Below are 144,179 nucleotides of genomic sequence, written 5' to 3'. Positions count from 1 at the left end.
GAGCAATCTCCCATGCATACAGAGCCAGTCTGCAAAGGATGTAGGACCAACCCCCCCCCCCCCGCTTGTTGATGTACCAGAGGATCATGGTATTGTCTGTGTACTATCTCAACACTCCTGGTAACAGTTGTGGCTTGAATATTTGTAGGGCAAAAATCAAGGCCCTCATTTCTTTGATGCTGATATGCTCCCTCAACTGGGAGGGGGTCCATACATCTCTCACTCTCCAGTTCCCTAGGGTTGCCCCTCAGCACATGTCTGACACATCTGTGAACGGATCCTGGTTGGGGGGAAGGGTTTGGGGAGGAAGACCTGGATTTTTTGAAATCTGTGAATTCCACCACTTTAGTTCTTTTGTTAAACAGGGAATGAGGGGACCACAAACTCTAGTTGATTAAGGTGTTGTTTCCAGACTGTTCTAAGGAACCACTGAAATTTCCTCGTGTAGTCTTCCGAAAGGTACCATGGGGATGTTGGAAGCCATGAATCCCTGGAGTTGCAAGAACTCCCTGACAGACAGAGATTGTAGTGGAATTAGTCCTTAAAAGTAAGTGGTGAGGGTCAGAATTTTGTCTGCGGCAGGCAGGCCATCATTTGGGCTGTGAGTATCCTGCAGCCGAAGAATACATGGTCCTGGGATGGGGTCAGAAAGGATTTCTGTAGATTTATGGTGAACCCCAAACCCTTTAGCAGGGTCATTGTGTAGTCTAGGTGCTCTTGTACCAATCCTGGGGATGAAGCCTGAATGAGTAGATCGTCCAAGTAAGGAAAGATCTGAATACCCTGCATTTTGCAAAAGGCTATGAGTGGGGCCATGCATTTTGTGAATACTCTGGGGCCACAAGGAGACCAAATGGCAAAGCGCAGAACTGAAAATGTGAAGAACCCGTAGAGAATTGAAGGAATTTCCTGAATAGTGGATGGATTGGGATGTGCAAGTAGACATCTTTTATGTTCAAGGACACCATGTAAGCCTGAGGGAGAATCAGGGGAGGAGTGTAAGAAGAGTCAGCATGCGAAAGGAAGGCACCTTGAGAAAGGTGTTTAGATGAGATAGGTCTAAGATAGCCCTCCAATGACCTTCTTTCCTGGGGACTAGAAACATCCTGGAATAGAATCCTTTTCCCCTTAGATCTGGCGGCAACTCATTCCCTCCAGTACAGCTCTTTTGATTGTGCACCTTTAACTCCTAGTGGGCATGGCTTGAGCCTTTAAAACATAAAGTTATCACCTTACAATTCTAACAAATACTGATTGACATAGGTCAAATATCAATACAGTTGTGTTTGCCATCATGTGTGCTTCAAGATAAAATATTCTGATACCTTGTACAGGGCATGGTTTTGGAATTATTAATGCAAATATGAACAAGCAATATTTGACACCTAGAGGAGCAGTAGGAGGTAACTGTAGATGCACCTGGAGGCGTCACTCAGATGTAATGAGTTAAATGGTGCCCTGGGATAGCACGGGATGCAGAACTGGAGGAAAGAAGACCATTTGGTCTCGGGGGGGGGGGTTGAGGGATACCTTGAAAGGATGGTCTGTATTCCCAGGTTATGAAATAACCTCGTTTGATAATGGTAAGGACCCAAGAGTCCTGGGTAATCTGTTTCCAAGCTGGAAAGGACAGTGATAGGTGAAGAGAGAGAAGAGTAGATGAGTTTAGAGCCTGGTTGTCACAGACTACCAGGTTTTGCCTGAAAGGGCTGTTTTTGCTCAGGTGTAGAAGGAGAGAATCTGGAAGGGGCCTGCTTTCTGGTATCTTTGTTCTATTTGGAAGAGAGGTGTTTAGAAGGCTTTCTCACAAAGGTTGTCTTTACTGGGTAGTTCCCCTGAAAATGGGGAACAGGAGACACAAAGATGTGCCTAAAATCTTGTAGTTCTTTGCCCTTTTCCTGAAGGGCTTTTAAGAGCTCAGTAGCTGCAGAGCCAAATAAGGCCTTATCATCTAAGGATGCATCCATAAGTTTTGCCTTAATATCATCTGGCAAAGGCTGCAGCCTGATTCAAGAATACCTTCTTAGGACTGACCATGTCACAGTTGCCCTGGCAGAGGCCTCCAGTGCATCATAACTATATTTTATGGAGTGGCTGGTTAGCTGACTGCAGGATTTAAGAAGGCTAGCTATTTTGGACTTGTTAGGGCAGTCTGGCAATTCTCCAATTTGCTTGATGGCATCTGTCAAAAGAGGCAAGGAATACTTGGCCATATGGGTCTGATAGTTAATGGCCCTAACAGCCAAGGTGGCAGAAGTATTTGCCCAGCCTCTCCATAATCCTACTTTTCTTATCAGAGGGGAACAAGAAAGTGGAGGGTAGCAATTTGGAAGTTTTATCAGCAGCTTTAGAGATGGTAGATAGGTCAGCTGATGGAGCCTTGAAGAGAAACTTAGCATCCTCAGGCACTTTGCAGAATATGTCAGGGTGTTTAGGTGCAGGAGTTTAGGAGTCTGGGGATTTGGAAGCAGCCAAAAAGGCATCCAAAAAGGCAGGCTGGACATGGGGGACTGTCTCAGAGACCTGACTGCAATCCCATTTGAAGCAATCTTTCATTTGCACAATGGTCTCCTCAAATGTGATAACATCCCCAGGTGAGTCTGCTCCATTGGACTCCTCCTCTGGGGAAGTATACCCCAGAGAGGGAGCAATCTGAGAAGAGGAAGTTAGAGAGTCATCCCCAGAGGAATCTTCATCCTCAGAGGAAAGCTCTTCCAGAGGCCTTTGAAAAAATATATTGAGCTCTCTCTGCTTACTGCTGCTTACTGCTTGCTCTTGCTGTGGGATTTGAAGTCTTCTTAAGACACTCAGTCTTGCTGGCTGGAATCAAAGTCTGGTTATAATTGCATTCACAGTCTGTTGCATACAGAAACTTGCAGAATATACACTGATGAGAGAATATACTTTGCAGCACCTGTCTTTAAGAGCAGTAACCAATAACTTTTATAATAAACCAAACTGGACAAACGTTACAGCTTAAAAGTACTGTTCCAACTTTACTTCTCATATAGTACAGATGATGTGAGAGATATAACATTTACCTCAGAACACCAAATGTGTTCCTACCATACCCCTAATAACTAGATTTAATACAGACTTTTTATACATATTTTAGTTAAACTCACACCCTCTAGGTTTTGGAAAGATACTGCCTTGATGACGCAAATGCTAACACATCTGTTCTTGTCCAAATGATGATAAGTAAACTGTCTTCAAGAAAATGCCTTGTAAACTGTCTTCAAGAAAATGCCTTGTGGATTCTGTAAATGCTGATAAGTAAACTGTCTTCAAGGAAACACCTTGTGGATTAGAAAAAGCACATTTTTAAACTTTCTTAGAAAAGCATGTCCTGTTGTCCAGTGAAAGCAGATTACATTCTTGTCATGTCTGTAAGAAGTTCAGCTTTCTTGATGTGTGTGTAATACACTTATAAGCAAGTTCCTTATTTTTTTAAACCACAGTCATTTAGTATGGTTGCTGATCACATATTACTAAACTTTGTTTCTGTATTTAAGCAAACTTTTTCTTTCAGCATATTTACAACATAATTCATTTCAGCCTCATATTCATAATATCTAACAGCCTTTTCCTAGGAGTGGAGGGGAAAGGGGCCTGGACTGGAGCTGGCATTAGACGTAAGGCCATGAAAGCATTAAAGAGGCCTTGGGTAAAGGCCTGCCAGTCAGGGACTTGTTTGGAGGGAAGAGCTTGTTGAACTGGAGAAGTATGTTCAGTTTTCTGTTTCTTTTTTAGGAGCCTCCAACATACGATGAAGAGTAGGGTGCCCAGACGTCTGGTGACATTTCACAACATCCAGAAAACGTCTTCCTAAATCACGATTTGAGTAACCCCATGTGGGCCTTCAGAAATAAGCTGTGGCACCCCCTGGCACATGGGTCGGATGCCTACGGTTCCCTCAGGAATGTGTTGGCAGTCTCCTTAATGCCTTCTGCCATTGTACCCATCAATGGAGGTTCTGTGGTTTCGGACATGGCCTCTGGGCCTTCATCAGCCTCGGGAGGAATGGCCAGAGTAGAGGGAGTAGTCATAGTTTCAGGCCTAGGTTTTCTGGCCTTCTTGGATAGCAGCTCTTCCAAAGGTCCTGATATCGAATCCATATCCCGCGCAAGCAGCTTCAGACACTGTTTCGCTAAGTACAATCTAAGGGAAGCAATGTGGCTTCTAAGAGTTTTAGGGATGAAGGCTTTGCAAATCTCGCATGACATATGTTTGTGCTCTGGGCCTAAGCAGAATAAACAAAGCTTGTGTGAGTCTTTATGTGGAATCTGCCTTCAACACTGACACTTGCCCTTCCTACCTGACATTAACTCACAAGAAACACAGTAGCAAAATAGGTAACAAAAAGCCCCTATGGGGTAATTATCTGAGCACAGGTGAAGCACAAGGCACCTTTCCCAAGCAAGGGATGACCAGAGCTGGTAGTCAAACAGACAGCAGAGAAGTTCTGAAGTAGGTGCTTGTTGATGTCCACTTTATACCAGATGTCCGTTTATGGCCGACGTATGCTGAATGATCTGGGCCGATGCACGTTCCTTCACAGTAGCATTTAACTTTGGTGTGATGCCCCTGCACTGGCCCATTAATCAAGGAGCCTCAATCCTCTCCACTGGCAACAGCTAAGGGAAGTACACATTGGGAAGATGATAAGTACTCAGACAGTAAAGTGCAAGTTCCCTTAAGAGCACACATAGACCACAGTCAGTCTGGGGCTGGTTTCTCCCTTTTTCTCCAGATCCCCAATAAGACTCCCCAATGGCACAGCTATAGGATTGAGATCGCAGCTGAGTGGTCAAGCCAAAGCCTCCAGCATTTTCTCTGTTCAACCTATGTTTCGTGTCCCTGCCCAAGTAGCTGACACACACACACTTTGAGATTCAATTTATATACGAACACACACACACACACACACACACACACACACACACACACACACACACACACACACACACACACACACACACACCTGTGAAAGGCTGGTGCAGGTTTACTAGCTATGCCCCCTTCTGCCCAGACTATAAGGTAGTTATCACTGCCACCAACATTCTTATCAGCTACTCTGGCTCTTAACAAAGGATGCCCAATCCCACTGTGTAATGTTACTAATAATCCAAATGGTAGTTTTGACCAAGCACCAGGCTATTTAGGAGTGGCCTGTACAGTGTCACCAAATACATATGCAAGTACTCTAAGGTTTAAATATATTTAGTTATAAATAATAAAGGAACAATACAATACTCAGTCAATCAACACAGTAACTTCAGAGTTCAAAATCAAAGGAAATATTTTAAAACAACATTGCAGGACAGTCTCAAATAAATACAGAAAACATCTAAACTAATCTTTACTGTATTCTTATCTATATCTAAAAGAGATACTATGCCATAAATCTCACTTACAGAGCAAGTGCAGAAGGTGGTGATAGGTTCATAGGTTTATAGGTAAGTACTAGGCTATCTGCCCAAGGGCATTTATAAGCCTAGCAGAGTGTGTTGGCTTTTGCCACCCCCTTAGATTAGTTCCCTGTGACTCTGACCAGCAGAGCCATTAGTTCCCTGTGCCTCTGTCCAGCAGAGCCACTGCAGTGATCCCCGGGGTAAATTTTCTGTTTCCCCATCCACCCATCAAGGTTTCTCTTGAAGAGTGCTAGTGAGGGGCTCTGCCTGATATATATTGGAATTTTGTTCAAAGCATGGGGAGTCTATGGGTCAGGAATCTATCCCTCCAACACATCCTATTTAACGCTGTGGTAAGGTTTATATCCCTAGAGCATGTGGCTCTCGGGGATTGTTTTTTTTTAGGTGGAGCATATCCATCAATTCTGGGTTGGACATGGCCTTGTGATGATGAGTGGATGTTCTTGCTAGTCTAAGACAAAATACAAAATGCCCAGTCTCTCTCTGAGAGAGTTCTTAAATTAATATCAAATATTACTGCTGGGTTAACTTGGATGATCACTTTTTGTCACCTGACTTGGGTTCCCAAGCTAAAACAGAATTTAACACCTCTGTGTTAAAAATACATATCTCTCAGAACTGTGCAGCTGCTAGGAAGTCATAAAGCAATAAAACACTTTTTACATTTTAAACTTAGTAATTACTTCTCTTCAAGACAATACAAAAACTTCTAGCTCTAGACATTGTGCCTGCTACTGAAATGAAACTGAGAGATAACATCTTTTGCTTGTGGCCCAGCTATAAAGTAACTTAACCTCAACTATTCTTAAGTTTTGCAAGTTAATCTAATGTTCCAGCAGGGTATGCTGTGGTTACATTCTTGAAGCTTAGTACATAACATACAGTTCTGTATAAATCATATCAGTATTCACAAATGACATAGAATAATTTACAAAATTCCAGATAGCTGGGCTGGCAGGGTGACATTTGGTAGAATACCCAGACATACAAGTTAACTGGAAGTAGACGCCCTCATGTTACGGATACTGCAGCATATGAATAGAAGGACATCTGTAGTTTCAGTTTGCTGAAATACCAGTGGCAGTAGCACTGGACAGTTTATTATCAATCACACTTCACGCACATATGCAACCATCAGTATCACCAGTCCAGAGTGATGAGGAAATCCTCTGCAACAGAATCAAAAATCAAATTTACATCATCATAAGTGCAAATGATTTTATTTGTGAATTGTGACTGATAATTTAGAAAAGTAACTGGCCCAGGCCATGGCCAGGCATGTTTACTATATACTTGTGGAAGGAAGCAAGTAATTATGCATGCAGCATAGCAGTACTACTGTAAAGTAAGTGGTGCTACCTAAGTCAGATTCTGAAAAATTGTATGAAAACATTTTTGCCACAGCCTAATCTCTCTTAATCTCATTACTTGGCTATTGTGGGCCATAGCTTGTTCTCTTGGATATTTTTGAAGGAAACTGGATCTCAATTATAGTGGTTCAGACATTAATGCAAGGTGTTTGTCATTGTTTCCTTAGGATGGAAGATTATTACTGCAATAGACTAGTTGTTCTTTCAGAAATACAGAGAGTAGAGAAAAAGCATATTAATGTAAAACCTGCTATTCTAGCAATTTTCTATGTTTATAGCTAATATGTTATATCCTTCTATAATCTAGCCATCCTCCAGTTATCTAAATTATGCTTGAAAGCAGTGTTATGAATTATGAAATTATGCTTGAAAGCAGTGTTATGAATTATGACTTGAATATTCTGGTTATATTATGTGTCATTTTGATACTTCTTTTTTTAAACTTATGTTTCTGAGTGGTGATATCCCACAATCCTTTTGGGATGGATGGAGTTATATTATTAGGTATGCAAATTTTTATGCCAGTTAGTGTCCAGATTTTGGGTCAGATGTTCTTATTTTTCATGGGCCTTTGTCCAGATTGTTGATGTCTGCAGGTTGACAGGTATGAAGTAATGAGATGCAGTTAAACAGCAGAACAAACCAGCAGAGAACAGTAAAGTTTTTAAAGAAATGTCATCATGCTCACGTTGTAGCACTGTGACTGGTGGGATTGTGTGGCCCCCATGTACCACATCACCTACATTTCTAATATGACTTTTATGTTAAAAACCAACAGTTATTTACATGCTGTAACAAATACAATGATCACTTAGAGTCATGAGCCACATTTTGAGGTGACAGGCATTGCTGCAAAACAGCTCTCAGCAGTCCATTTCAGAAAGGAAATTTATGTTTAACCAGGTCAGTATGTTGGGATAATTTCGAATGCAAAATATGTGCCTTGGACAAAGGTTATTCTTGAAACACTAGTGTCTAAGTATAGCATGAGAAGGTTTGTTCTTTATTTATGAGGCACCTTGGAACCCATAAAAAACTACTGCCAATCATTAGCAGACCGGAGTTCCGCTGTGGTGACCCCTAACCGGGAAAAAGCAGAAAGAAGAAAGAAGACTGTTCTTTGTATGAGACATTAATTTCTTTACATGTCTCCAGTTGCTGATAGTGTCCAGGTGGGGGTTGTAGCAGAAAGAACCCAGCAGATTATTCAGGAAAAAGGAGGGGAAGTTTCCTGTTGTCTTGGTGAAACCAATACTTAACAAGCAGGTTACATGCGAATGATGGTGTACCCGCTGGCTGTGCCAGCCCAACCAGTTACTGTAAAGGAAGGGATATATTATATGAGAAATGTGATCTTAAAACAAATTCCTCTTCTTAACCATCTCCATTAAAAGAAGTTTAGTTACTAGCTGTGTCAGTCATACAATAGTCTCTTTAACTGCATCACTCACGCAGCATTTCTTTCAAAGTGTACAGCAGCTTCAAGGCTCCTCAGTTTCACATATAATCTTAATTACATTTTCTCTTGACTGACATGAATTTTCAGATGAGCATTTTGGTATATAGAGATAATGCTATGTAAGTCACAGGAAAGTTGAGCAGTTACTAGAAAATAGGTAATTTCATTAACACATGATATATTACACAACAAGAAGGTAATGTTAATATATTTATTTGTTTTGCAATAAAAAATTCTTTATATACATTAAACAAGTATAACACTCAGGGTTCAGTTTCATAAAAAAATCTAGAAAACATAGGTTGTACTTTATTTATAACTTAAAATGGAGTTGTAATATTCACAGTAGGTTTGCTTATTGGTTAACCACTTCTGGACTAATCTGCTTTTCCAATTGCATGCTCCAGTACTAATAATTATCTCAACTGTTTATGTATCTGCCCAGTGCATTAGTGTGCTGGGTGCATAGCAGTGATGCACAGTCTAAAACTATTAAGACATGATACTTATGTGTGAAAGTAACATTTTATCTTTGGCAGCTTATTACGGAAGTCAGCGTTTTGCTTTTTTCCCTATATAACTTGAGTTTTCAACCACGATTCAAGTATGTTTTCATACTGGAGCTTGCATATTGAAGTTTTCTCTCTCTGCAGTCAATGAACTAACAAGGATGTAGAGGTGTAAAGATGAAGGGTGAAATCCCATTTCTGTCAAGATACTGTGTGACCTTTTACCACTGCCCCATGGCACACACAGAACTAGTCTCATGTGCTGAACAATATCTCCATTTCTAAATGCTGCTTGCCACTTCAAAGACATAGAGGGTAAAGCCCTAACTATAGCATAGCCAACCCAGGTTCAATTACTGACTCAGGCAACTGGTGGAGTGGCAAGGGATGGGTGTACATACCCATCCTAGGGGTGGGTAGTTATGTCGGCATTCCCTTCAGTGATTCCTGTTGAAGAGCTGGGACATTGCATTGGGGAGCATAGTCCATGAAGGGGAATGGGTAGTGTGCATGGCTGACTTGCTGCAGTGGTGGGGTAATATGCCACACCCTTCCACTGTACACCCACTTGTCAGAAAAAAACATGACTGCAGGGAAGGGGGGGGTAATGCAGTAGACACAAAGTGTAAAATGCCCCAGGTGATGATGATAGCCAAGACCCCCAGGATGCCTTTGGGTTACATGATTGGCCCCAGCTACTTTTGGAAGTAAGTCCAGGGTAGAAATGGAGAAGTTGGCAAACCTGGAGTGGACATAGTGCATTGGGAAGGAAAGCCAAAGGATGAATCAAGGGACATAAAAGTGCTCAAAAATGATTACATGCTGCTTCCAGCCATGTGCAAAGCCCCTCATTTACTTATCATTTGTTGTATAACTCACTGTTTTTATTTTCTTTAGGTTCTCCAGCACTCCAGTAGCATTCTTCCTGCATCAAGACCCCCCTCCCCATGGCAATATGCAAGGAAATACCTCTTATGGTCAAAACCCACCTTCCCATCAAGAACTGTTTCCATATACTGGCCAATCTAGAGGGGGTTACAGAATTATGGATGAATGAGAAGAACTGAGTGCAAAGACACCTGGGAATGTTTAAAGGTTCTGGTTCCTCATCCTCCCGGGAGTACCAGCATTTCACCTTCTAAATGGAAAAGTGCAGCAGTAAGATAGCAAGCTCCAGGGTTGTGCCTGTCTCTTTGAGGTAGTACATCCTTATGTTACATGTTCTCTGCTTTGCCAGAAAATGCAAGAATGGATTCTGATCTGGCTCTGTAATAACAGCAACACCAGGATGCTCATTCCTTCCTCGGCTGGCTAGTTGTTTGAAAAGATTGTTCCCAAGCCCAGGTTCTTTTCACCACAGAGATAATTCTAATGTCTGTGTAACTACAAGTCCCCTTAGCAGCAACATTTTAATGTCTTCCAGGTTGAGTTACACAATGACATTTTCATTTCTGATAAAATGCAATATATATAACCAGTTCAAATACTATCCTAAAATATAGTATGACTAATAAATGGTGCACTTTTTTAACATCTGGAGCAAATTTTAAGACTGTCAGTACTTGGTACCACACAATAAAAATATTGTAAAGATTACTGGTAATTCAAAGAAATGAACATTTGAAACAAAGCATATCAAGAAGCAGCACAGACACTAGCTCTCACAAACAGGATCAGCTAGTTTGTAGAGTAAGACAGTTTAAGACTACTATATGTTTAAATTTGGCAAGCACTCATTATACATGTTCAAAAGTTAAACAAAGCCCAACCAATATTCCCAATTCTGTAGAACAGTATTTTAAAAACTGACCTAGTCAATGAAAATATGTCTCATGGGTGTCTCAGTTTCAGAGGTTTGCATTTTATTTCAGAATAGAAATACTTTCAAAACACAGAAGGTGAATCCCTGATTTCTAGTCTTTTTACATACATAATGACTGCTGCATTATCAGCCATCTTAGAGCATCTTGGCAGAAATGTTTGCCTCTACTGTTTAATGCTGTGTTGTTACATATACCTTAAACAATACAGTGAAGCAAGCTTCAGCAGAGAACAAGAGCTAACAGACTGATTTGGGACATCTTCAGAAATACACTAAAAAGCAAGAATTTAAAACAAAATTGCAGAGATGTGCCTATCAGTGAATAGGGAGTTTTATGACCAAGACAAGAAACTCTTTAAGGCAAGTAGAAGAGATGTCTGACTTATTTGGGAGGAGGGGATGTTGTGGACAAGAGCATGGACGTTTGTAAGTTATAAACTGTGTTGCTTCTTGATATGCTTTGTTTCAAATGCTCATTTCTTTGGGAGGGTGGCCTAATGGTTAAAGTGTTTGCCTTATAAACACAAGGTGCAGGGTTTGAGTCTCACAAGGGATAATTGGCTAGGCTTAAAATGGCTTGCAAGGGCACTTAGCCTAGTACTAACCTATGGTCTATGGTACAACAAGACACCTGTGAATCTACAGGAGGCTCACCTGAAGTTTGTCGGAAATCACTAGGAACATTTGGTAAATGTGAAACCAGAACCATAAGACTGTTTTTTTTTGTTCCTTCTACAAACCTAAATTTGTTTTAATGTTATTTTTATGATTCACTATAAATAAAGTGCACATAACTTGACATTCTGTCTCATATGTGTATTACATACTTCTCAGATGTTTTTGTAGACAGGCAGAATGTGGTCATTATACCAAATTACAACTCATTTTCATCCTTGCTAAACAGCCTATAAGTGCAGCTACATGTGTAGTTAACTTCCCCAACTGAGAAGAGAGTGAGAGTCTGAGACAGAGAGAGTTTTTTGCCTGAGTAAGCTACCACCCTTTGGTTTTTCAAAATGGAGAAGTTTATGGAGAGGGGAAAAAAGGAACCTGAACAAAGTCCTATGTTTTCTTCTGTAAGGCCAAAAGGGAGGGCTAGTCAGAAGAAGGATTCCCAGCAGAAGGTACTGAAATAAACAGACGTTACTGATATAAGCATTAAATAATTTCTAATACCAAAAGCAGAAGAATGTTAATGGTATGAGCTGCATTTTGTAGATGAAAAAATAAGAAATAGACTTACAACACGTATATTCTAGGTGAAGACTCTGTACCTTCCACTTCAGGTTAGCAGTAAAAATTGTAAGAAAGCGCAATGGAAGGACCATATATTAAGCAAGACCAGAGAAGCAAGGCTAGAGAAAGTATAGCTAGAGTAGACAGAGAGAGATGAGCCTATGTCATACCAGTATTTTGAGTTGAGGAATAACTTACTATACAGGGTAAATAAAGATACAGAAGAAATACTATGCCAACTGTTAGTTCCAAAAATCTTTTGGAACACTTGAGAAAAAACTGTTACTTAGACGTAATTAGTTTTTTTTTTACTCAAATTATTTTTATTTTGATGAAATAACACAATAATTTAATATATTCTTAACATTCAATAACTATTTACAGTAAAATACTGCGGTGGTGCTGCTGCAGTAGCGTTGTCGCCTCACAGTAAGATGTTAGACAACAGAACAAAAAATCGAACAAAAAATTCACCAACAATCAGCCCTTCCTTTTAAAACCTTTAAAAGCATCATGTGATGCTAAATACATTATGCAGCCACTTAGCCTTAATTAACTAGTCTGCATTCAACAAGATGTTATACCATCAAACCACATTCGATTATAAATAATTTAAAAATATTATGTGAATGTATATGAATAACAATAGGAAGTATTCACTAAAGTGAAATTACAGTAATCTATGATGAATTACACATTTAAAACCACGCATAGATATGCCCATATACAAAAAACATATACAAAAATATTAAAAGTATTAAATAGCAATACTAATACCAAATACTAAACCCACCCAACAGAAGATGTTGCAGGACTAAAAAACCAAAACCTGGAAAATATTTATTCATTACCAAATAGAATATGAAATACATTTAAATGAGCCTTCCTATAACATCTTCTGTTGGTGAATTTTTTGTTCGATTTTTTGTTCTGTTTGTTTATCTGAAGAAGGAAACGCATTGCCGCTTCCGAAAACACTAATAAAACTGTGTTAATACAACAATACAAGGATATTTGACCATTTGTGACCATTTTTGGGCAGTTTCCTGGCTTCACCTCTTTGTGCTGTTTGTTTTAACAGTTTGTGAAGCTTTTTCATTCACAGTAAGATGTTGTCCTGTTTGATTCTCAGCTAAAGCGTCTTCTGTGTGGAGACATGCGTGAATGGACGTACCTTCGTTGAAGGTTGTGCATCAGAGCTGGCAACTCGGCACGTCGTGAAAATCTACTGACAATCAATAGTGGACCGGAGTTCTGCTGTGGCAACCCCTAACCGGGAAAAGCCGAAAGACACAACAACAACAACATTCAGCCTGACAAAAAGGATTCAGATAAAAACATATGTAACTAAATAATAACTTAATATATAAACTATGATAGTTAGGAAGAGTTTGGTTCCATCTGTAGGGTATCAATCAAATTCAAAATTTTCCACCACGGACTATTAACCAATGGCTTAGGAAACGTTCTTAGCTTTTTAGTTATTTTCTCCATTGATATGCATTTCTTCAGTGAAGATAGGAATTCTGCCATTGTGGGTGCTACATTAGAGCTCCATCTACTGGTTATACATTTTCTGGCTATTGCTAACATGGTCCACAACATGTACAGGTCATCTTTCTTCATATGATTACTATTAACAACTTTCAAGAAAATTAAAGAATTTGTCAAAACAAATATATCTGCATAGATAGCTTGAAGAAATTTGTTAATCTTGTTCCATTATGGTTTAATATTAGTACAATCATAAAAAATATGAGACCAGTCAGCATTAGTGGACAGGCGACAACTCCAACATAACTTGCTGTTTGAAGGGTTTATTTTTAAAAGTTTCTCAGGCATCAAAAAGGATCTGTCTAGAAATTTCCAATGAAAAATCCTCCAGAATTGTGAATAAGATGTTAGTTTAACTGAAAGTAAAATGTTTGTTTTGTCTTCCATTGAGAATGATACTTGAAACCCTTTAGTTAGGTATTGCCAGTAAGAATCTTTAGGAACTGTCTTATAGCCAATTAAAGTGTTATATAAATATGATAGTTCATTCTTAATATTGATATTATTATACAGGATTCCAAAAATCCAGTTTATAATTTCTGGTACGGTTTTCAAAGATGAGTTGTGTATTATTCTACACATATCCTTAGTGTATGCTGTGACACAATGAAGAACTAACCAGTCATTAGGGGACAGGCCATAGGTTGACAATATACGTTGTGTATTTAAAGCTTGTTGGTTTTCTATACATTGCAACCAACAAAATAGGTTACTATTCTCCCATAATCCAAAAATTTCTCTATGTGTTTTATCAGAGAAATCTCTTGTAATAGTAAGTGGTATTAAAAATCTATACCACAGTTTATATCTAAATTTGTGCTGATGGATTTTCTAAAACCGTCAAAAATATGGTTTATTGGTGTTAGTTTATTTTGTTGTACTATACTGTAAATTTATACTTAAATAGTGCCATATCTTGTTATCTTTGTCAGTTACTAAAGCATTCTTTGATAAATAATTTTCATTCATTAGTATAATGGAGTGTAACTGTTTCCAGTTGGAAGCATATCTAGATTTATCCAATTCATCACTATTTTAATTATAGACACCCTTATATAAGTTTCAGTCTATGGGAATTTTAACCCCCCTCCCCTTGTTCCCATTTTCTGATATGATGAGAATATGCCACTCTGTTTCTTTTGGGGTACCATAGGAATTTCATAAGAGTTGAAGTAATTTCTTTAAGGATTTTCTTTCCTGGTGGAAGTATAAGAGCCTGTGCTATATATAATATTTTAGGTAACAAAACCATTTTTATCAGTTGTAACCTGTCTTCAAATGTTATAAACATATTATTCCATTTGCTTATCAATGTTTTGATTAAGTCTAAGGTTTTGGCATAGTTAAGCTATAAGGTTTCCCTTATATTCTTACCTAGGACTATTCCTAAATAGTCTAGAGCTAAAACTTGGTTTCCAATAATATGATTAACTGGAACCTGTATGTTCTTTTTTTTTATTTAATAGTTTTGATATTTTGATTTTGATTTGTTAAAGGAGAGCCCTGAGATTTTTTAGAAATTTGTTATTACTATATCCACTTCACCTAATACTTCCTTAGAGTTGGGTAAGGTAAGTAAGACATCATCAGCAAACATTATTATTTTAGAAATATATTGGTCATATATATTTATACTTCTTATCTTTGGGTTATTACGTATTAAGATGGCAAGTATTTCTATGGCCAGAGCAAATAGGATAGGGGACATAGGATGTCCTTGTCTAGTACCTCTAGTGATTTGGATTGCTTTGGATGTAAAGGGACCTATTTTGACATATGCTAGACTTAGTCATAATTTGTGAGGACACTTAGTCATTCACAAAACCAAACCTTTGACTTTAGCTAAGTTTTATTGGCTTGGTATAACAAATGACAGTGAGGGTTTCTGAGCAGCATTAAAAGAAAGTTAGAGGACTGAATTACATCCTGAGTTCAGAAATTCACTGATACCTATACATATTACTGAAGTTTCATTTCAGTGGATTGCCGTGGATCTTGTAGTAATGGCTACGCATACATTCTAATGATTACTGACTATGTTACTAAGATTCCTGAAGCCATACCACTGAGAAAATCCAATGCAAAGTCAATATTCAAAGGGCCACTGTTACTTTTTTTTTTGGGAAGAGATACCTAAAGACATACTCATGAACCATTGAACACCATGTATGTCCGAGTAACTCTCCTGCTTTGCCAGTGTTTTAAAGAAAAACTGTTAAGAGCTTAAGTATACTATCCACAAAGGGATGGATTAGCGGAATGTTTAAATAAAACTCTGAACTCTGTGCTAAAGAAGTCATAGAACAAGATATTAAGAACTAGGATTAGTTACTTCCTTACCTCCTGGTTGTTATAAAACCAGTGCTTCAGTCTTTAGCAGAAGAATTTACCCCATCTGAATTACTATGTGGCAGAAATCCCCAGGCTTTGCTAGAAATAGCAAACAAGACTTGGAAGGAAAACAGAATCATGTTTAGAAGATAACATCAAACTTTACATATTTACAAGATAGGCTAACAATTTCTATCCCGGTAGTTAAGAATTTTATGTGAAAGGCACAAGAAATGCAGCAGAGGGTAAAATAAGAAAGCCAGACTCACAGAAATTTAAAACATAGGACAAAGTGTTAACATTAGTCTCTTCTGCTTAGAATAAATTCTCATCAAGATGGCAATGATCCTTTGAGGTGGTAGAGAAATGAACTGAGTGAGCTTCAAAGTAAGACAAACTGGGAAAAAAGACTATAGAGTATTACACTGAAAACATGGAGGGCTGGTGACGCTTCTGTAAAATGATAGCTCAGAGAGATACTAATAGCATGGTATCAGAAAATTCTACTCCTGCTAATTAAACTTTTTCTAAAGCCCAGAAACAAGAAGTGAAACCTGTCAACAATTTTTATGCAGGTAGGCGTTAACTTTGCAACCCTTCAACTTTATAGTTAAACACAGACTTGTTATAAGAACATTAATATGGGTGGATTATCAAGGTCTGATAACCTACAACGAACAGTATAGAACCAGTATAGAACCAATGGTTAGTATTTGTGATAGAAATGGAGATCATTGTGGCACGATATATGTATATATATATATATATATATATATATATATATATATATATATATATATATATATATATATATATTAGAAGGTTGTTAAAATGAAATGAAAATGCTGTTTGGTAGTTAAAATGCTGTTTTTGTAGCCAGAATGCTGCTTTGCTATGAAAATACTGTTCAGCATTGATCCCCCATAGCATTGATCCCTCATACATATACCTTCCCCAAAAAATACAGTATAGCATGCAACAGTAGAGAGCAAGCAGCAAAAGAGACTGATATGGGAACTCTGCAGAAATGCAGTTAAAAGCAAGAACTACATGGATTACTTAAAGCTTGTTTGAGATAACTTGAAACATCTGGCGGACTTTTTCTGCTACAGAACTGAGTTTTTTTTTTTTATCTTATAGAAGGATACAAACAGTGTACAAGAAAGCAGAAAGTAATGTGAGGAGCTGTATCACTTGAAACATCCTTTACGGGTGGTAGAAATTCTGTCCTATCCCACCATTTATATTTGTCCTCTGTGTTAACTACGTAGATGACAATAAGGGCTCCCTATTGAAATGTTGGCACTCAAAATGCCAAATGCCGCCAAACTGGGGAAAAAAAAAAAACGAAAACACAGGAGAAGAGCGAATCTGGAAAATTGCTCTTCTTCTTTAAACTTCTTTTTGCAGGGGAGGGGCAATCCCTTCTGCACAACTCATGGGGGCAATATATATACCAACTCAGGGATCACCATACATCAGAGAAAAGACAATATTTCAAGAAATGGCATCTCATACTTGGTATATGTAAGTCTGATCTTTCAGCCAGTCAGTCTCTGTATTTCAGAACTTGCTCTTGTGGGTCCTGACATTTCAATTGGTTGCCAGCTATGACATTGGATTAGTTGTTTTGTGGTCAGGTGTGGGCTAAGCATTGTGGCAGGTAGTGTAACCTAGTTTAAGTGCTGCTTTTGTAGAGTAACACTTCTCTGGATATAATTAGATTTAATTCCTCAAAATACTGTCCTTCAGTGGAACCAGGCTGTCATTCTTAAAATTCCAGAGCTAAACATTTCATGGTGCACCCTTCATGATACTAGTCATGTTGTTATTATGGTGTTTTTCCAAATTCATACCCTGCAAAGACAACTATTTCCTGCATGATTTGAACTAACTAGCAGCTTAGTATAGCATCATACTTAACTGAAATTAAGAGCAGCATTCCTGAGGAAAGGACACATAATCCATTGATGCTATTGCTGCTACTTATCTGCACTTGTGAGGGTTCCTATTATAAGAATGAAAGTCCAAAATATCAAACGGCTGTATATGCGAAAATGCCGTTCATTGATCTGTTTTTTGTAATTTCGCGGTACAGTGAAGATCGGGAAATTTGCCCTTTCCTCACTGTAGTGCGATCTCGGAGTTGTTATATATAATTAGCGAGGGGTTGGGGGGGTGCAGCCCCCCACAATAAAGGTTTCAAAGTTTGGCATTTTCACTGTTTACAGCATTTGATTTTTATGAACTTTTGTTCATATAATATAGACCCACTTGTGATAGTAAAGAAAAAAAAAACAGTAAACAGCTGTTTTGGAAAAGCTTGACATCTCAACATTTTAAACATTCTAAGAGAGATAGATAAAATTTATGCTCTGTAAATGAAATACCTTTTAAAAATGTCTTTGTGAATATGTCCAAAATAGTATGATGAGGTGAGGTAACAACTTGTTTTCCAAATATTTTGAATTAGCTGCTGTTCCATTTATGAGCAGTTCAAGATAGAATCAGGGTTTAGTATATTTACATTTCCAGGTCTTAAAAAAGTCTAACATAAATAATGCTAAATTTCAACCTATAATAAATTAATGCAAACAAAAATTTAGCAGCAGTTGCACCCCTTAAGTAATGTGTAAGGTGCATATTCAAGTGAATCTTCAGGGAAGGAACCTTTTCTACATTAAAATAATAATAAAAATTAAAAAAAATGTTCACTTCCATTGCACAGATTTACAGTAATGTAAAGAAAGCAGCAATTCAGCAAGCCTGTTCATCTCTAATGTGGCTCAAGTAGCTATTCATGGTCTCCAGGCCAAGTTTCTTCAACAGGTTGAGGCAAGTTGTCAAACATTTCTATTTAGGAGGAAAACACAGAAAAAAATAGAATTAGTATTACATTTTTTCACTATGCTTTGCTATTTGTTAAAAAAGCAAGTTAATACTTGTGTATTGATATTCATATGACCATATGCATCATTTAACTTGAAAAATTACTTTTGTGGAACTTTTCTCTCCAAGCCTACACTAAAAAAGTGCACTGTGTGGCCCGGTTATATTTTCTTGGTAAATAAATGCCAAATAAATAAATAAAATATGACTGCAAGAATAGTTATTCCATAAAAAGAAATCTAGCTGTATACCAAGTAAAGTGATGTTTCTGTGTTCTGGTTAAACAAAGCTATTTCATTATAATGAGGAACTTTCCCATTCTTCTGGCCATACAACTACTTCCTTTGTAATTCTATTTTATCTTAGACACATCCCCCCCTCTTTCTAGAGGCTTTCACAAATGGCATTATGCAATTTGAAATTCTGAATTGGCAAAAAATCCCAATATCCCTGAAGGTAGTGTGGGGGCATAATCTACCTCAAATCTTTTATGACAGTTTAAGAGAAATGTTTTTAGAGTGCTAAATTTTACTTATTTAATATGACTGAAATGTCATTCCTTGCATGCTTGTGTGTGTGTGTGTGTGTGTGTGTGTGTGTGTGTGTGTGTATGTGTGTTTGTTCTTGGTGGCGGTTTTATTGCTCTCTCACTCAGCTGTAGCCAGTATCTGAATTAATATGACCAAGGACTTATGTATAGAATATTCCAGTCTATGTTCGCTTACCAAATTCCAAAAACCGCTAATGCTAAACATCGAAAAGTACAATTAACAAACAAGAACTTCCGATAAAAAATCCACTGAATGGCTATAGCTGGCCGACAACCATTAAGTAACAAGACACATAAGGTAAGTGAATGGAAACTTATTTAATATGCAGTATTCCCCACTGTAGCGCAATCTTGGAGTAGGTATATATAGTTGGGGGGTGTGGGGGACACAGCCTCCCATATTGGCTGGTGTGGGGGTGAAGCCCCCCACCTCGGTTGGCTGTATTCTTGGCCGACTATGGCCATTCGCTGGAGTGTTTTTCACGGAAGTTCTTGTTTGTTAATTGTATCGTTCTGTGTTTAGTTTTCACTATTTAGCCATTTTGGAATTCGGTAAGTGAACATAGACCCAAATATTCCTTATGTAGTTGCAGCTGCCCAAATCAACGGGCTGGCCACTCTGGACATAGACAGTAGAAGAAAATTCTGAATCTACTGACAGTTTATTACTAGCATTTCCCTGTTGGGGGAGTTGTATCGAGTGATGATTCACACCTAATCCAAATCTGGTTTAAGTTGCTTAGTCTTAGCTTTCCTCAACATTTTGTATTGTATTTCTCAATAATACAAACTGACCATTCACTTCACCATCTCCAATCTACTGTCTCCTTTTCTGAAGACTTTCTCCCTTCCTAACTGCACTGCCAAAACGTTCACATTGTTGATGGAATTCTCCAACCTCCCCCCCAGAGAAAAGTAATGTGAATAGCTGTACCACTTGAAACAACCTTTATGGGTGGTGGAGATACTGCCCTATCCTACCATTTATATTTGTCCTCTATGTTAACCATGTAGATGACAATGAGAGCTCCCCACAGAAATCTCGACATTCAAACTGAAAAAAAAAGTCTGAGAAAACAGGAGAAGAGCAAATCTAGAAAATCACTCTTCTCCTTTAAACTTCTTTTTGCCTTTTTCCCTCCCATCCAAACTGTCTCCAAACTACCCTTCTAAACTTTTTATCAATTTTTCTTCAATTTCTCCTAAACATGGCCAAATTATTTTAAAGCTACCAACATATTTTGTCAGAACCACTCCCTTTCTGCTTATACTAAATCAGTTGTGTTCATTAATACAATTCTACAAGCACTGACACATTTAATTTAATTTACCTGTCCCTTGAATTCACAAACTGCTCCCATGTATATGCTGATGCTGTTGTGAAGACTAAGTTTTGAAGCTTAAAGTCTCCAGAGGCTATTTCAGCAATTTAAAGTTATTGTTTGTAATGTGTTGAAACAGCCCTAACCATGAAAACAGACAATATTATGATTCAACAGTTACTTTTGCTAGAGACTTTATATGAAATGTTACAGAGACTTTCAGATGTTTTAGCCTTAACAAAATCAAACACATGCCAGTTATAGATAGCCTGCTTAATTAGTGATAAAACAATAGCAGCTGTTTGGCTAAAGATAATTTTTACATAAATATTTGAGTGGTTAATTTACAGCCATATTTTACACAAAGTGGCAGTTATATCTGCATTCCCATACTTTGCTTGCAGAACGATCTTAGCTGCATTTACCATACTTTGGTTACAGAATTGCTTAGTTATTGCACCAGTCAACATTGTGAGAGGGCTGATGCATAAACTTTGTTTTATTAACATGATAATATCATGTCCAAATGTCCATTCATGATTGTGGAGGGTATTTTTCTGAACCCTGGGATAATGTCTGCAGAGTATTTGGTGTGATTATGTCAGTGAAGGGGAGCTTGGCCCAGGTTTTACCGAAGGAATCTGCAGCATACACAGTTTCATGAAAATACATTTATAAAATGCTTGGTTAATTAAAGAACAGAACAGCTCGTACCCTAAAATCCTTTTATTGACCCTTGTCATATTTATATCACACTGTGGTACTATATAATACTATAACAGTGTCCTCTATTTTTCCATCCATGTCTCCCGTTTATCTGCTGTTCTTCAGCTTTCTTGTCTCAGTAATCATAGTCTTATACTGTTATATCCTTTAGTGACTTAGTTTTGTTAGTTTTCTATTGGCAACAATGGCATTTACAATAAAAAAGCTCTTCAAACAACTAGTTATTCCTATTCTGTCTTCCCACTCAATTGGCCAATTATTCATGTCAATGTGCTGCACATGCTGGACTTCCAAGATGGCTGCACACTGATCAACAGCTTAATTTCAGCTCTCTTACTGTGAAAGAAGAAACTGAGTAATTGCCCATGAAATTGTCATTTTTGGGTAAAATTCAGTTTCTGGTTAGTAAGTACATTGTTTTTATGCCGACAAAGAAGAACTTTAGAGAACTAGAAAGAAAATCAACCAGGAAAGGTGAAGGGAAAACTCTGGTTGGGAAGAATCCTGCAGCTGTTCACCATAAAGTAGTTCAAGCTTCAGCTTTGGCACAAGAGATGGCTTCTAGTAATTTAGAGGAAAAAATAAATCAAATGTATTCAGAGGTTGTTGTTGTGTCTTTTGGCTTTTCCCGGTTATGGGTTGCCACAGCAGAACTCCGGTCCGCTAATGATTGGCAGTAGATTTTTTTTTATATATGCCGAGTTGCCAGCCCTGACACACAACCTTCAATGAAGGTACGCCCATTCACGCATGTCTCCACACAGAAGATGCTTTAGCTGAGAATCGAACAGGACAACATCTTACTGTGAGGTGACAATGCTACCGCAGCACCACCACCGCATGTCAAATGTATTCAGAGGTGATTAAAGTAAATGAAACACTGAAGGGGTATGAAAGCTCAAATAACAATAGATTGATAAAAATAGAAGAAGCTTTAATTAGCTATTCAGAGGAACTGATACAACTGCAAAAATTAGAGGTTGAAATGAAAAAAATTCTGGCTGAGTATAAGACTTCTCAAGAAGAGCTGTATCAAAAAACGGTAGAGTTAGAAAGAGTGAGCACACAGAGAAAATGTGAAATTTTCTGCTGCACTAGATAAACTGGAAGGAATAGACTGTATTAGTTTTATGAAAGCACAAATAAGCAAATGGACCAGCATTCCACAGCAGGATTTGTTAATTGAAAAGACACATCAAGTGTATGCTCCAAACCTGGCCACTACAAAGCAGACAAGAACTGTATTACTAAAAATGCAATCATACCAGCAGAAAGAGTTGTTCTTGACAAAACTATGGAATAAGGGAAAAGTATTAAAATTGGAGACTGCAGAGTATTTGTGGGAAATAATATTCACTGTACATAAGGCAGAAGAGAAGCAAATTTATCCCAGCAATCAGGGAACATCAAGAGGCAGATATGCGATTCAAGATATTTTTTCCTGGAGGATCAAATACATTTTTTTATGCAGATGCTAAGGAGGGCATAAAAAAGTTTATCCAACAAAAAGGTAAGATAGCAAACAAAAGTTGACTCTGCTTCTCATTCTTCTAAAGCTCATAGAGAGACTTTACCAGTGAAACCTTTTCCAATGTTCCAAAGGAAAATGCTTAAGAGACAGAAATAAGTACAGAAGGTGAATAGAAGAATCAGAATTACCTTGAACTTGAACCAGAGCCTGGTTTTGGAGATGAATAAGAAGAACAGCAACACTTAAATTAGTGAATAAATGGGAGAGTATAAGGCATCAATCTTGTGAACTATGGCTATACAAGAAGAATGACTGAACTTCTGTTGATTTTTGGGTGGACTATAAACCATATACCCCTCTTTGTGTCATTAATGTTTAGAAGGACACTAAAAGGGAAAAGCTAACTGCAGGTAAAACAATTTTGTTCTTATTAATATTGGTATGAAACATTCCATTATACAAATGGTATGTTATATAGAGTAAAGCAGTTTTGTCTAGCATGTAGTCAGAGGTATTTTAGATGGATGAGAGTCTCTTCAGTGACTGTTTTAAGGATATTAAAGTAAACAAATATTTTTTTGGATGTAAGAAATATAGTAAACAGTATAACGAGAAGAAAGACTGGACAAAAGTACGTTTACTGTTAATATGCTGTTATCTTGTGCTGCTGGGGTGTAAATGTGCAGTAATTATATGTGGAATTAAGATTTTTTTTTCTATTTTTACAATGGTGAATGTCTAGATTAATGCCTTTGGGTTAAGTTATAAACAAGTGTTTTTGTAAGCAAGTAGGCTTCAAAAACAAGACAAAATGATGAAATGTCAAGCTTCTTACATATGTAAATATATGTTTTCTCATTAACAAATGTTCAGTGGGAGTCAATAAGTCTGCTGCTAAGGCAGCTGTAGATTCTGCTCTGAGTAAAATGTACAAAGATTCATTGCTGAGGACGTTTACATGGAGTCAAACTGCCTGCAAGTGCAAGCAATTAGTTCTGATAGTTTTGAGAATTGTTTGCTGAAGGAAATGCATATATTACAAGTACAGTGGAAAGAAGTTATGTGAAAAATAATTTTTTTAACTGTGGGAACTGAGCAAGATATAGCAGCCTGTCTAGCAGACTTAATACTTTAATGCATTTAATAGAATGGTTTACAATTTAGTTTTATTTAAAGATAGCCAGTGCACTTTTTCTTAGGACTAAAAGTTAATGTTTACTGAAAACATTTTTTTCACATCTGGGGGTGGTACAGAGATAAGAAAAAAAACATATAGCAATCAGTGTAAGTGCAAGCACAAGCTATTGCAAGCACTTTAGCATAGGTAACCTTAATTTTAGTTTAGGAAATGCCCATGGGTGCAGCTGCCAATTTGGGGCAATTGCTCCTATCTGGAGGGTTAAATGTCATTTTTTGTATATATACATTGTTTTGTGCATTTGTTCTAAGTTAATAGGAGTGAGGTGATTTGAAAATGTTTATAGCTTTTTGTTTGATGGTTTTCATTAAAACAACAATTCTTGAAAATGATGCATAGGTTCAAATGGAGATGAGAAGAAACAACTGTATAAAAGATCAGCCTGTCAAACATTAGTGTGTGCATGTAACATGAAAGTTGATGAAACACTTTCCAAAAAAATGACATGTAAAACAGGTTGGAACAACAGCTATTTATGAGAATGGTTACGCTGTCCATATTATCTTGGAATGTAAATAACCTTACAGGTATAGGCAAAAAGGAAAGAGTATTAAATTATATTAAGAAATGAGGAGTGCAAATAGTAAGGCTGCAGGAAACACATATTGAAAGAAATGACCATGTGAATTTGACAAGAAAGGATTACAGGATGGATATTTAGCAGCATATGAGGAACAAAGGAAACTGGGAGTAATTATACTAATTGCCAGTGACAGAAGAGGAAAGAAACAACAATGGCAGATTTGTGGCAGTAAGAACCAATTGGCAATGGAGAAGGATTATTCAGTCATGTATTTATATTCCTCCAAAACTGCTATTATGCACCTTAAGAAATTTTTGAAAGAAAAAAACAAAAAGCACAAACCAGGAAACAGCAAAAATGAGTAAACCAACTCCAAGACAGCAGCAATAATCCAAGTAAAACAATTTATTTAGCGCTTTCATCTTTCTTGTACACAGACATCTTCAGAATGAATAAAAATTTTTGGTGTCATCATATAAATACACAACTCCTAGCCATAATTAGTTAACACACAGTAGACCACACCCCTGCTACAAAGTTTTAAAAATAGGTTAACTATTAACCTGTTGGCAGTAAAAAGCACAGTAACAGTACATACAAATAAAACAGTTACATGATCATTATATTAAATACATGGATTTAACTTTTAAAAGGGGGAAAGTGTTATTTTATCATTCAAACCAGGAAAAATGTAGAATTTAACCTGACCTGCCATTTCATCTCAATAAATTCCAAGTATTCATCTACTGGACCCTCTCTTTGTCCCAGATCTACATGATCTATAACAGAAAACTTGAAAAAATGGTCAGGAAAATTTTGTATATGCCTATATAAAGCATTATTTACATTTTTGTTGGCTATGTAGTAACAATGTTGGTAAATTCTCTGTTTGATGGCCCTCTTGATTTTCCCAACATAAAAGCCATCACAGGCCTGGCACAACCCAAGATATACTACCCCTTTAGAGTAACAATAATATTTTTTCTTTGGTCTAATTTTTCCAAAGTTCCTAACAGAGACACCTTCTGTGTCCAACATGTGTCTGCATTGGGGCATCTACCACATTTGTAACTACCTCCAGTCTCATTCAGGGAGTTTGTCCTTTCCAATAATCCCTTAAAAGACACCTCTTTCTTGTAAACTATCTTCGGTGTCATACCTAAGGTAGTAGCCGCCCCTGGGTCCAGACTAAAAATATCCCAGTGCCTATAAATGATGCCTCTAATGTCATAGAAATCGGTATTGTATGGTAGCACCATCACTCTTCCAAACCCAGGTTCACTCATGTTGTCCCTTCCTTCCAATAAGTTGAGGTCAATACTCAACAAGCTGTGGTACACACCCTCCCTTCTCTTGAACTTTACTTCATCCATGATGTTCTTAATAAATACTTCAGGGTAACTTCTCTGAACCAACATACTCTGGAGCACTGTACATTCACTTAAAAGGTCATTCCAGCTGGATATCATCCTAGCCAATCTAACATACTGACCCTTTACCAGAGCTTTCTTCTGCTGGATGGGGTGCCAGCTGCTAAAATGCAGCAAAGAGATGGAATAAGTAGGTTTTCTATATAACAAGGATGAAAAAAGTTTATGATCGTAGTCCTTTTTAATTGTAACATCTAAATAATTCAATCTATCCTTGTCGCCTACCATAATAAATTTCAAAAAGGTGGTTGTGTTGTTTATGTATTCAAAAAATGTTTGCAATTTTTCCATCCTATCCTTCCAGAATAATACAATATCATCCAAATAGCGTCCATACAGTGCCCAGGATTCTCTGTAAATGGAACCAAGGATATAAAGATTCTCCTATTTGGACAACACTATATTTGCAAACACTGGGACACAGCATGCCCCCATTACCACCCCTTGTGTTTGCCTAAAAAGTTGCCCCTCAAAGACCAAAAATTTTCTTTTCTAACACCATTTCCATTCATGTTCTTAAAGTACCTATGGTATTGTAGTCAAAATCAGTGTTAGTGACCAAATAGTCAGAGAACCACTCTAATCCCTGTCTGTGTGGTATAACAGAGAATAAGTCAAATATGTCAATAGTGACCATCAATGGCCCATCATCATAAAGTTCCTGCTTTATTTTAGACAAAAAGTCCCAGGAATCTTTAAATAAGTAGGGCCTTGTATCCAAAACATGCTTCACTTTGGAATCAATAAATTTTGAAATAAATAATCAGCTTTCAGCAGGGAATATTACATATACATGGGACTGGAACTTGATTTGCAATGGTGAAGATGTGTCAGGGGAACCTAGAAGGGAAAATATAAAAAAAGAGGGTAGATTTTTGAAGAAATATATGAAAATATTTGATATGGAAGAGATTAAGTCAATACTGGGAAATCAGAAAGAATTTACATATTGTTCCCCCAAGGTACAATAACTGGGCTAGACTAGTTAGACCACAAGAAAAACAAGCAAACTGGACAAGCACTAAGGTTAACTGTTCTTGGAAAATGAAATGCAAAATAACAAAAAAAACAAAAAATTCCAAGTGATGGACACAGAGAGTAAATGAAACAAACTTTAATTCAGAAATCCACAAAGCTTTTGGGAATAACCCTTCATCAGTGTCTACAAGCACCTAATTATCCCAATATTAGCTTTTCTCATCTACTCCAGATCAACTACTTTATCTCTCCCTCAATGTGACACTCTATCACACACTTTCCTACAATGTCAAATTGTATACAACAAATATATGTAGATGTTCTTATTCTTTATCTACAAATAGTTAAAATTCTCACCTTTTAGGTATATTATTCTATGTACATGACAAACAAGTGACTGTTTTCTAGTTGCATTCTTCTTTTTTTTTTGCATTGCCATTATGTGATTTTTTTTTCACCCAAGCTGTACCTGCCATTCACAGGATCATAGGAGGTTACTAGGCTAATGGCCCAGGGGCCCTTACAAGCCTAACCAAGAGTTTATCCCCAAAAATGAAACTTCAATCAGCACCTGTCACCCCTATCAGTGAAGGACACAGGTGGAACCCCTGGGACAAATTTGTAGTTTCCCATCCACTCATCAAGATTGTGCTTGAAGAGGGTCAGCGATGTACTTTGTTTGAGGTGTATGGGGAGTCTATTCCAGAGGTGGGGCAGCCTATGGGAGACAAACCTGTCTCTCCAGCAGGTTTTGTTAATGTCGCATATTAGATTTAGGCCTTTTGATAAGATAATCTGTGAGAAGTTAGACGTATGGATATGGAGCATCTCTCTCTAGTGGGCAGTGTCCGAGATTGCCTTGTAGGTGAGACACAGATCACCTCTGAGCAATCTGTACAATACCGAGTAGAGTGATAGTGATTTGAGCCTGTCCACATAGGACAGGTGTTGGAGGCCATGGATTCTCTTTGTGAGGTTTTTCTGTGGCCTTTCCAGTTGGTGCAGTTGTTTGAAGAGGTACATACCAAACGGGGCATTGTACTCAATTATTGGCCTAATGAGGAAGGAGTACAGAGAGGTAATAACCTCCTTTTTTCTGGATGCAATCCCTTTACCTATGAGATGAACCAGGTAAAAGGCTTTTCTGACCACTACTGCTGTATGATGGTCGAATGTGAGATTGCTGTCAACCTATGTACCCAGGTCTCTCACCACAGGTTGTGTGCTTAGGAGGTTGCCGTTGATGTGGTAAACAGTAGGGGTTGTGTTTTTGCAGAATGTTATGATAATACATTTATTTGCTTTTAACTTAAGGCCATGACTTTGGCACAAGTCATTTGCTGCTGTGAGACCCTCATGTAGTATGTTAACATCATTTGGGGAGTCAACGACAGCACCCAACTTACAGTCGTCCACAAACTTGGTAAGCCACAGGCCTTTTATCTTTGCCTGGACCTCTGAAAAGTAGATGCCAAGCAGTAGGGACAATGACAGAGTCATAAACAAAGTTCCATATCATATCGTTGTGAGCTATATGTCCCCCTCTATGACCCAGGACATCTATACCCCTTACTTAAATGAACATGAGTCGCTTTCCATTCAGCCCAGCATCATACTCATGGGTGACGTCAACTTCCTCACTATAAACTGGAAATCATACATGACCTCAGACTTGTAGGAACAAAGATTCCTTGACTTTGTCAACATGAATGCCCTGGGCCAGTTGGTCCATACATCCACTAGGCGCACCAACATCCTTGGCCTATTCCTCACCAACATGGGGTAGTGTCATCATTGGTCAAGTAGGACCATAAAACTAAAATAAAAAAAAATAAAAATGAATAAATACAAGTAAAACCTGGGATACCACCTGGAAGATTTAGGAATTAGTCCAAGCCAAACATCCTACTTTTAAGTGGCAAAATTTCAAGCCAGTCACCATTGCCTAAGTAGAGTCATTCACAAAAACCCTTTATTAGTATGTATACAGCTGCACAGAGGCAGTGGTACCTACCCAAAATAAGCACAAGGCAAAAAAATAATAATAAGCAACCCCAGCTGGCTCCCAAGATCAACAGGCTGTATGTATTGTATAACAAAAGGAAGGAAATCGTGGCCATTAATAAGAAATGCAATGCCTAGCAAAATACAAACTCTATCACCAAACTAAATAAACAAATCAATGACTCAATTAAGTCTACCAAAGCCAAATTTGATATGAAAGTAGCCTCTCAGGATAATCACAACTACAAGGCATTCTTCAGTTATGTCTGAAACCTCAAAGGCAATACACAAAAATGTGCAAACTAATTGTAAATGGAGCCACCTATACTGAGCTAGAGAATATAGCTAATCTACTGGCCAATAAATTCTCCAGTTATACCCCGCATTCTCGCCCGACATCTCTCAAGAAATATTCCAACCATCGTTTCCTCAACTATCACTAGGGAACAGGTCCTCAATGCACATTCCAAGGCCAAAAATACTGAATCAGTGGGACCAGATAATATCCCAGGATGCCTTCTTAATAGCATGAAACATGACTTATCATGGCCACTAAAAGCATTATTAAATCCTAGCTTCCATACAAGCTTTCTGCCAGACAAATAGATGACTGCAACTGTTGTTCCTCTGCACAAGGACAGGTCATCCATGGACTTGGGAAACCACGGACCCATAAGCCTGATTAGTATCATATGTAAGGCCATGTCTTGGGCAGTTATGGGCATGATAAATAATGACACAGGAAACCTTCAGACATTGGATCCAACACAGTTTGGTTTCATCAAGGGCAGGTCATGCCTACTCAACCTGGTAGACCTATTCAAGAAGGTCACCAAAGCAATGGATGAGAATAAAATGATGTATACTATCTACCTCAACGTGGCCAAAGTATTCATAACAACACCCCACTTGGGCATTGTAAACAAGCTTACAAAATTAAGTTCCCAGGTTCATAGGACGATACTAGGCTATTGGCCCAGAGGCACTTAGAAGCCTAGCCAAGAATTGTGCCCATGTTCCCACAAAGTCAGCACCTGTTTCCCCTGTCTATCAGGGACACTGCTGCATTAGGTATAAATTCCTAAGTTATCCACTGGATAACCAGCTGATTCACAGATAGAACACAAGAAGTGAGTACAGGTAAGTCCTCCTCCACAAAAAGGCCAGTCACTAGTGGACTCCCCCAGGACCTCAATGCCATAAAAATGCATAATAGTATCTTTCAGAAAGACAACTACCCCTGGAGATTACTGCATTGATGACACAAACCTAAGAGTTGATCCTATGGTCAGGGATTTGGGAATTCATGAGACAATGACTTGGCCTTTAACCAATGAATGAACAATACAACCACTCCAATAAACTAAAAACACAAAGAACCACGGAGCCAAAAACAGTATGACTGAAAAAGACTGGTGCTTCCTGGTACCTTGGCCATGCCTTCAAGGGATCAATTACACCATATAAGCAGCCCTTTTTATATACGCAAAAACAATTTCCACTCAATTATTCAATAAAATGTCAAAATACAAAACATCCACATTTAAAGTGCCCACATTTAAAGTGCCCACATTTAAAGTGCATGCTCATACAATTTTTTGATACTCATCTCCCCTTTCCACACAGTTTCCCCAAAAAATATATAACATGCAATATATAATCTTTCATCATTAATAAAACATTGAATACTTAAATACTTTAAATGCATCTAAACTGGAATCATAAACTTATAAACAAATCATAAATTAAGATTCATTTCCAGGTCCAATCCACTAGGATGTAAAGTTTTGAAATTAATGATGAACTTAGTTTCCATCTGTAATAATCTCTGTACATAATCACCTCCCTGAGTAGAATAAGGTTTGGCCAAAATACTAAAGAAAAAACTATTGTCAGAACCGACATGTACCAAATAAAAATGTTGGGCAACTGGCTTATCTAACTTAACATTCCTTATGTCCCCCAAATGTTCCATTATCTGCTTCTTAACCACCCTTTCAGTCTGCCCAGTGTACCACTTTGTAGGTGTGCATCCACAACCTATGATGTACACAACTCCACATGAACTACAATCAAAACGACCAACAACTCTATAATTCCTTCCAATGATCCTACTAGTATTCAGATTTTTTACCCTAACACGCACACTTTGCATCTCCCACATGGAAAGGATCCCACTTGGGTTCCTTCCCCTTGACATCTTCTTAAGTTTAACATTTCTTTCAAAATTTAAAAACCTACTGTATGAAAATGTCACTCTATCAGGAAAAAGTCTACCCAACTTTCATCTTGTTTAACAATAGGCCAAAACCTTATAACTAACTCCCTCAAAATTTCAGAAGAAGGGGAAAATCTTTTAACAAAAACAATGTCCCTTTATCATTAATTTCCATGTTCCTATCCAACCGTACCTCATCATCATATTCCCATTTCACTTTGTGGGCACTTCCACTGTGGCAGCTCCCCTTACTTTCATCTCTGCCTTTTTTAATACACCCAGAGTGTATCCTCTGTTTGAGAACCTGCTCTAACCCTGTCACACTCTTCAGCTAACCGCACCTTGTTAAATGTATTATTAAAAATATGTTTATACTCCCCATAAGGTAATGAGCTCAAAAGGTGTGGAGGGTGCATACTATTGGCACAAAGAACATTTTTCACAGATGTATTTTTTTTTTTAAATAAGGCCTGAAATGCACTCTACTATTCTCTCCCACAAAATATTCAATGTCAAGAAACTGCATAACTTCATTATGTGTTCTGTGAGTAAACTTCAAGTCACATGGACTTCGGTGCAACCCCACCATAAACCCTTGAAACTCACCCACATCACCCTTGCATATGAAAATCAAGTCATCAATATATAATGCCTGTGAACAACTACATTGTGAGAGTAAAAGATGCTATTATAGATGAACAGATTCTCAATGTAACCCATGAAAATAATAGTGTATGAGGGGACAAAAAAGCCCCCATTGCTGTACCTTCCTTTTGCAAAAAACATCTGTTTCTCAAACCCAGAATAATTATGTGTCAGAGAAGATTCCAGGAGCTGAACCACAAAATTGGTTCATGAGCACTCAACCATGATTTTACCAACTGCTTCCAAGCCCTGTCTCTTATTAATGCTAGTGTATAATGCTCTAACATCCACACTGGCCCAATAAAAATTACTTTCCCACTTCACTCCCCCAACTAAATCAGAAAATTCCTTTCCATTTTTAATATGTGATGGAATCTTAAGTAAATAAGACTTTAAATGGGCATCCAAAAAATGCTCACATTTTACAAGTAAGCCCCTAACCTTGATACAGTTGGCCTACCCAGGGGGTTCTCAATGTTTTTAAGGACCTTAGGTATAACAAAAAAACTTAGCATGTTTTGGGTGTTTTATGTGCAATTTCTTAACATCAGAGGGAGAGAGAAAACCTAATTGCCCCCCCCCCCGCTCCAATAACTCTAGAAAGAGGGAATTATATTCCAACACAGGGTTACTACTTAACTTTTGATAAACATTGCTGTCTTGTAACAAATCCTCTGCCATCTTATTATAATTAATTCTGGACATGATAACCCAATTACCCCCCCCCCCCCATTTTTGTTTAAATTATAAACCCACTTGTTCTTAATACATTTAAAATATTCCTGTTCAACATGCTTACACAAAACATTTTCAAAGGTGTTAATAGCCACACATGTTTTAGTGAGGCTAAAAGTACTAACGTAAGGTACATACAGTACTTTGAATCTTCCATATCCAATGAAAAAGCTTCCCTCACCCTCACCACAATTTTCACTCTGCTCATCATTTACATCATGATAAATATCAACAAACTCATTTTCATGCAGTGACATGTCCAAAAGAGAGTCATTATTTGCAGATTCAGTGTTCACATTCTGCAGATTCTCATTATGAAAAAATACTTTTAAATGTAATTTTCCACAGACATCCAACCTCTAGAAGCAGGCTCACCATGCTGGGGACACAAGTTGGAACAAATTTCATCCCCTTTAACAGTAAACTTCAAAAATCTTTACTGATAACCAAATTCGAAAGATTAATAATATTTAAATCATTATTAAAGTCATCATCCGCATTTTCAGCCTGCCAATTGTCTCCCACATACCTGCAAACAAAACTATGGATGTTGTCCAAAAGTCTGGAATTGTCCGAACCCACAAAACTGTAATTTAATTCCTTCTCGTCTTGCCCTGCCACTTTTGCCCTCACCCTCACCTAGACTGCTGAGGACGGGAGTGCTGCTCTGCAGAGCCTGCAACTTCAATGCTTAAATTTTCGAATGAAACACTCTTTTTTCCTGTTGGAAACAGTCTCTGCTGATGAAACAGAGGAGTCTCACGATGTTTGTGATCTCTCTTCTACTGAACTTGCACTAGTTCTACCTCTTTGTACCTTGCATTGCCATGAGAGCACCTGGTTGCTTTTGTAATCTTTAATATCGCAATCTAATTTCCTCTTCTTCTGCTCAGTAATCTCTCCTTCTGCCTTGTTAACGTGTCTTCATTTCCTTTATTTTGTTAACAAATGCACTCTCAGAGGACTCTTTTATGAGAACCTCTTGCAACTGCAAAATGGTGTTTCGAACTTTGTCATGCGACCTTAAGTTTCTTTTAATCAGCACCTGTAGCCACCAGAGGGTACACTGCAATGATATACTTTTTCCCTCCTCCAACAGATCTGATTCCTCCTCTGCAAATTCCTATGCAGGAAACGTATCCACCCTCAGGCCTCTGGGAATAATATTTAAACTGACATATTTCTCAAGGGGCTTGGTGTCATAGAACAGCGTAACTTCCTTTATCAATAAACGTTCAAGCTGTTCCTACGTAGCTGCACTGGAATTGTCATACAGACCAGGGATCACTCTTCCCATCTCCTTCCATAATTCCGTGAAACTGAACTGGTTCTGCTCAGGTTGTGCACGAGACGTCTCCAAAACTGCTGAGGCTCCTTCCAATGAGATGAACAATACAACCACTCCAATAAACAAAAACAAAGAACCATGGAGCCAAAAACAGTATGACTGCAGAAGAATCTTTACTGGTGCTTCCTGTTACCTTGACCACTGCCTTCAAGGGAACACTTACACTATGTAAGCAGCCCTTTAAATGTGGGTGTTTTGTATTTTGACATTTTATTGAATAATTGAGTGGTAATTGGTTTTGTATATATAAAAAAGGGCTGTTGGAGACTAACTATTTTATAGGTTCATAGATTAGTACTAGGCTAACTACCTTTGCAGGCCTAGCCAATTGCCCCATGTGGGAATCAAACCCTACACCTTGGGTCTGTAAGACAAACACCTTAACCATTATGCCAAACTCCCACAAAAAAGCTGAAACACACTTCCCTTCTATTCGAAGCAGAGTTCCTCACTGCACTTATTCATCACTGGATTGGGAATCATAAATTTACTTCTCGTCTGACAGCTATGAACTTATTCGAAAGTGGAAACTAGTACATACTCAGTCCCCCATGCCTAAGCTATATCCCCAGTAAGCTGAGTCGGATCAAAACCTGTCAAAGGCATTTGGAAAGCATGGTTGAGCTTTAAAAGACCCTTTAGGGTTGCTACCCTGCTAATTACCTATGAATATATAATAAAAATGCCAGACTTAATTTAACCTAGGGTTCAAGTATTAGTACTAGTTCCCCTTCAAGAGGAACACATTTCTGACAAAATGGCTAGGACTAATGGAGGTGATTGAAAGAATAAATGCAGTGAACTTAAAGGTTAGGTGACCAGGAAAAAGAAATAAATATAGAACATTAATTTACTGAAGCTATGGAAAAAAAAGAAGAAAGTCCTATGGTTAGTTTGCAAGATGAAGTTGACACAGAAGAGACCAGAGAATCTCTGCCTGGAGTAAAAGAAAGGAATTATTCTTAAATGTACAAAAGCAGGAAATAAGATATTTTTTTATCAAGAAACAAATGGTTGTTTTCAGACATGGCTGCGAGAACTAAACTGGCAGAACAACACATACAGAACACCTGGAGCTAATGTCAGACTGAGAACTTACACAGTATCAGATTCACTGAGATAGTTTGTAAGAGAAGAAGTTCAAAACATACTCAAATTAGGAGTCATAAAAGACTCAAAGAGTGAACAGGGAAGCCCACTATTATTAGTTACTAAACCTGATAGAAGTATTAGATTCTACAATGGCTTCAGGAACCTGAATATCATTTCAAAGGTTTTTATCAATCCCGTTGCCAGAACTGATACACTGATAGAGCATGGCCAGACATTGAACAACACTAGACTTGACAATGGGGTACTGGCAGATACCACTTTATCCTTTTACTAAAGAAATAAAAAAACAGCCTTTATATCCCCTGGAGACCTAGTTTAGTAAACAGTGCTGTTATTTGGCTCACATGGATCCCCACTCAACATTCAGGGATTAATGGAAAAATATTTAAGGCTCTTTCACAGTATGCTGCTACTGCATACCTGGATGACATGGTCATCCACTCAGAGGACTGGGAGTCCCTGAATAACATGGTCATCCATTCAGAGAACTGGGAGTCCCTGAATGACATGGTCATCCATTCAGAGCACTGGAAGTGTCACTTAACCAAAGTGCAAGTCATTCTTAAAGGCCATATGACAGGCAGACTTGATTGATGATGTTAAGAAAAGTAAGCTCTGCATGGAGAAAGACAAATATTTGTAATACTTTATATGAATAAATAAGGTGGCAAAACCTCAATTATTTAAAATAAAGATAATAAAAATTGCCTATAAAGTCTTTCCCTGGACTAGCTGGGTACTACAGCAAATTTGTACCTAATTTTGCAACTATGACCATCCAATGACAGAAACAAAATCCTCTATTCATGGTTCTCCAAGGCAGACAGAGCATTTAACAGTTTAACATAATATCAAATCCTGGGTCACTGTTAGTGACTCCTGACTTCAGTAAAGAGTTTCCTTGTATACAGATGCGTCACATGTAGGTTTAGTATCAGCGTTGTACCAATTTATTCAAGTAGAGAAGCACCCTGTGTGTTATATTGGATGAAAATCTGAAAACTAAGAAATGTTGAATAATATTTAGCCATAGAGAAGCAGAGTAATTAATAGTGGTGAGCCTTCTAGTTCTTAAAATAATGTTTATTAAATAGGCACTTCAGCCTGTTAACTGATCATACCCCATAACAACGGCTAAACAATCAACAACATGGGAACACATAATGGTGCTACTGAGTGCTACCCCTCCAACCTTTTGAGTACAAAGTATTCCACAATGCCAAGGGGTTGTCAGTATCCCACAGTCCATCTGTGTAAGTCCAGAACTGGTGTTTCTGTGTTTCTGGGAGGGGAAGCTGTAACATCCTGTGTAAGAAAAAAGACTCATGCTTTTAAGAGTTGTCCCAAAAATTCCATCAGATGATTGTTTGTATTACTTAGATAATGACACAGCAACTGCCCATTTGTATTGCATAATAAGATGCTGCCTGTTCCGAAAATACCAGGGAGTAACTCCCTAAGTTGAAGGTTCAGCAGATACTTTACCTAAAGGTCCAACATCAGGTAGGATTTAAATCAGTGAACATCTTTACTGAGCTGATTTGAAAAAACACAAGTATTAGACCAAGCTGTTCACTTTACTCACTCAAAAACTATATCATAATACCAAGAAAACCCTGCCTGCACACAACATTTGGAAAAGCAGAAACACAGTCACTGTAGATGTGAACTGCATGATCTAATGTTTGTTTTTTTAATTTTTTATTTTTTGGAAAGTTAAGTAAATAAGTCGACTGGCAAAATGTCTTCTATTCCAGAACATGAAGTCCACTAAGCTGAACAAAGGGGCATTTTGGTTCACGTAGCAGCAGGTAAAAAAGCCTGTGATCTACTGTGGCTATTCTTTCTTTGTAAGAATGCTGTTCCCTGGAACCATATGATTTTCAAGAACTCGACGTGTCTATTTTGTTTGTTTGTTGAAATAGCATTTAAGTCTTTTGCTGCCTAACACAGACTTCCCTTATCAAACTTTGGGAATACTTAAGGTGTCCATTGGTAACCGTAGGTTTTTCAATAGCTACAGCTGTCTGTACTTTTTTCTGTGGGTAATACTAGATTTACAATGAGCACACTCATTGCTCTAACCAATCAACATGCATGCATGTTTTTGAATATTTATGAATAACATTGTATAATTAGAAATAACATGTATCCATCAGGTGATGTTCTGAGTCAGGCAGAATTTTTTCCCGCCCTCCCACCCATTTAAGTTGTCTTGTTAAATACCACTGTCTTTCTAGTTGCCTGCCTCTTATGTTAATCTGACCATATATCTCATTTCTCTCTACTTTCACTGGCTTATGTGAGTAATCACAAAATCATCCTTTTTGAAATCCCACCCCTTCAATTATTTAAATTTATTGGCCATCCTACAGTATTTCATAGTACCAAAATACAAAAGTGACCACCCCTTTCAATCCATCTTGCTGTTTTAAAAATAGTAACTCTCCACTAAACCTTAACTTTTTAAACAGGTAAAACTCAAGTTACCTACTTTCACATCTAACTTCTCTACTGCACACTGCAGAGTGCATTCTTTTCAATCTTACCTTTAAGCATCCCTGTGACTAGCACTTTCTCTAATACCTGCTGGAAAGCACTAGGAAGCCTTAAACTCATACAAACACTGAACTCTCCTTGTTAACAAGGAGAAATTAATAGTAGGCACTAAACAGCCTGTAGTTGCAAAGTACCTTGCTAAGGAAACAGCTCCTATACTTTACAAAGAAAAAGAAAAAAAAAGCCCCAAACCAGGCATGTCCAAGGGTCAGCTTCCGGTGATTTCTCCTGTCCACCTGGTGAATCTGGGCATACTGGGGCAATGCAGCAATTGCCTCATGTACACAGACAACCCTCTCCTCCTACCACCCAACACTATAACCTGTGAGAGATGCACTTACATAGCCAAAATGGAAGCAAAGCTCTCTCCACCCAAGATTGTGCTAAACAGTCAAGAGGAGAAGGTTAACACCCACACTACACCTCAAGCAACACATAGCCCTTCTAAACCCGCACCACCAACACCCACATATAGCAACACTAAATCCACATATGCAGAGGCCCTTAACTGTAACCTGCCCAAGCAACAAAGACCTCTGAAGCTAAAACGCAAACAAACACCAATCACAACCAATGTGCCACATAGTTCACAACACCAGTGTGTCACCCAGCAACAGCCCCTAAGGCAAGACAATGTACCTAACACTTTAGTCATAGGTGACTCTATAGTCCGGCACACTGATGTCCCTCTCACCAGGTTGAATAAGGAGAAATTACAGTCAGCTGCCTGTCGGGTGCCAGGATCTGCCACATAATGCATGCACTCAGGTCACTCCACAACAAGTACAAATATGACTCTGTCATTGTCCATGTTGGAGTGAATGACTTGAGACGTACCTGGACTACATGAAAAGAGACATGGAAGAGCTCTCAGATCATGTGGCCCAGGCAGGTATGACCCTAGCCCTGAGTAGCATCCTGCCTTCGCCCAGAATGATACCATAATATAAAGATAAAATGATTGACTTCAACAATTGGCTAAGCTTATGGTGTCATTCAAAGGGGATCCAGTATCTGTCTGCCTGGGATGACATGATTGACAGACCACAATGCTTTGCCAGAGATGGTCTGCACCTGTCGCCCCTGGGATTCAGGTTACTGGCTAAGGCTCTTGCCACCCCTATAGTGCCTTTTTTAGGCAAACTTCAAAGGACAAAACCACCACCATAACAGGTACAAGCATGCAAAATCTGAAGGTAATGCTACTCAATGCTAGAAGTCTAAACCTCAAAATGCACTCTCTCGAGGCACTCCTAAAAATGGAGAACATCGATATCTGTGCAGTAACTGAGACCTGGTTCAAGGCTCCAGAGAGCACCCTGCAATACCAGGCTACAACTCTTACCACACTTTTCGGCCACCAAACCAGGACCGAAACACTAAAGGTGGAGGAGTGTCACTATTCACCAAGGATATTCACACCACCAGGCTAGTTGGCCAACACAATGTGTCTGAAATTCTCCAAGTGCAACTAACACTAGGTAAGACTGCAATCCAAATTGTAGCTTGCTACAGATCCCCACCATACCCCAAGATTCTCACTACACCTTTCTAAACATACTGGAAAATATTAAGATAGAACCAAACACCCTAATACTGGGTGATTTTAACTACCCTGCCATTAACTGGGAAAACTACTCATGTCCCAACACCTTTGCGCAATGGTTCTTGGAATTCATAAATTCCAACGCCCTGGATCAACTAATCCATAGTCCCACAAGGGGCTCCAATATCCTAGACCTGGTCATTACCAACATGGGAAATAAATGCTCCATACCTATGGTCACCCCCTCGTTAGTCAGGTCTGACCATAAGCTAATCACCCTTAACATCCACATCCCACCCCCAGTAAAGAAACCACCATAAAAAACTTCTCCAGAGCCAACTTCATGCTACTCAAGTCAGAAGTGACAAACTTCATGACACCCATGCAGATGGGAACTGAAAGTTCAACTGCTGAATCCTACACTAAGGCACTGTACGAGCACATCCACTCATGCATGAATCGTGCCATCCCAAATAGAACCAAAATACTCTCATCCAAAAAGGAAGCCAATCTTGTGGTCCCCTGCCATAAACAAACTTTACAACAAAGGAAGAAACTTTTGCAGAAAAGAGGAAAATCCCAGGATGCAAAAACTCCTTACTAGCCTCAGTAAGAAACTGAGATGCCTCATAAAATCCTCCAAAGCTAGTTACGAAAATAAAATTGCCAAAGATTCCAAAGACAACCACAAAGCATTCTATAACTATGTCAAGAATCTAAATGGCAATGCTCAGATCTGCTCTGAGCTAAAACAGAATGGCATTAAATATACTGATCCGAAGGATATTGCCAATATCCTGGCAGATCGATTCAGTGCCAACTTCACCCCCTCTCACCCCCTAAATGGCCCATCTTAATACCGGAAGATTGCCAAATTCCAGTAATAACAGCCACACAGGTACAAAACGCACTCTCTAAAGCCAAGAATACAGCATCCATGGGACCAGATGACATCCCGGGCTGTGTACTACATGAACTACAATATGAACTGGCACCTCACCTAAGTGTCATGTTTAATCATAGCCTCACCTCAGGTTTCGTGCCCACTGAGTGGCGCAGAGCTACAGTTATCCCAATCCACAAGGGGGGATCCACCTTGGATCCCGGAAACTACCGTCCCATCAGTCTGACAAGCCTTATCCGCAAGGCCATGGAGCATATTATCATGGAACTTATAAACAAAGACATTGGCAACCTTCAAACACTGGACCCCACCCAGTTTGGGTTTGTGAAGGGCCGATCTTGTCTCCTGAACCTGATTGACTTCTTTGAATCAGTCTCCAGAGCCATGGACAAGGGTAAGGTGGTCCACACAGCCTATCTAGACCTTGCCAAGGCCTTTGACACCACTCCCCACTCTGGAATCATAGATAAACTTACTAAGTTGGGCATTAATCCCTATGTCACCCAATGGGTTGCTAAATGGCTTACTGATAGAACCCACACTGTAAAAGTAGCCGACTCCAAATCCAGCTCCAGACAAGTGACAAGTGGAGTACCTCAGGGTTCAGTCCTGGGGCCGCTCTTGTTTGGCATCTACTTCTCTGAAGTACAGGTCAACACTAAGGGACTCTGGCTAACAAAGTTTGCAGATGACTGCAAACTGGGAGCCATTATCGAATCCCAAATGATGTGGATACTCTACAAAAGGGCCTTACAGAAATAGATGCTTGGTGCCAGAGCCATGGGCTCAAGCTCAATGCCAAGAAATGTATTGTTATCCCCTTTGGGAAAAAACATGTATCCATGAATTACCATATAGGTGGCAGTACACTAAACACAGAAAGTGTGATAAGAGACTTAGGGACACAGGTGGACAGTGGTCTCACCTTCGATAACCACATCGCCACAACAGTCAGGAAATCCTTCTATGTTGCACACCTCATCATGAAGGGCTTTTCATCCAGAAAAAAGGAGGTCATTGTCCCACTGTACTCATCCCTCATTAGACCCATTATAGAATACAATGCCCCATTTGGTATGTACCTCTCAAGACATCTGCAACAACTGGAAAGGCCTCAGAAATACCTCACTAAAAGAATCACAGGCCTAAAGCAGATGCCCTATGCTGACCGCCTTAAAAAACTCCAGCTATACTCTGTCGCATATCGTCTACTCAGAGGCGATCTCTGCTTAACATACAAGACCATGTCAAACCCAGAGCTGTTGGACATGCTACACTTAAAGAAATCCCAATCCCTCAGAGCTACACGCTCCAGGGATCTAAACCTTGTCATCACAATAAACAAAACATGCTGGAGGGATAGGTTCCTGACCCAGAGACTCCCCAGACTCTGGAATAGATTGCCCATACATGTCAAGCAGAGTGCCTCTTTGGACCTCTTCAAGAGGAACCTTGACGATTGGATGGGAGAAAGGAAATTCACCCCAGGGATCACGTCAGTCGCCCTGCTAGACAGGGGTCCAGGAAAGTAAATAATGTGGGAAGAAATAGCCAGGGAATTGTTATGGCTAGGCTTGTATAGGCCCTAGGGCTGATAGCCTAGTACCAACCTATGAACCTATGAATGATCATAGGAAGAAATGTTTAGTCTGTTGGCTAGCTGGAGGCAGTAGTCCAGATGAAGAAGCCTGAATATGACATTTAAAAACAAAAGCATGACCCTTGATGTAACAGGGATGTATTCTGCCTTATATATATATATATATATATATATATAGAGAGAGAGAGAGAGAGAGAAGTAATGATGTTCTGAAACTTCTAAAAAAATGAAATAGATCTGCATATATTGCTAAGGATGGGCTTCAATAGTTTCAAGCTGTGTGATGCGCTCATGATAGCTATTATCAAACTATATTCTTTCTGGCTATTAGGTTCATAGGTTCATAGGTTTATACTAGGCTATCTGCCCTAAGGCATTTATAAGCCTAGCCCAAATTTTTGTGGATTACGCCACCCCTTATATGAAAAAATACTGTGCCCATTAGTTTGTTGTGCCTCTGTCCAGCAGTGACACAGAGATGATTCCCAGGGTAAACCTACAATCTCCCATCCACAGGTCTAGATTTCTCTTGAACAGAGTCAGCGAGGTGCTCTGCCTCAGATGGACCGGGATTTTATTCACAGCATAGGAGTCTCTGAGTGATAAATCTATCCCTCCAGCACGTCCTATTTATATCCGTGCTAAGGTTTAAGTCGCTTGCTCTAGTGGTTTTGGTGGATTTGGATATTTTGAGGTGGAGCATGTCCATTAATTCTGGGTTGGACATGGCCTTGTATGTCAGGCACATGTCACCTCTGAGCAGGCGGTATGCGACTGAATAGAGCTGGAGTTTCTTCAATCTGGCAGCATATGACAGATTTTGGAGTCCCTTTATCCTTTTGGTGAGGAACTTTTGGGGTCTCTCAATTGCTGCAGATGTCGGGTGAGATACATCCCGAATGGGGCATTGTACTCGATCATTGGTCTGATAAGTGAAGAGTACAGGGAACAATAACCTCACTAGATCTGGATGTGAATCCCTTCATGATCAGGTGGGCAATGTAGAAGGTCTTTCTAACCACTTTAGCAATGTGAGTGCCAAAGAAAGGCCACTGTCAACCTGGGTCCCCAGGTCCCTGATAACCTCTTCTGTGCTTAGTGGATTGCCACCTATATGGTAGCTTGGGGTTACCTTGTTTTCCCGAAGGTATGACTATACATTTTTGGCGTTTAACTTCAGGCCATGGCTCTGGCACCAGCTATCTGTTTCCGTGAGTCCCTTCTGAAGGATATCCGTGTCTGATGCACTTTCCACTATGGTGCCCAGTTTGCAGTCGTCTGCAAACTTTGTCAGCAAAGTCCTCCTATGTTGGCCTGTACTTCTGAGAAGTAGATGCCAAACAATAGGGGCCAAGGACTGAGCCCTGTGGGACACCACTTGTGACCGGCTTGGAGTCTGACACAGCGCCAGCAACTCTAACCCTGTGGGTTCTGTCCTTAAGCCAGTTTGCAACCCATCTTGTGACATATGGGTTTACATTTAAGCTGGTAAGTTTTTCTACAATACCAGTGGGGTATTGTGTAAAGCCTTGCAAGGTCAAGGTAGGCTGTATGGACTGCCTTTCCCTCATCAATGGCCTTGGTGACTGTTTCGAAGAAGTCGTCCAAGTTCAAAAGGCATGATCTTCCCTTGACAAAGCCAAACTGGGTCGGGTCCAATGTCTGCAAGTCCCTATATCTTTGTTTATGAGCTCCATTATGATCCTCTCCATAGCTTTGTAGACTAGACTTGTTAAGCTTATGGGGCGGTAATTACCAGGGTCCGTAGAGGCGCCGCCTTTGTGGAGTGGGACAACAGTTGCCATACACCACTCCTTGGGCACGTATCCTGTGGTAAGGCTGAGATTAAACAGCTGCCTTATGTGCGGGTTTAATTCCTCATTTAGCTCGTGTAGCACACAGCCGGGGACACCATCCGGTCCCATTGATGCTGTGTTTTTAGCTTTAGAGAGAGCAGCTTTCACCTGCGCATTTGAGATGTCCGGGAGGCTACACTCGGCTGGGATAGTTATCTCTCCTTTAGGGGGGGAGAGGGGGGTGAAGTTTGCACTGAACCTGTCTGCCAGTATGTTGGCAATGTCTGTGGACATTAATTAATTAATGCAAAGTGCCCTACTGCTGTCCTGGACTATGGTAGAAAAAGATTGAAATTTTATAGTGTACTTTTAAATGTTTTAAAACTTCACTAACTTTACAGTGTGGTCCTTAGTGCTGAGCAAAACTAGATTTCTACATATTTGAAGGTCGGTACTATAGCAATGTAGTTATTCAGTGGCTCTGATAACGGCAGCTTAGTCCTATCTTTCTTATGTCTTGGATGTGCTAAAAACATTTAGGAGATTTTCCCAGTTTGGACTATAAGGTTGTTACTTATTAGAGCCTACAAAAGTCTACACGTGCAGTTGTTTTATACGTTCTGAGCAGAATTAAATCAATGACCTACTAGAATGTTAATATTACAACTTGAAAATAAGTCATATCTAAAAATAGTGTTTATTGACCTAAAGGAATTTCAGTGATTTTGTTCAGACAATTAACACTGTTTTTATAAGAACACACTTTTCCATTCATTTTGCCAGAGCCATTATAATTGCTGAGGAATGCTGTCCCTTCCTAAATCCATGCTGTGATTGAGAAAACATGCTATATTTAACCATATATTCCACTCTTCTTTCCATATTCTGTACTGTAATGCTACTGTTTGAGACAGGACAGAGGTTTTGCAGGGTCATAGTTTTGGTTACATTTGGTAGAATAATGGTCTCTCTCTCCATACTATAAAGCTGAAGGAACAATTCTTGTCGTTAGAGATGGATTTATAATGTGGGCAATAGGCTTTGGAATAAATGGGACTGAAAACGTAAGAGTAGTATGGTGAACTACAGCCGGTGCCTTAGCTTTCTTTGGTATCTGCTTTAGAAGTCTAGCCACCCATTAGACAGATACCACTTTAAAATACCTGCAGTTCCCCAGCACATTGCTACTACCTATTAGCCCATTTTAGTGGCACTGCTTCCTTCTGCCTTACTGGCTTCACTCCATGCACCCCCATCCAGGTTAGGCCTTCCTGTTTTATACATCTGTGTCATCACATCTCATTTCTTCTATATCTTCACCTTCTCTTCTTGGACTTTTGTCATACTCCTTTCTTCTTCCTGTCTACAATTTCCTACTCAGCTAATCAGAAATATGACACTGAGGAATTCATTTACTCTGGCTTCCTGCTTCCCAAGTCTGACTTTGTGTTCTTTCTGCTTCACGTGGCTCCTCTCCTTTCAGTGCTTCATTCATCCATTTTCTTACCACTAGGATTTCTCACAGGCTGCGTTCCGTGACATGCACCATATTTTATTCCTTAATTCTTTTCTGCAAGTCTTCCTTCATCACTTCTTCAGTGTCTGTATAACTGTTCAGATGAACTCCTGGACCAACCTCCTCTGCACAGCTCATTGCTCCTTGAAGTAGGGCATATCTCTCCTCTTCTTACCAAATTGCCATCATATCCCTGGACCTTGAATTTCAGCCTACTTTATGAACAAACTTCTTTGCCTTTACTACACTTGCATAGTTCCATATTTGGAAGTTATGCACTCCAACCTTAGTGGATGGGCAAATAATTCTAGTTAGACTGTGTATATTTCTTTGGGGAACCTCTTGCTTCTTGGAAAGCCATCCTTGTCCATTACTAAACAACAGATCAATCCTCTAATATTTTGATTTAAAGAGATCTGGCATACACTTCTGATTTTTGGTGGTGTCTATTCATGTGCCTGTAATTTGCTGTGAAAGATTGCATACAGCAAAGGCTATATATTGGTTTTCCAGTGACTTGAGTTATCTTCCAGACTCAGACTCTGCTGCAAATCATGTTTTGCCTTTGTCACTCCCTGTCACATACTTAAACATCTTTATTTTTCACTGTCAATTTTCCTTCACTTCTTTTCTTCAATCAAGGTCATTCTCCCTACTTTCCCTTCATGTCTTTCTTACCCTTTTGCAATTTTCTTTATTACAAATTCAACATTTTTTCCAGAGAAGATGGCTCTGGCAACCTTCTTTCTGTGACCTCAAGCCAGGAACCTGGACAAATCACTTTTTTTTCCATTTAATATGATCTTTTTAAAAGAATTTTGCCAAACACTGTGTATTGTTCAGAGGTCCATTGTAAACATTCAAACATAGCTCAAAAGATCATTCCTGGATCTGTTTAGCCAAAGTAAATATAAGCTACGTCAAAGTCCAGAACTTTATATTTACTTATTTTTCCTGGGAGGAAATTTCATGGTGGCTACCTTATTTAGTTAAAAAAAGATTAGGTGAACCATATGCCAACAAATCACCCACTGAGTTTTTGCTGTGTTCCTATTAGATTTACTAGTCATGAAAGCAGTAAAGTAGCTAATGAATTAATTATTCACCTATATTTCTGGGTCTAGTTCTAATAATAATTCTTTAGTATTTTTACATACTTCTTGGGAAGATTTGTAATACCAACTCAGAATTATGTAGTGTTATGGCTGGATGAAAATGAATTATTTCCATTCCTGATAACAAAGATGTATTTATTTCCTTAAGCCATATAGTTTTCCAGACAGTATGATGAGTTTATTTCTTTACAGGTTTTTCAAGTTGCTTCCTTTTGATTATTGTATTTTTCATGTCACTACCAAGTCAGAACAGGGCTTGTTGGTTGACTGCATGTAAATAAATGATATGCTAGTTCTGAGTGCTCTAAAGTTTTTAACTTACTGTATATCATACCATACATAGCTGGTAATGTAATGAACATTGCAGTTTGTTGAAGTGAAGTAGTCAAAGCAAGATTCACTGAATGGTCCTCACCAAGATTTTTGGATTGCAAAAAAAAAAAAAACTTTGAAAGGAACTATAACCTATGATGAGGTGACACAACCTCAGAGTTAGTTATATTTAGCTGGGGGAGCATGTTATCTCTTTCTGTATAGAGGGGGTTTTGTGGTTCTTCCCACTCAAGTAGCTTTTAGTGACTAAAGGAATCTGTGAGGTGGGTTTATTGAATCTGACTTTGGTAAATATCTTGGCAAATATCTCTTTATTTAGCTGTACTGAAACCAAAAAAGACTTGAGACTAAATGGTCCTTTTGAGTAACTGCCTAACCTCTGCATTTGACCAGGATTTGGTGCTCCAGATTTGTAATATCCTGTGGATTAAAGGACTTATGGCTTGCCCAAAATGTATAAAACAGGCAGTGATCATAAAGAGTGTAGCATGATTCTAGCCATTCTGAAATTTCATTTATTTATATTTAGCTTTGTTTTTTTGTTTTTTTTACTGAAATTCCTGGGGGAAGTAAGGTCCATTTTCAGCAAAGAACTAGAGAAACAACCCCAAATAAGCATTGTAAAACAATGCAAGCAGAATTATATAGCTTGCAATATATACAGCAACATTATAAAAAAATCTAAAAACATTTTTACACATTTTGTAAGGACAACAGTATGCAGTGATACAAAATTATCACACTAACATAAAAATTGTACTTGGTTGACTGAGGTTCCTTATGTTAAACCTCAATACATGGATACCTGTATGCTGCTAGTCCAGTTATCCAAAGTCTATTTTTTGAATGTAAAATAATATGCATATGCAGATCACTGTCCCCTGCTTGAGAGCCATTGTGTCTAATCAGTGCTGTCAGGTGCATGTGTATGGAGGTGCAAAACATGTGCAACAGCAATAAACACTCCCTTGTAAATAGTTATGTTAGAAACATTCAGCAATACTATTTAAAGTGACAAAAACTAAACTAAACTAAATAAATAAAGTACACCACAAACGAAATGAACAACAAATATGATCAGCTATATCTCTCATTATATCTGAGTGACGCCTCCAGGTGCATCTGCAGTTAACTCCTACTGACGCCTCTAGGCAGCAAATATTGCTTGTTCATATTTGCATCAATAATTCTAAAAACATGATATGTACAAGGTTTTAAAAGATTTCATCTTAAAGCGTACACAATGGCAAATTCAACTGCATTAATAGTTGTCCTCTGTTCAGTGCAGGTAAACATATATTAACTGTTGTTTTTATGATATTAATTTTTAAAGATATAATGTTCACATTTTTCTAAATATCTCAACAACCAAGTAGCATAGACATAACTCCTTAGCCTCATATGAAAACCCTCAGCTAGATGATTACAATGTTGCTAACAGTATGTGTGTAACTTTAGTGGTTTTAGAGATACTGTAAGTTGTTTATAAAATATTACAAATGTAATAGTTACTGTGCTTTCTATGCCATAATATAAAATGTGGTTTAAGACCTAGAACCTAAAGAACACTGCCACTATAAAAATGGTTTGTGCTGAAGAGTTTTTCATTTATACTTCTTCCATAATCCCTGTGGTTCCAGAGATATGAACATTTGTTTGAAATGTGAGGACATAATTTGATTCTGTCAAAAGGCTTAGGCTCCGCCCATTGGAAGTTACAGTGCAAACTTCTTGAGCTCCATTGGAGTGAATGATATATACTGATATAAAGTAGCAGAGCAAGCATATTAATATTCAAAGAACAGAGTCAGATGTGAAAGTATGCATTGGACCACAGGGAGTAACCCTACATGTGATAAAATTATACATATTATAGTCACACTGGAAAGGCACATACTTTTTAGTGTAAACATGGTTAACACATATGCAGATATGTCTTGCTGGGACATTGTAAATTATTTACAGACAAGAAAAATGCATGGGGAGGAGTCACCCATGTTTTCTTAAATTTACTAACTCCACAGTCATATAACGATAGAGAAAAGTCTGTACACAGTGAATCACTGCTGGAGAGCAAGTAGAAATTACAACAGCAGTCATTTTCAATAGGAAGAGTAGCCAGCAAGTTCTATCTCAGGAATTAAACTAGATGAGTTTGCACCTCATCCACTCTTCGTTCAATACAGTGTTTGGTAATTTATGCTGGGCAGTGAACGGGAATATCAAAGGACATCTGCCTTACAAAATGTATAACAGAAATGTTGTTGGTGGCATCATACCCCTGACATAAACTACCTATTACATGGGTATGCAACCTCAGCCTAATTTTACCTTCTCGACATCCTTTTGTAACAAAGATCTGTGAAAGCCTATATGCTTTATAGCATTTCAGTGTGTATTACTATATTTCATAAAAAAATCTTTAAATCAGGTTTTAAGTCCCTCCAGTACTCTATTATATTGCCTTAAGTATCCAAGACTGTTTTTTTGTCTTTTCAAATAAACCAGTATTTTATGACACCTCCCTTTTTTAGAATTTCTTTATTTCCAAAATTTCTTCCCATATTCCTACCTTTCTTTTCTGTTTCAAATCTGCTACATAATATGAATTAAATAATAATTAATTTGCACCAGCCATTTCCTTTCTCTCACAATTCTCTTAGGAAGGAAATATTTTGTTGATGTATGTTTTTACATTATTCCTAAAATATGCTGCCTTAAATACCATTAAATATTCTAGCAAAAATCTTTCCTTAAATGTTACTATATTTAATAATTTTTTTAAGTGTAAATTATGTAAATCACAATTTAAGTGCCCCCAGCAGAATAATCAGCTTTATTTCTGTGAAAAAAAGTGCTGGGTAGCCATAAAAATCTCTCACTTTTTTTGTATTCTGAGAAACATATATTTTAAGGTAACCTACAGATACTAACCTTATTTACTTACAGTGTCATAGTCAACATTCTGTGAACTGCTGATTTTGTTCTTTATTAATTTTCAAACTATACCACAGAAGTGCAATCATACATGCACTTAACTCCTTACCTAATTCAACATGTCGATTACACTGCCAAAACCTCTTTACAAATGTCTTCAACTTTCAAAGGTGTAGTATCATGAAAGGAGAGAGTATCACCCATGACTCATCAATCAATTGTATTAGATTCCATATTGTATTTTTTCCACCAAAGTATTTGTTTCAATGGTTACTACTTTCTTTATTTTTTCTTTTTTTTCTTTTCATTTTTATTGCTACTGTATTGTAGCTATAAGACTCTTTTATCTTTTTCTTTTCATCCTTATCCTCAGATAGCCATCCTCTTTCTCCATCAGATTTTTCTTCCTCCTGTAAAGCATGCAATTTGTTTATTACATTTACACTGATTTGGTGCTGATTTCAGTTACAGCTCATCTTCCTAATTTCAACACAATATTATTTTTACACAGAACTGCATTTCCTTTGCATTTCATAAGCTGATGGCAAAATTTCATCTTATATCAACTCTTCAAATCCCCTCAAGTCTATCCTCTTCCTCCAATCTTTTTTCTTCCTCTGTATTTCTAAAACTTTGCATCCTAATTCCTTCTCATAAATTCTGCCTACTCTTTCTCAACTAATCTTTCTTGTGCATTATCTCCATCACTGTTTCTAGTCTGGTCAGTTTTCATACAACCACTACCTCTTTGACCAAATTGTCCATAGAATTTGCAATATAATTTTAGCATCTTCTTCTTTAAAATGTCCCTTTTTTCACAAATATGATTTAACAAATAACTCCATAAAAATTAGTCCCTTTCCACTGCCCAAAATGATGTTCTTAGTAAATGTTTTACTCTGTTCATATTAACATTTAAAGATATTTAGAATCTTGATCTACTATTCCAAATACCCAATAAACTGACAGGTATTGTTGAGTTACCAATCACTTTTAAATCCAGTGTACAACATGAAAAGATATTTAAGAATTCAGACAGATTTTATGCTCCAGTAGTGTAGAGGCATAAAGTCCTGACTACAGCCCAGGTGACCCAGTTCACAGCAAAAAAATGAAACAATCCGGTTAACTTTGTTGCTTTATACCTCTTAGTTCTGCAGTTAGGTTCCCGACTGGAATACCTTCTGTGCAGACCTGTATTCATTCCCTCTGTCTGTTTAAGTTTTCATAGAGTGCTTTGGTAATCTCCCATATCATAAAGGCATGCTGTTGGGAACCTGGTGACTCTTCAAACTGCCTGTGAGTGTTTGTGTAACATGTCAATGAGTGAGTGTGTGTTTGTGTGTGCATGGGCAAGTACGTGTTTCTGTGTGTGTTGGTATTGGGGGATGCAACCCTGAAATGGACAAAGCGGTCATTAGAGAATGAATGAATGAATGAATGAATGAATGAATGAATGAATGAATGAATGCATATCAAAATGGCCTTAGAGGATACCTATTCAACTTTCTGATATTAGAGCCAGACCTCCTGTAGTACCCCTGTAACTTCATCAGTCATGTAGAAAAGGGTAGAAATAACCTTTGCTTAAAAAAAATGCAACTTAACAAGAACACTTATTGAAAAACTGCTTGCTTCCCATCATTCGGATGTTTTATGGAATGTTATAATTACATGGTGCAAATATAATATTTGCTTGAAGCCACCAAATTCCTTTTAACCATATCTGCAAAAGTATTACAGAGTCTTGTAAATGTTTCATTTTGGCTTACCTGCACATGATGGTTCCATTTACCATTTTTTTTAACTGCCAGAATATGTCCTGAAAGCTTTTTGTCGCCAATCTAGTATATTAGGTCATATGCTGCATTTCCAGAAACACTAGTGTCAAAGACAAAAAACTGAAGCCAAAAACCTGAATTTACTTTTCCATAGAAGAATTGCCCCCATACAATCCACATGAAGGGGGCTACACTATCTGTGTCCCCTTATCTTATACAGTTAATTCCATGGCTTTTCTAGCTTGTGGGAAATGAGAAAAAAAACTTCTTTAAGGTTTCACTTTAGCCATCATGTTTCAGCTGATTGTGCAATTCAGTTTCATGTCAAATGACTGAACATCCTTCTCCCTTTTGTGGCAACCATATTGTGCATTCATAAACTTTCTTTTCTTTCTCAAGTACAGACGTATCTTGTTGCATCTTTATTTGTGACTTATATTATTTAGATTCTTGATGAAACTGTACCATTTCAATCCTAGTATCAACACATTCTGTCACATTCACTTTCAAAATTTCAACTCTTCCAGATTCCACCACTGGCACCTAATCTCCAGCATGCACTCTTCATTAATGTCTACCCACAGCATCACATGTAATATTTTAGTCCAGCAGACTTTTCCTCTCAACCCATCAGATGCTATTATAGAACTGGGACTAGTTTCTAAAGCACCTTTCTCATCCCATTCCTTTGTATCTATCCACATTAGCAGCAGCCAAGAGAATATTTTCCAGCCTAGAGCAGGGAAATAGTCTTAACACAGTAAGTATTACTTGTAATAGAGTTATTGGCCCAATAGAATCTACCTGGTCACCAGTATGGAAAAATATTGCAAAATGTAAGAACATACCAGGTAGCTTTAAAAAGATCATTGGGTAAATAGAGTTGTTGAACTGGAGGTAAATTTGACTTGGTTAAGTGTTCATCTGCACAAAAAAACGAAGATCATCATTTAACATTTCCAAGGTAAGGATTAATTACTCCCAAAAAGGCAACTTAAGATTTAAATATATGGCAAAACGTTTTAATAGCTGAGATAAGTCCAAAGAAAAAAGACCTAGAATTCGAACAGCAAATTAATTTAAATCTGGTGTACAACATGAAAAGATATTTAAGAATTCAGATACATTTTAAAAAGCATCACAGAATTTTCTGTTTGCTAATTTGTCTAGAGTGATGGACATCCATGTTGCTGAGTGCAGGGATATGCACTCACTGCCAGCCTATAGAGTACAACAAGTTGGGCAAATCATTCAGGGGTGTTGGAAAGGCTTCTCTGAGAAAGGACCCTCTGAAGCCTTTGTTTTCTGGGGCACTTCTGTCTACTGGGTGACATCCATTATAACAGTCTCCCCCTTTGGCTCAGGGAGCTTTTTTCTCCAGAAGTGTCAGGTGCAAAGCCCTAGGATTTATGAAACCACATTCTCTTTCCTCCCTTATGGTTTCTGAAGAAGGTCCTTTGAGGGCAGAGAATTTAATCTCTAAGGCAGATAGGTATTTGCCATCCTTCTGACATCTGCATAGCCACATCCAGGTGTGTCTTCTTATAGAAATTCCCATGCCAGCTGCTTTACAAGCACCATCTGTGGCATTAGAGATAAGGCACATAGAGGTATTAGATAGTGATTGTAGGATAGCCAATTGTGAATCAACGGATTTTCTTTGATCCACAGTCAAGATGCCTGGGAGAGAATTGGTGATTTCCTTTGTCAAACTTCTGTGAAAATGGGTGATGTGTGCCAAGTAATTAAGTGCTGTCACTGAAAAGGTAGATGAGGCTTAGACATGCTTCACAAATCTGTCCAATGTACTCCATTCTCTATCTGGTGGATGCACAGAGGAACTTTCTTCTGCATGCTCCTTCTTAGTGGTTGTTGCTATTACCATAGAATCTACCACAGCATCCTTACTCCAATGGGGAACAGTCTTTGGAAGCAACCAAAAACTTGTTGGCTTCTTGGGGATAGGTATTGTTGTGTCCAGTTCCTTCCATGTCTGAAAGGCGATCATATCGATCAACTAATCACGCAATTCTCCTGAATGAACTCAACAACAAATGTATCTCCTCCACTCACTTTTGCTGATCTGCTGTAGGCTGTGAAGTTGCATTGCTGTTACCTGCCTCCTCTGTACATCCAGGCACTGTTACTCAAATCTGCCCATGAAGCTTCTCTATTGCTATCTGCCTGCTATGTTCATCTATATGCTGCACGAATGCTGTTACTTAAATTTCCTATGCACTGATGTCTTCCTGGACATACATTGTATATTGTCCTGGCACTGACACTGGCAGTGTTTTTTCTTTAAATCTAAGATGAACAATGAAGAATTTTTTAAAGCCAGGCAAAATGGAGCGTTTTATAAAGTATTTTAAAGCCAGGCCATGTGCCCTCAGCTAGCAACAGACTCTCAAGAATTGCCTAGGTCACCTTTGTACTGGATACAGCTCTAGTTCTGGGAATGCATGTGCTAGAACTTGGAATGCTTGTAAAATTAATGAAAACTATGTTGATTGAAAAAAGGCTAGAAAGCAAGTTTCACAAAAATACTACAATAGAAACATTGAGACAGGGAATTCTGTTGAATGAAGGTATTTGTTTGGTAAAAGTGAAATGCAAAACATGCACACTGAAAGCATTTTAGAATCACTGATGTATGTAACTTCCACCGAGACTCAATTGTTTCTGCTGAAGAGGAGTACATACAGGGGATAGGATGTTCGTATGATTACAAATGAGAATAAATTATAGCTACTAGGAAAAGGTGAGAATTTAAGGGTTATAAAGATGCTGCACCGGCATATAGTATATAAACAGTTGCAAGCTCACTAGATTTAGTCTCTGCCCAGTCTATTACTTCACAGAATATCAAAGCTCAGATACCATTTCTCAGAAAATTGGCAATATTAGAAGTTGATAAGAAAGCAGTTTTGGCATTTACATTAACTATACACTTGCAACCATTTTTTTTTCATCAGGAGGAAAGCCTCACTGCATTCTTTGATGGGGGCTCTTGTACTTACACACTTCTGCTATGTGATTAGTCTCATTCTAAGAGTGCATAATCTCAAAATATAATACTTGGCTTATTTAAGTCTGAGTATTTCACTTGTCTCCAAAATCCTATGATTTTAGTGTGAGATTAATAAAGTAGTTGAGGTGCAGGAACACGGATTCTCCTCATTGTGAGTTAATGAAGGGGCTTGCCCCCTTTCCCTTTTGAACAACATATTAACCTCCACAAATGTTTCTATATGACATCCCAGCATGTTTCTTTACAACTCATTAGTACTGTAGGGTTGTTAATGACTTTTAGACTTGCCAACATTCTGAGAATCTATATCCTAGTCTCAATATTCCAAGACGTTCTGGAGTAGGTAGCGATCAGCTGCAGTGAAATGTCTCTAAATGGGTCTGTAATGAGCAATTTTCTATGAATATTTAAAATTATAAACAGCAATTATTCAGTGAAGGCCACCATGTTTAAATGCAATACATCCTAAAATTTAAGTTAAGAAGTTACAAATGTAAGTGCTGACTATTAATTTTACAGTGGAGAGAATTAGGATGTGTTTTGCACAAAAAAAATGGCACATGGGTTGCTTCTGGTTCAGTGACAGTAGAAAGCGGGCATTTAATGTTATTAAAATTATCAGAAAACATATGAATGAATTATGGATTATTCTTGTCAACGTGCACTTGGTTGTTTACACAGGCTTCATATCATTTACTAGTCTGTTTTAAATGCAGGTATGCTGCCACTTAAATGATTGCTATATGTGCTGCATCTGTTTCATAGTGATGCTGTTATGTTTCTTCTTTGGTGCCATTTGCCAATGACTGCAGTGGAAGATGTTCTTACCTTTCACCAGCTATGCACATGCATTATTGAGGGGAGTAAATTGTTTAGTCTCAAAACCACACAGTAGCCATCCTTACCTTCTTGAGTTACATGCCCTGGCTCATAGCGATGCCACAACTTAACTGTTACCAGGAGGATTGCTGTTGCCAGAAGTAGTAAGGTGCATGTGCCAGAGCACTTTAGTTTCAGATTCAGGTCCAGTTCCATCCTCTTAGCTGCCCTCTCTGATTACAAAAAAAAAACATATTTGAATGTATATAGAAATTGAAGAACATTTTTTTTAATATGAACTAATTTATAACATTATACATTTTCCACCACGGAAAACTCTCTTTTTAATTTTCTTTTAAAAGCAGTTTTATTCTTACTGTTTCATTTTTTTAATGGTAAGTATTTCTGGTCCAGATACTTCTGTCTGAGAGATCTCAGTTAACTCCAGTTTCAAAATATTTAATCCTAAAGAAAAAATAATTCACAGATCTCGGGACATATTATTAGTACTGTTAATCAGTAATATCTTCCATGACTGGAAACACTACATCTCCTTATCAAAGTTTGGAAACAAAGAAAGTTAAAAACATGAAATGACTTTCAAGCCAAAATCATAGAATTGCTAGGACTATATAATTATTAGTAAAGACAGTTTGTATCTGATGCAACTTAATTTGAAAATCATGCATTTGACGTGCGATTAGTACACTTTTTCAAGATTTTGGACTGTCAATACTTAGATAAAAAATATACTTTGATCCAGACTATGTGCACCTCCAAGTTCTTCAGTTCTTAACTGATAATGTTGCCCTTCGAGCTGTTATATCTAACTTAGTGGATTGCAGGTATGCAGCATTATATTTACTGCCCTATACTGGTGGTTTGGCAAGTAATGCTGTCTGCCACATCCATTACAAGGTCCTTATTAGAAGGGGTTTCTATGATCTCAGAGTTACTACTACTAAAAGATATTTTATTTATTTGCTTCAGGGTGGCGTACACCTGCACTCCTCAGTAGTTTTCACCATCATGAAACACAGTGAGATAATTAAAGAAGGAGAAAAGGGCTAAGCTCTCCATTTTCACCTGCCTAAGTACATGAAACTCATAAGTGAAAGTGAAGCATAATCAGTATATTCTTCTATATGTTAGAGAATCACCGCTTAATTGGATTTTGTAGCCAACAACCTGGAGCTATCTGAGTTGGAAGTGGAACCACTTCAGGACATATAAAAATGTGTATAGTTTGGGGTGGCTTTAGAGAACTATTACTTTCTTTAGCTGTTATAACAGCTGTTTAGCCTTATGGTAGGCATGAGCTGTTAAAAATATCTGTTCGTTTCCCTCTTTAGACCTTATTCTAAAGACAGTCTTAGTTTTAGCTGCTGTAAAAGCTATTTGATTCTTTTGCTAGATCTTTTTCTCTATTGGTAGTGAGAGCTGTTGGACCCTTTCTGCTCAATTAGCTGTAATAAGAACTTTTGGATCCTTGCGTCAGATCTTTTTGCCAATGTATCTTGTTTGTCTTTTCGGCTTTTCCTGGTTAGGGGTCGCCACAGTGGAACTCTGGTCTGCTAATGATTGGCAGCAGATTTTTTTTTATGGTGTCGAGTTGCCAGCTTGACACCCAACCTTCAGCGAAGGCATGCCCATTCACACATGTCTTTCGGAGGCCACTTGACTGTGGGGAGGACATGTAGACTCCACACAGAAGGCACTCCAGCCAAGAATCGAAGAGAAGAACCTCTTGCTGTGAGGCAACAACACTACTGCTGTACCACCGTGGCACTGATCTTTTTGCCAATTCACAAGTTAGAAGCACCAGTATTTGTTTTTGCAAATTAGGAAGAGTAAGATACTTTTTACCAATGTATCTTACTCTTCCTAATTTGCAAAAACAGATACCGGTGCTTCTAACTTGTGAATCCTCTCACTAGCTATAGATACCAGAACAGCTTTTTAAATAAGTTTTTAAAAAAGCTTTTAAACAATGAAGACTCATTCTTTCTTAGTCTTTTGGAATTCAGCCTAATTGATGAAATAATAGATTTCATTATTAGGCTTCTTCAGATCTAATCTTTTAAATGTATTACTACAAATTTTATGCATCCGGATAGCAAGAGAGCATTTAGGAAAATTAGAGCAAGCCAACAAGAGAGCAATAATGTGGCTAATAACATCATAAAATATCAGCCAATTGGGTGAAGATGCCACTCTACCAAATTAGCATAACAGCTGTTTATTTTCTTCATCAGTCCTTTATTTAAAACAACTGAAGAAACTAATGAAGGAAATGAACAGCTGTTTAACAGCTCATGCCTACGATAAGGCTACAACAGCCACTACAACAGCTAAAGAAAGTAATAGCTGTCTAAACTACCCCAACCTCCACAAATATTCTTTAAATAAGATTCCTAGGATTAGCATCTAAATATTTTTAATAATAAAACATAACAAAGGTAAAGTTAGTCTATGTATAAGTATACAAACTAGTAAAACAATATTGGCTACTAATATTTTCTTGGAAAAGCTTGAAACAAGACCATTTATACAACCAAACTATTGTGTCAACTCTTAGTCAATGGGGTAGAGGACTTCCCAATGAATACAATAATGTATTTTCTGGCATTTAGTTTTAGTCAATGATTTTGGCACCAGTTATTTATTTGGGACAAACCTTCCTGCACGATGGCTAAGTCATCTGAGGATTCAATGACTGCTCCTAGCTTGTAGTCATCTGCAAATTTAGTCAGGCAGAGCACTTTGATGTTGGCTTTTATTTCAGAAAAGTAGATACCAAACAGGACAGGTCCCAGCACAGAACCCTAGAGGATTTGACTGATGACAGATCTCTTTGTGAAGGAAACTTCCTTAATTTTATTATCTGCACCCTATATGTGAGCCAGTTAGCAATCCCGTGGGTGACACTGGAATTTATTCCCAGTTTATATAGCTTTGTTAATATGCTTGACTGAGGAATTGTGTCAAAAGCTTTGGCCAAGTCAAGGTATGCAGTGTGTACTATTTTGCCTTCATCCAGTGCTTTGGTGACCTTTTTGAAAAACTCTTCCAGGATGTTATATATAAATCTTTCCATGGCTCTTGCGTATCAGGTTGGCCAGACTTATGGGTCTGTAATTGCCTGGGACTGTGAAGGTCCTCCCTTATGCAGGGGAATGACTATAGTTGTTCTCCAGTCACTTGGTAAAAAACCTGTATGAAGGCTGAGATGGAACAGTGTTGTTAAGGGTGTGGTTAAATCATGCTTCCTGTTATTTAAGATGCATCAGGGAAATTGTCAGGACCCATTGATGCAGTATTTTTAGTTTTGATAGCACATTTAGGACTTGGTCTTATGTGATAGTTGGAGGTGAGGTAGTTTCAGGTATACCTTGAGTGACAGATGGAAGGGACAGAGGGAAGAGTTAGAGTTAAATTTATTAGCCAATAGGTTTGCTATTTCTTCGGCCTCAGTGTAGTTATCAGTTCTCTGTGGTATCTTTTGCTCTAAGCACTGCAGCAGGGGTATTTTCATCTGTCCATATTTGAAAAAAAATATCTTACACTTGCAGATTCTTTTTTTCCATGTGTCAAGATTCCCTGACAAATGTCAAAAAACTCCTGCCAGACCTGGGGTTTCAATTCAGTTTACAGAAATCATCTGTCATCCCTTCCCACACAATAATTTTGCTAGGATGTCTTCTGGATACATTTCTAAAAGGGACTTTTCTTCCTCTGGACAAAAGAGAACTGTGCAAAGAATTCTTACTGACCTTTTCCAGCCATTATTTGACATCTGCCATGGAATTTCTCAGAATTCTGGATTTTATGACTTCTATGACTATCATACCTGGCTTCACTTGATAAAATGTTATTTATTTATTTATATTTTTATTTGTCCTTTGATGACTGGGTTACTCCCACTAGGCTAGTGGCTTTTTCAGTGGAGACTCTTGATGGAACAATGGTGCCTCAGAAGTCAGCATCAACACTTTTATCTTTACTGGGATGTACTGCGGTGTTTGGATAAGTTATCCCTTAACCCAGGTCTCTCTTTCCTTCCTCCTCCTTTTCAGTCTGTCACAATAGATGTGACATACTCTGCTTGGGGGGGGGGGGCTATATCAAAAGATGTGAAAGTGCATGGTCTGTGGAACAAACATGAGACACAAAGCACATAAAGATATTTGCAGTAATTGATGCTCTAAAAGTCTTAAATCATCCCTGGTCTCCAGGACCTCTGCAAATCAACACAGGCAACATCACGGTGATATGGTATAATAATAAACAGTGGGGTACAGAATCCTATCCTCTTTGCAGCCTTGTCGTGACAGCTTTGGAGGAAGAAATTCAGCTCAGTTTGACTCCTCAAGCTTCACACATTATGCCAGAGCTAAATACTATGGGAGATAAACTGAGTAGGACCAGGACAGACCCTCATTAATGGAAATTACACCTGGGAATCTTCTAGGAATTGAATCAGCTGTGGAGAATACATCACTTTCAAAATGCTCAGCTAAGGAAATTATGACTGAGAATTCCTTGCAAACATGCCTGGAGAACATACGCCTCCTCATTACTGTAGATGGGAATGTTTGTTACACCTTCTTCTCAATCTTACTGACAAAAATATTCAATAGCTCTCTCACAGATGTTATCTATTCTGAAGTTTGGAAATCCTGTGTCCTTTTCTAGCCCAATAGTACATATATCGCCGCAGTGACTCATCCAAATACATAGCAATCTTTTCCTCATTGTCCAGACAAATGCACTTTGCTACCTGGAACCAGCTTAAGAAACATATATAATCCTATGGACTTTGCATGATAAACAGTACATATGTAGGAAAGGCAACAGCAGAACAATTGCCCTACACAGTAAAACCATTTCTTTAAACAAAGGTATAGAGTCAGGGAACCTCGATGGAATAGTCTTTAATTCTTTTTCTTAAATTTTGCTGTTGTATAAACTCTTCTTCTTTGGTCTTGACCTCCTAATCCAGAAATAGTTAATGAGCAATCTCTTGAGCTGTGTCTTTAGGGTAAAGATGTGTAGATCTTTCTTAACATCAAAACTCTTCTCTTGAGTATTTTGATATGGTCTTGTCTTGGATAACTCTTAATTCACTTTTTACTGACACTGTCTTTAACTATATACCATGCTTTCTCCAGGTGTTCTCCATAGTTTAAAGCTGTGGGAAGCGCACCAACAATGCAAGGTTATAATGCCTGCCACACAATAAGACCGCCTACTACATAGACAGGGACTAAATGTGCAGGTGTATTGATTTACATCAAAAATAAAATATCTCAAGGCTGGTCAAACAGGACAATGCACTTAAGCTACACCATGTTCAACTCACCATAGGCAAAATCTAATACAATTTCCTTGCAAGCTATAGGTCCCCCTGTATGACCCAGAAAACCCATACAATGTATTTAAACTTATTGGAAACACTCACCATCCAACCCAATACCATATTCATGGGCAACTTTAATTACCCCACTATTAACTGAGAATCCTATACAACATCAAATGTACAGGGACAGAGATTCCTGGATTTTGTAAAGACAAACTCCCTGGACCAGATTGTGAATACACCAACCAGGGGTACAACCATACTGGATCTGGTCCTCACTAATATAGGACTGCTGCATACCCCCTAGCGTAATGTCTTCCGTGGTAAGGTCAGACCACAAAATGGTCTCCTTTGAAGTAATAATAAACCCTGGACCCCCAGCTAACCCTGGAATATTCAGGAACTACTCTAAGGCTAACTTCCTGATAATAAGTGATAACCTGGCAAAATTTCAAGCCCCATAAACCCTGAGAACACTGCTGCCTATGCAGAACTGTTCACAGAAACCGTGTATAAGCATGTTAATAGCTGCATAGAGGCAGCTGTACTCACCAGGAAAAAGTACAGAACTAATTCCAAAAACAAGCCACATTGGTGGAATCACAAAATCAATAGAGTATATAACATAAGGAAGAAAATCATGGCAAAATTAGGAGGTGCAGCACCCAGCAGGATAAAAACAATCTCATCAAACTAAACAAACATCTGGACAAATAAAGTCTCTCAAGCCAAGGATAACAACACAACCACAAGGCATTTTAGCTATGTTCGCAACCTCAAAGGCAATACACAATTGTGTACAGATCTCATTGTAAATGGAGCCACATATTTCAAGCCAGAAAATATAACAAACCTGCTGACCAACAAATTCAGCGCCAACTTTACCCCTCTCTCCCCCCTCAACCTTCTCTCAGGAAATGCCATCAAATAAAAATCCCCCTGCTATCACTAGCGAATAGGTTCTTAATGCTCTCTCTAAGGCCAAGAACACTACATCAATGGGCCCAGACAATATACCAGGATGTCTTCTAAATAGCATGAAACATGACCTATCAGGACCTCTGGATTTGCTATTTAACTGCAGCCTCAAACCAGTTATTGTGCTTCATGAATGGAGAACAGCAACAGTCACCCATCTGCACAAAAGTGGGCCATCTACAGACCCTGGAAACTACAGATCCATAAGTCTCACTAGTCTTACATACAAAGCCATAGAAAGAATTATCATGGAAATGATCACTAATGATACAGCAAACCTCCAGACACTGGACCCAACCCATTTTGGTTTCATCATAGTCAGGTCATGCTTACTCAGCCTGGTGGACTTCTTTGCGGAGGTCAGTAAAGCAATGGATAAGGGCAAAATGGTTCACACTGTCCAAGGCATTTGACACAATATCCCACTCAGGCATTGTTGACAAACTTAAGAGGTTACGTACAAACCCATATGTCACCTGGTGGATAGCCAACTGGCTCACTGACAGGAACCAGGAAATTAGACTTGGGGCATCCACCTCTACAAAGAGGCCAGCCCAAGGTACAGTCCCTCAGGGGTCAGTTCTTGAATTGCTCTTTTTGACATTTACTTCTCTGATGTCAAGGCCACTGTCAATGGTCTCTGGCTGACTAAATTTGCAGACGATTGCAAATTAGGAGCTGTTATCGAATCCCACACTGACACAAATGGTCTCTAAGAAGGGCTGACAAATAAAAACAAATGGCATCAGAGCCATGGGCTAAAACTAAATGCTAAGAAATGCATAATAATGTCCTTTGGGAAGTCATCCACCCCTGGCAACTATCAATTGACAACACACCCCTTAGAGTTGACTCAGTAGTCAGTGACTTAGGGACACACATTGACAGTAATCAAGCCTTTGACCATCACATGTCTACAGTATTGAGGAATCATTCTATGTTGTACAACTTATAAATAAAAAGGTATGGCATCTAGGTCAAAGGAAGTTATTGTTCCACTGTATTTGGCATTCATCAGACCTATAATCGAGTATAATATCCTTTGAAATGTACCTAGGCATATCCAACAACTGGAATGTCCACAGAGGATCCTCACTAAAAGAATAAAGGGTTTAAGTAAAATATCTTATGCAAGGCCCTATCCCTGTATTCTGTCTCCTATAGGCTGTAGAGGGGAGATCTATGGCTGTCATACAGAGTATTGTCAGGCCCCACTCTGATGGACTGCCTGCATAGTTACAAAACAAACAGCACCAGAATTACCCATTCTTAAGACTTAAACCTTGCCTGTGATATAAAAAGGACCTGCTGGAGAGACAGGTAAATATCCCAAAGGCTACCCCATCTCTGGAACTGGCTCCCCATCCATCTAAAGCAGAGTTCCTCCCTAACCCAATTCAAGTGTAACTTGGACAATTGGATGGGGAACAGGAAATTAATCCCTGGCTTGGTACCTATGTCTCTAATTGACACAGGCAACCTATAAATGTTTCATCTTCCAGGCCCCTGTTTGTAAATGTTTCATTTCAAGCCCCTGTTTATTCTTATCAAGGGTACAATAACTTGTCCGAGATCTGCAAAGCATGGCTAGGCTTAAAAAGGCCCTTGTAGTTGTTAGCCTAGTAAACACCTGTGAATCTATGCTGATGATTTGGCACATCCTTTCTGCTCTCTGCTGTGATCTTCTGTTAAGGCCCCTGTGGTTCTTAGCAAATACACTTACCATTAACTTTATTAAGCTAAAGCTTTTCTTTCTGGGACCAGTACTAGACCAAGGAAGATCCCATATGACAACAAAACGTCTTCCTTTATAAAATAAATAAAAACTACCATCTGTTTCTGGAAACTTTCCTGTTGATTAATTTTACATCACCATTTTATCTCCTCTCTTCCTAACTTAGCTATTAATTAATGAGCCTCATCTGCTTTTAATTTTGGCATAACTACATCTTCCATAAATATTTCCATTTGTGCTTTTTTTTTTTTTCACATTATTCAAATTTACACATTTTTTTATAAAATATTTGAAATATCTCAAATATGTCTATTGGATCTCTGGTGATTTTTCTTGTTATAGGCTCTCCAGGTTTGGCAGCAACCATTTCTACTTTTTGTTGCCCAGGTCATTGTTCTAAAAATTATTGTGCTCTGGAGTTGTCATCAAAAATAGTTGCTTAACAGCAACCTTTCTAAACTCATGCATATTATGCAAATAATTCATTATTTTCCACTTTTCACTTTTCATTACTCATATTCTAGTTCTGTGAGAGTTCCCTTATTCTGCAATACTTTAATCTTTAACAACCCCTGTACATAATTCCTACTGCTTTTTTTCCCCATCTTCAGTATATTTTTTTCTTTCTCATTCGACCATGTTTTTAAAACTCCATTTTTATTTTATACTACTCACTAGCCATTCCTTCTAAAGAAATTTCTGTCTTCAAAATAACTTTCCCATTATCAACATTACCTATTCTTTAAATTTCTCTCTCATTATCAGATAAGTAGGAAAGTACCAATGTCTCATTTTTATACCCTGCATCATTATCTTGGTTTTTATTGGTGCATGATCTGAAATAGTTATTGGATGTATTTCAAAGCTTTCAATTAAATGCACACATTGCTGTGAAATATAATTTTATCCAGTCTAGCCCAGTTATTGTACTTTGGGGAATAACATGTAAATTCAGTCTGGGTTCCTCGGCGAGGGCACCTTCTGTGCAGAGTCTTTATGTCCCCCCTGTGTTCGTGTGGGTTTCCTCCAGGTGTTCTGATTTCCTTTCATTTTCCAAAGACATACAGTAGCAGGTGGATTGGACACTATAAATTGGCTATAGATGTGTGTATGTGCCAGAGTGTGGTGTGGGAGAACTACTGTGGCAGGGAATAGCCACCCAATAGTGTAAACATTGGGTCTAGATGATTGTCACTATTGAAGTGACACCCTGACCCCATGTGCAAAAATGGGAACAAGAAGCTGTAGATGGATAGATGGATGAATCACAATATATAGTCTTGTGGTTAGACCTACACTCCCTTTAAGATTGCATATGGCTATGACCCAAACAAAACTATTCTTTTAGCTGTCAACCATTGTATCAATCATATCTCATAAAAAGAGGCCAGTTCATTATAGGACAAAAGGGTCCTTGGTCCCTCCATGGAATGTGTTGTGCATCATGACCATGGACTCAACTGCTAAGACCCACAGAACTCATACACTAATGAAGAAAATCTGCAGGCTTTTATTCTACAAGCATCTGTAAGGAAACACCACTGCATGTTACTTTTGAGAGCTAACTGACTTTCTCATGATAAGTGTGTAATCCTCTTCACATGTGCATTAATTTATAAATGACTAAATATGGGACATTGCCTATCACTTACCAGTAGTCTGTTTTTCTACCTTCTACCATGATTCTTTGCTCACTGTCTCTTCTTAAATATCCCCTCTTATTTCACAGTACTCCTTTTATCCTGGTAATGATGCCTTTTACATCTCTGGCCCTAAATTCAATTTCTTCCTACAACTGAACTCTGTACTGCTTGTGATCTTTTAGGATGGGCCAAACAATTTATAATAAAATCTCTTTTCAGGTGTTCCATACCTGTGTACATAAACATTTTCAAGATGACATAATTAACACTCTAGGCTGTTAATGAAGTTGATAAACAGTAATCCAATTTGCTGCCAAATCCTTTGTTTTTTTTGTATCTCTCTCATACTGCTGTAATTTAACTCTGTGAGGTAATGACCAGTCCATTGCACTGTATAATATGCATGTTTGCAATGCAGAATGTGATATATTTCAACACAATAAAATTAAAATATAGGAATGCTATGTAGCTCCCAAATGCTTTAGCCCATGCATGGATCCCAGTTATTCTCATTAGGACTAAAATATAATTATCAACCATGGCATGGTTAAGGCCAGTCCCTAACTAAATGGGATAGATTAATTCAAGCACAAAAAGAGAATTTGGCTAGGCTTAAAATGACCTGCCTAGTACTTACTTAAGATATATGTTTAAAAACAATGACATTCTAGAGTGTTGCTGGGTTTGGTTTTCTGATCTAATTCTTGTTTGGAGTGCCTTTTGTGATCTACTTGCCCTCCCTGAATCTGTGTGCTTTTTTTCAAGGTGGTCTGGTTGCTTTCTGCATTCCCAAGACATTTTGCAGGTGAACCAGTGATCCTTCAAATTATCCGTAGTGTGAGTAAGCGTATTAGGGAGTAACAGTGTATCTGTCTGTGTATGGGCCTGTGAAAGACTGAGATCCCAGCTAGGACTAGTTTCTTTGCCTTCCACCCACTGGGTGCCAGGATGGGTTCTAAGTTCCAGTGACTCTGAAATGAATAAATCAGGAATTGGAGAATGAATGAATGAATGAATGAATGAATGATTGCAACTGTTATGTCATAAGGTGAAGTCTATAAGTGTTTGTACTTATTCCTCAAAAAATCTGCTACAAATGAAATCAGTCAGGGTGTTGTTCTGTTAATAATAATAAATAATAATAATATAATAACAAGCTGAGTTATTTCTGATATTTTAGTATGCTGTCTCTTTTGTGCTGAACTGTAGAGTCTGGCTGGCATTTGTGGTGGACTTATATTTACCCACAGGAGTTGGAGTCAGATAATAAGGATGAAAGTCTGGCTGGCCTGTTGAAAGCACATGTGAGTTACGTTGTAATGAACCTGCTTACAAAGTATTTTTGCTGGAGATATTCAGTAAAAATAATTAAAAAATAACACAAGAACAGTGAAGCAATATTATAAGGAAACTGTACATCTCTGTATAAAAAGAGAAATATTTGATTATTCCTGTTGTATGTGTTAAAGTTAGTACTAAGAGTAGGTTATCCAAATGTATGGAAACTAGTAAATCTGTATTGTTGTTGTTGTTATTATTATTATTATTACAGATATGGACCTCTCTGACAAAAGAAGGACTGTAATGAATACAGGCAGACTTCCATACAACAGTAGCTCACACTGCCACAGAGACAGAGTGAGATAATAAAGTTTAATAAGATCTTAGCTGTTTGTAGTGTCAGTGCTAATGTCACAGAATGGTGTTCTTAGTTCCTTGCCAGCAGATAGATATGAATGAGATGGAACATCGCAATTTCTCCGGCCTTGCCTGTTAATGCACAAGTTCCACAAAGGTTTGTGTTGGTTTCATTCTTGTTTTCCATCTTCGTAAATTATGGGTTTTTTCACTACAAAATTTTGCAAAATTGATCTGTTTTGCTGATAAGTTGACCCACTTTCCAACATGATGTGACCAGTGACTCTAGTAATTCAAAACTGCAGTCTAGCTTACGTATGTACCATCTCTAGATAAAAACTATGGACTTGTACCTCAACACAAGTAAGATGAAGTCAACACTATTTATGTTTAATCATTACTAAAGATGACATAATTTCTCTTGATTCAATGGATACCACTCATTGGACTAGTCAAAGCAGTGACTTTCTTAATATCACCTCCTCAGACCAATCGCATATAGAAGAAGAAAATAGTTCAACAAAACTCTTTGGCCGCATCCTGGACAATTTAAAATTAGGCAAATAACTGGCTAACATTATAAGCAGAGCTTATGAGACCATCACCTGGTTTTACAGAGCCGATGCACTTCTTAACTCTGTGCCAAGAAAGTGACGGTCATCACATATCTACTAGCTTTCCTCCTTCACTCTGCTAACATAATCTCTGGGCTATAACCCACTCTTCTACATAAATGAAATAACAGTTACATTCACTTCTAGTCATAATGACAGAACACAGTACTTCTCGAAAGTTCAAGGACATTGTGTGATCCTCAAAACAGCAAACATTTAAATACAATTACAGAAATATTAACTGAAACTGTTGTACTTGCAGCATTCCTCCTTTTTTGAGATACAGCAGTCTTGGAGTTAGTAAGTCGTATCATAACTGACAGTCTCAGGTCTCTCACCTCTGTCAGGGACCTGGTAGAACACACCATTGTGCTATGTTCCACTAGATGTCTGGCAGAGCATACCACTGTGTATCTTCTGATAAGGATCTGCTAGAACATGCCACTGTTTATCTTCCAAAAGGTTCTAGAAGAACATTTTTTTCTGCTAGAACTTTTCTAGCATCTTTGTGGAGCAGTGGCCAACAGTAAATGATGTTTAGTACTCAGCTGATGCCCAACCTATGAAATAGTACTAAATGGTGAGAAACTTCTGCAGCCTTGCCTGATCCAATCAATATTTTAAATAATTGCCTCAGTTTCCTAATGCGATGTTATGTATAGTGCTCAAAGGTGTACAGACTCATTTTAGCAGTAATGCATTAGGTGATTTTGTTTAATAATTAGTAGATGCCAAGTTTAAATTCATCACACTTAGTTCATTCTGTTTTCTTTTCTATTTATTGCTACTTTTGTCGCATACTGTAACATAACTATGAATATCTAGTATAAACTAGTTATATAGTCATTCTGTTCTTGTGTATTCGTTTCACTCTTAATCGCATACATATTTTTGTAATATGACCAGTTATAAGCACCAGGTGGTCCTGATAATATTATGGGAAAGGTTCTTAGAGAATGTACTACTGAACTGTCCACTGTATTAACTGATATTTTCAATATAGCCCTGCGTCTAGCCATTGTACCTAAATGCTTCAAAAATATAACAATCCTCCCCTTACCCAAGAAATCTCTACCAGCAAGTCTAAATGGTTACTGACCAGTTGCTCTTAAATCTACATAATGAAATGTTTTGAGCGGCTAATCAAGAATCATACCTCTTTAAATCTACCGGAAACACAGGACACATTACAGTTTACTTAAAGATCTAACTGCTGCATGGCTGATGCTATAGCTGTAGCACTTTATTAATCCTTGGCCCAACTACAGAACACGAATTACTATGTCAGATTGCTGTTCATCAATTTTAGTTCTGCCTTTAACACTGTCACCCTCCCCAGAATCTGTTATCAAAGCTGATCCAGCTGTTCATCAATACCCCCCCCCCCATGTAACTGGATACTGGACTTTCTCATCAACAAACCCCGAAAAGTATGTGTGGGAGATAACAGTTCAATGGGTATTACACTGAGCACGGGTGTCCCACAAGGCTGCATTCTGAGTCCTCTACTATTCACCTTGCTGACGCATGACTGCATGGCCAAGCACAAATCCAACAAAATCATCAAGTTTGTGGATGATACCACTGTTGTATCTCTTGTCAGGAAAGGCATGAAACGGCCTACAAGGAAAAACTGGAACATCTGATAGGGTTGTGCAACAGCAACAATCTGGCCTTAAATGTAAGCAAGACCAAAGATTTAATAGTAGACTTCAGGAGGACACAGGAGGTACTTCAACCTCTGGAGATTAAGGGGGTGGCAGTGGAAAGAGTCAAAAGCACCAAGTTCCTGGGGGTGCATATCTCCGATGACTTATGCTGGATGACTCACATTAACCACACAGTGAAGAAGGAATAACAGCGTCTGCACTTCCTACGGAAACTGAGGAAGGCAAACCTGGCACAGACCACCCTTAAAGCCTTCTATAGGGAGGCCATCAAAAGTATCCTCACTAATGACATAATTATATGGTACAGAAACTGCAAAGCATCTGACCACAAGGCTCTCCAGAGGGTAGTGAAGGCAGCGGAAAAAAATCATTGCTTCCTTGGTCCCATCCATGGATGAGTTGCACAAGACTAGATGTGTGGGAAGAGCTAGGATGATAATAGACAACCCCACCCATACTGAGCATGGCATGTTCTTCTGCCTGTCCGCTGGTAGACGATATCACAGCTTACACTGCAAAACATCTAGACTGAACAGGAGTTTCTTCCCTCTGCCCATAAGTCTGCTGTACTCAAATGTCAAGCATGAGAGTAGATAATAAGATCAATATGCCACAAGCTGTGGTATGCTGTCTATAGTAACTACTTGGCAACTGCTTAATAACTGGAATAGTTGGCCGATCTATTCTATTACTATTAGTGCAATAGCTAGAGTGAGTCATCAGTCCATATATGTGCAATATAAACAGAGTTTATCACACTGCTAATGTGGATGTGCAATATTCTAAGCAAATCAGAATGGGAATTCTTAGTCTGTGCATTACCTAATATTGTCTAATGTCTTATTGTCCAATATGTGGTAAGTGTATATGTTTTCAAGTATCCTAATTATTATTGTATGTGAATCTCTCTTACTTACCTCTAATTATATGTTATGTTATGTCTTGCATTGGGACCAAGCAACAAAACTTCATTCAGCTGACACTGCTAGGTACATCTGATTGACAATAAAGTTTACTTTGACTTTGATTAATCATCTGCCGTTTGCAGTTGTCATACTTGTATTTACTTCAGCACCATGTTTGTAATTGTATGTATTACTGTGCATAATATCTAGATTTTTGTTATGCTTCAGTTTTGTATTCAACAATTTTCTTCCATGGACTTGCCTGAAAAATGAGTGTTTCCAGCTGCATATTCCAAGCTAACACATATTATAATTATTAAATATTAATAATTTAATTTTAATAATTTATTAACAAGTTATTTACAAATTAATTTTTATAATATAAGCCCATATAACAAACACATTAATAGATGGGGTGTAAGCTTGTATTTAACCTCTCATTATTGTATACGTTTTTAATGTGCTAGTATAGGTATATTATATGTTAGCTAGTTTTATATTCTCAACTTAATAGTATTTTATCAATTGCTGAGGTTTGCAGCTTAAAGTATTTGATATGGACAGTTTTTACAAGAATTCTTTAGCATGTAATGTTTATTAAGTATTTTTATTAAGTATTTTTTAAGTATTTTATTCAGTTCTTTATTTATTCAATCCTTTATTATTCTTTTTCATGTGTGAGTTGGTTATTAATGGTTGTTGGAATTTTGGGTAGTCTACATGCACAGTGAAATTTAGTATGAGATGTTTTCACTAACACAGCAAGTGAGTTTTATAATATGGTGGTAAATTATTATATTTTGCATAATGTTTTAAACAATTTTTAACAATCTTTAAATGAGTACTAAGCAACGTTTTAAGCAAATCTTAAACAAATTAAGTGATTTTGATTTGTTTGTATAGTAACCATGTCATACAATGTATTTTTAAATAGTACACAATGCACTTGCACTTTAAAAGTCAATTAAGGGGTTAATTTCCGGTAAATAACAGTTTAATTGTTAATTTATGGTAGTATTTAAGCCTGTGCATATCCGTTAGGAAATTGTCTTGATAAAGCCTGATATTAATCAGGTGAAAGCGCTTGTTTTATTGTGTGTTTAAAGAAAGTTTTGCATCGTATTACAGAATTTTTTTTGGATTATTTGGCTGGTTCAACTGTCGTGGTTTCAAAGGATTTCTTGGATTTTGCTGTTCTTTTGTTTTTACCAAGCTAACACACCGAAATAAATAAATAAATATATATGATTTCAAAATTTCTTCTTATGACATTCACACACTGCATCCATTATTTGGAGGGTTTCCATGAAAAACAAAATTCAGTAGCTAGTTACCTTATGAAACTGAAAGCTGGAACATGATATTTCCTGAAAAAATCATTGCCACTAAATGACATACAGAGGAAGAAGACTAACAAATGTTTTGGATTCAGAGTTCTTCATCTGCTGTGAATTAAGATGAATGCACTTGGCCGGATTCCGTGAAGTTCATGTATTTTGACACATTTTGTTGATATCGGCATTAAACTTGCAGATAACAGTGTTATATGTAAATGTACCATAACGAACTCAGAACACCTTGATGCACAAGGGAATATTGCAGGAGCAATGACACGCTAAACATACCCGCAAGTAATTTGTAAGTAATGAGAAATCGTTGTCAAAGCGCATTGTACATTAACAAAGTTATGGAAAGAGTATCATAGTTCAAGCATCCTGATAGTCGTACATACATATTTTTAACAGAATTTGTCCAGTAAGGTTAAGGATACTATCAAATATAACTGACTCTGTTATAAAAAAATAAAAAAAGCCAACTATCTTAATCTAAGTTGCATGGCATTCGTAATACATACTTTAAGAAATCTGTTTCTGTTCAGAAACATTACAGACAACAATGGATATTTCCGTAATTCATTTACTAACAAAATATACTTTATTTAAAGCCCCAAGTACTTTGTAATACATATCTTCAGCAATGTCTTCAGTAAGCTCAAAGACAACTACAGATATCTCCAAAAGTCATGTAGTAATAAGAATATGCCTGCTTACATGGATTCTGGTGGAAGCTGCAAAATTTCTAATACAAAAGTACAGTCGAAGGGCAATCATGGCCACATAGCCACAGCTAACATTAGCTAACAATAGATTCGGGACTTGTGTGAGGGACACAAGTAACGCACACACCCAAGGAAAGCGGGAGATAGAAAAGAAGATGTGGAGTATGGGTGAAGAAGAGGGAGGGACACACAAGAGGGATGTTAAAATGGAAAATCTGAGGGAAAGTCAGAGGGGCATAGGCAATTTTTTCTGTGGGAATAGGCCACATTTTATTAAAAACAGAAGTAAAAGTAAATATAGGGGAAAGAAGAGGAGAAGGACATCACAGCAGGCCTACCCACAGGACAAATATCACAACAATTGACAGATAAAGGTTGGAAAAAAACAATAAGGACAAATAAGTTACACAGATGGCACACACTGAATAAAAAGGGCAGTGGAAGTTGTCAAATAGGGTGGGGATGCATACCAGCCATGGTAAAATGCAGAAAAAAATATATCTACTTATGCACTATGATGATATGACATATTGCAAACTGTGTGGCAGTCATACCTGGATATGTATGACCCACGGTAAATATGTGTTGTATGGTAATAAATAGGGATCACCGCACAAACTGGATATATGAACACATATCCATGTAGTCTGTCAGCAGTGAAAGTGTAAGCCACGCAACATCACAGATGAGCATTTAGGTCTAATGATGCCAGATAAATCCAGCAGACAACAGAACTGAACCTATGACCATGCATGTGAAAAGCAAATAACCAAGCACAGTGCTAAACAGAAGTACTGCATAAAAGCAACAAAATGGCTACGGCTAAATACAATAGTAGGTGTAAACAACCCAAACGAATGTGTCATGGCATGCATATATGTCACACACATATGCCACGTCAAAGGCAAAACACAGGGATAAGGGTAGATGTATGACTGTCAGTGGCCAAAATGGAATGCACATGAAAGCAAGGTCAATACATATACACACACCCATGACGTGTATGAATATTTACAAAAACATAAAACTATAGCTTAAAAATATATCAGGTTGTGCACATGGATTTCAACAATGTGCACTGGTTAACTCACAAGTATAAAGAGAACAAGGATGTATTACAAGCAGTAGGCAGTGACTTGTGTGTAGATTTCTGCAGATGTAAAATGGCCACACATTTGGCACATATTCACCATGTCAACAACATAATACATGGCAATGGTCAGTAACTGCAACAAAGGCAAACATCTTCAAAATATAATACAGAATTATGAAGGTATAAGGGAGGTGGCCAAACTGGGCCCACATCAGAGAAAAGCAGGACAAGGTACGTTGACACACTGCAAATGTATACAGCACACAGGGTGCTGTAAAACCCAATCCAAAATACATTTAATTAAATGGCAAGTGTATGTCACATGGGCAGAATGATTTCTGATGTCCACAGAAATGGCCATGTATAAATCACACATACACAGTAATGTGCAATCATGTGACGTCATCATGCATAGGTAAGCAAGATAAGAATTTCCAACACATGCACATATACTAAATGTTGAATAAACAACCGCAGGTGTATGTCACACGTCCTACTCATTACTGAACAGAAGGCACTCCTGTGAGCGTCATTACAGTACATCAGCAGTAAGTCAGTGAGTGCTCACATGTCAAAGGCACAGATGTGTGTCACTGTGGATCAATCTTTGTGCACAGACATGTACAATCAGTTAATGTGTAGAACTATTTGCAGAAGGTGCAAACTTATGTGAATAAGTAATGGATTCAGAAGCGCACGAAATAGCAAACACGGTGTAATATACTGCTACAGAATGAATTATCTGAAACAGTGTGTATGCATTAATGCTACATTTGTGTTTGATGCAGTCAGAAAAGTAGGACTGCCCATAGCTACTACATACCTGTATGGACCTGAATAATCTTCATGGATGTTTACTACATAGCATGAAATATAACTTCTCTAGTCCACTTGAATCACTTTTCAACTATAGCCTACAGTCAGGTTTTGTGCCTAAATAATGGAAGATGGCTACAGTAATTCTCTTGAACAAAGGATTTCAAAACACTGATCAGGAAAAATACAGGCCCATAAGTCTGACCAGCCTCACATGTAACCCCATGAAAAGATTCATCATGGTAATGATAAGTGGGGATATAGATAAAATGCAAATAATGTCCCTATCACAATTCAGCTTTGTTAAAGGAAGAGCATGCCTATTGAATGAGGTGGACTTCAGAGAGTGACAAAAAAACAATGGATGTAGCCAAGACTATGCACACGGTTTACCTCAACCTGGCCAAGAATTTTTATACATTAGTTCATAGGTTCATAGGTTCATAGGTTCATACTAGGCTATCTGCCCAAGGGCATTTATAAGCCTAGCCCAGAGTTTTGCGGCTTTCGCCACCCCTTTAGTTTGAAGAAAACTATGCCCATTAATTTGCTGTGCCTCTGTCAAGCAGTGACACTGAGGTGATCCCTGGGGTATATCTGCAATCTCCCATCCATTGGTCAAGATTTCTCTTGAACAAGGCCAGCGAGGTGCTCTGCCTCACATGTACCGGGATTTTGTTCCACAGCATAGGGAGTCTCTGGGTGATGAATCTGTCCCTCCAGCACGTCCTATTAATAACCGTGTCAAGGTTTAAGTCTCCCGCCCTTGTAGTTCTGAGGGATCTAGATTTTTTGAGGTGAAGCATGTTCATCAAATCTGGGTTTGACATGGCCTTGTATGTCAGGCAGAGGTCACCTCTGAGCAATGTAGCGACTGAATAGAGCTGGAGTTCTTTCAGTCGGGCAGCATAAGACATATTTTTGAGACCCTTTATCCTTTTGGTGAGGAACTTTTGGGGCCTTTCCAGCTGCTGCAGGTGTCGGGTCAGATACATTCCGAATGGGGCATTGTACTCAATCATTGGTCTGATGAGTGATGAGTACAGGGGGATGATGACCTCCCTTGATCTAGATGTGAATCCTTTCATGATCAGGTGGGCAATGTAGAAGGTCTTCCTAACTACTTTAGCAACGTGAGTGTCAAACGAGAGGTTACTGTCTACCTGGGTCCCCAGATCCCTGATAACTTCTTCTGTGCTCAGTGGATTGCCACCTATATGGTAGCTAGGGGTAACCTTGTTTTTCCCGAAGGGTATGACTATGCATTTCTTGGCGTTTAACTTTAGGCCATGGCTCTGGCACCAGTTATCCGTTTCTGTGAGACCCTTCTGAAGGATATCTGTGTCAGATGTGTTTTCGACTATGGCGCCCAGTTTGCAGTCATCTGCAAACTTTGTCAGCCATAACCCTCCTGTGTTTGCTTGTACTTCAGAAAAGTAGATGCCGAACAAGAGTGGGCCCAGGACTGAGCCCTGTGGGACACCACTTGTGACAGGCTTTGAGTCTGACATGGCGCCAGCAACTCTGACCCTGTGGGTTCTGTCACTCAGCCAGTTTGCAACCCATCTTGAGATGTAGGGGTTTACATTTAAGCTGATGAGTTTTTCAATGATACCTGAGTGGGGTATTGTGTCGAAAGCCTTTGCCAGGTCGAGGTAGGCTGTATGGACTGCCTTTCCCTCATCAATGGCCTTGGTGACTGTTTCGAAAAAGTCAACCAAGTTTAAAAGGCATGATCTGCCTTTGACAAAGCCAAACTGCTTAGGATCCAAAGTCTGCAAGTTCCCTATGTCTTTATTTATGAGTTCCATTATGATCCTCTCCATGGCTTTGCAGATCAGGCTTGTCAAGCTGATGGGACGGTAATTTCCAGGGTCGGTGGAGGCACCGCCTTTGTGTGAAACGATCCCTCACCACTGGATAAGCAACCAACTAGTAAAAGTCCAAAAGAGTAAGAAAAAAACACGTTGGTTGCACACAACAGATACCTTAAATAAAGAGCATTTGTGTGGTCTGCATTGCTCTATCACTCATCTCTGCATTTAATTTTGATTTGAAACTCTTTATTTAAGGTATCTGTTGTGTGCAACCAACGTGTTTTTTCCTTACAATTTTTATACATTATCCAAACAACTTAGGCATTGTAGAGAAGCTCAAACACAAAACAGGATACGCCAACTTCTCAAGAATGGTTTTACACCAAATGTTCAGTAAAAGTTATTTATTTGGCTTCAGAATATTTGGTGTAAAACCATTCTTGAGAAGTTGGCGTATCCTGTTCTGTGTTTGTGGTTTGGACTACTTCTTGGTTTTATCATTGTAGAGAAGCTCAGCAGATTAAGTATAAACCATTTTATTACCCACTTGATAGGCAAATATCTCACTGATAGAACCTAAAAGGTCAAAATAGGTGAGGCCACATCCACCAAGAACTCAGCCACTACCAGAGTTCCCCATGGCTCACTACTGGAGCCACTGCTTTTTGGCATCTATTTCTCAGAAGTGGAAGCAAATGGTGAAGATTTATGGCTAGCTAACTTTGCGGATGATTGCAAGCTGGAAGTTATCATTGACTCCCATGCAGACACAAGCATTCCTCAAGAAGGCCTATCTATGACTACAAATGGTGGCAAAGCCATGCTCTTAAAATCATTTGCAAGAAATATATAAGTGAACCCTTTGGAAAGTCAACCATCATGGATAATTAACATGTTGATAATATGGTCACAACAGTCAAGCCAGTGATCACAAATCTGTGTACGCATGTAGACAGTAGCCTTACCTTCAACCACTACATGGTCACAGTGGTGAGGAAATCCTTTTGTGTTGCACAAGTTATAAGTAAGGGCATGGAAGCTAGTTCATACTGTAGCATACTGTATCATACTGTAGCCTGCTCTTATCACAACAGTCATGGAGCACAATCCTCCCTTCAGTATGTACCTGACCTGGCATATGCAGAAACTATAACTACCTCAGAATTTCAATAAAGAAAGAATACAAGGCATAATAAACATGCCTTATGCAAAAGGTCTTAAATACATTTCTGAGGAGTGACATTATGACCGGATCGCAAGGTATGCACAAACAACCCAGTTATGAATCTCCAGCATATTCATAGGTCAAACAGTACCAGAAATACAAGGTCTTACAACCACAATTTTGTCTGTCACTTAAAAAGAACATGCTGGAGACAGATATGTGTCCCACAGACTGGACCTCCTATGAACAGGCTTGAAATCCATGTGTAACTGATTTTCTATATTACACAATTTGAGTACAACATAGACCAATGTATGGTGATTTGTAAATTTCACAGGGACTGACACACATATCCATTATGGACAGACGTACCTTACAAATGTCTGCTCCTCAATGTCCTGTTTGTAAACAAAATGTCATTATTCTTTTGTGGAAACTTGTATAGGCTTAGAAACACCCACCTGGATCATTAGTGTTATAAAAATCTATGAATGTAGAAATCTATTCACTGTACTGTCTGCGTGTAATGATTCATATGAACAGCCACCAAGTGTCATTGTTAAGATAAGGAGAAAATTATATGGCAGTATTGAGGAAACTAGGCAAGCCATATGACAAACACCTGAACCAAGCAAAATGATAATTGGATGAACACACATCAATGTAATGAATACAATAGTAACAGATATTTTGTATGTTCAATCACCACAGCCTGTGACATATGAGAATATAGGGTTCCTACCAGCTAGTTGAACTTCAGCAAGTTCGAACCTCATATGGTCGAGACCATAAGTTCAAATTTGCAGAAGTTCGAGCATTTCACAGGAACTCTCCGTAAGGGGAAGTTTCCGTTTTGTTCAATGTGGTGCGATCTCGGAGTTGGTATATTTAAGTAGAGGGGGGTGTGGGGGGTGCAGGGGCGCTTGCCCCCTGCTTACAACAGTTTATTTTGTTTTTGTTTCTTTTGTTTATCCATAGTCAAAGTTTTTTTAACTTCGAACAGGATGGTTCGAACATTCCGTGTTCAAAGTTATTAAACTTCGACTATGTGATATAGACCCGAGAATATAATATATGTTGAGCTAACAGTATTGTACATGTACAACTTTTTGCATTACCGACCTACACTAAGTACCAATCAGCAGCATGCAAAACACAAACATCCTGATGATGCCTGCTGATTATGAACAGTTGGAAAGAAATGTCTATCTGCACAGCTGTCAGCAAACCTAGGATATAACTGTATTTTAACAAAAAAACACCCAAGGCAGATACAATACCAATGCTGAACTAAAGGGCATTCCCAAACACTGAAGCAGCAAATAACCATTCAATTTGGGAAGAGACAGGCTACACACAAAATATCAGTCATCAGAAAACACAGCTACACATGCAGATATACCAAACCATGCATTAAATCTAGCAGTAAAGCTTCATACAAGACACTAGGCTTGAAATGTGTCAGATATACCAACCCAACTGTTATTTAAGTTATGGAATACATTTCAAAAACTGTGTGCTGATAAAATGGCTTAATGCTGTGTGACATTTCAACATATTTGAATTTAAATCACAGTTGTAAGCAAAGCTATAGTGTGATCATTTTCCTTACCTTACTGATGCATGATGGGTATTCATGCTTTCTAAGCAATATACATATCAATGTGAAAAATGTAGGCCTGTAACAAGAATCAAATGCATTTCATTTCATAAAACAGAAAAAGTAATCAACATACCACTCTCCAGCCGCTGCTCCTCAAGCTGTGCATCGGCTTAATGCACAGAACATGATTCCTGCTGGTCGTGCCTTTATCACATGAAAAAAGAAAAGAGCAGCTATAAATGATGTTTTCCTCAAATAACAATGATATACATTTCTGAGAACAGTTTCAAGACAATTTATTTCTGAAGAACATTACCCTATACACATTTTTCAAGGGTATATACAGGTTTTAACATCTTTGAACACAGATTGGAGGACACGGTCAGCATCTAGGTGGTCTCATCCTCAGTTGGGTTCACAGACACATTTCTGCCTCCTTGAAGTAGCCATCCAGACCCTCCAATGGAAAATGTCTGATAAATGCAAAATCAGAAAAATGCTCACTGAGGTCCCACTCAGTTTGAAGGTAGCAATGATTTGATCTGTAAATGTATCAAAATCAGTATTTGAAAGTGGTGCTGATATCATGTAATCAGATCATTGGAAGGCAACTGGCACGTGCACACATAGTACCATTTATCGATACCTATTCAGTATTACTGCAGTACACCTGGGTGTTAAGCTGCATGTAATCAATTTATGCAGATATGCGCAAATAGGATTCCAAAATCTAGAATTTTAATGAACCTCATTAATTATGCATGGTTCAAATGGTACTTAAAGATGGTTGCACATTAGGTGCACTTAGTTTCAGTGATTCAGAGTGAGAGGTACATTGGCAAGTGGTAGCATTTTGGTTATTATTACATTTGTTAAAGTTACTCATTCTCAAAGGTACCCATTTAAATTTATTTTTATTGAAAATGGGAGCTTTGACAGAACTTGTTGTAAGTTACTGGGCTGATTGACCTTTATGCATACAGGTGCTGCTATTTTCATTAATTGATTTCATTCCCATATGCATTTGTATAGATTGAGTTACTTTGCAAAACTGAATAGTACATAAAGACAGATGTATAGATCATCCATATTTTTTACTGGTAATTCCTTACACTACCCATTTGTACTTTGTTCTTTTGATTGTTTGTTTGTGTCTTTCGGCTTTTCCCGGTTAGGGGTCGCCACAGCGGAACTCCGGTCCGCTAATGATTGGTAGTTGATTTTTACGTGCCAAGTTATCAGCCCTGACTCACAACCTTCAATGAAGGTACGCCCATTCACGCATGTCTCCACGCAGAAGACGCTCTAGCTGAGAATCGAACCGGACATTTCTTCATTCATGTTTCATAGCCAAAGTGTTAATAATATGTTCTTTAGCTGTCATGCATATTTCTTCATTGATGTCTCTTAGCAAAGGTGTTATCACTGATGACTCAGTACATATCCTGAGGCTTGCCAACACTTTCTGTTTGTTGCTCAATTGTTATTTTATGTAGTATTTTCATGTAAGATGCATGCAGACTTGTGTGGTATGATGCTGTTATCTTTGGACTTCCATTCAACATATATGTAGTGTGAGGGGTTTTAATCCCACACACAGTCTTTGAACATATTACAAGTTATGGTTGTTTTACAGATGGTATGTATGGAGGCATTATTGTTACTTTTTATGTGTCACATTAGTATTTGTCACAGACAGTGTTTTACAGACTTTTGCATTGCACATTAACACATACTGTTTATGTTGATATATGCTGTCCACATAATCATCTGCATAAATGGAGTCACACAGGAATATGATCATGTGCATATCACTGTCTTTCAGATGGCCAGCTGTCCTAGGGATGGCAATTTCTCTCCAAAGGAAAATGACATCATACTCAATGCTCTCCCACAACATGGATGGAGACTCCTTGGCTGTTCTAGCAATACAGTTTGGAGAAATGAAACCTAGACCAACCTCACCGACGTGATAAATGTGGTTGGAGGCCACAACATATCCCATTATGTCTGTAGGTGATACTGCTTAGGCATGATCCTCCATGCAGCTAACAGATTAAGATGATACAAGAGATCGTAAGATGACACCATGGTGGATCACCACTGACTCCCCCCTCCCCCCAAGTAACATCACAATATACAGCAAGAGGACAGTGATGCATACTCTGGGTGGGATAGAAGATGGAGTTCCAGGCTGAACATGTATGTCTTTCTTTCCATGACATGGCTGATAATAGAGAAGATCACTGCATATTGCTGTAGCATGCATATTCATGTTTTCTCATTTTTGATTTTCAGCAGCAGATTTGAGCCATGCACACAGATCCACACATGGTGATGATGATGAATGTAAGTTTAAATGACATGTAGTCATACAACTGCAGGACTGACAGAAAAGTCCAACTAACATGTGTAATACTGTCTGTATTAAAATCCGCAGGTCCAGCTACTTCAGGACAACACCAGGGAATGGCAGGTGAGTGTCTCTGTACTGTGTTACTAGGACCACTACCTGTTATTGCCTAAGCCTTATTTCATGGTGCTGCTGTTTACTGTCATATTGTTATTTCCCTAACATTGTACACTGCAAGTACATCCAGTGTGGACCCAAGTCATGCAGGTTCAAGTTCAGACAGACCAGGTATGCTACTGCAACAGGTTCATAGCTTGGATCATTGTGTAGCACACATGTGATGCAAGACATTAATGTCAATATGTTTTAACGCAAGGTCACGTGAGTATCTGCGGCCCCTGTTACTGTGTTGTATATGTGATGCTGTCAGTATTGTTTTGGCTAAATACATGACTGTGTTGTCTTTCTCTTTACTTTCCCTCTGCAGGATTTGCAGTACAACACACAAACTCTCAACAGCAGGAGTCTTGTCAGTGGTATGGTATTAATTATCTTTCATGCATGTTGTTTGACATCTGGTGTCAAAATCATGGCCTCAAGCTAAATGCCAAAAAGTGCATGGTCACCCCCTTTGGAAAAAAACAAAGTACCCACAAACTACCACATAAGTGGTAGTCCCCTAAATACGGAAAACGTAATAAGGGATCTGGTGACCTAAGTAGATAGTAATCTCTCCTTTGATAATCACATTGCCAAAGTGGTTAGAAAATCCTTCTACATGGCCCACCTAATTACAAAAGGGTTTGCATCCAGATCAAAAGAGGTCATTGTGCCCCTCTACTCATCACTCATTAGACCCATCATAGAGTACAATGCCACATTTGAGATGTACCTTGTAAGACACCTGCAACAGCTGGAAAGACCACAGAAGTACCTCACCAAGAGGATCAGTAGCCTCAAACAGATGCCCTATGTAGCTCAAGTGAAGAAACTCCAACTGTACTCAGTTGCATACCGCCTACTCAGAGGTGATCGCTGCCTGACATACAAGGCCATGTCCAACCCAGAATTGATGTACATGCTTCACCTAAGGAAAACCATATCTCCTCGAGCCACATGCTCTAGGGATCTAAACCTCACCACAACAAAACATAGGATGTGCTGGAGGGATAGATTCCTGTTCCAGAGACTTCCCATGCTTTGGAACAAGATTCCAATCTACATTAGGCAGAGATCCTCGCTAACACTCTTCAAGAGAAACCTTGACAAGTGGATAGGAAACAGAAAGTTTACCCTGGGGATCACTTCAGTGATTCTAATGGACAGAGGCACAGGGAACTAATCTAAGGGGGTGGCGAAAGCCAACACATTCTGGCTAGGCTTAAATGCCTATGGGCAGATAGCCTAGTACCTACCTATGAACCTAGGTTATTTCTGTTACTCCTGTTGTTGTCCTCACTCAAAGCACTCCTTAAAATGGAGAACATCGACTTTTGTGCCCTAACAGAAACCTGGTTCAAGGCAGCAGAAAGCACCCCTGCACTACCAGGCTATAACTCATTCCACACCTTTCGGCCCCAAAACTTGGACTGAAGCTCCAAAGGTGGTGGTGTATCCATATTCATAAAGGATGCACACACCTCCAGACTAGTAGCCCAACATAACGCATCTGAGATACTTCAGGTGCAGCTAACATTGGGTAAGACAGAGATTCAGGTCACAGCCTGCTATAAGTCCCCAACCATGTCCCAAGACACACACTCCACGTTCCTAAGCACCCTGGAGAATATTAGGGTCCAACCTAACCCTCATACTGGGCAACTTCAACTACCCCTCCATTAACTGGGAAAACTACTCATGTACCAATACACTTGCCCAAAGTTTCCTGGAATTCATTAATTCCAATGCCCTGGACTAGCTTGTTCTTACCCCCACTAGAGGTAGCAACATCCTTGACCTGGTCATTACTAACATGGGCGACCATTGCTCTACACCAATAGTCAACTCCTCCCTGGTTAGATCAGACCACAAACTAATAACCTTGGAAATCCACATCCCTCCCATCTCCTCTGCAAAGGTAACCACCATGAAAAACTTCTCCAAAACTAACTTTGGGGTCCAAAAACAGAGGTGGCTAACTTCACGGCACCCATGCAAATGGAGATCAGTTGGATGACCACCGAATCATACACCAATGCACTGTACAAACACGTACACAATGCATGGATCTCACCATACCCAATAGAACCGACACTCTCTTCCAAAAAAAGGAAGCCAATGTAGTGGTCCCCTGCCATAAACAAACTCTACAACAGAAGGAGGAAACTGGTGCAGAATAAGGTGAAGTCCCAAGACTGTTAAAACTCCCTTATCAGCCTCAACAAAAAGTTGAGATCCCTCATCAAATCCTCTAAAGCTAACTAATAAAATAGAATTGCAGCAGATAGTAAAGACAACCACAAGGTCTTCTATAGTTATGTGAAGAATCTCCACGGCAATACCCAGATTTGCTCTGAGCTACTGCACAATGGTACCTCCTATACTGAGCCAACAGATATTGCCAATATACTGGCCGACAGATTCAGTCCCAACTTTACCCCTCTCTCCCCCCAAGGGACCAGTCACAATACCAGTAGATTGCCAGGCACCCAGTATTACTGCTGCACAGGTTAAAACAGCACTGTCCAAGGCCAAGAATACAGCTTCTATGGGACCTGACAATATCCCTGGTTGTGTTCTACATGAACTACAGAGTGAAATGGCACCTCACCTGTGTGCCCTGTTCAGTCATAGCCACACCTCAGGCTTTGTCCCTGCTGATGGCGCACTGCTACAGTCATCCCTCTCCACAAAGGAAGAGCGACTACAGATCCTGGGAACTATCGCCCCATTAGCCTGACGAGTCTGATATGCAAAGCTATGGAATGCATCTTCATGGACCTAATAAACAAGGATATAGGGAATCTCCAAACTCTGGATCCCACACAGTTTGGTTTTGTGAAGGGTAGACCATGCCTGCTCAACTTGATCAACTTCTTTGAGTCAGTCACCAGAGCTGTGGATGAAGGCAAGGTGGTTCACACAGCCTACCTTGATCTGGCCAAGGCCTTTGATACCATTCCCCAGTCAGGAATCATAGAAAAACTCACTAAGGTAGGCATCAACCCCTATATCACAAGGTGGGATGCAAACTGGCTCACAGATAGAATCCACAGTGTGAAAGTAGCTGACTCCAAGTTAGACTGATGACCAGTCACAAGTGGAGTCCCACAGGGTTCGGTCCTGGGTCCTCTTCTGTTTGGTATCTACTTCTCTGAAGTCAAGACCAACACAAAGGGACCCTCCCTGACAAAGTTCACAGATGATTGCAAGTTGGGAGCAATTATTAACTCCTCAAGTGATGCTGACATCCTACAGAAATGCCTCACTGAGACCAATGACTGGTGTCAGAACCACGGCCTTAAGCTCAATGCCAAAAAATGTGTCGTCATCCCCTTTGGGAAAAACCTGGTTCCCATGAATTACCACATCGATGGTAGTCCACTGAACACAGAAGGTATTATAAGAGATCTGGGAACACAGGTTGACAGCAACCTCTCTTTTGTCCACCACATTGCCACTGGGGTCAGAAAGTCCTTCTATGTGGCACATCTCATTACTAAGGGTTTTGCATCCAGGAAGAAAGAGGTCATTGTCTCCCTCTACTCTTCCCTCATTAGGCCAATCATTGAGTACAATGCCCCATTTTGCATGTACCTCACTAAACACCTGCAACAATTGGAGAGGCTGCAAAAGTGCCTCACAAAGGGGATCCTAGGGCTTAAACATTTGTCCTATATGGAAAGAATAAAAAAACTCCAACTATTCTCTGTCTCATATCTCCTGCTTAGAAGCAATCTCTGCTTGACTTACAAAGCCATGTCTGACCCAGCTCTGTTAGAAATGCTACATCTAAAGAAATCCCAATACCTCCGCACAACATGCTCCAGAGACCTCAACCTCATTACCACAACCAATAGAACATGCAGGAGGGACAGGTTCATAACCCAGAGACTGCCCATGCTATGGAATAGACTCCACATACATGTCAAGCAGAGCACCTCTCTGGACCTCTTCAAGAGAAATCTTGATGAGTGGATGGGAAATAAAAAGTTCACCCCAGGGATCACGCCAGTGGCTTTACTCAACAGAGGCACTGAGAACTAAGGTCGGATGGCATGATGCCAGGGTAATCGTATGGGCTTGGCTTGTAAAGGCCCCAGGGCCATTAGCCTAGTACATGCCTATGAACCTATGAACCTATTAATACTGTGTCCTTCTTCCATTCCTAGGCCAGACTGCATCAACTGCACAAATAAGTGGAATGTCCATGTCAAACCTTCTGTATGTTTTAAATATGATCCATTGGTTAGTGGTGGCAATGATGTGATCAATAATGCTGATTTATTTCCCTATAATAGTTGCAGTTCATCCTTCTTCAACAGCAGCGTCTTCACATTAGGAGTTGTTCTGTGTGTGTTTTGGTTGTATTCCTTACATATGTTATTTAGCTTGGCTATGTAACCTAATTGTATACTCCATGTTATGTAGATTCCGTGAAACATACATACATACAAAAAACATCATGTAAAGTCATTATTATTTGTAACATTCCAGTGAGATATATATGTCATGTATGTTTGATGCTATCCAGCGTGTGATATAAGCACATTGTCCTGATCTGTGTCTTCTTTTAGCACATCAGCTGTCTGTATCATCCATTAGTCCATCCAGTGATCATGATGTGGGTTCTGTTGTGTCTTAGCATGGTAGCATGGTCCTTGGCACACATGACACTGACATGTTGATAGAGTTCATCCATGATGTTGACAGTGATGCTGATGCAGATGCAGCATCAGATGTGAGGGGAAAATTATATGGCCGTTCTGAGAGTGATGGGACAATGGATGTTGAACAGGATGAGGCCATTGAACCACAGACACAAGTTAAGACTGCTGCTGATGTTGCCAGTTCCCCACCATCCCTTGAAACTGGGCACTGAAGTAAATGTAGGCATGCAAATGATGGGCTTGGCCAGGTGTCAGAGGGTGACCGCCTACTGTTGCAGACAAATGAACATTCCCAGCAATGTCATGGATCACACATCTGTGCACTTGCCTGTGCCACAGATCATGTTACACACCAACTGCATATGATGATTGAAGGACAGATAGTATGCTACCTGTGGCTTAGTCAGTAGAAACCCTGGCCTCTACAGTGCTACAGCAGTGCCATAGTACAAGCAGGGTTCTGCATGGCCTGTCTGTGCTTAGCCGAATGCAACATGGGAGAGGCAGGCCACCACTCCACAGAACCACCATTGGCCATCAAGCATCAGTGTCTATGGTCCAACATGCACACAGTTACACTGCTGGCTTATCTGCTATGGTATTGCCAGTCAGAACAAGGCCTTCAACTTGCAGTCATCCTCTTTCACCTCAACATAGTGTTGTCACCCACTCAGTCTCCTCTGTGGAGTAACCTGGGCCAAGTGTTTCTGTCCATGGTAGGGGCAGAGCAGACACTGGTGTGAGACGTCAGGTCAGCAAGGTCGATCTAGACTGTGTTAGAGTGAGTCCAACAGTTTCATAAACACAGCTGACTCCTTGTATTACATTGCTAGTTTACTGTGATATATTTTTATGCGGCTATTAAAAGTTCTGCATTATGTCCTGTATTGTTTCTCTTTTTCATGTTAATATATTATAGAGATAAGAATGTGTTGCACTGATGTTGTCCCTTATTGTTGTCCATACGCTTATGCAACAATCTGAGTGTGTATACATACCTGTGTCATCTGTGCCCTGAGTTGATGATCCTTGTTGTGACCGATTTGCACATGTTCATAATGTTATATATTATGATCATGGTGTTAATGTCAGATGTTCAATGTGTACATCTAATGGGTAATTGCCATTCCCTGGTGGGACAACATCTGAACACCAGTGTTTAAGCAATGTACTTGTTTACATGTGGCTTGTCATAACTCCAAATTATGGGTCAGATACCCTCCGTGTTGCCTGAGTCTGCACTTGTGGTCACTTGCTATGTTGACTATACCTGTGCCTTCTGCCACTTACATCCTCCTGATCCTCCTCTGATACCTGTGAGATGTCTACTTCAGATATCTGGGGTTCTAGGGGTAGCTTACCCACACCTGCAGCTGGAAGACTACCATGTGCTCTAGTTAGTATTTTGTGTGCCACAGTGTACATTGTTGTAATCTGTGCTGCCCTCTTAGGTGTGTATTGTAGTGCACCCCCAGATGTGTCCAGGCATCTCAACCTAGGTTTCAGTACACCAAACACACTCTATGGTGTTTCATGTTGCTGCATGTGCTGTATTGTAGGCCTCCTGTGCAGGGTTTTATGGTTCATGGTACAGTGTAATTCACCACGGCTCAAGTGGATAACCACTGTCACCTGTTGTGCTGAGTAAACACACATTTTGTCAGCATGGATACTGTTGGGAAGGATATCCTTAGCTTACATCTTAGCTGTGTTCCTGTATTTGCCCACTTGTAGTCCCTCAGATTTCACCTTGCTTGAATGCAGCCTTCAATCCACTTCCCTCTATCTGGCAGTATTTTTAATCTATCTATTCATTCATTTATTTATTTTTATTATGTTGAAGCTTCCTGGCCAGAGTGGGCCCCCCAGCCATAGGGCCCTAAGCGACATGCTGGATTCAGCTCTGCTTCGGTTGCATTTCTAAAGTTGCTAACTATCCATCTTACTGACATACATTAAAAGGCTTTTGTTGCATCTTCTGTCTTCCTTCAGTTCTAAGCTTTATACAAATCCATCTCACTTAGCCATTCCTAAAAAGATCATCTAGCATGCTATGCAAAACAATGGCTGTCATCTGCACACATTCCAGGTATAGATTCTAATGGCAATGAGCTCAAACACCACTTCAGATACAGCTATTCTGACAAAGTATGTACTTGCCTTCAGTTGTTTGCTCATCTCATTGAAATCTGTCTTAAGGTTATAAAACCATTTTAGAAGGGTGTGCAGTACCTTTTTATTATCTGCTTTCCCATCTCTGAGCCCAGACTGAGACAGGATAAAGACTTCTCTATTGTGAAACACTTTACACTATCAAACTTTGATGACATCTGTATCTTCAGTTACTGTTAATGTTTACATGCACAGAACCTCCACTCACAGAATGAGTTTGGATGCATACTATACCAAATGCTATGTGACTTTACGCACCTCTTGCTGTCTGATTTCAAAGTGCATTGATTGCAGTGAGTTCAGGTACATGTTTAGATTCATAGGGTTGGGAGGGTGGCCTAATGGTTAAGGTGTTTGCCTTACAAACACAAGATGCAGGGTTTAAGTCTCACAAGGGCATTTAGTCTAGTACTAATATATAAATTTATATTTATGCCCTACAATGCAGCAACATCACTGTACCATTACTGGTGATGCCTGGTTCATGTTGTTATAAATCATACACAAATTCCCGTTTGCTTAAGTACCACAGACCTTTGAAAACCACAGATATTCATTTTTTAAATATATTATAATAGCATGCCTGAGATTCTGTATGCATCAGCACACTGTAAGAGAAGAACAGGGTAAATGACAGGAAACAAAAACATCAGAGCATTAGTATATCTAAGACATGTTGAAAAGTAGTTGGCATAGTCCAAGCTGGAATGCATTAAGAAATCATATATCCTTGCACTTTTTTAGTCAGCTGTGATACTAATAGGTAACATATGAGAAAGACTACTACACACATTAGCTGATGTGACAGGTTATATATAAGTGGAAACTTGTCTAAGAAACAGTACTAAAGAAATTCCATTTTTTAACATGATTTTTGAATGCTGATTGTTCTGAAGCAAATACAAACTGAAATCTTTCAACTTGAAATTAACAATATCACTAGATATAGATACACTTAGCCAATTAAATGCAAGCATAGTGTGGAGCAAAATGTACAGCAATGCAACTAAACAGACAACAGAAAAAATAAATCTAGAAATGTTTGATTTTGCTAAATCCAAAACAGTGTAGAACCATGAATTGTGGCAGGGGTGATTATAGGAATAACCCACGCCTGGGTGTGGGTAATGCTGGATTTACCCATGGTTGGTGTGGTTTGGTCACAAGAGCGAAGCCCGAGTGGCCAAACAAAGCCAACCGTGGGTAAATCCAGCATTACCCACACCCAGAAGTGGGTTATTGCTATTATACAATTACATTATTTAAGAAAAAAAATAATTATTTTTCTTAAATAATAGCATTGTATAATGCCTCCTTGCTGCCCTTCCGCAGCTGTCTGGTATTCTGCGGCAGTTCTGATGTACTTCACATGCGCATGCCTACACAGTACATCAGAGTTGTGGGCAAAAGCAACGGAGAAAGCAAGATCCCCGTTGCTTTTTAAAAACTGTTTCGTAACATAGCGAGACAGCTTTAAAAAAAGCAATGGAGAATATCCGTTGCTTTTTTAAAGCTGTCTCGCTATGTTAAACCCATTTAACATAGCGAGACAGTTTTGAAAAAAGCAACGGAGAAAGCAAGATCTCCGTTGCTTTTTAAAAACTGTTTCGCTATGTTAAATGAGTTTAACATAGCCTGACAGCTTTAAAAAAAGCAACGGAGAATATCCGTTGCTTTTTTAAAGCTGCCTGGCTATGTTAAACCCATTTAACATAGCGAGACAGTTTAGAAAAAAAGCAACAGAGAAAGCAAGATCTCCGTTGCTTTTTAAAAACTGTTTCGCTATGTTAAAGGAGTTTAACATAGCGAGACAGTGTGAAGCAATGGAGATCTTGCATTTTCCGTTGCTGTAAAAAAAAGTTATAGTAATGGAAAAAGTCCAGGAGACCAGACCTTTTTCCATTACTAAAACTCAGATTTACAAGGTGCACGCTGACCAATCAGCATGCATGTTTTTGAATATTTAATGGGGGGTCGTTGTATAATAAGTCATAATGTATGGCTTTGTGCATATCACTTATAGTGCACCTCAGATATTTTCCTTTGGGTGTAAATTTAAAAAAGAAGGTTGCATTTAATTGAGTGCAGACATAAGATTTCATGGATGAAGGAATATAAAGAGTGGGATGAAATTGTATTTTACTTTCTGATATGAAGAGAACTTGTACAGCAAATGCAAAAATATTTTATGATGCCTAAATGTAGTATTATACGATCTAAATAAAGACAGTTATCTCATTCATGAAGTTGCTTTAGAAGAGTGACTGCTTTATAAATTTCAGATCAAAATGTTTCAGACTGAAATTCTAAGGTTGTGCCACTGAATACATATCATTGTAACAGAGGTGCTTAAAATGTACACACACGTAGATCATAAATGCATGTGAAAAATATAAAAAGCCTAGCATTACAGTGACATAGAAACTACAATAAAACATCTCTTTCTTTCTGAGACATTGTGTATTTTCTGTAATGCTACTATTGCAGTTACAATGAGATGTACCAGAGTATCTGAAATATCTCAGACAGTTCTCATATAACTTGCACACCACCTGCATTTTTCCACTGATATAACCAATGTAATGTTGTCCAGAGACAATGGCAATAAGCCATTCAATGAACTGAATGGCAGTTGAGTGTCTCTGTACTGTGTTTGTAGGACCACTACCTATTATTGCCTAAGCCTTATTTCATGGTGCTGCTGTTTACTGTCGTATTATTTCCCTAACATTGTACACTGCAGGTACATCTAGTGTGGGCCCAAGCCATGCAGGTTCAAGTTCAGTGAGACCAGGTATGCTACTGCAACAGATTCATAGCTTGCATCATTGTGTAGCACACATGTGATACAAGACATTCATGTCAATATTTTTTAACACAGGGCCACCTGACCTATGGTGCAACATACAGCCTCTGTTACTGTATTGTATATGTGATGCTGTCAGTATTGTTTTAGCTAACTACATGACTGTGTTGTCTTTCTCTTTATTTTTCCACTGCAGGATCTACATTAAAACCCACAAACTCTCAACAGCAGAAGTCTGTTAGTGGTATGGTATTACCTCTCTTTCATACATGTCATTGCTGTTACTCCTGTCGTTGTCCTCCATTAATACTGTGTCCTTCTACCCATTAATAGGAACAACAGCAGAAGTCTGTGAGTGGCATGGTATTACCTCTCTTTCATACATGTCATTGCTGTTAGTCCAATTGTTGTCCTCCATTAATACTGTGTCCTTCTTCCATTCCTAGGCCAGACTGCATCAACTGCACAAACAAGTGGAATGTCTATGTCAAACCTTCTGTATGTTTTAAATATGATCCAATGGTTAATGGTGGCAATGATGTGATCAATAATGCTGATTTTTTTCCCCTATAATAGTTGTAGTTTATCCCTTTTCAACAGCACCGTCTTCACATTAGGAGTTGTTCTGTCTGTGTTTTGGTTGTATTCCTTACATATGTTATGTAGCTTGGCTATGTAACCTAATTGTATACTCCATGTTATGTAGAGTCCATAGGTTCATAGGTTCATAGTTAGGTACTAGGCTATCAGCCCAAGGGCCTACGTAAGTCTAGCCAGCAAGGTACCATAGCTTACGCCACCCAAGAAAGTTATTTTCCTGTGCCCCTGTCGAGCAGAGACACAGAAGTGATCTCCGGGGTGTATTTCCTATTTCCCATACACTCATCAAGATTTTTCTTGAAGAGTGCTAATGAAGAACTTTGCTTGACATAGATGGGTAGCTTGTTCCGGAGTATAGGAAGTCTCTGGGACAGGAATCTATCCCTCCAGCATGTCCTGTTTATTGTGGTAACAAGGTTTAGGTCCCTAGAGTGTGTAGCTCGGAGGGATTGGGATTTCTTTAGGTGTAGCATGTCCAACAGCTCTGGGTTTGACATAGTTTTATATGTTAGGCAGAGATCACCTTGGAGTAGGTGATATGCTACGGAGTAAAGCTGGAGTTTTTTGAGGCGGTCAGTGTAGGGCATTTGTTTGAGGCCAGTAATCCTCTTTGTGAGGTACTTCTGTAGCCTTTTCAGCTGCTGCAGATGTCTTGTGAGGTACATTCCAAAAGGGGCATTGTATTCTATAATGGGTCTAATGAGTGACGAGTAGAGGGGAACAATGACCTCTTTTTTCCTTGATGAGAACCCTTTTATGATGACGTGTGCCACGTAGAAGGACTTCCTGACTACTGTGGCGATGTGACTATCAAAGGAGAGACTACTGTCCACCTGGGTCCCAAGGTCTCTTATCACGCATTCAGTGTTAAGTAGATTGCTGCCTATGTGGTAGTTCATGGGTACAGAGTTTTTACCAAAGGGATAACACTGCACTTTTTGGCATTGAGCTTGAGGCCATGACTCTGACACCAGGCATCTGTCTCAGTGAGGTCCTTCTGTAGGAAACATACATACATACATACAAACGACCCCATGTAAAGTCATTATTATTTGTAACATTGCAGTGAGATATATATGTCAAATATGTTTGATGCTATTGAGCATGTGATGTAAGCACAGTGTCCTGATCTGTGTCTTCTTTTAGCACATCAGCTATCTGTATCATCCATTAGACCATCCACTGATCATGATGTGGGATCTGTTGCATCTTAGCATGGTAGCATGGTCCTTGGTACACATGACATTGACATGTTGATAGACTTCATCCAAGATGTTGACAGTGATGCTGATGCAGATGCAGCATCAGATGTGGAGGGAAACTTAGATGGCCATTCTGAGAGTGATGGGACATTGGATGTTGAACAGGATGAGGTCATTGAACCACAGACACAAGTTGAAACTGCTGCTGATGTTGCCATTTCCCCACCACACCTTGAAAGTGGGCACTGCAGTAAACATAGGCATGTAGATGGTGTGCATGGTCAGGTGTCAGAGGGTGTCTGCCTACTGTTGCAGGCAAATGAACATTCCCAGCAATGTAATGGATCAGACATCTGTGCACTTGCCTGGGCTAGAGATTGTGTTGCACAGCAACTGCATGTGATGAATGAAGGACAGATAGTATGAAAGCTGTGGCTCAGTCAGTAGAAACCCTGGTGTTTACAATGCTACAGCAGTGCCATAGTACAAGCAGGGTTCTGCATGCCCTGTCTGTGCTTAGCCAACTGCAACATGGGAAAGGCTGGCCACCACTCCATAGAACCACCATTGGCCATCGAACATCAGTGTCTATGGTCCAACATGCACACAGTTACACTGCTGGTCTATCTGCTGTCGTATTGCCAGTCACAACAAGACCTTCAACTTGCAGTCATGCTCCTTCACTTCAACATAGTGTTGTCACCCATTCAGTCTCCTCTGTGGAGTAACCTGGGCCAAGTGTTTCTGTACATGGTAAGGGCAGAGCAGACACTGGTGTGAGACGTCAGGTCAGCAAGGTTGATCTAGACTGCCTTAGAGTGAGTCCAACAGTTTCATAAGCACAGCTGACTCCTTGTATTACATTCTAGCTTACTGGGATATATTTTTATGTGGCTATTAAAAGTGCTGCATTATGTCCTGTGTTGTTTCTCTTTTTCATGTTAATATATTATAGAGGTAAGAATGTGTTGCACTGATGTTGTCCCTTATTGTTGTCCATACGCTGATGCAACAATCTGAGTGTGTATACATACCTGTGTCATCTGTGCCCTGAGTTGATGATCCTTGTTGTGACCGATTTGCACATTTTCATAATGTTATATATTATGATCATGGTGTTAATGTCAGATGTTCAGTGTGTACATCTACTGGGTAATTGCCATTCCCTGGTGGGACAACATCTGAACACCAGTGTTTAATCAGTGTACTTGTTTACAAGTCGACTGTCATAACTCAAAGTTGTGGGTCAGATACCCTCCATGTTGCCTGGGCCTGCACTTGTGGTCACTTGCTATGTTGAATATCCCTGTGCCTTCTGCCACTTACATCCTCCTGCTCCTCCTCTGATACCTGTGAGATTTCCACTTCAAACATCTGGGGTTCTAGGGGTAGTTTACCCACACCTGCAGCTGGAAGAACACCATGTGCTCTAGTTAGCATGTTGTGCACCACAGTGTACATTGCTGTCATTTGTGCTGCCCTCTGAGGTGTGTATTGCAGTGCACCCCCAGATGTGTCCAGGCATCTCAACCTAGGTTTCAGTACACCGAACACACACTCTATGGTGTTTCTGGTTGTTGCACGTGCTGTATTGTAGGCTTCCTGTGCAGGGTTGGATGGTTCATGATACAGTGTCATTAGCCACAGCTCAAGTGGATAACCACTGTCACCTGTTGTGAGGATAAACACACATTTTGTCAGCATGGATACTGTTGGGAGGGATATCCTTATCTTACATCCTAGCTGTGTTGCTGTATTTACCCAGTAGTAGTCCCTCAGATATTTCACTTTGCTTGAATGCAGCCTTCAATCCACTTCCCTCTATATGGCAGTATTTTTTAATCTATTTATTTATTTTTATTATTGTATCACCCGTGCCCTGGCCCAGCAATCAAGGACCCTCAATCCTCACCACTAACATCAGAGAGGGGTATCTCATATAGGAGGAAAGGATAACAAATATAGACAGTAAAGTGCAATTTCCCTTAAGAGCACCCAGAGATCACCGTCAGTCTGGGACTGGTTGCTCCCTCACTCTCCAGGTCTCCAATAGGACTCCCCACTGGCACAGCTATAGGGTCCAGATCTCAGCCTAGTGGGCAAGCTAAAACCTCCAGCACCCTCTATGTCCAACCAGTACTTTGTGTCCCTGCCTTAGTAGCTGACACAAACACACACACACACACACACACACACACGCAACATGCACATATGCACACACACACACACACACACACACACACACACACACACACACACACACACACACACACGCACACATGCACACTCCTGGGAAAGGCTGGCACAGGTTCTCCAGCGGTGCCCCTCTTTCCCAGTCTATACGATAGTACCAGCTGCAACCACCCACTAATATTTAAAAGCTACTCAAAAGCCCTTAAAAGGATGTCCAATTATTACTGTGCAATATTATTATCCAATTGGTAGTATAGCCCAGGGCTAATGCTAATGGAGTGGCTTTGTACAATTTTACCAAAGGCATGCAAGTACTCTAAAGAGCTTAAATTATCTCTACAAAAACAGCCACAGTTGAAAGGGTTTAAAAATATTTAATAACAAATAGTCAAAACACAAGAAAATACTTTTTACTACACAGTGCTAGTCAAAAGTTCAGAGATCACAGAGAAATACTTAAAATAATTTAGTAGTACAGGTCTGACATCACAGAAAAACACTTAGTCTAATCTTTCTAGTTTCTAGCTAGTTCTAAGAGAAAACACAAATCTAAGATAAACTTACAAATTGAGCAAGACAGTGCTGGTTAGTTGGATGGTCTAGACAAAAATGCTTAATGCCCTCTGATTCTCTCTGTTTTTAAAACCACATTCATGGTTCACATTACATCATTCTTCACACTTCCTACATTTACATTCTTCACCTCTGGGCAGAAACCAGAGCAATAAAGGACATTTATGCATTCAAATTCTAGCCATTAACTCTGACCTTAAAACAATAGGCAGGATGCCTTACTCTAGATTTACTGGCTCTGGGTTTTAACATCAAAGGGTCACAACATGCTTTACTTGGTCAGTAGAGTGCACTGTTACATTATTTTCCAGTTCCACATGTAACACTATTTTACCATTTAAGACAACAGCCGGTGGTTTACATTAATATTTACAGATGACAGAATTATCTCCAAAATTCTATCTGGCTAGGCTGGCAGCCTTCACCCATCTTTCCCAAATCTTAATATATCTGACCCCCTGGAGAACTCAAGGTAGTTTTTCAAGTGACCCATGAGAAATGCTGCTTGAGGGAGTTAGGTCTATCTGAGTATACCTTACCCTGTTCTTCGTCTCAAAGGCCCATCTGCATTGGCATTGCTAATCCCACTCCGGTGCTGCATGGGCAACCCCAGGTAACTCCAGGCTCCATCTTTGGAGTCCTTGATAATTTTTCTTTCGAAGCTCGACTTGGATGAATTTATGAGGGATGTAGTTTCTTGCTGACACTGATTAGCGATGTCTTTCCTTCTTGAGATTTTACTCTTTTCTGTACTAGTTTCTTCCTTTTATTGTATAGCTTTTTTATGGCAGGGTTCTGGACTGTTTTGCTTTTCTTGGAGGAGTGAGTCTTGGTTTTGCTTGGGATAGCATGATCCATGCATTCTTGTAGGTAGTAACATGGTACAATTTGTGCCCCCTACCATCTGCCTAGCAGTTTCACCATGTAGTTAACATCACTTACCTTTCTTACCACCTTGTAGGGTCCCTCCCAAGCTGCTTGCAGTTTGTTGTGTCCGACAGAAATTAGAACCATTACCTCCTGCCCCACAGCATACTCTCTAGCTCGAGGATTCCGGTCATACCACACCATTTTCTGTTGTTGGGCTTCTGCCAGGTTCTCCTGGGCCAAGTCCATGAGTTCCCTGAGCCTTGTCCTGAGGTTTAGGATGTATGCCACAAAAGACCCCTTGTGAGACTTGTACTCACCTTCCCACTCATCTCAAATTAAATCTAGAGGTCCCCTCACCCTATGCCCCTACAGCAACTTGAAGAGTGAGACACCTGTGGATTCCTGGGGAACTTCTCTGTAAGCAAACAACAGATGGGGCAAATATTTGTCCCACTCCCTCTTAAACTGATCTGCAAATGCCCATTGCATGGATTTGATTGTAGAGTTTAACCTCTCAACAAGACTATTAGTCTGGGGATGGTAGGGAGTGGTCTTCATGTGCTTCATCCCACAGGACTTCCACAGACAAGCCCTCAGGTCTGAGATGAAATTGGCACCTCTGTCAGTCAGTATTTCTTTTGGGAAACCTACCCTGCTGAAAATCTCTAACAAAGCATTTGCCACCTTCTCTGCCTCAACGGAGGACAAAGCCACCGCCTCAGGGTATAGTGTAGCATAATCCACTACAACTAGGATATACTTTTTCCCTGTGAAGCTTGGGGTACTCGGAGGACCCACAATATCCATAGCTACCCCCTGAAATGGCTCTTCAGTCATAGGCAAAGGCATTAAAGGGGCTCTCACCTTGTCTCCTGCCTTGCCTACCTTTTGGCACTGCTCACAGGTCCTGCAGTACTCTGTTACATCTCCGGAAATTCCAGGCCAATAGAAGTTCTGCATAATATGCCTCTTTTTATGTCTTATGCCCATGTGACTTGCAAATAGAATATCATGGGCTATGGCTATAAGTATACTGAAGACCAAAAACACACGAACACAGTTGAGTAAAAAAGCAGAACACCTTTATCCAACACAAAGCTTTCGGGACAACTCCCTTTTTCAATGATTAACACAAGGTGCAGTAAGTTTCAGATTTAAATACACCCACCACATATCACATGACCTGCAGCCAAGGTCATATGATCAGCTACATTAACATTCAACATACAATCACTATCATTTTTACTAAGTAAAATACAATATTATGACCTATATGGACACACTTATACAAATACACATATTCTTATAAAAATATATACCTATAAAAATATATATTATGCCCTAGCACTCATAGTTCATCTACTCAACAATCGTCTCTTGCATATTATATCTAAAATTATAAAAATAATTATTTATTTATTACTGTAGAATTTCCACAGCAATATTAAAACCATGACAAAAGCCATGTTACAAAGTATAAGTCATTTTAAACAATTATGCTGCAACCTTACTAAAATTGGTTTTATTGACACAGATGCATTTAAGCCAGGTTCAGTGTCTGCTGACAGTCGCACTATCCACTCGTATTCCCTCACTTCAAGTTGGTTACATATATCACCCCCTCTTAAAACATTAATATTTAATAACAAGTAGTCAAAACACAAGACAATACTTATTACTACCCAGTGCAATCAAGAGTTCAGAGATCCCAGAGAAATACTTAAAATAATTCAGTAGTACATGTCTGACATCACAGAAAAACACTTACTCTAAATTTTCAAGTTTCTAGCTATTTCTAAGAGAAAACACAAATCTAAATTGATGAGGTACTTCTGTGGTCTTTCCAGCACAATGACCTCTTTTGATCTGGATGCGAACCCTTTTCTGATTAGGTGGGCCACATAGAAGGATTTTCTAACCACTATGGCAATGTGATTATCAAAGGAGAGATTACTATCTACTTGGGTCCCCAGATCCCTTATTACTTCTTCCATATTTAGGGGACTACCAAATTTGTGGGTACTTTGTTTTTTCCAAAAGGGATGACTATGCACTTTTTGGCATTTAGCTTGAGGCCATGATTTTGACACCAAGTATCAGTCTCAGTGAGACCATTTTGTAGGATGTCTGTGTCAGCCAGAGAGTCAATTATAGCCCCTAGTTTGTAGTCATCTGCGAACTTGGTCAGCCATAGTCCTCCGGTGCTTGCCTGTACCTCTGAGAAGTATATGCCGAACAGGAGGGTTTCTAGGACTGAGCCCTGGGGAATGCCACTTGTAACCAGTTTAGAGTCGGACCTATCTCCCGCAACTCTCACCATGTGGGTTCTGTCTGTGAGCCAGTTGGCAACCCATCTTGTGATGTAGGGGTTTATGTTCAGGCTGGTGAGCTTGTCTATAATACTAGAATGGGGAATGGTGTCGAAAGCCTTTGCAAGGTCAAGGTAGGCTGTGTGTACCACCTTTCCCTCATCTATAGCCTTGGTAACTGTCTCAAAGAAGCCCACCACATTCAGGCGGCATGATCTGCCCATAACAAAGCTGAACTGGGTAGGGTCCAGTGTTTGGAGGTTCCCAATGTCTCTGTTGATGAGTTCCATGATGATGCACTCCATAGCCTTGCAGACCAAGCTAGTCAGGCTTATAGGGCAATAGTTCCCAGGGTCTGTTGTGGCTCCACCTTTGTGGAGCAGAATAACTGTTACTGTGTGCCACTGTATGGGTACATGGCCGGTGGAGAGGCTGAGTTTGAACAGTGTGTTTAGGTGAGGGTTAGTTCATCTTTGAGCTCATGTAGGACACAGCCTGGGACACCATCCAGTCCCATTGATGTTGCATTTTTGGCTTTGGAGAGGGCTGTTTTAACCTGAGTGTCTGTGATTTCAGGGGCTCTACACTTCTGATATGGTTATGGTCCCTTTTGGGGGTGAGAAGGGGGTGAAGTTTGCACTGAACCTGTCTGCCAGAATGTTGGCAATATCTGTCGGTTCAGTGTATTTTGTGCCATTCTGCACTAACTCTGAGCAGATGTGAGCATTACCACTTAGATTCTTGACATAGCTAAAGAATGCCTTGTGGTTACCTTTGGAGTCCTTGACATTTTTTCTTTCAAAGCTCGACTTGGATGATTTTATGAGGGCTGTAGTTTCTTGCTGACAGTGATCAGGGATGTCTTCCCTTCTTGGGATTTTACTCTTTTCTGTACTAGTTTCCTCCTTCTATTGTATAACTTGTTTATGGCAGGGGTCCATCAGACTGTTTTCCTTTTCTTGGAGGAGTGATTCTTGGTTTTCTTGGGATAGCACGATCCATGCATTCTTGTAGGTGGTAACATGGTACAATTTGTGCCCCTACCATCTGCCTAGCAGTTCCACCATGTAGTTAACATCACCTACCTTTCTTACCACCATGTAGGGTCCCTGCCAAGCTGCTTGCAGTTTGTTGTGTCTGACAGGAATTAGAACCATTACCTCCTGCCCCACAGCATACTCTCTAGCTCAAGGAGTTCTGTCATACCACACCTTTTTCTGTTGTTGGGCTTCTGCCAGGTTCTCCTAGGCCAAGCCCATGAGTTCCCTGAGCCTTGTCCTGAGGTTTAGGACGTATGCCACAACAGAACCCTTGTGAGACTTGCACTCACCTTCCCACTCATCTCGAATTAAATCTAGAGGTCCCCTCACCCTATGCCCCTACAGCAACTTGAAAAGTGAAACACCTGTGGATTCCTGGGGAACTTCTCTGTAAGCAAACAACAGACGGGGTAAATATTTGTCCCACTCCCTCTTAAACTGATCTGCAAATGCCCATTGCATGGACTTGATTGTAGAGTTTAACCTCTCAACAAGACTATTAGTCTGGGGATGGTAGGGAGTGGTCTTCATGTGCTTCATCCCACAAGACTTCCACAGACAAGCCATCTGGTCTGACATGAAATTGGCACCTCTGTCAGTCAATATTTCTTTTGGGAAACCTACCCTGCTGAAAACCTCTAACAAAGCATTTGCCACCTTCTCTGCCTCAATGGAGGACAAAACCCCCGCCTCAAGGTATCATGTAGCATAATCCACTACCACTAGGATATACTTTTTCCCTGTGGAACTTGGGGTACTCAGAGGACCCACAATATCCATAGCTACCCTCTGAAATGGCTCCTCAATCACAGGCAAAGGCATTAAAAGAGCTCTCAACTTGTCTCCTGCCTTGCCTACCTTTTGGCACTGCTCACAGGTCTTGCAGTACGCTGTTACATCTCTGGAAATTCCAGGCCAATTATCATGGGCTATGGCTAGAAGTGACAGACGGTAGGCTCTAGGCACTATCAGCTGCTGTAATCTTTCATCTTCTAGCCCTCACTCAGGGGTCCACTCTTTGTATAGTAATCCTTTGTCCCAGAATACAGATTCCCCCTTTCCTTGAGAATCAGGTGCCTCCCTAGCTACCTGCCTCAGGCCTTGCAATGTAGGGTCTGGGAGCTCAGCCTGTCTCAACTCTCTCCTGGTAATCCTTCACATTTCCCCTTCCACAGGAAGTCTGGAATCCTCTGACAGTGGTGCCCCACTATCAGCCTGGGTACTACTACTCACCTCTACCTTTGCACTCACTCTGTCCAAGGGACCATCAGTACCCACACGCAGCTGTGGCTCACTTTCAGTCTCACTACTACAGCGTAGCTCACTCCCTGAAGTAACCACCTCACCATACCTCCCAACCATACTGATTTACTCAGTTTTTACCGAGTTTTGGGGTCCAATTGAAGGGGTGCCACGATTCCCAAATGGCACCCCTTCATTTCCGATTTTTTTCTTTTTTTTTTTGTTTTCTTTCAATTTTCATGCCGTTGGAGCTGACGTCATCACGTGGGTGATGATGTCAGCTCTGCCAGGGTTATCAGCCAGTCGGAATTGAGCTCAAGGAGCTCACGGCATCATTTCTGGCTGGCGGGCATTAAACCTCTGCTTTGCTGGCAAGAATGGGCTCGGCTGGCTCTGCTTTTAAACAGCAGGGCGGGAATTACAACAGGCTGGCTCCAGGCTTAAACAACCGGGCGAGAAGAGCTCTCGGGATCAGTTGTAAGACTTTACTTTGCTGCTGCAAGAATGGAATGGAAGGCTTAGGCACTCATTTGCAGGACTTTACTTTGCTGCGAGAATGGAAGGCACTCCGTTGCAGCAGGACTTTACTTTGCTGTGAGAACGGAATGGAAGGCACTTGGAATTAGGTAAGCAACAAGTGTGTGTGTGTGTGTGTGTGTGTGTGTGATCCTGGCTGTTCCTATGACAGTAGTTTTGTTTGCACCTTATTTGAAGTTTAAAAGTTGGTGGGAGGAGTCGTAACCAAGGCTTACAAACTTTATATATAAGGTTATCCTGAAGAAAATTGCCCCTGTAAGTAATAGGGAGCTAGTTTACTTTTTCTAATATGATGCCACGATGACAGTTCAGGTTGGCTAGAAGAGTAAATTGAAATATTTTGTTTTCAAATTTTGATTGCTTTTGGTGTTATGCGAACAGTGAAGAGTACTCAGCTTTGGGGATTGGTACATTTTTTTGGCCATAGTTATACATGCAGCTGTGCTCAGAAGTTGTGAGGTATGATAACATAGTCTTAGCTGTTACAAGACATCTGTGATGATATTGTGTATGAAAGCTGAGGTTGAGTAGATGGTCAAGTGTTTGTTATTTTTGCTGAGTAACATTTGACATTACATTCCCTTTATTGTTGTTAATTGTTTATGTGGGAAGTACTGAAGAGTCTTTTTGTGCATAGATCATAGTATTTATTTTTATACTGTTAATAAGCAGTTTGCTGGAAACCAATTGAGCAGTTCAGTGAAACTAGATTAGAACTTGTTTTGTAGGGACTGGTGAGTTTTGGCAGCCTCAAGTTGCAGAGTATCATCTTCGAACATAATTATATTAGGTTGGGTGGAGCCTGAGTAAAGTCATTAATGAAAAGTGAAGAAAGAAGTGAGCCAAATGTGTGACAATGCCCACAATGTAATACACCTGGTGGCTAGAGGTATTTTGGGCTCAAACTCTGGACCTTTGGTACAGGGTAAAAAGAGCCTAAAGTCCCTAGCCACCACCATTTCTAAGCTTTGCCCAGATTTTTTTTGTGCTAAATATTGAGAGCTATGGTTAGAAGTGAGAACAGAATTTGTATTCCCCCATTATTGGCTTTGTTGTTTGTCCAGTTTTTGTTCTAAGAGTTGAGAACTATGGTGACAAGTGAGAAATGAATTTGTATTCGTCCAGGTGTTTTGTGCTAAGAGGTTGAGAGCTATGGTGAGAAGTGAGAAATGAATTCACTAAATGATGGTCTTCCTATTTTTGAAACTGATGATTTGGCATAGTGGTATGTTGTACTGACTAGTGTATAGGGTTCTGTGTTCAACACTTGCCAGTGACATGCATGGTGGTAGCACAACATTTTAGTCTAGCAACTTTCCAAAATTATACAAGCAATGTTTAAAATGTGTCCCTGGTTTTTGACCTTTTGCCCCCCCCCCCAAAAAATGAAATTAAATAAGTGTGAGAAGCAGTGTAAGATGCCTATGGCTTACACTGTCATTCTGTTTACAGTTTGGGTGTGGAAGTAGGCTTTTATGAAGGAAATGTTCTGAATTGGGCAGTGTTGTAATTATTGGTTTATGTATTTTCTTTCATTGCCTACAGTACAGCCTACTGGAAAAAATGTTCAAACAATACATTTAAAATGTGCTCTGTCTAACAAGTATGCTGTATTATACAAGGACTATAACTTAATAAAATCAGGAAGCTGTATCAAAGAAAAGAACACATGTATGTTTCTTGTTTTGTGTGCAAGGGACCAATGATTTGAAAACAGCCCAAAGGTAATTTTAAACACCACTGGCCAGATGCATTTTCTTTGGATGTGGTGAAGGTTTCAATGCTGTTTCAAGGGCAGAGAAGTTTTAATGCCAAATCTATTTTCATTGTGCATGTGCCATGCTGCAAAATGTAAAAATAAAATCCAGATAATCATTGTAGAAGTAAAGCAGTATGCACACATTAGCGTTTATGGTAAATGGGGAGAAATAGCCAGGTAATGGGACATTGGAATGGCTGCAGGGGACTCTGGTGTCATATTTTGGTTGTCTGTTCTTCAGTTTGCTTTGAAAGTTGGTATCCCACAATTCCATTGCAGTGGATGGGGTTATGTAATTATGTATGCAAATTAGATGTTAATCAGCGTACACATTTGTACCTATTTTTCATGGGCCTTGTCCAGATTTTTGATGATTCCAGATTGAGAGGTATGCACCTCTCCAGTCTTGTTTGCAAGTATGCAGTCTGTCTGGGTCTCCCCAGGCTACCAGGCCCACATGTTTGTCTCCTAGCCTGACTGCGTGTAACTGCATAAGCACATGATACTGCCTCATCCAAATCCTTCCCTATCAAGACATCTGCAGGATGGTAGTTCAGTACCCCTGATGTCTCAAGACAACCTACTGTTGGCATTTTGTCTATCCCACTTACTGGCTCTCTCACCTTTTGTTCCCCACCTTGCCACCGTGGACATCTGCATGCCACATGGCCCCACTGGTTGCATTCAAAACATTTAACCCTAGCTCCTGGATGTGTACCTAGACTAGTGGTTTCCCCTGCTACTGGCAGATTCTGTTGGGGCAGTCTGGGCTGCCCATCATGGGTTCCTTTAGCCCCATGAGCAGTACTGGGGGTCCCTTTCCCGTGCAGGGCTGCCCTGCTTACCTGGTATAGGTCTCCCTTCTTACCCAACTCATCTGAAGTAGCACATTGTCTATCAACTAACCAGATCCTCATGTCCTCAAGCAAAGTGCTAAGGGCTTGTTCCCTCACCAAAAGGTCTGCCAGCCCTTCAAAAGTGGTGACCTGACATCCACTCACCCAGCTATGGAAATAAGTGCTCAGTTCAGCTACATATTCACACACACTTTCATCTGCCCTGCGTCTATGCTCACAAAACTTTTTCCTATATGTTTCAGGTGTTAGCTTAAACAAGTCTAACAAGTAATTTTTAACAGCAGTATAAAAACATGCAGTGGTGGTGCTGCGGTATCATTGTCGCCTCACAGTAAGACATTGTCCTGTTCAATTCTCAGCTAGAGCATCTTCTGTGTGGAGACATGCGTGAATGGGCGCACCTTTGTTGAAGGTTGTGCATCAGGGCTGGCAACTCGGCACATAAAAATCTACTGTCAATCATTAGCAGGCCGGAGTTCTGCTGTGGTGACCTCTAACCGGGAAAAACCAAAAGAAACAACAACAAAAAATAAACAGTTTTTTAACCCGCAGTGGTGGTGCTACGGTAACATTGTCGCCTCACAGTTAGACGTTGCCCTGTTCGATTCTCAGCTAGGGCGTCTTCTGTGAGGAGACATACGTGAATGGGCGTACCTTCGTTCAAGGTTGTGCATCAGAGCTGGCAACTCGGCACATAAAAATCTACTGCCAATCATTAGCAGACCGGAGTTCTGCTGTGGCGACCCCTAACCGAGAAAAGCCGAAAGACACAATAGTATAATCAAAACATGCAACATCAGACATTTTTGACAAAACAGTTGCAGCTTTACCATGGAGTAAAGGGGTCAGGAATCATACCCAGAGCCCTTGGTCAACACTATACTGTTTGTATACCCTCTCAAACATATAAATGAAACTATCAAAATTATCCCCCAATTTAAACTGTGGAAGAAATTTACTGAGCTTTTTTGCATCAGGGGTCCAGTTACTTCCTTTCCCATTACCTCCATGACTCTGGCAAAGAGTCAGCATAATTTTCTCATGCTTCCTCTACCACTCCCGTTCCTCGGCTTCCAGGTATAGCAGTTTCTCATTCTTCTCAGCCTGTAGACTCCTCAGTCTCTCAGCTGCTTCTATCTCCAAATGTCTGGCTTCCAATTCAAGTCTCTTTAGCTCCAGATGGATTTTTAAGTCCTCTGCAGAAAGGTTGAGCTGTCCATTCTCCAAGGGTATTATATCTCCACTGCCAGTCTGATTGTCCTCCTGGTTGCTGTTTTCTGATACAGATGTAACCAAGGGTGCAATCAGGTCTGCCTTAGTCAGGTTTCCATGCAGCAGTCCCCTAGCTTGGCACATCTCAGCCAGCTGGCTCCTTGTCAGCTTTCCATACTCCTCTGCTGACATGCTGCCTGCTCACCCTAACTAAGCTAACAAAAGAAATAAAACAATTGTGATCTGAACTCTGAGTATTCACTGCGTGGCTGATTTAGAGTACAAAACACCTTCAAAGCTTACTGTACCCAAGCTACAGGAATTCACTCTACCCACACCACTACAAGCCAATTAGTATATGCCACCAATTAATATGCGATGTGGATATCCCACCACTGCCAAGCAATTAAGCCCTGGCCCAGCAATCATGGAGCCTCAGTCCTCACCACTAACACCATTGAGGGGCATTTCATATAGGAGGAAAGGATAACAAATGCACAGTAAAGTGCAATTTTCCTTAAGAGCACCCAGAGATCACAGTCAGTCTGGGGCTGGTTGCTCCCTCAGTCTCCAGGTCCCCAGTAAGACTCCCCACTGGCACAGCTATAGGGTCCAAATCTGAGCCTAGTGGGCAAGCTAAAACCTCCAGCACCCTCTCTGTCCAACCAGTGCTTCGTGTCCCTGCCCTGGTAGTTGACACACACACACACACACACACACACACACACACACACACACACACACACACACACACACACACACACACACACTCACATTGAGAAGAGTTTATACAACCACACAGACACACCTGGGAAAGGCTGGCACAGGTTCTCCAGCTGTGTCCCTTTTTCCCAGACTATACAGTAGTACCAGCTGCCACCACCCACTAATATGTATCAGCTACTCAAAGGCCCTTAAAAGGATTTCCAATTATTACTGTGCAATATTATTATCAATTGGTATTATAGCCCAGGGCTAAAGCTATTGGAGTGGCTTTGTACCATTTTAGCAAAGGCATGCAATTACTCTAAAGAGCTTAAATTATCTCTACAAAAACAGCCACAGTTGAAAGGGTTTAAAAATATTTAATAAATAGTCAAAACACAAGGCAATACTTTTTACTACCCAGTGCAATCAAGAGTTCAGAGATCCCAGAGAAATACTTAAAATAATTCAGTAGTACATGTCTGACATCACAGAAAAACATTTACTCAAGTTTCTAGCTATTTCTAGGAGAAAATACAAATCTAAGATAAACTTACATATAGAGCAAGACAGTGCTGGTGAGCTGGATGGTCAAGACAAAAATGCTTAATGCTCTCTGATTCTCTCTGTTTTTAAAATCAAATTCCTGGTTCACATTACATCATTCTTCACACTTCCCTGGGTTCCCAGCCTAACAGAAGCTACATTTACATTCTTCAGCTCTGGGCAGAAACCAGAGCAATAAAGGACATTTATGCATGCAAATTCTGGCCATTAACTCTGGCCCTAAAACAATAGGCAGGATGCATCACTCTAGACTTACTAGCTCCGAGTTTTAATATCAAAGGGTCACAACATGCTTTACTTGGTCAGTAGAGTACACTGTTGTTACATTATTTTCCAGTTTCACATGTAACACTATTTGTACCATTTAAGACAACAGCATGTGGTTTACATTAATATTTACAGATGACAGAATTATCTCCAAAATTCTATCTGGCTAGGCTGGCAGCCTTCACCCATCTTCCCCCAATCTTCACAATTATGTTGAAGTCTCCTGGCCAGAGTGGGCCCCTCAGCCATGGGGCCGTAACCAACATGCTGGATTCGGCTCTGCTTCGGTTGCATTTCTAAAGTTTCTAACTATCCATCTTACTGACATACATTAAAAGGCTTTTGTTGCATCTTCTGTCTTCCTTCCATTCTAAGCTTTATACAAATCCATCTCACTTAGCCATTCCTAAAAAGATCATCTAGCAATCCATGCAAAATAATGGCTGTCATCTGCACACATTCCAGGTATAGATTCTAATGGCAATGAGCTCAAACACCACTTCAGATACAGCTATTCTGACAAAATAAGAACTTGCTTTCATTTGTTCATCTCACTGAAATCTGTCTTAAGGTTATAAAACCATTTTAGAAGGGTGTGCACCTTTTTATTATCTGCTTCCCCATCTCTGAGCCCAGACTGTCACAGGATGAAGACTTATTTATTGTGAAACACCTTACACTATCAAACTTTGATGACATCTGTATCTTCAGTTACTGTTAATGTTTACATGCACAGAACCTCCCCTCCCAGAGTGAGTTTGGATGCATACTATACCAAATGCTATGTGACTTTACGCACCTCTTGCTGTCTGATTTCAAAGTGCATTGATTGCAGTGAGTTCAGGTACATGTCTAGACTCATAGGGTTGGGAGGGTGGCCTAATGGTTAAGGTGTTTGCCTTACAAACGCAAGATGCAGGGTTTGAGTCTCACAAGGGATAATTGGCTAGGCTTAAAATGGCCCACAAGGGCAGTTAGTCTAGTACTAATCTATAAATATATAGTTATGCCCTACAATGCAGCAACATCACTGTAGCATTACTGGCGATGCCTGGTTCGTGGTGTTATAAATCATACAGAAAATCCCATTTGCTTAAGTACCACAGATATTCATTTTTTAAATATATTATAGTAGCATGCCTGAGATTCTGTATGCATCAGCACGCTGTAAGAGAAGAACAGGGTAAATGACAGGAAACAAAAGCACCAGAGCATTAATATATCTAAGTCATGTTGAAAAGTAGTTGGCATAGTCCAAGCTGGAACACATTAAGAAATCATATATCCTTGCACTTTTTTAGTCAGCTGTGATACTAATAGGTAACATATGAGAAAGACTACTACACACATTAGCTAATGTGATAGGTTAAATATAAGTGGAAACTTGTCTAAGAAACAGTACTAAAGAAATTCCATTATTTAACATGAGTTTTGAATGCTGATTGTTCTGAAGCAAATACAAACTGAAATCTTTCAACTTGAAATTAATAATATCACTAGATATAGATACACTTAGCCAAATAAATGCCAGCATAGTGTGGAGCAAAAGGTACAGCAATGCAACTAAACGGACAACAGAAAAATAAATCTAAAAATATTTGATTGTGCTAAATCCAAAACAGTGTAGAACCATGAATTGTGGCAGGGGTGATGAAGGCATAACATATGGCTTTGTGCATATCACTTATAGTGCACCTCAGATATTTTTCCTTTGGGTGTGCAGACATAAGATTTCATGGAGGAAGAAATAGAAAGAGTGGGATGAAATTATATTTTTCTGATCTGAACAGAACTTGTACAGCAAATGCAAAAATCTTTTATGATGGATAAATGTGGTATTACACTTGATCTAAATAAAGACAGTTAGCCCGTTCATGAAGTTGCTTTAGACAAGTAACTGCTTTATAAATTTCAGACCAAAATGTTTCAGACTGAAACTCTAAGGTTGTGTCACTGAATGCAAATGCACACACATGTAGATCATAAGTGCATGTGAAAAACATAAAAAGCCTAGCACTACAATGCCATAGAAACTACAGTGAAACATCGCTTTCTTTCTGAGGCATTAGTTGTATTTCCTGTAATGCTGCTGTTGTAGTTACAATGAAATATATCAAAATATATGAAGTATCTCAGACAGTTCTCATATAACTTGCACACAACCTGCATTTTTCCACTGATATAACCAATGTAATATTGTCCAGAGACAAACGCAAAAAGCCCTGAAATGAACTGATCTAACGTCAAAAATCCTCCTTGGGGGTATAACACTGGGTTTATCCTCTCTTGTCTTCCACCTTGGCTTTTCTTCTTTCTCTGAACCCCCACTGCTTGAGAGGAAGATGCAATATTCCAGAGCATATCATGAAATGAATTGCTGCACAACTGTAATACATTTAATCCTCTCGGTCCTCCTATTCCTTTCTACAACTTGATCATTTGGGAGATACTGATCTTGATTCTTAGCAATGAAAAGTTTGCGTAAAACCACCCAAGTTTCCTTGTGGTCAGACCTACATTATAACTGTCACTATCATGCAAGAGAGAGGTATAAAGCACTGCCATAAGTTCCACCAATTCAGCCCAGTCATCATCAGATGTCACAGAAAGAAATTACCTGCCACTGCCTATCAACAGGATGTTGACAGGGTTTGTCAGGAAGAACCCCTGTGCAACCTAAGGTTTATATGAGAGCGCAAACTGAAGGCCAGAGAAGTGGAAGGTAGGCCTCTACCATGACCTCCTAAAGGTAAGTCTGTTTTTGCAATGGCCCTCCGGTCTTTGCATGTGGTGAGCTCTGTTTGACTAGTTAAGGGTTATACTTCTGACCTTCCATTTGGCAGATGACAAAGGACAGGGAAATGCATGCCCCAGATCTCACATTAGATGTGTATCATCAGCTGACACCTGTACACAATTGGTCTGTTCCCAGTAAGCAGCACTTCAAACTACCTGGTCAAGGATCAGTGCTACTTAGGGCCAAAGACTGTTATCCCTATGTTCCCTTCAAACAGAAAAGGGCCTACAGTACCAGGTAGAGGAGGGACTACCAGCTCTTCCAATTGCAAAGGCTAGTGATTCTTCAAATAAATGTTTGAAGTCTGCTGGGATATATAAATGCAGGTACAAGGCTGCACACTTAGAGTAAATGGGCCTAATGCCAGAATTAAGCTTTGTTGAAGCCTCTCAAGTCCTCTGACTACTATTAGCAGATGCATCCCCAAGTATTAAATGCACAGCATCTGCTATCATATGCTGTACTCCATGTACACCACCAGTTCACATGCCTTTCCTTTTTAGACTGGGGGGGTTGTGGGAGACTCCATTTCTCCTAGCTGTATGTGAGGAGTCTGAGGAATGCCAGAGACAGAACAGGATAAAGACTCATCCCCTCCCTACAGGTTAACCCAGCTGACTTGTTGCTTGGAGAACCTTTGAACATCATGTTTTTTGTGGACTGACCTATGCCCATCATTCTCTCCCCTAAGAAATATATAACTGATTTTCTGGATAAGAAAAAGGAGAAGCCTTGAGTCATTCTTCTGAGTCATCAAAGAAACCATACAGGTAGTCTAAAAGCACCCAGATTCTGTTCCTGTTGACGTTAGGAAAGCAGACACTCTCAATAAGCCATCAGATGATTGAAGTGAGATTCTAAATAGGTATCCACAACCTGGCACCATCATAATCTCCTAAGTCCAGCCCAGATCCCAGAAAATGGATAATTATACCACAGAGTATTTAACTTGTTTCATTTGTCTAAATTCTAGTCTCCCTTATTAAACCAGACAGTAGAGATGCTTTCCTCCATCTTAAGTTCTGGGGTCAAGACAGAAGTGATTATGACTCTGTCTGTAATTCCAGAGGAGCTTCCATGTGACTTGGTACCTTTATTTTTGTTTCTGTATGTTTTTTACAATAGTGTCTGATAAACCTCAAACCTCACCTTACTGGTTTTGAACCTATTTGTTCCTCTGTATTGGGTACTCGTGATATGGAGGTGAGGGTTGATCAGGGCTGTTGTCCTGTCAGCCATGGTGGTGGTTTGTGCTCTTGCTGGCATTCTGGCAATAAGAGGTTTGCATTTTTTATGGCTGTATAGGAGGGACATTCAAACCATGTCACTGTAGGGGCTACTACTCCTTCCCCATGTGAATGCATGCTGCCACGTACATGTGAATGAAGGCTACCACCAAGTGGTTTCCTAGTGAACCAAATACCCCCCCCCCACCGTTCATATCTACATCTGCCACTTTTCTTGCATGGGATCACAGTAATCCATGCCATTCCTCCACAGGATGAGAATATGCATCCTCCCAACACCTATTCCAACAGATGTCTGAACCACTAACTGGCTTATTGCAGTTATTTTGACTACAGTGACAATTTGGCTAAGATGGCAGGATCAGGTACGTGCCTATGCAGAATGACGTGGGTGAGGCTAAACTAATTTAAGGAGAAACTTAATTAGCTCCTCCAAGATTCATCTTTCAAGATGGGTCAGAACTTGGTAAATAATGTCTTAAAGAGAAGCAGGCCCTCTCAGCTGTGGAGGACTGGTATGAGCCATCCCCATCATGCGTCTACTCTTTTTTCTTCTAGGCCTAGGCAATTCCCAAAAAAGAATAAGATACCTTGCAGACCAAATAAAACACTTAAACATTACACATCCCTGCATTCCTCTCCCACAGGTGTTGACCAAGTCACCAAGGAGGACAACTATGCCATCCTAGCAGCAGCTGCAGTACTGACCACAGTTGACAGTTGCCATAGTAGGAGGGTCACTGAATTTGCCTAGCTTGGGGGATTGTCATAAAGGAGCACTGAGTTCAGAACATAATCAAAGTTAACCACACCTTAGAGCTCTTAGGCTGTCCCCAGAAAAGGTTCTGCTGAGAGACCAAGCTATCCACAGAACTTTTGCCACAAGCCCAGAATCTGTTTCACAAGGAACCCATGGAAATGTATTTTATTCAGAATAAGGCCAAGGATTCTACTCTCACCTCTTTCAAGTTCTGAAGGAGTGAAGGACCTATGTCTCATCCTGGGCCCAAGACACTTCAACAAACACATCTAGTATTTCAGGTTGCAAATAGTAATGCTCCAGGGATCATGCCTCTGCTGTTGCTTGTAAGGTGCCACTGGGCATATGGATTGCATTTGGCACATCGGTCTCTTAGGTCCACACACAAACTTTACTACTGAGATAAAATAACTGAGCAATGCTGCAATTCCACTCCTCTCATCAGCCCCAAATTTCTGGTTTTGCTGAATGAATAAACTGGACCTTAATGGTTATAGTGGCAAAGTTTTGATGTGAGACAAATTTAAAATGTCTGGATATCTTGCGCCTATTCTTAATGTCAATGCAAGGCACTATGAACACTACCAGGAAACTATTTCCTATTCAATTATCACGGGGTGACCTCTGAGAATATCCTCAACCCCACCCAGCTTAAATACAGAACTCACTTTCACTGATGATGCGTTGCATTCATAGTGCTTAAGACTTGTTTCTATTTGACAAACATTCCAAACAAAGGACTTAAGCAGCCTTCCCTAAACTACTTCATTCTTATTGCAATGATCTGAAGCCCAGTGATTGGACTTATGTCAAGTCATTCCAGCAGAATTACAGTATAAGCCCTTGTTGGAAAGGACCTTATCATGTTTTGCTCACCAATCAGTTTGCTGATCATTGTGCTGACTTTCCCTCTTGGATTCATGTAATTCAATGTTAGAAGACTAGTTGAGTGATGTCAGTGGATGGCGAAGAGACACTTTTTACTCCCACTATCTTGAGAGATGAAATATCATGAGGATTATGATACTATTTGTAACTACTTTTGCTTAAATCAGTGTAACTGCATAGTACCCAGAGTTTAGCATTTTCCTTGGATTGATACAAACATATGAAGATACAGTCTGTTGGGTTTGGGCTCATCTAACAACTGCTTGCTATGGGCTTCCAATGAACCCAGTGCCATTAGCACTAGAAGAAATATTGAAACTCAGCAGCAGTGATTGGATAACACAAGGGAAATCAAAGGACTCATTATACGACCATGATACCTAATCTTAAACTTATACTTTTTTAATTTCTCCATATATTTTGGGTTTCTAATACCATGATGGGAATGAACCCCATTCCTAAGTCAAAGTATGATTAAAGTTCATGAAATTAGTATTGTTTCAGTCTTTGATGTCACCCAGAAGTGCTTTTTGCAGCACCTGCAATGTGCCCAGTAATGACTCCTGCAATTTGTATGGAGTTACATGTATTGGTAACATATCTAAACATGATTGTAGATTCTTTATATAAGACCTATTGCTCCTACTACTATTGGAACTGTCTGGGTATCTTTCTTCCACAGTGCTCTCATTTCTGCCTGCAAATCCTGATATTTTATGATTTGTGTCTCTCTGTAAGCAAGACACTGTAGTCACTTGGTGTAGTGATTTCAATGATCAATACTACTTTTGTCTTCTTTTCATGGACCACTATATCTGTTTTTTTCACATCTATCCTTTGAGCTGTTGGAAATGGGTGATCCCATGTGATGCAACTTCATCATTTTCTATGCTGCTTTGTGGTTCAGGTTTCCAGTGTTTTTCAGCTACTTCAATATTACTGTCAAATGCTTTTTTATAATCAATCCATGCCATACTTAGGTTTTTCTATGACTTTAACAACAAATGACCCTTTGTTCCATATGACTTTCTTTTATTGCCCTTTTGTTCTATTGCCATAATTGTGTTTTCTTCTAAATGACTATAAACTGTCAGCATCAATTCCAGTGTATAGTTTATACATTGTTGGAAGGCAAGTTATTGGTCTATAATTTTTAGGGTAGCATGCAGGTTCACTCTTAAGTAGGAGCATTGTTTTTCCTTTTGTTAGCCAGGTTGGTATATGTTCAGTGTGCACATATAAATAGTTTTTACTCATGGCTAATCTTCATGCAAATATGTTAATGCATCTAACCAGAAGTTAGGTACTGCATCTGAGCCTGGTATTTTCCAGTTCGAGGTTTTCTTAACTTTGTTCCAATCTCTCTGGCTGTTACTTCATCCCATTTCATATCCTGTACCTTTGAACTTCTTATTCTTTCTTTTACTTCTTCTATTCATTTAGCATCTTTGTTATGCTCTGCAGGATCTTCATAAGTACTTCTCCAAAATATAACTAATTCTTCTTTTTTTTTGGTGGTCTTTCAATTCCTTTTATCTTGTTTCCCAATTCTCTATAAAACTTTTTGGGTCATCAATAAATTGCTTATTTTGTACTTTTCCTTTGTATTTATATTTGTATCGTCTAAGTTTTTCTGCCTGTGCTGGTATTTTTAGTTTATTATTTGTGACAGTGCATGATAAATCCTGATCCATTATAATACTGCAGATTGCTTTTATCACGTCTATCTTTCTGATCTGTTCCCTCTTCTATACTCTTCCAACAGTGACACTTCTTGCCTTAATTGCTTTATAGTTTTCACTGTTTGATACTTCTAAGATGTTGTTCGATGTCTCCCCTTCATTTCCCTTAATACCCTGTGTTCTTGTGGGAGAATTTTAACTGTTATTAATTTAGCTGCACAGTAATATATCCTGTTTACTTCTATTATATCACATGGATCTCTATGGACAGTTCTAATTACTGTGTTCATTTGTTTTATCAAACTTCTAACCTTTTGGGTTTTATTGACCTTCTGCAGTCTATTTCTTTCATTGATCTTAATATGTCTATCTATCTCTATTAAATCAAGTTACTCTTCTCTTAGATAATTTTCTTCTAAACATTTTGTTTGTTCTCCATTTCCTGTGGGCATTCTATAGAAAGTTCTATAGCATCTCCCTGTGGCACATTCTCTTCAATTTCAACCTGTGCCATCCATTGCTCTGTCATAGGGGAACTCGCTGCCCTATCACTCCACAATATTGACTGCATCAGAGTTGCCACAGTTTCCTGTTCCCTCTCTTGCTGTTCAGCTTCAAGTAAACATTTATACTGGTTTCCTATGGAAGGCTCCAAAGTATCTTCATACAACAACTGACCAGTTTGCTTTCTGTTCCACTGATTTCTCCTTAATTTGGATGTCTATTGCTCTATCCTGCTATGGTGCTTTCTGAGTTAGATTTTCTACTCTGAATAAATTACTTTGCAGGTACTCCATAACCTCAGTCTCTATTTCTTTACCTTCTCCGTTACTAATCTTCTTTTCTTCTTTTCCTCTTTGTCGTCTTATTTTTTGTATTGTAAAGTTTTCCATGTCTGGATCCCTTTGCCTGTATTTCTCTTCAAATATCTTTGGTGCTGCTCTTATTATATTGATTAGTTTTGCTTTCTCCTTTGCATAAATATTACATCACATGAAATCTCTTTTTCTTTCCCATGTCCATATTTCTTGTTCAGATGCCTCCTGGTCTTCCTGTTTCTCTTTACTTTGGGGACTCATTCCATCATACTGTGATGTAACCTGTGTTAGACCTTCTACACCACATCCTTCATGTTGCATGCATTCAATAACTCCAGCTTCTATTTTTTTAACTACTACATTACTCATCTTCTTTTCTACATTCCCACTTTGTGATATTATTTTTTATTGTAACTTTTTTTCACATCTGGATGCCTTTGCCTGTATTTTTCTTTGAATATCTTTGGGGCTGCCTTTTTTTGTATTGCTTAATTTGGCTTTTGACTTTGCATAAATATTGCACCTTATCAAATCTCTCTTTCTTTCTTTCTTTCTTTCTTTCTTTCTTTCTTTCTTTCTTTCTTTCTTTCTTTCTTTCTTTCCCATGTCCATATTTCTTTTTTATACTTTTAAAAATCTCTAGGTTTTGTTGTTTATATTTTCACACTTTCTCATGCTTCTTCTTCCAAATGGATCAAAGTTTCTTGGTCTATATACTGTTTTTCACAAACCTGCTGTATTAATGCAGACAAATGTTATTTGAAGCTTCTGACAGTTTTTCTTGTGGAAGTATTTTTCTTTCCCCTAATTTCTCTCTTAATCTTTTTGTGTATCTTGTTTCTGGAAATTCTGGGCTTTTTGCATAATAGTAACAATACATAATGTCTTTCTTATCCTCAATAGTCCACTCTATTGTCTTTATGGCTTTTCTTTGGCCTATCAGTTTTTGTGATTTTTATGGACTGCTACTTCCTTCTACAATGGGGGGGGGGGCATCCTCCCCTGTGCCTGGCCCTGTTGTAGGAATGTTTCCGTATTTTTTACAGTCCTGGCACCAGTGCGCCTACCAGGATTTGGCACTTTTTAATCCTGTGGCTTGTGCACCCAGCTATCTTTTTAATTGTTTTACCTACTTCTGTCCATGATATATGCTATATAAAATACAGTCTCTATATCAGAGTCATCTGTATGAGATTTTGTGAAAAACAGGGTCTAGCTCATGAAGGTACTCACCAAGACTTGAGGATTAATTAAATTTCAGCAATACTACTTTCCTTTGCGTGCTGACATGCCATCTCTGTATTCCAACACCAGTGTGCATTCTCAGATGTTAACATAGGAAATGACCATTAGGTAACAGCAACTGTATTTTCCTGTTGGGCATTAAAAATACTACAAAAAATGTAAACTGATATATAATCAGTCTATTTGTGATCAGTTAAATTTTATACACTTGGCATTAACAATGAAGGTTACACTACCTTCTGTTTGAATGATGATACCTAAACATTCAGGAAAGTATTTTGTATGCAAAGGCTGAGTTTATAAATGGTTATCTAGAGAATGGAATGTCAGATGTTAGAATATATATATCCTGCCATTAGACACTTGACAAAACAATGAGACAGAAATGAAAGGAACATGAGACAAAATGATGACTTGATGTACCTAATATGGATTTGAGCACTTGTGTGATTTCAGGAGTAAGCATTTTTCCATGGTACGGAGCAGTAAAGTAAGTATGAGAAGTATGTAATTCATGTAACTTCATAGAAGCTTTGAGAAATGTTACTTTTTAATCCATAGATCAGATTACCACTTAGATGACAGCTATGAGAGCAGTGGGGCTACAGAGTAGCATGGCCTTTGACTTTGTACTGGCTAGTAAAGGTGGGACATGCACTTTAATTGATCTGGAATGCTGTTCATATATTTCTGATAATGAAGAGTCACTTAGAAAGATAATACAAGTAACTGAAAAAAATAAGAGTACCTCCTCTAAGTGACTCTTGAATAAATTGGTTCAATGAAATAGCCTTAGTTTGCAGAGGCGTAATTTTATTGCTTTTAATAGCTGTGATACCTATTTTAATTACTGCATTATTTTATTTGTGTAGCATTCATGACTAAATGCTTATCTAAATCTAATAATTTAATGTCTAGAATTTCAGATGCATAATTTCATAATGAAGACATCACTGTCGATCAAGACTGTTATGACATAGAGGCATATTATGTTAGACTCAGTAAAATAAAACTGTGAAATACTGTTCTGAATACAACTGCAAGTATACATACATTAAAACTGCACTAATATGAAGATAACCCTAAAATAGAGTCAGATTGAAGAGTTTGTAGTGGTAATAATATACATGAATGTGAAATATGGTTCATATTTGAAAGACGTAATATGTGTTGAGGTACTATTATTGTAATGAAGGAAAAGGATTCTGAAGTGATTTAATGTTAATTGTAATTTGAATATTTCATCATGCTCTTTTTCCTAGTATAATTGGATGGATTATTTAAATGAACTAAAAGCAGATATGCTTCAATCTGTTGATTTACACAGAACAATGAAGGTTACTGTAATAAAAATCTTCAAGGAAGAGTAGAAGTGATTGGCACTAACCAGTTGAGCAAGGAAGTGGATGTATGTACAAATATGGACAGAGGACAGTACAAATAAGACTGATTATGTCTTCTGTATAAATAATAACAAAAAACACCACGATAAAGCAAAGGTGCCTGCACAGTTCCAATAAAAATGTCATAAATTGTAAATGTAAACGAGTACTGTGCAAGACTCACCCAGGCAGTTTTTGAGTTCCAAGCATAAATATGCTGCAAATGTCTGTTCAGACCAATATTCCAACAAAAGCAGTTTCCTTTCCAAAAAAACAAGAGTGCTTTAAAACGCAAGCATAGACTATGCTACAAATGTCTATTCAGACCAATATTCCAATGGCATCAATTTCTTTTTCAAGAAAACAAAGTTGTAGAAAGATGTATAAAAGACTGCTTTTTATTAATAACAAGGAGGTGAGCGCTTTCGCTTTACAGCTTCTTCAGACCATGATAAAACTGAGAAAGACTTCACTTTTATATACACACTCATAAATAATTAATCAAACAATTAAGCAATTAATTCTGCTAGTAAAAAATCAGTTTGTAAAAAATGAAGCCATTCACATAGACTGCAGTGAGTTCTGTGACTTCAATAAATGTTTACATTCATATAAAATCATATAACAGAGCTGATATATAAAATTAGTATAAAATTTGCATAAACATATATGGAGAATAAAATATATCTCATGTAAAATATAGTCTTACATCTAGCATTTAAATTTTCTACTTTGTAACTTGGGCTTTAAAGGAATCTTGTCATTCAATCCTGGGGGGATGTGTGCTTGCAATCTAATTATCCAGTCTGCTTCTAACTGTTCAGTTCGATTCCTTATATCTCCCCCTCTCCTACTAGGTAAATTAGTTTCTAAAATCATAAACTTAAAACTATGTTTAGCCCCTTCCTTTAGGACATGCTTGGACAAGGCATTCACTTCTGATTTTATTTTAATTTGGTACACATGCTCCCTAATTCTGTTCCTCAACTGCCTATCTGTTTTTCCTACATAAAAACCACTACATTCCAGGCAGATAGCTAAATAAACTAAATGTTCTGTATAACATGAACCAGTGACCTTGAATGTATAGAGTCTTGAGGTTGCAGGATGTACAAACATGTTACTACTGTCTATATATTTATAAAAATTACATTTTCCACAAGCTGCAGTGCCTCTAAAACTTGATGTGTTTGGTGTGGTACTGTCTGGAAAACATAATAGCCAATGTAAATTCTTTTTGTTTCTAAATGTATATCGTGGGTGTTCTCCCACTAGCTCCTTTATATCAGGGTTTGTGGTAAGAATATTCCAAGGTTTATTTAGTACATCCTTAACCAAACCTACATCTTGGGTGTAGAGTAAAGTTATTTTCTGTTGTCCACTATCAGCTGTGTCCTCTGTATTGTCCACAATACAGGTCAGAGAGTTGGCATGCAGCTCAACATATGGAAGAGTCATGTTTAGCATTCCTCTTAACCTGTGTACACATGAAGAGGGTTCGCACTGAAGCACTAGGATACAGCACAAGTTGGAAGGCTGGCCTTCTGTAGAGCAGTGAAATGATGAAGGACCACATCTGCATTATGATAGTTCTGGAGAGTCAATTACATCCTCTACTTTGCTGTTAGAGGGAACAAATGTCCTATACTATGAAACAGTTTGGAGATCCGGTCATTCAGGTTTGAAGCAGCTGGCACAAATGCAGAATAAAACTGGACAAGAAAAGACCAACCAAGCTGAGCAGGAAATGCATTTTACCATAGCTGATACTTACAATGCAAAAACAATTAACCGCTTGCCAGAATAAATGGAAAATCTCAAAACAGAAGGAAACTGCAAAAGCAACAACATATTCCGTGAAGAAAGCAGAAGGCTAGCATAGGCAATGTGCTTACACAACCCCAGATATAATTTCAAAAGAACATACAGGGGTGAATTCCAGGGATGGCAAGAGAAACTGCAAGACCAGCGCAGGCTCTAATGTTACCATTCCACCTAAGTACTGAATTGTACTGCCAGACTTTTTCCACCATAAACAATACTGATTCAGCAACATTCAGCCAGAGGTTTGGGAAGACTGAGAATTTAAAAAAGGAACAGTGGGCCTTTAAGGAATGTCATACAGTCCTTGTCTTTGAGGAGTCATCTATATGGGAAGGGAAAAAAGTGTCAATCCTTCAAGCATGAGTTGTGGCTTTATAGCTCAGGGAACAGACTATTGGTCCTGAAAAGCAGGGTTTGTGGGTTCTAACCTAGTTAAAGACAACCTTTATGTGAATGTCCTGTGGTGTAGTTCATAGGTTCAAATGTGTGTACTAGGCTAATGACCCTGGAGCCTTTATAACCCTAGCCCATAGACGTGCCCTGGCATTGTGCTGCCTGACGTTAGCTGACAGTGCCCCTACTAAGTACAGCCACTGGAGTGATCCCCAGGGTGAACTTTCTATTTCCCATTCAGTCATCAAGATTTCTCTTGAAGAGGGCCTGTGAGATGTTCTGCTTGACATGTATGGGAAGTCTATTCCATAGCATTGGCAGTCACTGGGTTATGAACCTGTCCCTCCAGCATGTTCTGTTGATTGTGGTAATGAGGTTGAGGTCTCTGGAGTGTGTGGTGTGGGGGGATTAGGATTTCTTTAGATGTAGCATTTCTAACAGAGCTGGATCAGACATGGCTTTTTAAGTCAAGCAGAGATCACCTCTTTGTAGATGATATGAGACAAAGAATAGTTGGAGTTTTTTAAGTCTGTCCATGTAGGACATGTGTTTAATCCCTATGATCTTCTTCGTGAGGTACTTTTTTGGCATCTCCAGCTGTTGCAGGTGTCTAATGAGGTACATGCCAAATGGGGCATTATACTCTATGATTGGTCTAAAGAGGGAAGAGTAAAGCGAAATGATAACCTCTTTCTTCCTGGATGCAAAACCCTTGGTAATGAGATGTGCCACATAGAAGAACTTACTGACCACAGTGGCAATGTGGTGGTCGAAGGAGAGGTTGCTGTCAACCTGTGTCCCCAGATCTTTTATAACATCTTCAGTGTTCAGTGGGCTCCCATCAATGTGGTAATTAGTGGGAACTGAGTTTTTCCAAAGGGGGTGAAGACGCATTTTTTGGCATTAAGCTTAAGGGCATGGTTTTGACACCAGTCATCAGTCTCAGAGAGGCCTTTCTGTAGGATGTCTGCATCACTTGGGGAGTTAATGGCTCCCAGCTTGCAGTTGTCTGCGAACTTGGTCATGTTGGTTGTAATGTTAGTCTTACAATCAAAAGGTCTTATGTTGCTACATTTAATAAGGAAAATCCTTCTATCTGCCTCAAATCATTTCCAAGGGATTATCTTTAATATCCAAAGAAGTCATCCTACCACTGCACTCTTCTCTTATCTGACCCATCAGTAACTATAATGTTCCCTTTGGTATGGACAAATCACTTACTCAGTCATGCCCCCCCGGTTTTTAGAAGGCCCCAAATTTGTAATGGTTTTTTCAAAAAAAGGCCCCCACCCCAACCAAAATTTGAATTTTTAAAAATAGAAAAAATTATTTCATGATGAGTGGCATTCCCTAAACCTGTACTGCAAGATATCTCATTTATCACATAGCATGCCACCACATATTCCACAGATGTACAAAGGTGTGTCACCAAAAAGAAATGCAGTATAGATTTGTTGATCTGTTTTCCCTTCCAAAGTGGTACCAGATAAAATGAGTTACAATATCATGTCACCATTGTTTGAAATAGAATTTGAATTTTATACCACCCTCGTGATCTTATACAATTAGCCCCAGCATTTCTGGCCTATCATGACCAAAAGTTGGATCTGGTGCATCTTTGTGCGGCAACATACCAGCAGATCTGTAGGCCTACATGGTGTCTACTACAATTAAAAGTGGATGCAAACTTGTAGTTATGAAAGGGTTAAAAACTGTTGTGAGAAGAAGGTAATATACAACCAGAACCTGGTGAAAAAAAGGTGAACTGGTAAAAGTAGAACAGCAAATAAAAGTACTGTATCCCAGACAGGTGAGGGAAGCATATTCAGCTGACTGAAACTGATTTATTCATTGCTGAGATACAGTGCAATTTTGTATTAATACCGACCAGTTACTTATTGACATTAAGTTAAAATGATTACCTGAAGATGTGTTACATGGAAATATTCACCATAAAATGAAAGCAAACATGCAAATTTTAACATGCATTATTTGACAAATCATAAAACTATCATCATAAAACCTGACAAGTGACTAAATAACATATATTTGGCTTTCCATATCACTTACTACTGCAATTTACACAGGTAAAACTGATTTTATTTTTATGTTTTTGCTGTCTACTGTTAAACTAGCCAAGATCAGGATTGTCTCCTCTTCTGGCTGTCTACCATACTATGCACATGTTCTCGTTTCCCTCTTAGAAGTGTAAGACCTAATCCTTCAAGCCCTGGCACTTCAAAAAAACGAAATGTGTGATTCAACCCAAAAAGAGGGAATTCTTAAACTTGTTATTATACCTTTAAGGAATCCACCCACCCACCCACCCACAACCCCTTTTTCCCAAAAAGTTGGGAGGGTAGCCTAATGGTTAAGGTGTTTGCCTTACAAACACAAGGTGCAGGGTTTGAGTCTCACAAGGGATAATTGGCTAGGCTTAAAATGTCTCGCAAGGGCAGTTAGCTTAGTATGAACCTATGAACTAAGGGTTTTGTTCCCTGCACCCATAATGTGAGAAAATGGGCATTCCATACCTAAATACATACTAATTCCAAAACTGCCATAACTTGGATTAGGGGAAAGGTCCAATTTATCAAAGCTTCAAACTTACTATGTATTCTCTCATATTTTTACCTTTATTTCCCACTGTCATCTAGTAGCATTCTTGCAGTTTGACTTCCATTAAAGAACCAAAATATGGATGCTTTGAAGCAAGATTCACTGTTTGCATCAACCTACTCTATAGTTGTCTTTTACTGTCAAATTAATATTTTTCATTTCATTTTTCTACATTAAGATGTTTGTAATTTATTTAAACAATTATGTTTTAGAGAAGATAAGTTGTTAAGGCTTAGTAAGAACAAGTACTTGTTTTCAAAAGCAGATTCTTGTGTATGTATAGTTGAATGACCTTCCTAAACCGTATAACCTACAAATGGAAGCTCTAGGACTCTAATACAATTCTACTTATGCATCAGACTAGTGATAATGGCTCAGTGCAGTAGAAATAAGGCTCTGCATCAGCTATACATTCTTTCTACTATTTTGTTTTATATTATGCGACGTAGGCATTAAACCAAGATATTTTTACAATGTATATCCTGACAACTTGTGGAAAGAGAAACAACTTCTTTATAGCCAGACAGTACACTAATTATGACTGTAGGGCTGAAATAAATCTTCCAGGGTCTTCAGCTCTCTGGTCTAAAGACCTCCAGTATAATTTCCTTGCAGCAGTTACACAGCCTTACCAAAGTCCAATATTTTCAAGCCTTCCTAACTGCTTTAACATTCTGCTTCCCCCAGACCTGGTACCTTATAAAATATCAACTTCATATTTCCTGTTTGTGGAGGTTTAACCTGTACTGTCCTGTGTTCCACTGTAACTTGTGACATTTTTGATCTCACAATATTAACATGGGGAGAGTTGTGACTGCACTATAGAACCACAAACATCGGAAGACATGCAATAAACAATATAAAAGCTAGACTAATGCTATTGTTTCCAGAAGTCTTGATTTATGTAAACTCATAGGCTTTGACATGATGCTACTATACTGGCAGTTAGTGGAATTGTCTGCTTTAATAGTGTCCATCTGAATTTCCAAAATAATCTGCAAATGCCAACATGCTAAATTTCTAAAAAATGCTTTAAGATTCATCTTACAATAGAATAATATATATATGAGATGTGAGTTTATATGTGTGTGTTTGTGTGTGTGTGTGTGTGTGTGTGTGTGTGTGTGTGTGTGTGTGTGTGTGTGTGTGTGTGTGTGTGTGTGTGCGTGCGCTCGTGCATGTGTGTGAGTAAAGTACAATAAATGGTAGCTTTTCTACATTTTAAATAAATGAACCAGTAAGAATAATTGAGATGCATATTCTCTGCACTTCAATTAATGATACAGTTATTGTGGCCTAAAATAACTAATGTAAGGCAAATACAGAGTGTTGGGATAACACTTTAATAATCTTTATAGTCATCAACAGTGAAAGTATGAAAGTTTATGGTGCAATATTAGAAAAGAAAAGAGAAGTAAGCCTAATAATGAATACTAAATTAGTGTGTGAGTGTTAGAAAACACAACTCAGAATGGTTATGTTCATAATTCTTACTTTATGTCACATGATCATCCACCCACCCACAACCCCTTTTTCCCATTTTCCACATGGTGTCACTTCAACAGTGACAATCATCTCGAGCCAAGGTTTACACCACCAGGTGGCTATCCCTGCCATGGTAGTTTATTTATGCCACTCACTTGCACACATGGCCAATTTGGAGTGTCCAATCCACCTATTGCATGTCTTTGGAATGTGGGAGGGAACTGGAGCACCCAGAGGAAACCCACACAACTGCAGGGGAGGACATGCAGACTATGCACAGAAGGCACCCCAAACAAGAATCAAACCAGAGAACCTTTTGGTGTGAGGTAACAATGCTAACCGCTGTACCAGCGCTTACAATATTTAATGACAGTACTTAAATTATTTCAGATGCTACTGCTAAATCTGGTTTACTCATTGTTTATGCAAAACAAATTTATGATGTACTACATTCTCTCTTCTTTCATCACATCGTCATTTGGACTTCATTTTGAATTACATGCATTTAGCTCTTATGGGTTATATATCAAAATAAACATGCAATTTTGTTTTTGCACAAATAACTGACTGCTAGGAGTAAACAGACATTGGAGCTGTTACTAACAGCATGTTAATTTGTAATATATGAGGAACTGTAATGGTACAAATAAAAAACATTTCAAATGCATTACATGACTCAGTGGCAAAACTTCTACAGTGCTCTTGCTGAAGTCTTAACAATTGCAGCAGTCACATCTTGTAAGTTTATTTAGAATAATATTACTTAAAAGTAGTGTGAAGAGATTAGGTGCAGTTTGTCCAAAAGAAATGGGGGCAACCTAACAATCGTGGAAATTAACTGGGTTTAATATGCGAGTCCAGGCATCAGAGTGCCTGTTATGGTGGAAGGGATGGATCAGCCAATGGTCTCACAGCAGATTCCTGTGGAAGATGTGAACTGACATGACTTTACTGCCTCCACAATACAGGCCAGAGAGTTGGCATGCAGCTCAACATATGGAAGAGTCATGTTTAGCATTCCTCTTAACCTGTGTACACATGAAGAGGGTTCACACTGAAGCACTAGGATACAGCACAAGTTGGAAGGCTGGCTTTCTGTAGAGCAGTGAAATGATGAAGGACCACATCTGCATTATGATAGTTCTGGAGAGTCAATTACATCCTCTACTTTGCTGCTAGAGGGAACAAATGTCCTATACTATGAAACAGTTTGGAGATCCGGTCATTCAGGTTTGAAGCAGCTGGCACAAATGCAGAATAAAACTGGACAAGAAAAGACCAACCAAGCTGAGCAGGAAATGCATTTTACCATAGCTGATACTTACAATGCAAAAACAATTAACCGCTTGCCAGAATAAATGGAAAATCTCAAAATAGAAGGAAACTGCAAAAGCAACAACATATTCCGTGAAGAAAGCAGAAGGCTAGCATAGGCAATGTGCTTACACAACCCCAGATATAATTTCAAAAGAACATACAGGGGTGAATTCCAGGGATGGCAAGAGAAACTGCAAGACCAGCGCAGGCTCTAATGTTACCATTCCACCTAAGTACTGAATTGTACTGCCAGACTTTTTCCACCATAAACAGTACTGATTCAGCAACATTCAGCCAGAGGTTTGGGAAGACTGAGAATTTAAAAAAGGAACAGTGGGTCTTTAAGGAATGTCATACAGTCCTTGTCTTTGAGGAGTCATCTATATGGGAAGGGAAAAAAGTGTCAATCCTTCAAGCATGAGTTGTGGCTTTATAGCTCAGGGAACAGACTATTGGTCCTGAAAAGCAGGATTTGTGGGTTCTAACCTAGCTAAAGACAACCTTTATGTGAATGTCCTGTGGTGTAGTTCATAGGTTCATATGTGTGTACTAGGCTAATGACCCTGGAGCCTTTATAACCCTAGCCCATAGACGTGCCCTGGCATTGTGCTGCCTGACGTTAGCTGACAGTGCCCCTACTAAGTAGAGCCACTGGAGTGATCCCCAGGGTGAACTTTCTATTTCCCATCCAGTCATCAAGATTTCTCTTGAAGAGGGCCTGTGAGATGCTCTGCTTGACATGTATGGGAAGTCTATTCCATAGCATTGGCAGTCTCTGGGTTATGAACCTGTCCCTCCAGCATGTTCTGTTGATTGTGGTAATGAGGTTGAGGTCTCTGGAGTGTGTGGTGTGGAGGGATTGGGATTTCTTTAGATGTAGCATTTCTAATAGAGCTGGATCAGACATGGCTTTGTATGTCAAGCAGAGATCACCTCTTTGTAGACGATATAAGACAAAGAATAGTTGGAGTTTTTTAAGTCTGTCCATGTAGGACATGTGTTTAAACCCTATGATCCTCTTCATGAGGTACTTTTGTGGCCTCTCCAGCTGTTGCAGGTGTCTAATGAGGTACATGCCAAATGGGGCATTATACTCTATGATTGGTCTAAAGAGGGAAGAGTAAAGCGAAATGATAACCTCTTTCTTCCTGGATGCAAAACCCTTGGTAATGAGATGTGCCACATAGAAGAACTTTCTGACCACAGTGGCAATGTGGTGGTCGAAGGAGAGGTTGCTGTCAACCTGTGTCCCCAGATCTTTTATAACACCTTCAGTGTTCAGTGGGCTCCCATCAATGTGGTAATTAGTGGGAACTGAGTTTTTCCCAAAGGGGGTGAAGACGCATTTTTTGGCATTAAGCTTAAGGGCATGGTTTTGACACCAGTCATCAGTCTCAGTGAGGCCTTTCTGTAGGATGTCTGCATCACTTGGGGAGTTAATGGCTCCCAGCTTGCAGTTGTCTACGAACTTGGTCATGTTGGTTGTAATGTTAGTCTTACAATCAAAAGGTCTTATGTTGCTACATTTAATAAGGAAAATCCTTCTATCTGCCTCAAATAATTTCCAAGGGATTACCTTTAATATCCAAAGAAGTCATTCTACCACTGCACTCTTCTCTTATCTGACCCATCAGTAACTATAATGTTCCCTTTGGTATGGACAAATCCAAGCATATTACTTAGCTAGAAGGTCTCAAAGATTTCTATCCAAGAAAACTCCTTAAATACTTCAATGATTCCAACAGATTAACACATCTCTCCTTACACTTAGTATCCTACCAGATCCCCCAAGGTGACATATGTCTTGCTTTTTGAGCTAAGAAAAACCCAATCTTATTTGACCTCCATTTTTTTCAAACCCAGTGGCTCTGTAAATACCTACACTATATATATATATATATATATATATATATATATATATATATATATATATATATATATATATATATATATATATATATATATATATATATATATATATATATATATATATATATATATATATATGTGTGTGTGTGTGTGTGTGTATATATTTATCTATCTATATGTCTATATATATATATATATATATATATATATATATATATATATATATATATATATGGGTCTACTTTGTTTGATCGACAGACTATTTGATCGAAACTCATTTGGTTGAAATTTCATTTGATCAAAAAACAGTATTCAAGGCAATTAATACGGATTTGTCTCCCTCCCCAATGTCATGCGACCCTGGAATTGATATATATAGTTGGGGGGGGGCACAGCCCTCCACCTATTTTCATTTAAAATGTGTAATTTTATGTTTTATTTTCTTCTTGACAAAACAAATTCAACAGATGTTCGAATACTTCATATTGCAGCAGGTTACGTGAGCGAATGGTATAATTGCGAATGGACTGTGCATTCGCAATTATAACGTTCACTCATGTAAAGGGATCACGGTACAGTATGGTTAGGGAAATACATCCCTTTCCTCACTGTAGCATAAATGGGATTTTAGGCTAGCTAGTTAGAGAGTTAAGGGAAGGGTGGGATTGCTGTTAAGTGTCGTAAATGTGAGCAACATTTTCGACATTAACAGTTGTTTTCCGACATTAGGAACGTTCGGTATTATGTACTTTTGGCAAAAGACTTCACTAATAAGTACACTTTTTTTTTTTTTTTTCAAAATTATGATAGTAAACCTATATATATATATATATATATATATATATATATATATATATATATATATATACACCAAGAAGTAGATTCTTAACTCAGTGTATTCCTAGTGATAGCCTATGGAATAAGTTACCACAAGAGACCAAAGTATGACGTTGGCTATCTTTAAGAATATTTTTGATGACTGGATGGGTAGAAACAAATTTACACCAGAGTTATTTTGGTTTGGGAAGTGAATACTAGTAAGTGCTTGAAAAGCGTAGCAAGTGATTTTAAATGTGTCTTCTTAAAGTTGTATAAGGATAGGCATCTTATGGTCTCCATGGTCATTTGCCAGATACTGTCCTGTGTGCCTGTGTTTCTAAATATCTGCTGGTGAATGTGATGGCCTACTTCTTACTCAGCTGAATTACATTAGCTTGCTTTGTGAATGAGGCACATGGCTGCTGCAGTCCAAGTCTAATTATAACAAAGCAGATTCTAGGCTGCACTTCATCTGACCATCCACTTATCTGCAGATAAAAACATTCATGACAGCCTTTCACTACAAGATGACATCTCTGAGTGCAAAGTAGCGAAGGGCACCACAAGCATGCTGGATTTTGAAGTGAGGCCAGGCTTGGTGCTGTAATGTCAAAAAAGAATATGAATGTTAACTGCAGTATGCAGGAATAAGTCTGCGATAAAATAGACCTGTGCACAGCACTTAGTTCAAGCAGTCTGCTTAAACAGAAAACCTTGTACTGCACTGTGTCACACAGAGGCAGCATCAATCTATCAACATTCATTCAAGTTTACATGTCAGTGACCCTAGACTTAATGGACATTTATTGTGGAGAGAAAAGATGTAGAGATCTAGTAATCTAAGTGTATGGACCTGATTCTAAAAGACTTGCTCTCAGTTTAAGTGACCACTTTCACTTGGATTAAGTGACCTGAGAACAGGACTTTTGAAATTTGTCCCACAGAGTAAGCCTGTTTATAGATACACCTTACACCAGAGTAAGTCACTTAGACTGAGACTAAGTATTTCGGAATCAGGGCAGACTTAGAGTGCAACTCTTTTGGAACCTGGCCTTTGTTTTATGTTATTATTAATAACAATCAAATGTAAAAATTAATCAGGTGAAGAAATTTTGTTAAATATGGGTAGTGTGCTGATGAATCAAATGACTACTAGTAGCTATTTATGAAACTGAAGATTCTGATTAAGTAAAGCCAACTTATGTACATTGACTAATATGCCTTGAGGCTGTGCAACCTTGGAACTGTAGGGGTGATTTATCTTAAGTTCCAGGTTTAAATAAAGGAACGGAAGCACTTATTTTTTATATTGTAGACCAGTCCTAGTCTTCTTTTCCACAGCACCTTTTGTCTTAGTTTGTTTTGGTTAGGTTTTTGGTGTTTTGTGGTTATTCGACCTTGGAACTGCATATATTAAGTAAAGGGATGTACAGGGCAATGCACCACTTGAGCTGACTAGGAAGGTCTTTGCTTTTTAGATACTGAACACAGTGACTTTTCTAAAGATTCATGTTAAGAAGATATACAGCTTGAGACACTAAAAAGAACTAGGAATCACAGGATGCATGTGCCCTTTAATCCTTGGATAGGAGTATCATGCATTGCTGAAAGGGAATATGTGCATCTTGATGATGGAAGCTTAGAGTTTATGATAAGAAACATTAGAGGGCACATGAATGATGTACAAAATGTTCAGCTTACTCAAATGAGCAATGAAAATTCATATACAATCTGGTTGGTCCTTTCAAAGAGACTGTGATGTATCATGAAATTGAGCTGTGATGTATTATGTAACTAACATGTACCACATCAATGACAGAGCCTTGGAGAATATGAAAATGTCAGTTTTATATTGTAGTCACATAGTATTGTGCGCTCATTTGTCATTTACTTATTAATGAATTTATGTATGTGTGTATATATGTGTATATATATATATATATATATATATATATATATATATATATATATATATATATACACACACATTTATTTATTCATGTTTTGTTAACAGGATTGTCCTACCAAATAACACCCAGGGCGACAAGCTCCACAGACATTGCAGACAAGTTTATAAAGTATGCTGGAACCAAAAAAGAGAAGAAAAGGTATATCATCCTACAATATTTACATATTTATGTCAGTAGTAAACATGTATCAAAAGCAGGCAGTATTGCTAAACATTTGCAGTCAGTGACAAAGACTAACAATGCATAAAGTGACTGAAGAGATCTGATGACCAAGCCCTTCATCGCTTTCCTGCCACCAAACAGAGTGCTCCTCTGCAGATTTCCAAGATTGACAGTCTGCCTGTGCTGTTCCATTGCTGGGCTTTTACTCCTTTGAGGAAAAACTTTCCATATATTTTTAACATTTTAAATTTACTTGTTTGGGGAAACTGTTTTAAGTGGATCCTCTTCTGCATCCTGCAGACTACTAAAGTTCCAGAAATGAGAAGGAGAGACTTTTGCTGATTATAAGTACCTTTTGGGCTTTTCTGTTTGTTCATTTTCTGCCTTTTTCTATACTAGAATAGTCTGGATCCCAGATTTGCTGGTTTCAGGATTTTATTTTTGTGTTTCTGAATTGTCCAGACCTTGCCGTGGTAGAGAGAAGTCTTTTTGCTTATCAGTGGGAGTGGTAAGCATTGAGCTGCCTATCTGTCACTACAGGAGTGGTTTTCATCTCAGGAATTGTACCTCATTGGCTGTCTGGGGCTGCTTTCTATCCCTTTCAACTTTCTGGCTTAAAAACCTGTGTTTACATGGGTTTGCGCTTGTTTTAGCTCAGCGGATCCTGTCTGGGTGTCCTTCAGACTAATACAACACCAGAAACGAGAAGGAGAGACTTTTGTTGATTATAAGTACCTTTTTGGCTTTTCTTGACTGTTTTTGGTAACCGCACTTCTGAAAAGCCATTTTAAAGTAGTCTTGTTACTATTTCTACTGTATTTTACTGTTTAAATCATTTTACTGTTTGTGCACTTGGTTTCTGCTTAAATTCAAAGTTTAAACTGCATTTACTGTTGTAGGCTACACACTCAAGTGTGATAGCCTTTTCTGTGCTTATTTATTGTTTAATTGCATTTTTCTGAGCTTAAAAACCGAACAAAAAACAAAAAATATTACTATCTGTTTGCTCGTTTCCCGCCTTTTTCTATACTAGAATAGTCTGGATCCCAGATTTGCTAGTTTCAGGACTTTATTTTTGGGTTTCTGAGTTGTCCAGGCCTTGCTGTGGTAGAGGGAAGTCTTTCTGCTTATCAGTGGGAGTGGTAAGCATTGAGCTGCCTATCGGTCACTAGAGGACTGGTTTTCAGCTCAGGAATTATACCTCATTGGCTGTCTGGGGCTGCTTTCTATCCCTTTCAACTTTCTGGCTTAAAAACCTGTGTTTGCGCAGGTTTGCGCATCGTGCAGTGCCACTTAGCTAGGGTTAAATTATTACTGGTGCCAGAAAGTCTGCTCTTCAAAATTTCCCTTAGAACTAGCCAGTTTTCCAGTTTTAGCACTCAATCCTGTTTTTTTGAGCTCAGCACTTGCTTAGAACTTGTAAGCACTAGATATTCTATAAATTGCTACAGCACTCAACTTTCCTTACTAAGTAAAAAGGAAAACAGTTCTAGTACTTAAATAATTAAGCACCTATCCAGGCATGTCTAAGGGTCAGCTTCTGATGTTTTCTCCTGTCCACCTGGTGAATCTGGGCATCTTGGGGCAATATAGCAATTGCCCCATGTACACAGACAACCCTCTCCTTCTACCACCCAATACTACAACCTATGAGAGATGCACTTATATAGCCAAGCTGGAAGCCAAGCTCTCTCCAACCAAGACTGGACTAGTCAGTTAAGAGGTGAAGGTAAATGCCTGCACCACACCACACACAACACAAAGTCCTTCAAAACCTACACCACCAAAACCCACACATAGTAACACAAAACACATACTTACATTCGCGGAGGCTCTTAATAAAAATCTGCCCAAGCAACAGAGACCTCCGAAGCTGAAACACAAACAACCGCCACTCCCCCCAACACAATCCAAGTGACACATAGCTCACAAAACCAGTGTGCCCCTAAGGCAAAACAATGTACCCAACACACTAGTCATAGGTGACTCTATAGTCAGGCACACTGATGTCCCACTCACAAGGCTAAACAAGGAGAAAATTACAGTCAGCTGTTTGTTGGGAGCCAGGATCCACCACATAACGCACGCACTCTGGTCACTCCACAAGTACAATACAACTCTGTCATTGTCCATGTTAGAGTGAATGACCTGAGATGTACCTCCCTGGACTACATGAAAAGAGACATGGAGGAGCTCTCGGATCTTGTAGCCCAGCCAGGTATGAACCTAGCCCTGAGTAGCATCCTACCATCGCCCAGAATGATACCACAGTACAAGGGCTAAATGACTGACTTCAACAATTGGCTAAGCTTCTGGTGTCATTCTAAGGGGATCCAGTATCTGTTTGCCTGGGATAACATGATTAACAGACCACGATGCTTTGCCAGAGATGGCCTGCACCTGTTGCCCCTGGGATTCCAGATACTGGCTAAGGCTCTTGCCACCCCTATAGTGCCTTTTTTAGGCTGGGTTCAAATGAAAAAATTACTTCTGTAACATTACAAGCAAGCAAAATCTGAGGGTAATGCTACTCAATGCTAAAAGTCTAAACCTCAAAATGCACACACTTGAGGCACTCCTTAAAATGGAGAACATTGACATATGTGCAGTGACAGAGACCTGGTTCAAAGCTCCAGACAGCACCCCTGCAATACCAGGCTACAATTCATACCACACCTTTTGGCCACCTAACCTGGACCAAAACACTAAAAGCGGAGGGGTGTCCATATTCACCAAGGATATCCACACCTCCAGGCTAGTTGACCAACATAATGCATCTGAGATTCTCCAGGTGCAACTAACACTAGGCAAGACTGCAGTCCATATTGTAGCTTGCTACAGATCCCCCACCTTGCCCCATGACCCCCACTCCACTTTTCTTAACATTGTGGAAAATATTAAGGTATAACCAAATAGCCTAATACTGGGTGACTTCAAATACCCCGCCATTAACTGGGAAAACTACTCATGTACTAACACATTTGCTGATTGATTTTTGGAATTCATAAATTCCAATGCCTTGGATCAACTTATCCATACCCCCATCAGGGACACCAATATCATAGACCTGGTCATTACCAACATGGTCGACCGATGCTCCACACCAGAGGTCAGCTCCTCTTTGGTCAGATCCAACCATAAGCTAATCACCCTAGACATCCACATCCCACTCCCACCCCCATTAACATGACCACCATAAAAAACTTCTCCAAAGCCAACTTTATGCTTCTTGAGACAGAAGTGGGAAACTTCACAACACCCATGCAGATGGAAAGTAGAAGTACGGCTGCTGAATCCTACACCAATGCCCTGTATGAACACATACACGAGTGCAAGGACCATGCCATCCCAAATATAAACAAGACACTCTCCTTCAAAAAAGGAAGCCAATCTGTTGGTCCCCTGCCATAAACAAATTCTACAACAGAAGGAAGAAACTGTTCCAAAAAGAGTAAAATCCCAAGATTTGAAAAACTTCCTTGTCAGCCTCAGTAAGAAGCTGAGAGCCCTCATAAAATCCTCCAAAGCTAGTTACAAAAACAAAATCACCACTGATTCTAAAGACAACCACAAGGCATTCTATAGTTATGTCAAGAATCTCAATGGCAACACTCAGATCTGCTCTGAGTTACATCACAATGGCACTAAATATACAGAACCAACTGATGTTGCCAACATCCTGGCAGATAGGTTCAGTGCTAACTTCACCCCCCTCTCACCTCACTAAAGGCCCATCTCAATGCCAGAAGAATGCCAAGTCCTGGTAATCATGGCTGCACAGGTAAAAACCACACTCTCCAAAGCCAAGAATACAGCATCCATGGGACCAGATCAACATCCCAGACTGTGTCCTGCACAAACTGCAAAATTAACTGGTACCCCACCTAAGTACCATGTTCAATCAGAGCCTCACTTCAGGCTTTGTGCCTACTGAATGGTGCACAGCTATGGTTATCCCACTCCACAAGATGGGATCCACCACAGACCCCAGGATCTACCGCCCCAATAGCCAGACGAGCCTGATCTTCAAGGTCATGGAATGTATCATCATGGAACTCATAAACAAAGACATAGGTAACCTTCAAACTCTGGACCCCACCCAGTTTGGGTTCATGAAAGGCAGATCATGTCTCCTAAACCTGACTGACTTCTTTGAAGCAGTCACCAAAGCCATGGACGAGGGTAAGGTGGTTCACACAGCCTATCTAGACCTCACCAAGGCATTCAACACCACCCCCCACCCTGGAATCATATATAAACTCACTAAACTGGACATAAATCCCTAAGTCACGTGATGGGTTGCCAACTGGCTCACTGACAGAACCCACACCATGAAAGTAGCTGACTCCAAATCCGACTCCAGACCAGTAACAAGTGGAGTACCACAGGGTTCAGTCCTGGGGTCCACTCCTGTTTGGCATCTACTTCTCTGAAGTTCAGGCCAACACAGAGGGTCTATGGCTAACAAAGTTTGCAGATGACTGCAAACTGGGAGCCATTACTGAATCCACAAATGATGTGGAGATTCTACAAAAGGGCCTCAATGAGACTGATGCCTGGTGTCAAAGCCATGGCCTCAAGCTCAACACCAAAAAATGCATAGTCATCCCCTTTGGGAAAAACCCTGTGCCCATGAACTACCACATAGGTGGTAGCCCACTTAACACCAAAAGTGTGATAAGAGACCTAGGGGCACAGGTGGACAGTAGTCTCTTCTTTGATAACCACATCACCACAGTAGTCAGGAAATCCTTCTATGTGGCACACCTCATCACAAAAGGTTTCTCTTCCAGAAAAAAGGAGGTCATTGTTCCTCTCTACTCATCCCTCATTAGACCTATTATAGAGTACAATGCCCCTTTTGGTATGTACCTCACAAGACATTTACAACAACTGGAAAGGCCGCAGAAATACCTCGCAAAGAGGATCACCAGCCTCAAACAGATGCCCTATGCAGACCATCTCAAAAAACTCCAGCTCTGCTCCATCACATATCACCTACTCAGAAGAAATCTCTGCCTAACCTACAAAGCCATGTTAAACCCAGAGCTGTTGGACATGCTACACTTAAAGAAATCCCAATCCCTCCGAGCCACATGCTCCAGGGACCTAAACCTTGTCACCACAATAAGCAAAACATGCTGGAGGGATAGGTTCTTGTCCCAGAGAGTCCCCATACTCTGGAACAGACTGCCCATACATGTCAAGCAGAGCACCTCATTAGCCCTCTTTAAGAAAAATCCTGACGATTGGATGGGAAATAGGAAATTCACCCCGGGAATCACGTCTGTGGCTCTGCTCAACAGGGGCACAAGAAAATAATTTTTTGGATGTCGAAAGCCAGGGAATCTTTATGGCTAGGCTTATATAGGCCTAGGGCTGATAGCCTAGTACCTACCTATGAACCTGCGTAACATAACAGTTACAATTCTTTAGTCATAGTAATGGAGTTACGCTGGTAAACCAAAATGTCATATTATCTCAATGAAAGTTGTTAATAGGTGATGCTTTTGTTTTGCAAGCCCAAGTTCTTAGAGAGTTGTGGGGACAGAAAATGTTTTTATAATAAAAAAAATGTTTTAAGTGCATTTGTCCCACACCGGAGACTTCATCAGAATACCCAGTCAGGAATGTCACCTCCTGAAACAATTACCCTGACTCAATAATTTAAGGATATAGAACATAAAAGTAGTATTACATTCATGAAATTCATATATAAATGTATAAACTCAAAATTAAAAATAATAAAAACTGCATAATTTACTATGATTTTATAACTTCCCTTGGAATCTAATGGATAAAATACACCTAAAACTTAAAAAAATGAAAACTGATTAAGTCAGATATGCATAACATTTACATCACTAATACTCTATAATTACATGATCTGATACAACAACTGATAAAAAGTCCTTGTTACTTAAAAAGTAAACACCTAAATCATGTAAAATAACTGTCTATGAATTAACAGCTGTTAACTTGAGAACAGGCTGCATAGACAGGCTGCACAGAGATACTTTCATTTGATCTAGGTGGTGCTGGTGAATTCAGTCTATGCTGCCATAGCAATTCTTTATATTCTTAGAGGTTTTCCCATCCTCCCCAAGGATTTTTACCCAAAATTTCAATTCTTCCAAACCAGAATCTATTATATCCCTTACATAGTTTCACATGCTTTGCAAGGGCATAAGGACATTAATAGGATTCTTCCTACCAATATCATAATTGTGCTCGTATATTCTTTTTCTTAATGTCCTTTCCGTCTTTCCAATATAATGCTAGGAAGCATCAACTTAGGAAATGTGACAGCAAGAAGAAGTAACCCATTTGTTCCCTTAAATAATCACCCTAACTCAATAATTTAAAGATATAGAACATAAAAATACTATTACAGTCATGAAATTCATATATAAATGTATACATTCAAAATTAAAAACAATGAAAACAATAAAAACTGCATAATTTGCTATGATTTTATAACTTCCCTTGGAATACAAAGTATAAAATATATCTAAAACTTAAAAAAAATTTGAAAATTGATTGTCAGATATGTATAACGTTTAAATCACTAATAGTCTATAATTATATGATCTGATACAACAACTGAAATAAGTCCTTGGTACTTAAAAAGTAAACAGCTAAATCATGTAAAATGACTATCTCTATAAATTAGCAGCTCTTAACTTGAGAACAGGCTGCATAGAGATACTTCCATTTAACCCAAGTGGTGCTGCAGCATTCAATCTAAGCTGCCATAACAATTCTTTATAATCTAAGATGTTCTCCTATTCCCCTGCCCCCACAGGATTTTTACCTAAATAACTATTCCAGACCAGAATTTATTATATTACTTATATAGTTCTGCATGCTTTGCAGAGGCATTATTAGGATTCTTCCTACCAATATCATAATTGTGCTCGTATATTCTTTTTCTTAACATCCTTTTCCACCTTTCCAATGTAATGCCAGGAGGCATCAACTTAGGAAATGTGACAGCAAGAAAATATGCCTATTTGTTGCCAGAAGATCAAATTCGGGTAAGTACCAACACAGTATGGCCTGCTGTGACAGTGCTCTGGCAGGTCAAAAATACTAAATGTTGAGTTCAATAAAAGGATATGCAGTTTGTGCTTAAAAGAAGGCCAGTGAAAATTGTGTAAGAGATCATTGTGGTGAGACCTTGGAGCAGACTGCGATACAGATCTGGCACATTTAGACTGTTTTACGTAGTTACCATCAGTAAGTCTGGTAGAGACAATACAGCCATAGAACAGTTTAAAGAACAGTATGGGATGTACGAAGGTTTAATATAGTATCAATGGTGTGTGATTTAGGCCCTAATTTGTCATAAGTTCCTAACATCTGACTGCACGTTTTAATAAATGTCTCCTCCAACATCAGTTTTCCTTCTGATAGGATGTCTTATTGAATTAAAAGTCATTTTAGTTGTGGAGAACTGCTGCCTTTCTTTTAACCTTATCCCTGTAGCTATATTACAATTATTAGGCCATATAGAGGGGACCTAGATGAGGGCATGTACAGGAGCTACTTTAACGTTCTCAAAAGGAAATAAGTGAAGCCAAGTATACCAGTGGATAAGGATGCAAAATGTGCTCAGTTAATTAGTTGCACATTAGATAATTTGATCATGGGCCTTACATGGGTGGTTGTAGGTACCTGAACACTGGAATCTTTTATGAGCCCAACCTGCTGTAGCAGGTCCAGTTTTCACTGATCAGAAATTTCTAGAAATACACCTGATCAGGTATTATGTCCAAGACAGACAATGCTGATATTCACTTCCCAAAGTAATCCAGAGCCCTAGACTCCTTCTCTAGTGGTTGGATCTTGAAGAATTTAGGGACTGGATTCCACAGCAGCATGGATGCCAATGTCAGGTGTCTGGTATGGGATTATTATCAAACTGCAGAAAGTACTTGTATGTTTCAATATCCCCTCCACCTTTTTTGCCAAGGGGTTGATGAATCAATTTAACATATCTTTGAATACATCACACATCGCAACATACCTGTCTCAATCTTCCTAGGGGGAGAAAAGGTTATCTACTGCCAACCACATGTCCCCTTGGCCTTTTAACATTCAACAAAACTTGAATCCTCCAATATGGAAGCCAGTGGTCTCAGCTCATCTCCCTAATCCATACTAGGGAGCATTGATCACATACATGGAAATCCATATACAATTCAACTTACTCTGACGAAAAGAGCAGGCAAGTAGAAGTCATGCTGGCATTTCATTTTTATAGCAAAGGAGGATGAGTAGGTACATTTACACCTGCACCACCATCTAGAGCAAATCAAGTGCTGTATTTCAAATGAGGAATGGAGATTAAAAGAAGCTGTATGTAAGAGGAAGCCTGGTATAACACTCTTAGCTCTACTGTAGTTTCAGTGAAGCTTTATGCAACAGGGATCTTGGTGCGATGCTCATGCCAGTCCCATTTGGGGAGATGAAATAACTAGCACTAGTGAAGCAATAAGTAACATACTGGTGACCTGTGCAGGTAGTCAGACAAGTGCCAAAAAATGCAATAATGTTAGAACTAACCTGAGTAAGCTGACACCTGGGATATGGATATAAGACAAACCCTGTGCCTTTAAGATAACCTGTTCCTAAATTCCTTGTTACAGAGCCATCATTAATTGTGGTTGAAAATTGGAAGAGGACTGGCCACGGTATCCTCTTTACGAGTCTGACTCTGACAATGCTGAAAAAATCAAGCTTGCTGAATTCTTGCCATGGACCTAGGTGACTATGCATGGACAAGCTCAACACTGTCACCATGACAGCATAATCTATCATCTGTCACATTACCACATACCATGGCAAGGAACCAATATAGTCTCTGGGGTATATCATAATGGCAGCAGGGACAGGAACATGGCTGGGAAGCATTCATGAGGGGAGCCTTAGCCTGTGTCAGTACACACATAGACACACAGACACACACACACACACACACACACACACACATATATATATATATATATATATACATATACACACACACACACACACACACACACACACACACACACACACACACAGAGAGAGAGAGAGAGAGAGAGTTCATGGGTGTGCTAGCTGAGTTCCAATCTCCCTGCTAGTGTGTCGGACCCAGAAACTGTAGTGGGTCGCAGCCTTTGATAATGTAGCAGCACACTATGATGTCCTTGTGATAGTTCAGAAGCTGGTCCATCAGTGGAAGGAATCAAGTAAGCTTGGTCTCACTTTGTGTTTTGCAATGTGTGGGAGTGTCAGTGTCAACCTTCTAAGGTTTTTAGATGTTTTGGGTTTAAATAATATTATGCTGATTAAATGAGATGCAGTTATTCATAGTGAACCCATGCATTAGTCACCACCCCTAGGTGCTAGGTGTCATCAATATCAGCAGCATTTCAGCTGGTATTTGGGGACATCTGAAATTTTACAGGCATCTACTTCATTGAGAAAAGTAGAACATGATGTTCCAGTGAGCCAATGAACTGCATTTAAAAGAATCAGAACCCCAATATCAAGTGCTCTGCTTTGGATCAAGTTGCTTATGGTGGTTGGAGTGGCTAAGAGGAATCCTAGAAGACAATGGGGTACGAAGTCTGGGTAGAGGAGAAGTAAATGAATGATCAAGGAGAACATGCTTAGAAGGGAGGGCAGCAACAAATTTTAGGGAACTGGAAAACAAATTTGATTATGGATACAAATGGGAGAATGACTACATGGATGAGGAAGTCAGAGAAGAGGGAGTGGCAGTAGTTATTTGATATCATATGGAATTACAATAAAGAGGACACAGAAATGGGCAATTATAGGCTTGCAGATCACCTCTACTACCTTTATAGGTTACACTTGGTTATGAGTCCATAACATCAGATGGGGATTAGGGGATTGTGATCATAGTGCATTGTTTAATGGTGAGACACAAGAGAGGTGAAGGAAGTTATAACTAATACAAAATATATATGTATTTTAGCTGGCGGAAAGGATGAGGGGATATGCATTGAGTATAAGGTTAATATGGTATGAAATGTCCTGAGCTAGTAAATGAGTTGAATGTCGCTGCTGTCATTGTTGTATAAATGCAATATGCAAATATTTGATAAATTAATAAAAGTGACTTAGAAAAAAGTCAAGTTCCCTGACTTAACAGAGCTGGAGATGCACATGTTTAATAAAAAGGATACCCAATAATGGCCAAAGGAGCTGTGTCTTTAGTTCAGAAGATGCAGTCTCTAATAAATAGCAAGAGATGATTAATACAGCTTTTATCACTGTGGTTTAGACATGGAAGAAAATACCTTATCTTGTCACTTTTTCTGTTCCCACTTTCCATGGTCCTTACATTTCAGTAATGAGAAGATCTTTCAGAGTAGGAGCTAATCTGAACTTCATTTTAGGTAGCATTTAGGTAGAGAGAAATCTAAACTTTTTCTGCACCTCCTTTGTGTGACCTTGTTAAACTGTAGGAAGCACAAACACTAGTCAATGCCATGTAAGTAAAGAGAGTGTAGATTAACAGGCATGATATGCTTACCAAAGAGGCACTTGGAAATTGAGGGGGTATCATAATAATAAATAAAAATAAATAAAAAAACATTATTCAAGAAATGAAAACTGAAATGTACTTTGAAGATTTCATACTGTCAGTACTGTAACAAAATGGTGTGAAAGAAACTTAGGGAAGATGAAGGGATCTCCCTTTTATTCTAACATTACCATATGGCAGCATGGTGTGACACTGATAAACAGAGAGAAATAATGCTAACTCTTGGTGGCATAAATCCTGTAAGTTCTTGCTGTATAAGAACTTTGAAAGAAGATCAGTATAATTTTTACATCGGAACATCTACCTCCCACAGTATCCAAAACTATTTATACTATGTGCATACCTCCCAATCATCTGATGCAAGAATTCTGGACAAAGTCAAGAATAATAGGAGGCAAAGGCTCAAAATCAGGGACAGATTTTTAAATATTGCTCTTAAGAACTTTGAAAGTGGTTAGAACAGGTTTTGGATTGGCATACACTTTCTAAAGGATCTGAAGTCTGAAATTCAAGTGTCTGTGATTATTGATTGACTTCAGTCTGCAATGATTTGCCAGAAAACCTCAAATGACATGAAAAACAAACTAAAATATGAGGAAAAATCTGGACATTCTTCGAAATTCTGGACATTTGAGAGGTATAGTTATGTGATACAAACATATATTAAGTCATAGCACTGTAGCATGTGCTGGGGACACTTTCTGTGCCATACAATAGTAATAGATCTTTTAAGGCAGACTGATAGTACAAACATATTATAAGATAATATGAGTTATGAAAGCTAAACAGGCTATTCAGAAATCATAAAACAATAGGCAAACCATGAGAATATTACTTTTTTTTTTTTTACTTGAATTGTTTTTGTTTTGTTTTTTGAAAACAAAATTAGCACTGCAGCTCTGCTGTATTCTAAGCAAGGAAAAGAGTCATCAGATGTTACTCCTTACCAAGTAGTACCCTTTTAAAAGGCAACACACATAAGAAAAATAATTAACCCTATTTCAGCTTGAAACAAATCCACTTACAAACTGAAGTCACTTCAACCCTGCACACATACCAATGCCCATTATAGAAAAAAATGTTTGTAAAAAAATATATAAATGAAATGCCTCTGCATGCATATACACATATCTAGAGACAATCATGAAAACTATGGAACAGATGCCTTTGTCAAATAAAATGAATAGGATCATTTTGTGAAGTAACGTGGCACACTGGTGAACAGTAGACTTGGTTTGCATTTTTAGATATAAAGGTGTTTGCTTATCTTTTTTGCAGAACGGGAATCTCTGCTTCTTAGTTTTAAACAGCCTGCATCAGTACTGATATGCTACATAGGGCACTGAGGCATTTGTTCATTAGTAGGTTTGCTTCTTTTTGGGAAACACCTGCTTTGTGATATTGCTTCGTGTTTAGGGTAGGAATGGAAGGAGGCCGAAAAGTACAGGCTGGTCAATCAGCTATTAGTGAATGGAACAAACAGAAGAATTTTCCTGATGAAAATATTGGCAAACTAATTGGAAGGGGAAAGGGGTGGTTAGTCACAGACAGCATGCATTTGTTAGCAGAGCATGTAAGAAGGATGTTCCGGTTTCATTTAAGTGGGTAGAGTGGTGGCTAGGGAAGAAGACGTGAATGTGGTTTAGTAGACCTCAGGAAAAATGTTGACAATATTTTTACACAAAACCACTAGACAAGATGGAAGACTGCAGCTAAATCCTGTTTTAGTAAAACTGGTGAGTTACTGGTTCACAGCAAGCAATTAAAAGTCAGCACAAAACTGGTATTTGCTGACATGGGGTGGGGCCACACCACAGCAGGGCTGCTGTATGGATGTGCACTTGTGAACATCTTGATCTGGATCAGTGATATAATGGTGGAGCAAAGTGTTTCCTCATGAATGATATTAATATATGTGTGTGGATGGAACTTCCAAACACTTGGTTTCAAGGGATGCCACAAGACCATTACAAACTGAAAATAGTAGTATAGGAGCACAGCTTGAATAAAGGAAATGCAGACCTGTTCATATGGGATATGAACATTCTAAGCACAGAGAATAAACAATCAAATCACAGAGATCGGAAGCTGCCACTGTATTTTGTGTCATTGTTTTGGTTGACCTTTGAGTGATACATTAGTGCTAGACTGTAGTAGGAGAAAGAGATTGGCTATGTAAGTCATGACATTGTGACTAGAGAAAGAAAATTCATCCTTACTTTCTACATTTCTGGAAAATGCTCCCAAAAAAGACAATGAGGAAGTATAGTCACTCAGTAGGAGGGTACAGAAGTGAGTCAGAGCACATGGGGGAACATAAAAAGGAGAAAAACAGGGTTAAGATATGCACTTTTGAAGAATGAGACATGTAGAGGTGGTATAATCCACAGCTACAAATGCTAATGTGGTATTAATGGAAAGAAAGTAGAAGAACCATTTTTAGCTAAAAAGGTCAAAAAGACTAGAGTTCTGTAGTAAAAAAAATGGAAGGATGGAAAGCTTGAGAAACCTTGCAGTGCATTATTGCAGCAGTTATCATTGCTGCTTCACAGCAGTTGGTGCTCTGATTTGGTTCACAGTTGAGGTGCTTTCTGTATGGAGTCTGCATGTCCTGCTTTTCAGCATGTGAATTTTTGCTGGGTGCAGGCTGTTTCCCTCCACATCAAAAGCACATGCTATATGTAGACTAGGGAAACGCCAAATTGCTCACAGATGTGTTGTGTGTGCAGTGTGCTTGAGTATGGTAAGAGTGTGTTTGCCCTATAATGAACTGGCATCTCATCCAGGATTCTTTACTTTATTGAGTATTGGAAATAGGCTATGGCTTTCTTACATTCTTGAGCAGGATAAAGTAGATATTGGGGAATGAATAATAAGTGAATGAATGATTAAAGCACTTTTACAAAGACATGATGTGGGTGGACTGGGCACTCTAAATTGGCTGTAGATGTGTGTGTGTGTGTGTGTGTGTGTGTGTGTGTGTGTGTGTGTGTGTGTGTGTGTGTGTGTGTGTGTGTGTGTGTGTGTGTGTGTGTGTGTGTGTTATGGAAGAACAACCACTGCAAGCCACCGGGCAGTGTAAACCTTGGCTCTAGATGATTTTTAGATAGACTTTTACAGAAAGCGTGAGTAAACCTTTGCATTTTTGTCAGGGAAGTGACAGAGACACAAATGTTCTCGAGATTCCAGAATGTCTAGAACTAGGATAGGCACACTGGAATCTGGGGGGGAGGAGCTATGCTTGTTGATGGGCACTTCAGCTCATGTACTACTGGAGATATGAGGCTTCCATGGATCTTGATCAACTGGCTGTAGATATGCCATATTTATTTAGCATTTTTTAATCATATTAGGCCATAAGAAAGCCCAACTATCCAAGAACAAATTCAGTGCTTCAACTTTATAAAAAAAAAAAAAAAATTCACTGAAAACAAAACTGAGGAGAGCACCAACAATATTAAACTTGACCAGATAATACAGGAAAGGACAGTCAACAGAAGTTCCTGTGGGAGGACATGTACAACTCTGAGGCATAACCTGCATCCCTTGTACTCCCCGTGTAACACTGTAACTATCTCCAAGACTTATGCAATGAAAGGAAACAGACATTGCACCAACAGTAGGGACTACCCTTGTAAATAAAAAATCAATTTTTTTTCTTTGAGGAATCAAAGATCAATTTATCAAAACATTCTAAACCCATGCATGGATATGAAAGACCAAAATCATGATGTTCCAAAAAAACAAATAACAAGAATCATGGAGATTGACAGATGAATAAATAGCAAAACGATAAAAAAGGCAAATTCCCACTATTTAGTGAACTTTCCCCAGAGGGAGCAGGTCCTGCTGCATTCCGCCATGTGACATTTGTGCACTCAACTTAATTATTCGAACTCTGAAATTGTACAGTAATGGAAGGGGAAAGCCTTGATTTTCTGGAAAATCAAAGATTTCAACTTTCTCCAAGACTGTATGGCTTTGGAGTTAGAATCATTAAAAAGGTTTGTGGTGGGTGGTGCACAGGGGAATTTAAACTCCTGCTAAAACGTTCAAATTCATATCCTCAGTTTCGAAGTAATAAGAAGCAATACTCATTTTGTATCTCTTAAAATGATGTATCACTAACTGTTATGCTTTTCATGTATTCACATTTACAGTCAGTGTTTGACCTTTTGGGCTAATATGAAGTAACTATAAACAAAAATCAAAACATTTCTGGAATTATGTTTCCTCTCTTCTAAAGCCAGTCACAAAAAACAATCCATGTCCACATCCCAACAAATCATCTCAAAAAATATCCATCCTCTTCAATTCATCCTTTATTAATTCTATAGCTTCCATTAC

This window comes from Protopterus annectens, chromosome 10.part0, assembly GCF_019279795.1.
Source record: "Protopterus annectens isolate FY-2018-M chromosome 10.part0, PAN1.0, whole genome shotgun sequence".
NCBI lineage: Eukaryota > Metazoa > Chordata > Ceratodontiformes > Protopteridae > Protopterus > Protopterus annectens.
This window is presented reverse-complemented; position numbering follows the sequence as displayed.